This window comes from Trichosurus vulpecula, chromosome 8 (genome assembly GCF_011100635.1).
Source record: "Trichosurus vulpecula isolate mTriVul1 chromosome 8, mTriVul1.pri, whole genome shotgun sequence".
In the NCBI taxonomy this organism is placed as follows: domain Eukaryota; kingdom Metazoa; phylum Chordata; class Mammalia; order Diprotodontia; family Phalangeridae; genus Trichosurus; species Trichosurus vulpecula.
In genome coordinates, this window is record NC_050580.1 from 79,593,801 (window position 1) to 79,737,979 (window position 144,179).

Below are 144,179 nucleotides of genomic sequence, written 5' to 3' on the forward strand. Positions count from 1 at the left end.
GTATTTAAGCTAGCTGCGAATGACATTTAAGAGACTATAATTTCATTATTTTACGTATTTTGCTCTAAGAAGACAGTGCATTTTCCTTTCCCTGTCTCTCCTTGTCTAGTAGAATAGAAATTCTTTGAGGTTGCAGACTTTTTCATTTTTTGTCTTTGCCCCGTCCCCCCACCCCACCCCATGCCTAACACAGTGCTTTGAGCACAGCAGGTGCTTAATATATATAGTTACTGAACTGAACAATTGTTCATCAGTTTAATTTTTACTTACAATTTAAGTAGTTGTCTTGATTATTAAAAAGCTAAAATCCATTTTCTTTGTCTTATTTCAGAATTAAGATTACTATATATGTGTGTGCATGTATATACATATACATATGTATATATATTATATATGTTATATATATATAATATATGTATATATTCCTGAGTTTGCCAGATTGTTCAGGTATTGATACCAAATAACTGATACTTATCCTCACTTAAAAGGCAGCAAAACCTGAATATTAAACAAAAACTCTTAACTGAAATGTTGAAATCCTAATGAAAAATTACTTCAAAACTCAAATGCAATAAATGTCCAATGGAAACTACATCACAGTACTTGTGATTGCAAAAATAAAATATGGCTTTAAGTGTCTCCCACCACTAGGGGAAGTGGGGGAAAAGAAATGTTTTCTGTCCACTCCAGTTGTATTACTCGGTCTTTTCTTGCCTTGAATATCTCTTAACTCTCTTTGCCATTCCTAGGCTAGTTTTCTCAAAAACCACAATATGGAAATCATGTATACTTTTTATTATTCATTCTATTATTAACAAATTTCTGTGTATATTCTATTTTCAATATTAAAAGCATATCAATTGAATTCTTTTCTATTTCTCTGAAGAAAAAAAACACCCTACACTAATTATATGGTTTTATGGTGGTATATAGATCCCTATGATTTTTCTTTTGTGGTCCATAATGGAAAAAAAATGCCACTCACACACTCCTCCCTCCCATCTTCACTCTCTACCCTGTCTTAAGGAATGGGATTGCCAAATCACAGAGCATTCTCTTGACTGAAGGTTCTAGAAAGAATTGGAACTAGCTGTAACCAATGATGATAGAAGTCTGATATCAAAAGATTTATCTACCCTGACCTAACCCTGTATGTTAACCTGATTTTGGCTTGGTACATGGACTGAGAAGGGCCTTGACTTAATTCCTTCCATCATTTTTCTGAGATTTGTGGAGACTAGGAACTTGTCTTCTGAATTTCTTGGTAACCAAAAAGTGTGATGAAGCTCACTGTTGTCAGAAATTGACTTTGGAATGCACTGAGTTGGTCGAGGGACTTAGAAGTGAGATGCTAAGAAGCGTTTATTTAGTCTCTCAATTTTTTTCTCACTGTCATTATCAAATACTGTTTAGAGGTGGCAGATACACACTATTCCCCTGTAGAATGAGTGGGATAGAACAGAAGAGCACTAGATCTGGAGTCAGAAGACCTGGATTTGAATTCCAGTTTTGCCCCAAGTTAGCTGTGTGACCTTGGTGCATTTAAACTCTCTGAGCTTTAGTTTTTCATCTGTAATATGGGACAAATAATACCTGCACAAAGTTGTAATGGAGCTCAAATAAGATAATACTGTACTTTATGGTAATAAAGCATGACATTAACATAAGGAACTGTTGTCTCACAGGCTTGGAATGAACGTTTGTGTGTTTTTCATAATTGAACTCCGTGATCCCAGAGGACTCAGTTTTTGCTCAGAAGATTTGGGGAAAAAGGCCAACAGGAATGAGCAGTATTCTCATCACTGATTAATTGCTTTGTCATAAGAGAGGATTAAATTGTCCAGATTTGGCGTCTGACTCCTGCTCGAGGTCAAGGAGATTCAGCTGGGGATAACTATAGAAGAGAAGGTGGTTCCCTCCTCATAGGTTCACACCCTTTGGACATGTTGAAAAGCAGATCTGTTGTTCTTGGGGAAAAGAGGACGCCTACTCAATGATGAACCCACTGAAGGAGAAGTCAGAGATCTTGGAACAAGGTCAAAATCATGCACTATGAGGCAACGCTTGTAACAGGTCGTGGAGGTAGGTGGCACAGGGACTCTTTACCCTCCTCCCTTCCCCCACCCCACCCAAAATTAACGACAGCACATGCACCTCCCACAAAGGGAAATAGGTCCAAAGGCAGGGGTTGCATCACTGTTTCCTGAAGCATGTTAATTAACCTTATTGCAGATTGTCATGACAACCTAATGACCTGTTGCTCCACAGCAGCAAATTCTCAAAGTATGGTCTGGGGACCCCCAAGGAGTCTGGGAGGTCAAAACTATATTTATAATAATAGACATTTTAATTTCTAATATGGTAAACATTAGCAGATTCAACCCACACAAACAAAAAGGCTTTGGGGGAGGGGCATGGTTCTCAATAATTTTAAAGAGTGTACAAGAGTCCAGAGATGAAAAAGTCTGAGAATCTCTGCTCTGCAACTGATAGATAGGTTTTTCCACTTTGATCCAAAGCTAGTATGACTCTCCCCTTGCTAAGGCCTGGTACAGCGTTAAGATGTACTACTCCCAACCCTGAGTTGAAAAGATATCTTTAATCTTGACATACACACACACACACACACACACCATGATACGTGTCCTAGGATTGGTATGTCTGCATGTTTAGCAGCTCTAAGAACAAACTCTGCACTGGCAGAGATGGGGCTGCCCCCAGGAGCTCACATCCCAGCGATGATACAGTATGGTACTGAGGTAAGCATTGTACTACCACAGAGGATGACTGCACGACACTCTTTGGCCCTAGCCAATGTTGGCCTAGTCTAAGGACCTTTCCTACAGAGCCCACTGGACTCTGCTCCATACAAAGGCACCATTTGCTCTTCATAAATGGGAGGCAGGAGAATAGAAGGAAATCCCAAGGAACTCAAACAACTGCTGAGATGAGATATTGTCCAGCCACTTCAGCCTCCCCATGTATCCCGCTGGCCTTCACCAGTAATTGTTGCTGATTTGTAGCTTCATCATCTCTTCTCTTCCAAATGAATGCAATACAATAAAGTGAGGTTCTGAAAAAATGGTGAATGCTTGTGACCCACAAAAGCATAAAACACACAGGACAAAGAAGGTGAATAAGAAAGAATGACAAGGAGATGCTGGATTTCTGCCCTGAAGCATGGGACACGGATAGCAAGATAGCCTCCTGAGAAAAATTGTGCAGCAGAAGTCAAGGGAAGCTTTGTGCTGGTAAAGACTGACCCCCAAGAAGGAGTGCAGCATGAAATTGCAGGAGGGAGAAAAGTCCTCCCTGTAAGTGTTTCTTCCATACTCTACCCAGCAGAGCTCAGGCCGACTTGCTATACGGCTCCTTTCTGAAGGCATGAAGGCTTTCGAAAGATAAGCCAACCAATGAAGAACACAGCTGCCAGGACCAATGAGAAGAGGACCATGAGGAAGACATACGTCGAATGGGAGAGAGGCGGATACAAAGGCTGCTCTGCTGGGATCATGTTGGTCAAGTTCAGCATGTAACCCAAAGTCCATCCGGCATCACTTCCACTAATCTGGAGACAGAAGGAGGGGGAGGGGTTGGGCAGGATGGAAATTTTGTTATTCAGGGTTTGATTTAAAAACAACAAAACACCACCAACCTGTACTGATCATTCAACAATCTTATCCATATTTATACTTAGCCATAGGCCATTCATTCATCTATTCAATAAGCATTTATTAAATAACTACTGTATGCATCAATGTGCCCTAAGGAAGAGATGGTTTAGGAAACATGGTGATAGTAATATTTTCCAAGCTTATGAATTTTATACTTGAACTGTCTACATTGATTTAAAGCAAGTAAATTAGCAACAGGGGATTAGAAAGTAAGGATTAGGACTTAATGACCCTAGTGAGTCTGAGTAGCAATTTAGAATACTGACTTTCTCCTTAGTTTCTCAGGTTAATGGAGATCAAAATCCAAACTTATATTCTTGGCTTGGGGTGCATGGCCTCTGCATCCCTCTTCAAGCTGCATTACAGACTTTTTCTTCTATGTCCTCCCCATTCCCTAACTCCCCAACTCCTCCTTTTCCAGCTTCCTTTTATGTGTTGGCATCTCCCTCTTCGCTTTCCCCTCTCCGCTTTCCCCTCTCTCTCCCGCTCGGTCTCCCTCTTCCTGCTCTGCCCAAAGGAAGGTACATTTAGATGACTGAAAGCTGCCTCCTCAACTTTGGGTTTACTGGCTAGATTTCTTTCTCAAGTCTTAAACCCAATTCATTCTGGAGCTCTTAGACTGAACAATAAGTCCCTACCCTCCTAGCACAGAGTGAATGTAAATACTAAATAGTAACTGTTTCTCTTTCCTCCAGGAACCCTGAGGGTCTTCTCCTCCCAGTTTGATTTTTTTTCTAAGGGGCCATCCCTTGATTAACTTCTTAAAGAGGCCTATTCACTGAATGGGCCTTACCTCACTCAAAGTGCGAACCAGAAAAGACCTTAGCCAGAAAGGGCCAGGGTCTCCCAATGCATCCTGGGCCATGTCCAGTCATCCTGGTGAATATCAGGCCACTGGACCCAGATGACTCTGGAGGAGCAAGTGAGGCTGGTGACCTTGCATAGTCCTCCCTCACTCAAATCAAAGTCAACTGCAAGTCATGTCATCATTTCCCTGATGTCATGGTCCTCTTGGAGAATGCAGGACAAAAACACAACAACGTGTTGGTCTCCTCCATTTAAAAAAAGTATGCTCCTTGAGGGCAGGGGCTGTCTTTCTTTCTACTTATATTTGTATTCCCAACACTTAGCACAATGCCTAGTAAGCACTTAGTAAGGCACCTAGTAAGCACTTAACAAATGCTTGTTGAGTAACTGGCCCCCTCATGAACCCTGGTAGTCCTGGACATTTACTTGTGACCATCTAGTGCCTAATGTAAGTTAGATGAAGACTTGCCAACCCTTGGACAACCAGTTTACAGTCTTTTGAGGAAGTACACTCAGCCTCATTCTAGGGGTGTTGAAAGGACAAATGAGGATGGGATGGTATATTGTATCTAAGGATAGAGTTTGTGATAGCAACATAATCAAAGTCAGGACAACAGCCAAAGGGGAGAAGGATATGTGTCTCTGTGAAAGAACAAAAGACTTTTCCCCAGATGTTTGCAGATTTTAGATACAGTCAGTGTGCCCAGAAGTAACAGAGCTATCAAACCCTCTGTGAGTCAGCCATCAAACCTTCAATATTCCTGTGATCAAGTGACTATTCATTTTTAGCTCTTAAGTAATTATTTATATAAAGAATTTTTGTTTCTCCTGTCCCTCCCACCAACAAAACAAAACAGAACAGCAACCAATCTTAAGCAACAACTGAGCATCTCAAGCAAAGAATTTCTTTCCAGCATTTGTTATTTGGCTTTAATTTTTATCTTGGATAATGTGTCTGCCTCTTAAAAGCTGCACTTTTCCATGAACAACTGCATTGGCTAATTTGGAAAGCAGTATTGCTAAAAGGCATTGTGACAATTCATTCAACAAAATATTTACTGAGATCCTCCTACTGTGTGTAAGATTGAAGATACAAAGGCAGAAGTAGAATACTTCCTGTATTCTCTTCAAGGAGCTTACATTCCATCGGGGAGCAACATGGACATAGAAAAACGAAAAGGGCGCTAGCAACTTAGAGGAGGATCTTAAGGAGAATTCCTGTTGGAAGGGCCACTTGAGCTAAGTTTTGAAGGAAACTGGAGAAAACTTGAGAGTCCCTTGAACAGCAAGGAGATCAAATCAGTCTATTGACCTAATGCTTACTTTCTAGTCCCCTGTTGCTAATTTACTTAAATTAATTCGGGCTATTCAGTGGAAGGTCAATCTGAAACCAAAGCTTAAATACTTTGGCCACACAAGAAGAAGATGGGACTCATTAAAAAAAAGACCCTGATGTTAGGAAAGACTGAAGACAAAAGGACAAAGGGACAGCAGAGAATGAGATGATAGAGTGTCATGCAAACGACGAACATGAGCTTGGGCAGACTTGCGGAGACAGTGGAGGATCTAAGGGCCTGGTGTGCTATGTGGTTCATGGGGTCACAAAGAGCTGGACACGACTTATAGAATGAACAGCAAAAAGAAATTCTAAAAGGTGGAGGGGATGAGGGTGTACATTCGAGGCACGGAGGTGGGAGGTGGACTCTCTTGTGCAGGGAACAATAAGGCGGCAAAACCTGAGGATTGGGAATCAGGAGACCTAGTTTCAAGTCCTAATGCTACCAAGCTATAACTGGTTTTCTAATCTATAAAATGAAAATAATCATCCATGCCTTACCTACTTCATAGGCTTACTGTAAGCCCCAAATGTGATTCTGAAAGTGCTTTTACAGAACCATAAAGCATTTGACAAAGGGAAGATGGCAACTAGGTGGTACCATAGTGCACAGAGACCTGGACCTGGAGCTGGGAAGACCTGAGTTTAAATCCAGCCTCAGATACTTATTGTCTGACCCAGGGCAAATAAATCACTTAACCTCCTTCTGCCTCAGTTTTCCTCAACTGTAAAATGAGGATAATAACATCACCTATGTCCCAGGGTTGTTATGAAGATCAAATGAGGTAATATTTGGAAAGTACTTCTGGATGCCTGGCACGTGGTACATAGGACCTTAATAAGTGTTTATTACTTTCCTTGTCCCATTAGATTGTAACTTCCTTGAGGGTTGCTACTTTCTTTTTTCTCTTTTTGTATCCCCAGTGTATCCCCTACTCAGGTCACAATACAGACAGATTGTGGGAGGGAAAACCTAGGAAGAGTTTTTTACACACACACACACACACACACACACACACACACACACACACACACACACACACACGCACACTTACTCAGATTAAAAAAAAACCACACAGCCAAATAGGAAAAAAAGGCAGTTAAATAGAATGGGCCAAACCATCGTGAAGGTGATGCTCAAAAAACACATCCACTTTCACACCCCTGGGATCCTGACTGTAGCATACCTTCCCCCAGTCTCTCTCTCCCCATATATATATATATATATATATATATATATATATATATACACACACACACACACAGTGGTTACCTTGCCCATAAACTGGATATGCTTCCAGTTATTCCCAGTGAATCCATATCCTAGCTGCAGGAGGGCAAGAATGTAGGTCCCAGAGAAGCAGTATTCACTGAGGTACTTCACTTTGATGTCAGGAAATTGTGCTTTCACCTTTGAAGGAAAAAAAGGAGATTTTTAACTTTGACTACAAGATATACCTGTCAAGAGAACTAGTTTCCAATTCTAGTGCTGATCAAGGGTTAGGTAGTTGGGACTGCAGTATCCAAATGAAGGAGGGTGAAAGGCCCTAAACCCAGCTTTGAGAAGGGCAGAAGGCTGAGCTACAGAGGGTGATCTAGACTAGGTCAAGGATTCATAACCAGTTTTGTACCATAGACCCCTTTGGCAGCCTGGTGGAGTCTATGGACCCTTTCCTCAGAATAATGCTTTTAAATGTGTTAAATAAATATAAGGACTGCAAAGGAAAGCAATTATATTGAAATAAAAAAAAATTCCCATCCAAGTTGATAAACGACCCTGAAATCTACCCACAGACCCTTTGAGGTCTGGGGCCCCCCAAGTTAAGAACCCATAAACTAGGTCTAAAGGTTTCTTTCAGCTCTAAATCTATGGCCCTATCTCAGTAAGAAGTGGAAGTGAGACCATTTTTCCTTTGGTAGAAGAATACATACCTCGGGCCCCGTCTATTGAGGATATCTCTTTGTGGAGTCTAGAATTATCGCCTCACCTTACTACATACTAAATTGTGTAGGACAAAGGAGAGCATGGATCAATGGAGTCAACTGAAAGTGCAAACTCACTTTTTAACCTCTTCTTTCACTAGACTTTTTTTGTTAAAGGTGTTAAAAAGTAGCAAAATAAAATTTGTCATTACCCACCCCCCCACACTTTGATTTCCTTTACCTACCAGTATTATTAAGGAAAGGATTTATCAGGCATGGAAATGACCAAAAGAAAAGGAGCCATCAGGATTAAGAGAAGCCAAAGGCACAGACAATTAACACGTGTGCAGAGCTGAGAGTTGATTGCGTGGGGTGTTGGCAGGCTCATCGCTATTCACCTCTCCAGAAGGACAGGGAGCTGGAATTCCCAGGATGAAAGAATCCTGACCCAGTTCAATGTGATATCAAAGCAGGTCAAACCCAAATTCAACTTTGCCACACTTTGGCAACTCTAGTAGAAAGTCTAGTGAGGGAAAAGGTTGGAAAGTGAGATGTTTTTATTTTCAACAGACTTTGCTCATCTATGTTTTCCTCTATTTCCCAGATATTCTAGTGCTGTCCCTAGATCGGGGGCTCCCAAACTGAAGTACGTGTACTTCATGGGGTACAAGAAGCCTATTAAGTGGGTGCAAGGGATAATTGATAAATATATTATCCTACTGAAATTAATGATTTTATTTATTATATGCACGTGCATGGTAAACTCCAAAATTTATTTCCACTCATATTGCATGGGGATTACAAGAACATTTACTCAAATCTGAAGAGCACAGGAACCAAAATAGGCTGGGAACCCCTGCTATAGAGTGAGCCAATAAGTCCAAATTCCATATTCCAAATTCCATCCTTAACAGAAAAGGTGAAAGCTGCAAACTCTTTCATCCATGGAAGGACAAAAGCCCTATGCCCAGCTCCCAGGAGGTTAGCAATTAAAACATAGTTTACTTTTGGTCTACTACCTACTTTCCTTTGATATTCACAACAGCTGCTTTAGCCCTTGTAGATGGGGTCTCTTCTATAATCTGTCAGGGCTAGGCCCCAGGTATCCTTTTTTCTTAACGTGAACTACGAAATTAGCTCTCCAGAACAGCTAGTTCTTGAAGTACTGGGGGGGCACTCTGTATGTGTCGGGGGAAGGTATGCTGACTCTAGCTCAAGCTTTCTTACATTTTTAAATAAAGTTTGATTGTATTTAAAAATGTAAAAATCAGCAGCTGCTTGGCTGTAGTTTGCTGACCCCTGGACTAGAGGATGTCAGAGTTTCCTTCTAGCTCTAATATTCTGTGACTATGAAATGGTCATCTAATTGCCTAGATCATCTATAAAATCATTATTACTAGCTGTGAGACCCTGGGCAAGTCACTTAACCTGTCTCAGTTTCCCCATCTGTAAAATGAGAATAATGATACCTATACCATCTCATGGAGTTGTTGTGAAGACCAAATGACATAATATGTATAAAGTGCTTTGTGAATCTTACTGCGATACAGGAATATCTCACTTACCTCATCCCAGGGTCGGGAGCAGAAAGTTTCCATTTTGGTAATTGCTCCTTCCAGAGAGGAATTTGTCAAGTTCAGGAAGTTCATCACAAAGTAAAAAGCAGAAAAGGCCTGGGGGGAGGGGGTGGGTGGGGGGAGAGAGAAAGAGAGAAAGAGAGAGAGAGAGAGAGAGAGAGAGAGAGAGAGAGAGAGAGAGAGAGAGAGAGAGAGGATTAATATAATCTAACATGCCCAGCAAAGAAAAATTCTCACGCCTAGGAGGCCTAATCCAAAATTTGAGAAAGTCAAAGGGCATCAAGTCTTATTTCCTGTGTTCCTCAAAAGAGCAGTGTCCCCCTAGGGCAAAAAAGTGAAGGCTTAGTGAATAGTATTATAAAACCTCCTATTGGCAAGAAATCCCAAAGACTTTATTTAGTGAACAAAAAGCTACAGGCCTCCAAAGTGATACAGACCACCAAAATTTAAGAGGCAAAATATGATGAAACGATCATTTCTCTGTGAGCTATATGTGGTAATTACTGTGTGTATAATGTAGATATGGCATTTTAAAATTGTCAGGGAAAAAAAGAAAAATAAATAAATAAAATTGTCTTGAGTGGGATAAGAATTGAGTCAGCAGTCAGGACCTGGCGAACAGTTTGTATTGAATGAACATTTGATTCAATTTACTTCAACAAATATTGATCTCCTACTGTGTGGAAGGCACTGTGTTCATGTCTTGCCATGTAAAGGCTAGAAAAGAGAGTCCCTGTTCTCAAACATCTCGCATTTGGTTGGAGGATGTTACACAAGTAAATACAAAGTAATTTTAAGAGAGAGAAAGTGAAAATAATTGGGGGCCAGATTGGACAGAATAAGGAATGATCTCCTGCAGAAGTTGGTTCCTAAACTGTACTTTGAAGGAAACTGGTGGTGCCTACTGTGTGCAGAGCTCTGTGTTAGGCCCTGGGTCACGAGTACAAAGTTTAGCTAAGAATAGCTGAGAAAGAGTTCCTTGCTAGTAGTGAAATAAGCTAAGAAAATACTTTCCATCCAGGAGTAGAATTATATAGAACCAGCAAGATGGGCTGGGACATTTAATTGGACCCTAATAGCTGTCTGGTCCAGTCATAGTAGATATTGAGTTAAAAAAAATTCATAGGTGGGATTAGGTCTTAAGTATAGCTACAAGTGCTTTCCTGCCTAAAGTGGAGGTGGACTGCATTGGAAGCTGAAGCTGGAATCAGGAGGACCTGAGTTCAGATCCAGCCTCAGACACTTGCTAGCTGGGTGACCCTGGGCAAGCCACTTGACTTCTATCTACCTTCATTTCCTTTCTGTAAAATGAGGATAATAGTAGCACATAGCTTCCATGATTGTTGTGAGGTTTAAAATGAGATAATATTTGTAAAGTGATTCAAAAGCATTAAAGCACTATGCAAAGACTAGCTATTACTGTTAGTAGTTTCTTTACACAAGGGAAGAAGAAGAAGACACCAGCTAAGGAAAGAGTTGCCTTCTTTAACTGAACCCTGGACAGCTTGAAATGTTTTGGCAGAAGCTATACAGGCAACTCCGGGAGCTCTGGGGGTATGGGATTTCCCTGGGATAAAGGAGACTTGGGGAAATTTCAGAACAAAATAGAAATAATTAAGCCAATGTTCATATTGAAAGATTACAAAGGAATGTTTTTGATACATGCATAATTCCATTTAATATTTCAGAGGAGAAATAATACTAAAGCCCAAATTCTCATCAAACTCCTATTCAAATTGCTCAAAGTATAATTTAGGAAACAGTGTCCTAGTTGTAAATGAAGAAGTTGTAATGAAGATGCCCCCCCACAAAGGCATCTATAACCCCAACATGATTCTTAATTAATTGCAAACTTGGAAGTTGTAACCTGCTGTGAAAATATGTTGAAATGATGTGTAATGACAAGTACAAAGAGAAGACTGGATGTCTTCATAGAGTCTAGAGGAGAAAAAAGAGAGAGGTGGAGAATAAGTAATATAACCATATTATCCTCATTCTACACATTCTATAGATTCCATGCAATGAGATTAATTGACTTGACCCCGGGTCACTAATCAGTGTCAGAGACAGATTGGAAATCGAGTCTCTGCTGACTCTACGTCCAACTCTTTCCTACTAATCCATAAACACCTTTCAATCCAAGCTATCATATTTGTGATTCCTTATTGACCAAGAAACATTCTTGGTTAAATCCACATAGACTTTCCTACCGGCAAGAGGATAAACTTGACTATTAACGTGACTACCTGTCTACTGGGCATATTTCTCTCTGTGACTTAACAAATTGGTTTTTTGGTGCTAACCAGGCTCGTATGAGTTTAGGTAGTAAAAACCAGTCTTCTCAGAGTCTGATCATTCTTGGATAAATCTCAGAGCCTAATCATTCTTAGATAAATTGGTTGCCAGGTTTCCATAGTTTAAAAAACAAACACAGAATCCGGGGGTCATCCCAATCTGCCTAAAAGGAATTGTTTGGTGGTACTAGGAAAGTTCCAGTTCAAAATAACCCACTGAAATCTGAAATTCTCAAACCACAGATCCAGAATAATACTCCTTGAGATATGGTAGATGCATTTATTCATCTATAGAAATCTCTCCTACTCACCCATTTTGGGGGAAGTGGATGGCTTCTCTCCCCCCCACCCCTGCCACACTCCCTCTTTGCTTTCTTTTTCCTCCTCCTCTCCCACCCTGCTTCTCTAGAAATAGCTTCTAGTTTCTTACTCTGACATTTTGAAACCATGCCTAAATCCAGAATCCTAGGAACTGGATGAGATACCCAATTTCTTTTTCCCTAGGCTAGGAGCCTATATACCTTTGAGTATATTCTTTAGAAATCTGCCTCGTTTGGTTTTACATAGTCTAAATAAATGATGGTGGTTTCCCCAATTTCCTTATGGAACATTGTTCATCATTCTAATAAATCTCATTAAGAAGTCTTTGAATTTGATTTTTGATTTATCCCTCCTCACAATGTTCTAGTCAATTCTGCTTTCCTAGTTGTGCTGTTAACATAGTATCCACAGATGTCATTAAAAATAATTTTAAAATTATCTCATTATCTCATCCCTGCAGATGCTCAAACACTTATTCCCTCCCTTCTTGAGATGTTTCTAATTTGCCCACAAAATGGGATTCAGTCCAACAGCCCACGAGAACAATTTAATCAAAATGACAGGAACAGTGACAGCCTTTGAGACTCTATTTACATCTGGAGAATGAGGTCATAAGTCCCAAACACAACTGTGGCAAAAAAAAAAATCTGGGACTGTAAAATCACATGTGGATTAAGAAACCTCAGGCTGGTGGGGCCTGGAATAATTTGAATGTAGCTGGACTTTGGAGATGCTAAGGATTATGTTGATGCTGGCGCTGAAACGCTAGGAAAAGATACTGGGATGGGAGGAGAGCAGGGTAAAAGAATGTAAACTAGATTGATGATACTGCCACAGTGGGTAGGGAGGGGAGAGTTGTGAAGAAATTATAGCTATTTTGAGAAACTTTTGGGATGGGGAGGAGGAAAATGCTTTTAAAGCTGGGGTGGTTTAATGGGCTTTATGCTCAGTGAAGAGAGAGTCTGATTCAGGGACATAGGCTGAATCATTAGGAACTACTGAGACAGTGTTTGGATAACTAGGGGATGCGAAGTTTCAACCTAGGCCTGAGCATGAACCTGGGGTCTGGCTTTTATGGTGACCTTAGAAGCTGAAACAAATGGCTCTGACATTGAACCTGAGAGGAGAAATCAAGCACAAGAAATGAGAAATGTCTCTGGAATCCCGATCCGTGTAAACCTGGGTCAAGCCAAGGAGAGTAATGTGAGACTAACCTTGTGCTTTTGTATTAGGTATACAAACTGCACCCCAAGGTTTTATCAGAGTATGGTAAAATAGTACATTCTAACCAGTGGATTGGATGATTATTTGCTCAGAAAGGCCACTACAGAAACATGGAGAAAGACTGTGAAACCTTGGAAAGGAAGCCCTAAAGGTGGTAATAACTAAAGTGATGGCAAAACCATTGAGGGAATCTACTGTTTCTGGGCTACGCTTTTTATTGCAATATTCTATTTGAAGGCTGACCAGAAGTGCTTTCTTTCTCCTCCTCCTTTGGGGTCATTTAAGAGAGCCAGGAGACCCGTACCAGCAAAAACGATTGCCTACCAACACGTCCTAATCCTAAACGAAAACAGGTGGCATGAGAGAATGATGCCAATCCTCCCTTCTCAATCTTTCTTTCATCAGAGCCATAAACTTTCATTTCCTCTCCCAAGGCAAGTAACTTCTTCTCTTCCTGTCCCTTCTAGGCATCTCCTTTTTATGTGTCATCTTCCTCCATTAGAATGCAAGGACTGTCTTTTTGCTTGTATTTATATCTTTACCATTTAGCCCAGTTCCTAACACATAACAAGCACTTAAAAAAATGCTGACTTACCACATTCTTGGTAATCAGTTTCCTGGGTAAGTAGGAAGGGGTGTGATCTCAAGGGGTGCTGTTTTCTTGTTCCCTGGAGGCTATCCCATCAAAACTACTACAGCAGCGAGGTCTGGCTTCCTATCACTGCCACTAAGAATGATCAGCAAACATGAGGTCACCAACTGAATGCCAATCAATTGTTTATCCTCAACAAGGGAAAGATTGCTACCTTTTAGTCTAAAAGGCTATGAATCCATGAAATGTAGAGCTCCTAATTATATTCCACACAATGAGGAAAATCAGCCTTAACCCAGACCATGACCAAATATCTCCTGCCCAATGTTGAATTGAAAGAAAATCTTCTTGGGACTTTCAAAGTCGGTGATCACCAGGTATCTCATCTCAGGAAAAGCATTCAGTCATGGCATTCATTTCCACCTGCTTAAGAACTGAGATCTGAAATGGCAAATCATTTCCTCTACTTACCCCAAAATCTCCTTGTAACAATGGTAGGAAAACTCCATTGAAAGAACACTTAGAGTAAGGACAATAGGTGGTGTTGAAGATCTTCTGAACACCATGCAGGCATGCCGAGTAGTTTCCAGTACCCTGTATTTGAAGTCTGTGAAATGGAAATGATTTCTCATCCTTTTTGATGCAGGGTGTGTTGAAGAACTCACTCATGTTCACATCCTTTTCATAGCCTGGGTGGAAGCACGGATCCCTTAGGAGTCCATTCTCTGCATCCTACGTCAGAAAATACGGAAATCCATGACGTGCAGGGCCATGGGAAGGGAAGGAGCCACGACACGATCTCACAACATATATCTTAGGTTTATTTTTGTAGCATCAGGTCTTAGGGCTGTTTTAATGCCCTCCTTGCTCCTTACACCCTGATTAAGCAGAATTGGCATAATATATTCATTCATTGATATAATATATTCACTGGTATAATACATTCACTTATCCATTCAAACATATTAAGCACTTAGTAGGTGCTTAATATGCACATAGTAGGGCTTCTGAGATTCAAAGATGAGTAAGACAGAGTTTCTGCCTTGAAAGGCCTTAGAATCTAGTAAGGGAGATATGTGTACACACATAACCAGAATATAAAAATGGAACATAAGTATATAAGAATGCTAAACTGTTACAGCTTTGTTTTTTGTTTTTGTTTTCTGCGGCAACAAGAAAATCGAAGAATAAAAGCACAGCCTAGTAGACAGAAAGCTAGTCAAAGTGTCAGGAAGACCTATTCAAGGACCACAAACTGGTTGTTTGGTCCCAGGCAACATTCAAGTTCTTAGAGCCCTAGGCAGGAGGACTATGGAGTCAATTAATTGCTGTTCTGCTTTGATAGAGGGAGTTTCCTCACTGAGAGCTGGCCACACCAGTGAAATCTCAGGTCTAGCCCAACACCAAAAACTGGAAACAAGGTGGCCATCCATCAGTTGGGAATAGTTGAACAAATCAGAGTGTATGATTGTAACAGAATATTATTGTGCTATGATAAATGATAACTATGAAGAATTCTTAGTAGAGCGAGCACTGGGCCTGGAATCAGGAAGACCTGAATTCAAATCTAGCCTCAGATACTTACTAGCTGTGTGACCCTGGGCAAGACATTTAACGCTGTTTACGTCAGTGTCCTTGGTGAAGTGACTTCTCCAGGGACACACAGCTCCTAAGTATTTGAGGCCAGATTTGAACTCAGGAAAATGAGTCTTCCTGACTCTAGGGCCAGCGCTCTCTCCACTGTGCCACCTAGCTGTCTCTTTACTAGCTATGTTACCTTAAAAAGGTCACCCTGACCTCGATGCCTTCATTCCTTTATCTGTAGGACTTCATGGATTTTAAGGACCCTTCCAACCCTAAAATGATAATGCTATGATGCTAAAACTTGAGGGAGCCTAAGTTCATTTGGTGGAAGTACACACAGCTCTAAAGGTAAAAGTGAAGAAGCAGGGTCAGGGCCTGGAAAAGAGAGGCTGTGGAGAGTGATGATGCAGGGGACCAATTTTACTTTGTAGTAAAAAGAAAAGAGGGATGATTGGGAGCCAGCCAATCGGGTCTGGCTTGTTGTGCCTTTAAATACAGAAATCGTTTGGACATGGAACTTAAAATTTTGGACGTGGTATACTCAAACTGTGGCTTTTCCTAAAATGTTTCTCATTAACAGGTTTTTTATAACAATCTTCCTTTTGCTGTATTTATGAAATGAAGATTAAAAACTCCTAAAAAGGATGACAAAAACTCATACCAACTCTTCCCTCTTCTTACTGGCCATGTGACCCACAGCAGGTAAAGGCCACAACGACCCTCCTCAGAGCATAGCACCTCTTGCCAGCCTTGTTTCATTGATAGTCCTATAGCAGTAAGAAGTAGTCTCCCAGGGAATGGTTTGAAAATTAAGTTTCCTGGATTAGGGCTTGAAAATTATGGCTGGAGATCTTTTGTGAGAGGTAGGACCCTAGATTTAAAGTAGATGGGCCTCAGTTGGAATTGGCCATTTCCTTTCTTTGTGCCCATAAGCACAAATTATTATTGCTGTCATTCAGTCATGTTCTATTCTTTGTGACACTGTGGACCATGCTGTCCATGCTAATTTTTTGGCAAAGATAGTGGAGTGGTTTTCCATTTCCTTCTCTGGCTCATTTTACAGATGAGGAAACTGAGGCAAGCAGGGCCAAGTGGCTTGCCCAGGGTCTGTACACAGGTAGTAAGTTTTTGAGGCCAAATTGGAACTCAGGTCTTCCTGACTCTAGGCCCAATGCTCTACCCACTGAGCCATCAAGTTGTCTCCTACTTCACATTGCTGGGCCTTAATTTCCACATCTGTAAAATGAAGGGGAATAGAGTAAATAGTTCCCATGGTCCCTTTCTAGCTCTCAATCTTTGATACACTAAAGAAATGTGTTGGACGTGGGAGGTGTAAGAGGAGGAGAGGCTGGGAATAAACAACTGTCAGAATTAGGGTCCACCAAATTTTGTCAGATAACCTGCCAAAAATTGTATCTTTGGGGAAAGGGGGGGTAAGCCCAACCTCAGTCATGATAATGTGTGAGGCAGAGAAAACAGGATGTGAGGTCATGCTTACAGATGTGGGGGAGGCAGGATCTGGAATCAGTTAGACTTGCCTGAATGCTGTTGACCAGTTTTAGCCGGAGAGCCTGGTCCTTCCCATAACACAGGAAGCTGTGTGTATACACATTGTAGCTCTTGCCATAGAGACGGAAGTGCAGGGAGTTGTTTTGGGACTCGATCTGCTGGTTGAGGGGCACGAAAGTTATTTGTGTTGAGGCTCCTCCAAGGTCCAAGGCCCCAGAGGTTTCCTGGGGATCTTCTCTTCTGGGCAGAATTCTGAGCCAGCTGACAGTCTAAAAGAGACAAAGCTTATTATGCTACTATAAGTAGGAATGGATGTCTCCACACCTACCATATGCCCGTGACACACCCCTTCCTAGACTCGGCTTGTAGCCGAAAAGGAGCAGGGGTCCAGGGGCAAGGCTAGGCATGGCCTTGGAAGAAGGATAGAGTCCATGCCAAAATCAGCAGCCAGAAAAGAGGGGTTCCCAATAAACATTTGGGACACAAGGCCAGAGGTTTTCCATTCCATAGGGCTCTCCCATTAGATCAGTGCTTCAGGGATTTGCAGTTTCATCAGTGGGGGTTCTCTCACCACCAAAACAGATTGCAACTCCTCTGTGCCTCACTAGAGGGTCTTGGAGAGATGTTATGGCCCCAAAACTTCATCCTTCCTTGGCCAACCTGCTGATAACCCTTCTTGAACTTGGCTGGGCTGGTCCACAGACAAGAGTCCTTTGCCAGGCCCTTACACGAAGCCTTTGTAATTTGCTAGCATCTTCTACCAGCCTCACCTTTGAGCACCCTAAGTCTCTGCTATACCATCATGAGGCATCAGAAGAGGACTTTGGTAAAGACTAACATGTGACACTAATAAGGGGCCTCATAAGGGGCAGGTATCTCTAGTTTTTTGAGAAAGATTACACTCTGAAATCTCAGACCCATGTTTATATATCAATCAATCAACAAGCATCTATTTAGCATTTACTGTGTGTGGGGCATTAAGCTGGGGCCAAAGATGCCAGTATATTCACACATTCTTAGCAGCGGTACTGGAGCTGCTTGTGACACTGGCCGATAGACTTTCCTGGACACAAACTGTGCCAGGCAGCCACTCTCATACGTCCTAGAGGATCGATATTACCTGGTTGAATTTGCCTAACAAGTAGTTAATGGTAATCCAGCCATAGGCACCTTCTTCCTGGCCAGTGATGATCCTGGCCCCTTGGAAATCAAAAGGGTAAGCAGTGAGGCTCTGTCTCACAGCCGTCAGGACTCTATCCGACAGGGTGCTGCTCTCCATCCTGGACCCCCAACACAAAGAACAGTTCTGTTAGCTATTAATCCTGGGATCCCAACCTCCCTTACCCACCCCACACCAGTGCAAATTACCACCAGGAAATGAGATCCCTAGACCTGAGGGGAGATAAATATAACTAAGTAGGGACTCCTATTCTCAGACCACCTCAGTCTGCCTTGGATAGGGGTGGTGGCAGTTCAAGTGACACTTCTTTCAAAAGGTCCTTCTTTGATTGCCCCACTTGTCAGTTAGTTAGGCAGTCAACAAGCATTTATTAACTGCTTAGTACTGAATGATGTACCTTGACCCCAACATTCACTATGTCATTTTGGTTCTCTTTGTCAGCCAATCAATACTAAGTGCTTGTTAGTGCCCATCCCCATTTGCTTTGTATTTGCTTTGTATTGACTTGTCCATTAATACCTATTCCCCCCAGTTGTCCTGATCTGTATCTAGCCACTGGATCCAGATGACTCTGGAAGGGACAGTAAGACTGGTGACTTTGCACATCTCTGCCTCATTTAACTCCAATTCACTTAGAAGTCGACATCACCTTCCTGAAGTCGTTGGTCCTCTTTAAGAACAAAGGACAAATAACAATCTTGTAGAATATAAGCTCCTTGAGGACAAGACTTGTCTCACTTTTTAAACTGTATTCCCAGCATGTAGCATAATGCTGGTACACTACATTTCAAGCCCTTCACAATCTAGCTCCAGCCTCTCTTTTCAGGCTGAATACACCTTATTCCCCCCGGTACTTAGTAGGTGCTTAATAAATGTGTTTTTAATTAAAGGTGACTACCAGGATGGTGAAGAGCCTTGAGTTCATGCCACATGAGGAATGGTCAAAAGAACTGGAGGTGCCTAGCTTAAAGAGAAGATTTAGAGGGTATATGATATCTGATTTCCAGGATCTGCAAGGCTGTCCCGTGGAAGAGGGATCACACTTGTACTTTATCCGTGAGGACAGACTTAGGAACAATGGGTGGAAATTTCAGAGACTCAAATTTCAGCTTGCTAAGAAGAAACACTTTTTAACAATGAGAGCTGCCCAAAAGAAAAAAAAAGAGATCTGGCTTGGGAGCCTCTCATCAAAGACCGGGTAATCACTTGTTGGCAGAATCACAAGTAGCAATTTTATCACTTGGGGCAATTGCTGCCTGGGAAAAGCAGCACTAGCTGGGTCAAGGGACACAAAATATACCTTCAGAACAACTTTGTGATTCATGATGTGACAAGACCACAAGAAGCAATTAAGTCAGATTCAGTTGGGAGGGAGGGAAAATTGCTTATCGTATCAATCAAGAATCATCTGAGCTACGAACTGGGGACACAAACACAAAAGAGAGACAGTCCCTGTCCTCAAGGAGCTTCCATTCTACAGGAAGATCACAACCTGTTCGCAGGTATAACAAATATAGGATATTTGCAAAATAAATACAAAGTGATTTTCTTGAGTGGGAGGGGGAATTTTAAAAGGTTTCTTGAAGGAGATGGCACTTGGGCTAAGCCCTGAAGGGAGCTGGGGTCCTAAGAGGCTGAAATGAGAGGGAGAAGCCTTCCTGATACAGGGGACAGCCTGTGTGCCAAGGCATACACGAGAGAGAGGAGATGTCATGTGTTGGGAGCAGGCACATAGACTAGTTTGCCTGGATTATAGAATGTGTGAGGGGGAGTAAGGTGTACTCAGCCTGCAAAGAGAAGTTGGAGCTAGATTGTGAAGGGGTTGAAATGCCAAACAGATGTTTGCATTTTATCCTAGAGGCAAAGGAGAACCAAATGTCCTCTTCCCTACTTCTCAGTTGGCATCTGAGCTCACACTCCCTTCACCTCTTTTTAAAGAAGTATAAGATTCACATTTTTTCAGCCTCTAAATTCCTCACCCTGGTGCAAAGTCTTGGTGGCCATAGGCTAGTTATGTTTCTGTTTATTGGGGATATTATAGAGGAGATTCTCAGTTGAGTAAAGGTTGGACTAAACAGTCTCTAAGCTCACTTTGCAATTTGAGGTCCAGTGATTCTGTTCAATAAATCTTGATTGAAATCCTCATTCCTGCCCTTGGACTTTTTCAAGGTGGAGGACTTTACTACTATGGGAACATTGTCTTGAAATCCAAAGCCAAACCTTATCATAGGTTCCTAAATGCTGCTATACCTGAGCAACCTCATACCAGCCGTGGCTCCAAGATAAACAGGAGTCTGTTGGTGCTGCTCCTTGGGAATCACTTGCTTTGCTCTGTCCATGCATTGGTTTAGGTAAAAGCCTACGTCTTCTACCTTCTGGGCATACCCTGAGATGCCAGGACCTGGAGATATCGACAAGTACACCATAAATGAAGGATTCTAATGCTGCTGAATAAGTTCAAAAGGTTCATAGTTGGTACTGTGAGACACCACGAGATAAAGCTGGGGTTGTACGCCCTGTGTTTGCATTCCATACCTACCCCTAGAACTCTCAGAGGTTTGTTTTTCTTTGCAAAACTCTAGTTCCCTGTGTCCACTCTTCAAAGTCAGGACTAGAACCCAGCTCTTCAGACTAACTTCACTGATATTTTTACTGCACTACAGTACCTCTCCAGAAACATTTGTTCTCTAGCTTTGGATCAAATTAAACTTGTCTTAACCTCTCCCCTGACTCCTTTGCAGAGGTTTGCAATATTTTCAGATTGTTTTTAATGTTTTGATTGGTTTTGCTAATTGTTTTATCTATTCGTCCTCTTGTTCTTCATTTCTTTTAAAGGGTGGCTCTCTGGGAGGGGCAAAGGGAGAGGTACAGGGGAAAATGTGCACAATAGATACCAATAACATTTTTTTTTAAAAACCCAATGTAGAGGATTAGAGCATGGATAGATGGCCTGAACATGTGGAGTCCCACATGTGCTATAAATCCCTCTTGAAGGAAGTGGCCCTTGAGCTGAACCTTGAAGAGAACTGAGGGTTCCAAGAGGCATAAATGAGAAGGAGAAACATTCCAGGCATGGGAGACAGCCTAGGCCAAGGAATACAGGTGGGAGATGGAATGCTCATAAATATGAAAAATGTTATTATAATCCATGCTCGTAAATATAAACCTAGGTGGGCCTGAGACATCTTGCCCTCACCACACCACGTGGGACCTTAGCATGATGTTGGCCCAAACACTTCAGAAAGCATGGGGAGAGGAAGACTGGAGAAAAGGACAAACTTAAGATAATGAGAGCTACAGTAATCAATCAATCAATAAACATTTATTAAGTACCTACTGTGTGTCAGGTACTATGAAGTAAAAGGAATTACGTTGCTCAAACCCCTCATTTTACAGAATAAGAAACTGAAGCCCAGGTAACTGAACTTCTTCAGAATCACCTAGAAGTCAATTACAGAAACAGGACTAGATCCCTGATCTTTAAGCTTTCATTATAGTACCTTTTTCCTATACCAGGCTATAGAAGCTTAACGCTGTCTTAAATCTCTAGAAATCAGCCTATAAAAACTTAGCCTCCAAGTTTGCAAGATCTCAACCAATCAACATACCCCAAGAAAGTGCTCAGTCAGTAGGTTTTCTTTTTGTTTAATTTCTTAAAAAAATTTGCTATAAACAACCATCAGCAAAAACAAATTAACAAATATATTATAAAGAAATAAAATCTTATATTGGAGCCCATAGCATTTACAAAAGCAGAAGCAAATGAATTAACCAGCAACAACCGATAAATATGTTGGTTCTCTGTCCTTTCCAAGCCTGTATGAAATTCTACCATCTTTGATTTTGTTTTTGTTTATACATATATACATGTAGATATGTAAATCTTTATCTATACGTGCATACATATGTAAGTATACATATCCAGTCTCAAAATAAATAAATACATATGTAAATAGTACATGTGTACATACAAGGGTATACATGTGTAAATGTATATATGTATTTTTTCTTTTGAGATTGATCTCCCTATTTTGCCCAGGGTGGAAGAAAAACAGGTATTCGCAGGTTCCATCCCAGTTCTGACCGATACAGAATCTTTAACCTGCTCCACGTTTCCAGCCTGGGTTGGTTAACCTCTCTTTAGGAAGCCTAGTGGCCCTCCCCACTCCAGGGGGAATCATCGTATTAGTAGTCTTAATGCAGAAACACAATCTGCTTTAGCTTTTCTGAAGTTCAGAACTCCTTAACTCAGGAGATCCACCAGTCTCAGAGTCCCCAGCAATTAATGGTATGCACCACCATGCCAGCCATATATGTATTAATTTATAAAGTTTATATAGGGTATGTGTGTATATTACATGTGTACATACATGTACATATATACACATACAGACAGATGGACAAGAGATAGGTAGATAGATAGATAGATAGATAGATGTAGTTAATGTGGAACCAGTTCTGATGCTGATCTCACTTTGCTGCTCTTCATATAGGTCTTTCCATATTTCCTCATGTTTCATGTTTATTATTTTTCTATCATCACGATAATCTATTACATCAATAGAGCAGAACTTATTCAGATATTTGCCAATCATTGAACATATAGGCTGTTTCGCATGCTTTGCTATTACAGGTGGAGGGATGGATATTTAGACACAGATGGGTACCACAAAGTAGCGGGAAGAGCAATGGACCTGGACTCAAATGACTTGGGTTCAAATCCTAGCTCAGCTTCTTGCTGCCACTTTGTACTGGGCAAGTCAATTCATGTTTCTAGGCCCCAGTTCCCTCATCTGTATGATAAGGGAGCTGGACTAGTTAGCCTTTAAGATCACTTCCAGTTCTAAGTCTGCGATCCTATGAAGTCTTAGCAATGGAATCAGACAAAAAAAATACTGTTTTTTATGCTGCCATGCTCCTCTCCAAAATGTATACCGTAGACTACAGTTCCACCAATAATGTATCAGAAAGCTCAGTTTGGGTCAGTTTCAAAAGGCACTATCCCACCAGGATGAGGAAAAAAATTCTGATGCTGTTTTTCCATATTTGTGCAGATTTGTGTGCAGTATATCAGAACAATTTCTACTGAAATGAACAGCATAAAAATTAACTTTGGCCCATTCTATGTGTGAATTAGTGACTGACTTTGGAAAACTTGTCCAAATCCTTTTGGAAGCATGCATATTGTGCTTCTTGAGGGTTGGATCCAACTAAAGGACTTTGGCTGGAAACTGTTTTGTAAATTCCATTCTTCCCCTTCCCTGGGCCTCCAATGCCTCTTGACTCTTTTCCTTTTACATGTTATCACTTGTTGGGATGAGATAGAGCTGTCTCCAAGTTGATAGAGGAGAAATGAACTAAGACTTCTGATTTCCATCCCAGTAGCTTTGCTATTTATCATACTCTGATCTTTATAATCACAGGCATTTGGTTCACCATGCAATTAAACTCTAGTTGCCTCCAGTCCTACACAGATCTGTGTAGAGGTCCTCTTCCCTTAACAGGCCCAAGTCAGAAGGGGATGTTTAGTGAGGATTGGTTAATTATGGGGGAAACATAAAACGACTATATGATTTACACAGCATATAGAAGTTACTGAAAAAAGAAAGAAAAGAGTATAGACCCATTAATCCTACTGAGGGTCTCCTAAAGTGACCAGTGAACTGATTAGAACCAAGATTCCTAGACTTAGCTAGCCTTCACCCTTGCTCCCCAACTTGGATCAGGGGCTCTGGATGCATGGGGTGGAGCAACCATTTTGTTCCTGGGGGTTACTCTCTCCACTTCCAGTGATTTGCTCTCCCTTTTCCATAGCACACAACCTTTAAGGTTTACCCACTTCTGTCTGGCCCAGCAACCTGGGCGGGCTGCAATAAGAGACAGTTCAAGCGGCAATGAACCCTCTTTCCTTGGCCCAGCGCTTTTTTGCCCCATGGCCCACATCTAAGCTTTAAGCTTCTGTTCCATAGCTGGAGGATGATGGGGAGGGATGGTGCAGCTCTAGATTTCATCTCCCTTCTCCCCTAACATTCTTCTGAAACCGTTTTCTTAAGGGTAACAAATAACCTAAGCTGCTAAAAATGTTAGCCTCTCTCCTCCTCCCCCTTGAACTTTCTATATCTTATCAGCTATGCGATACAGTAGATAAAATGTAGCAGTTGGAGCCGGGACAGCCTGAGCTTAAATCCTGCCTCAGATAAGAAGTGTGTGAGCGCTGGCCAAGTCACCTATTTCAGCTCTGGTTCCCTCGCCTGTAAAATGGGGATATTTCTAGCCCCTACCTCAGAGGTTTGAGAAGACCTGTAACATCCTCTACAAATGTGAACTACTATGACTGCTATTAGCCCCATCTTCCTTCTAGATACTCTCTCTTCCCTTGGCCTCGTGACTCTGCTCTTTCCTGTTTCTCCACTTTCCTTCTCAGTCTTCTTTGATGAACTGCTATCCATCTCCCGCTCCACCCTGCACCCTCCTTCCTGTCTACACTTTCTCCCTCACTGGGCTCATCCATCCCCCAAGGTTCAACGATCATGTCTACACCAATAACTCCCGAATCTGTGTGTCCCACTCTAGTCCCATATTGCCAAATGCTCCACATCTCCACCCTAATGTCCCACTGGCATCTCACACTCGCCGTGGCGAAGGTCATTTCCCCTCACAAACCTTCCTCTCTCCTAATTTTCTCTGTTTCTATTAAAGGCAGAACAGTCTTTCCCTTCATAATAATTATAATAGCTCCATTCGCACAGCTGTTCAAGTTTGCAGAGTGCTGTCTTTAAATGGTGAATCCCATCCTCACAATAACGCTGTTATTATCGCCATTTCACAGGCTGAGGAAGGTTTAATACTTTGCCCATAGTCATACGGTTAGTAAGTGTCCGAGGTAGGATTTGAACTCAGATCTTTCTTACTCCAAGGCCAGCGCTGTAACTTGGAGTCCCCATCCCTTGGCTCTTTCTTTTCTGTCATCCTCCGTAACCAAAAAGTTTAAGTGCTGTTGGTTCTCCTTCCCCATCTTTCACGCCCATTTGCTTCTTTCCATTTATACTTAACACAGGTCCTTAGAACCCCTTGCCTGGATTAATAGAATAGCCATCTGATCGGTCTCCCTGCTTCCAGTTTCTTCCTTCTCCAATCCATCCTCCACACAGCTGTCCAAATAATATTCCTCAGACACAGTTGAACCAGGCCACTCCCCTTCTCAAGTGACTCCCTGTTGACTCAAAGCAGAAACTCCTCCACTTCTAAGGCCCTTCAAAATCTGGCTTCAAACCTGGTCTCAGCTCTTCCAGTCTTATTTCCCATTACTCCCTTCAAACCCTGTGTTAAAGCCCAAAAGAACGGCTACCTTTTTTTCAAGTTCAGCGTTTCATCACGTCCCACCTCTGTGCATTTACAGAAACCCCTCCCCTGGAATGCCCTCCCTCCTCATCTCTGCCACTCAGAATCCTTATCTTCCTTTAAGAGCGAGCCTAGGGGCCACCTCCTCCACAAGGGCTTCCCTGTTCCCCCCCTCCCCAGTTGTTAGTGATTACTCCTTCCTTAAATTGCCATATATTTACTTGTGTGTTTACATTTTGTGTATAACTAGGGGTTTTGGGGGGGAAGTAGGATGGGATGGGGGGCAGGACATAAGGCAGGAAATTTGAACCTGTAGTGACTTCCAGGTGTGAAAACACCTTCCACCAATGTAGATCAGCAACTCATCTGTAAGTTACAATCTTAGATCACTGCCTAGAGCACCAGGAGGTTATAACTTGCCAAGGATCCCTTAGCCAGGATAAATCATAGTGGAAATTGAATTCCAGTCTTTCTGATTTCAGGTTCACCTTCCATTGACTGTGCCCCCCCCCCCCACTTCTCATGTATGACAGCTCCACAGTAGAGCATAAGTTCCCTGAGGGTAGATGTTTTACTTTTATTCTTGTATCCCCAGGACCTACCACAGTGCCACACACATAACAGATACTTCATAAACGTTTGCTAAATTGGATTGCATTCATGTTAATTATAACAGTGCCTATAAGGCAACATCAACAAATTCCTCCCAAAGTTCACCGGAAGGGTCGCTTCTTAAGGCACACCGCTCTACGGCCATGACATCTCATGACCCTCTTGGCACCCCATGTCCTTTCTGCTTCCGGTCTTTCCCGCGTTTCCACACCTTACCTTGTACCTTGCACACTTCCACCTGTCGCACCACTCCGGTGTCGTTCTCCTTCTCTGCCGGCCAGTTGTAGATGTACATGTTGGTGTGAGAAGAGCCTGCATCCAGTACGATCCCATACTGAGGACAAAGCAAGCCAGGAACCAATCAGCCACAAACACCCTCCTCGCCAGTGAGCTCGTGGCAGGACACACTGTTCTCGTCTTGTCAAGAGCCTTAGGACAATGTGCATTTTATTCAAAGGAGGTGATGGCAGTCCTTTACCTGAGAGCTGGGAGCACCCCAGTACCTCTGGTGACTGAATCTTTTTCAGGTCACACGACAGTAAGCCTGTTGATATGCATGAGATGCTGGGGCAAGGGCAGGGAACCTTCTTTCCTCCAGAGCCTTCTAAAAATTTCTTTAGCCCTTTACAATCTACAAAGCATTTTACTTGCCTTAACAACCTTAGGAGATGAGTGCTCTTGCTACTCCGGTTTTATAGATGGGGAAAATGAGGTTCATAGGGGATAGAAGATTTGCACAGAGTTACATTTGTTGTTGTTCAGTCATTCCAATTGGACCCAACTCTTTATGACTCCATTTGAAGTTTTCTTGGCAAAGATCTTAGACTGGTTTGCCATGAGCTTCTCCAGCTTATTTTACAGATAAGGAAACTGAGGTAAACAAGGTTAAGTGACTTGCCCAAGGTCACATAGCTAGTAAGCATCTGAGGCTAGATTTGAACTTGGGTCTTCCTGACTCCAGGCCTGGAACTCTATCCACTGTGCCATTTAGCTGCCTGGAGCTACATAGCTAGTAGGTATTACATAGCTAGTTTTCACTGACTCCAGGTTGAGGGTTCTATCCACTGTGCCATGCTGCCTCTTTCAAAGTTAAAAAAAAAATTAAAAATTTTAATTTGTTTAAGATGGGTTGTTTTTGTTTTGAGAGAGAATGAGAGACAGAGACAGAGACTCACCTGATTTTTAATTTACTAGGAATGTGAAAATCTATTTAATAGAAACAACAGATATTTTAAAATGGATTTTAATTGTATTATTATGCTTCAAGGATCCATGATTTCATCCGATAAGACTTTGTTCCATCAGTGCAGATCACAGCTCCTCTAGTCCTTAGCAGATGGATTTTATGAGTTACTGTGGTTGAAGCAATTTCTTACTGGTAGCCAGCTGTCTGGGAGCATGTCTCTGGACTGAGCTAGGCTGGCCTTCAAATAACAGGCATACTATCTGTCACCCGGTCTATTGATTCTTTCCAGCCTTCTGATGGGCCCTGCCAGAGCTTGCAGTTCCTTGACAGAATTTTATAGATCCCACAGGCAACTCCATAGCATGATGAGACATTAGAGCAGGACTTTGGTGGCAGCAATTCCATATTCCATTTTCCATAGGCATTTCTCTGAGACTAAACATAGCAGAATCGTTGCTATCTGCACTAGTGGAGGGAATTTCCTTACTGAAAGTTCCTGCCATTAATAAAATCACAAATCTGGTCCAAAACCAAAAAAAAAAATTCACATTATGGACACTTAAATGTAAGAGGAAAGGTAAAGGTTAAATTGGAGAAGGGAGAGAGATAAATATGGATGGAGGAAAAGAAAGGACAGGCAAAGGAGAGGAGGAGAAAACAGAGAGCGAGTGACAGAGACAGCTATGAAAAAGCAAAAGCAACCTAGGCAAGAGAGAAGGAGAGGGAGAGAGGATGGGACAGTGGTGGGCTCCTCAAATGTCACTATCAGGCTTTATTTCTTTCTCGAGTGTCCCCCGTGAAAGGGCTGTGGGGGGAACAGATCTAAGAAAGTCTGAATGAGAGTCTTTACTGACTCTGAAGCATGGACTCAACATATACAGTGCAAGACCTGGGGCAGGTCTTGTGAAGCCCCAAAGGATAAGGAAAACATGGACTAATAAATACAAAATGATCTTTCCTCTTGCCCCAGTGGACACCATGGAGTCTTTGGTGCTTTCTCCAAGTACAAAAAGTCTAAGTCTCTGAAAATACATTGTTAAGGGGTTAGTTTCCAAATAGCAGCATTAGGAATAAGAGGTCTCCTGTCTTGTGAGTTCTAAATTCTTTCTCCTTGTGAAGGACCAACCCCCCCCCCCAACTCCCACTCCCCCCGCCCAAGTAATTCTCAAAGACCTAGGGAAGCTGAGGCCCTCTAGAAAGCTGTTTAACTCTCTGGTAATCCCAAGTTCTTTCCTCTGGGGTGGGGTGGGGAACCACTCTTAATAGTACTATTAATTGAGAGGACTTTATAGGTCTCTAGGGAGGAAGAGGCCTACCAGAAGGAAAGGGAGTTTTCTTTGCTGTCTAAGAGCTGAAGTGTAAAACCTTTCTATGTTCTTTACTACGTAATTAAAATCTATTCTTTGACATCTAAAAAAGGGGAAAAGGACATATTTGTACAAAAATACTTATAGCAGCTCTTTTTGTGGTGGCTAAGAATTGGAAATCAAAGGGATGCTCATCAATGGGGGAATAGCTAATCAAGCTGTGGTATATGATTGCAATGGAATATTATTGTATTATAAGGCAAGCAGTATAATTTCAGAAAAACCTGGAAAGACTTACATTACGTGACACATAGTAAAGTGAACAGAACCAGGAGAACGTTGTATACAGTAACAGCAATATTGTTCAATGAAGAGCTGTGAATGACTTAGGTATTCTCAGCAATACAATGATCCAAGACAATCCCAAAGGACTACTGTTAAAGCATACTATCCACCTCCAGAGAAACAACTGATATTGAATGAATATAGACTGAAGCTTGCTCTTCTTCACTTTCTTTCATTTTTTCTTTTATTCTAGTTGTTTTGTACAAAATGACTAATATGGAATATAACTGCACATGTATAACCTATATCTGATTACTTACTGTCTCAGGGAGGGGAGAAAGAAAAAAAGGAAGGAGGAATAGAATTTGGAACTCAAAACTTTAAATAAAAAAAAGTTTCAAAAAATTAGGAAAATCTATTCTTTGTTTAATGCCTTGTGATCCTGGGTGCTTTTAAGGGGAATTGATGGGCAGAGTAGCATAAATTAATATTCTCATCAGACACCACCTGAGTAGAGGGTAATAAGTCAATTAAGTGAACTGATGGCTACCATTTGGGAACTACCAGATACCTATGCTCCAAGGTTCCATTTGTGTGGGGAGTAGCCAGAATGAAGAAACTAAAGGTCCCAAAATGCACCAAGGCTACTCATATAATGAGAAAGCCTCTGATATATGGGTGATAACATGAAGAAAGTATATGAGATACTGTTGTAAGATAAGATTGTTACTTCCTACTCTCAGTACACCATCAGGATACCACTGGCAGTATTGTTACAAAAATGGGTCAAAGAATCTTGTACAAAGATGACATAGATCAATGCCAAAGAGCCTTCTCGTATCTCACCAGTTTCAACCTCTCAATCCAAAAGACCAAGACTTCACATGACCCTTCAGAGTTCAAATGGAAAATTCTAATGAAGAAGGTATTGTCATGCTCCATACCCCCTGACCATAAAAGGTAAGAGTAGAAAGACCCAGGAATGAAGAAGGATTCACTTCATTGACACCACCCCTATAAGGGACAGATAGATTCAAGACACTAGAGAAGAACAGTTTAGGAGAGACAACCAGCCCTGTCCCTATATCTCCAAAGAGAAACCAGAGCAAGAAGCCTTGTCAAGAAAGACTGGGATGAACAGTGATGGACCCTGATCAGAAAGAAGGGTGAGATATTAGAGAAACCCAAGGGGAAGGATTTTTTCTCTTAAAAGATAGGTTTTGACCTTATTCTGAGCCATAATGTAAATCTTTATATTCTGAGCTTATGATGGGAGGTAAATAGCATAGTAGAAAAAACATTAGAGTATTAGTAAAGAGGTCTGGGTTCTTCTGGTTCTACTTTTATCACTGTGTAACTTTGAACAAGTCATTTCACCTAACTAGGCTTCAGTTTTCTTTACCATATACTCAATAAACATTTATTAAGGACCTAGTGTGTACAGAGCACAGCACTGTGTCAGGGCAGGGCTGGGGGGAGAGATAAGTTTAGACAAGGCCCCTACCCTCAAGGAACTTACAGTCTAGTAGGTCCCTAAATTGCCGTCACTCCCACATTTTCTCCTAATGAGGGAGATCATTTAAGGTTAACCTTAAGATAATAGCCTTACCAACACCTGTAAGTGGAACAACATGAAAAATAACAGAAGCAACCCCCCTTATTTTCCTTAGATGCATTGTTTTTGTGAGCCCTCGTCTTTTTTTTTTAAGCCCTTGTTCCTTTAATGCTCATTCCTGCAGCTCCATCAACCAGTCTCAGAAATTCTAATAGTTTATAAGCAGTCAGTCCTTTTAAATGTTACTTTAGTGATCTGTAAACAAGTCTTTTTCTGTCCTCACGGAACCACTGATCTGGCCTGCTAAATCTTTAGCTTAGAGGGATGGGAAGGGGAATTTTTTTTTTGTTAAGTGACAATAGTGGGTCCCCCTTGAAAACAGGGCCAAGACTTTATTTCCAACTAGAAAATATTTTGAAATGCAATTTTTAAAAAATATATGGAACTGTACAAAAGTCTGGATCCTGAAATCAGAACTGATCTTTCCAAATTCTCCATAGAGACATCAAACCACAAAATCTTTCTCATCTGAGGACAATCCTTTGATCCATTTTTGACATGGAACTCTTGGGAATTTCCATGAACATTGAACACCAGATGCAAGTCTCAGAGAGTGCCAGCAGTGAGAAATGTCTCAAGTGAAATGTTCTCAGCAGGGTCCTGTTTGTAACACTGATTGGACAAAGCAGTCCAGAAGGGAAGTGGGGAACTTAACTCAAATATAGAGAAGTCAAAGCTAATAGTCAGCTGCCCGGCAAAGGTGTTGTGACTGGAAACTGCATGCCTGGAAGTGGAGGGAGAATTCTTTTCTATTAGCTGTTCTGTATAAGTCTTTATAACTGTTCCAAAAAAAGGTTTGGCATTCAGGAATGGACAAAGCTAAGATAATTTTAAAACATGTGCTTTTCCAAATGCACTTGAGACCCACAAGCTTCGGGAAAGAAATGTGGAAGCAGGGAGTTTCCAGATAGTACAAACGACTGTTAGATATAATAAATATAATACGAGTTCATATTTAGATATTATGAGGAGGTTCTCCTTTGATTCTCCTGATAACCCCGTGAGCTAAGTGCTGTTATTATCCCTCACTTACAGATGAAGAAACTATAGGTCTTGCTCAGGGTCACAAAGCTAGTGAGGGTCTGAGGGGGAATATGAACCACTGCTTTCTCTGACTTCAAGTCCAGTTCTATGTCTGCTGTACCCTAGTGCCTCTCCGACTTAACTAGGATCCAAGAAATGAGGACATGATTGGCATGTTACAGTGACCTTGCTGTATATGTGCTAAGCTTCTCTTCCTGACTAACATTATCACCAGTTCTATCTGTTCCAAGTCCAAGCTGGTCTCTCTCTTAGGGATTGTAAAAGATGTGAAGAGATATATACTTCTCTTCACTCTGGCTTGTGAGAGAGGATGAATCATTCTTAGGGAGAATAGAAGCTAAGAAGAAGAAAATTCCAAGATGGAAGACACTGAGAGGAGAAGACAAGGAGTTACATCATTGGTTCCATAAAACAGACATAAATAAGGCTTTCCTCATTCAGATATACTGAAAGGAAACTTTCAGCCATGCCAAGGAAGACTCTGTGGCAATAGCCAAAATGCTGTTATGTTTCCCAGAATGAACAGACAGAAGATGGTGGTTGGTGGCACTATGAGGACTCTTGCTTAACAAGGTGAAGACTTAATATCACACAAGTCCATGCTTCTGTAAAATGTATCCAAGTTGTGACAGAGCTCTAGCCAAAGCTCAGACCTATGAACTGCTATTCATTTCTGTTCTTCTGTGTGAGAATTAATGAAAACAGAAAACTAAACGCATTTCTAGAAAATTTTAAGGTGTGAGAAGGAAACTGAAAATCTGTGGTACTCATATCTCTTATTTTTTTCAATTAATAAGCATTTTTTTCTCTCTTTCACCTTATCTTTTCCCATGGGGAAAAATTCCTTGTAATAAATATACATGGTCCAGCAAAAACTTCCCACATTGGGATATTGAAAACTGTGTGTCTTGTTCCACATCTTGAGTATATCACCTCTCTGCCAGGAGATGAGTAACATAGTGCATCATAGGTCCCTTACAATTATGGTCGATTGTCGCATTGATCAGAGTCCTTAAATCTGAAAGTTTCTTTTGTCATTACAACATTGTTACAATTCAAATTATTCTCCTGATTTTGCTTATTTCACTTTGCATCAGTAAGTCTTCCTAGGTTTCTCTGAAAATGATCCTCTAGTCATTTCTTATTGCATAATAGCATTGCATTACCTTCATACGCCATAATTTGTTCATCCATCCCCCAATTGATGAGAACTCCTTTGGTTTCCAGTCCTTTGTTTCTATAAAGAGTGACTATTAATGTTTTTGTACTTACAGGTTTTTCCCCTTTTTTTCACTCTCTGGTGGTAAAGGCCTTGTAGTAATATCACTGGGCAGCTAGATCAGGAAGACTCATTTTCCTGCGTTCAAATTCGGCTTCAGATACTTACTAGCTGCGTGACCCTGGGCAAGTCATTTAACCCTGTTTGCCTCTGTTTCTTCATTGGAAAATGAACTAGAGAAGGAAATGGCAAACCATTCCATTGTGTGTGCCAAAGAAACCCTAAATGGGGTCACAAAAAGTCAGACATGACGGAAACAACTGAACAACAAGTAGTATTCCTGGGTCAAAGGATATGCATAATTCAGTAACTTTGGGGGCGTAGTTCCAAATTGCTTTCCAGTATGGTTGTACCAATTCACAGTTCCATCCATAGTATATTAATGTACCTATTTTCCTTCAACTCTCCCAACATTTGTCATTTTCCTTTTTTTCTTCTAACAACTTTGCCAAATTGAGGAGTATAAGACAGAAACCCAAAGTTTTTCATTTTCATCTCTTCTTCCAGTTTATGGTTATAACTTTGGAAGAAGGCAGAAACGAGGCGGCAATAGCTGGCTATGTAGATGGTGCCTATGACAGCAAGAGAGTGGTTTCTTGGATGGTTGGAAGGCAACTGTCCAGGTGTGGAGATTGAGGAGGATATGTTTAGCAGGAGACTAATCAAGAGGGCTTTAAATTAAATTTTGAAGAGAAAGGGAAAAAAAAAAAGCCCAGCTGCAATTGCAAACCTGAATAAAGCAGAAGGAGCACTGCAAAGATGGTACCATTAAATCTTAAATGAAAATAGCAGGGAAACTGGTTGGGAATGCAGCTTCAGATGGCAATATAACTGTACAAATGACCTCGTTGCAGCCCAAATTAAGCCAGAGAGTGGACAAAAGTGAGAATTAGGGTGATGGACTTGGCCCAGGCCAGGCAGGCTAGAGTAAAGACTATATACTTTATTCTGCAATGGAAGATTGGGCCAGGGTGGGGTTAGGTGAGGAGATACAGAAAATTTTGGATTAGGCTATATCATAAAGATACATAAAGGAACAAGGAGATCTACCTCTCTAGGATATGCTGATGAAGGACAAAGTCAAAAATAAGATGAGATGAGAGAGAGACAGAGAGAGAGAGAGAGAGAGAGAGAGAGAGAGAGAGAGAGAGAGAGAGAGAGAGAGGGAGAGAGACAGAAAGTGTGACACAGTGGAACTTGGAGACCAGAAGACCCAGGTTCAAATCCTGCCTCAAACACTTCATAATTTGTGGCCCTGGTCCAACCACTTAACCCCTCTATGCCATAGTTTCTTCATCTGTAAAATGGGAGAGAAGTTAGAGACTAAGACCTCTCAGGTCCCTTCAGCTTTAAATCCTTATGATCCTATGACAACAAGTGTGTAATCAATCCTTAGGCCATAGTCAGGACTGAAGGATTAGGGGAGGTAGCAGCCAGGCTGAATCAGTTAGAGAATCCTTCACAGTCCTGATGGTGTCACAGTGAGGTTCTTCCCTTAGGACCAACCTTGTAGAATGGGCATTTTCCCAAGTCTGTGACAGTAATCAATGCCCAGAGTAAACAAAGGAAACTCAAAATTAAAAGGCAAGAAGGTCAGTAGAGCATCAGGTTTTAAAGCTCCATGATTTGGTGGACTACAGGTAAGGATATCCTGGAAGCAGCTCAAACTAGCTCAGAGATCTGATTGTTAAATTTTTGGTGTAAGAATCAACACCTCAGATATCAGCAAAGGCTACAAATCAGAGCTTGATTTATTGTTTTGTTGATTGTCCAGACTTAAGAAAGTGATGAAAAGAGGTTAATAATGTAGATGAAGCTTAAAAGTGCATCTTGCAGCCAGTCATTAAACATTTACCAGCACACCTCTGACTGTAAGAGGCTTGGTGGGGACACAAAGAGAACTGGAATGGTCAGGGCAGCTAATTTACTCTCCAAACTGTTATAAATTCTTTGACTTACCTTAACATTTTCTGGCAGTGGCTTGTTCTGGGTTAGGCCCACTGTGATTAAAGCAATCACAGCCAAGAAAAATAAGAATCCAAGGATGACCAGGATATTCTTGGACCCACATCTCTTTGGTTTAGTACCTGTAAACAAAAGCAAATGATAGTCAGCCAAAAAGCATTTATTAAGCTCCTACTATATACCAGGCAGTGTGCTAAGTACTAGGGATACAAAGAAAGGTAAAAGACAGACCGCTGAGTGCTTTCCATATGCCCCAAAATGTGCTAAGTCTGGGAGAGGCAGAGATACCAAAATACAAAAACTAGTCTCTGCCCATGAATAACTTGCAATCTAGTGGATAAGAGAGGACTTATACATATGAAATAATTGCAATGCAAGGCCAGATATCATCCAACAGACCTGTGATGGCAACAATAGTAGTGCTCTCCTCACCCTTATAGGTCACTATTTCCATGTGCCTTTTTATCATTGAGGTTAAGTGATTAATAAATGTTTATTGGCTGACTAATTGAGTTGCACCACGGCACATATTAGAATTGAGATATAAAATAGAAGGAAAAGACTCAATCAAGTTGGCCCATGCCCTTTAGACTAAGCCTCAACCCGTTAATCAAAGATTTGGATTAAGTATGAAAAGGCCTTGGATGAACCAGAGTGACATTGACAGGAAGAATGTTCAGATTGATCAAGAAAGCTTAGTCATGTCTATGGGTCTTGTATAAAATAGCAGACCAGTGAAAAATTAGAAATTGAAGAATCGGAGTTCAGAGGGATTTGGAGGTCTAGCTGTGGAAAGAAGGTAGTAAGAATATCCAGTAGACCGGGGGCAACTAGCAAAAAAAAAAAAAAAAAACCAATGAGAAAGTGGGACTGCCCAGTGACAAACAAGAGAGAAAGTGAGGCAGGCCATCAGCCCTAGAGGCAAATTGAAACACTGGTTGTACCCACCCTATCAGAGACTTAGGGAAGTTCCCAGAAAAGGTGAACCCTGCTTAACTTCTCTTTCGAGTATCTATCAACAGACACTATGACATAACACTCGACTACTGCTTTTTTTTTTAACCCAGACATTTCCAGTAACCACAATTTTACCTCAACCACAAAGAGGCCACCAAAGGTTGACTAGAAATCAAGATAAAATGTAAATTAAGGCAAAGGGTCAAACCTTTGTCAGAATGTTAGAAATTTCTGTAACTGAGAACCTGAAGAGATTGTGACTGTACGCCTAATTTTTTTGTTTAATATAAATTTGTTTAAAGCAGCATGTGAACCTGAAGGGACATTCTACTGCCCCTTGGCTTAAAAAGAGTTAGTTATTTTAATAGTGTGTTACACTAAAATAAAATCCTCCCCTTGGAACAAACAAGTAAGTATAATCAAGCTAAACAAATTTACACATTGGTCATATCTGAAAATACATGTCTCATTTTGTACCACCTCCCTACCAAGAAGTGGAAAGGTGGAAAGCATGCTTCATCATTCGTATTCTGGAGTCATAACTGGATATTGCATTCATCTGAGTTCTTCTTTTTTTTTTTTTTTTGCAGGGCAATTGGAGTTAAGTGACTTGCCCAAGGTCTCACAGCTAGTACATGTGTCAGGTATCTGAGGCTGGATTTGAACTCAGGTCCTCCCGACTCCAGGGCCGGTGCTCCACTGACTGCACCACCTAGCTTCCCCTCATCTGAGTTCTTAAATCTTTCAGTTAGTTTCCTATTGAGGGGATGCCCATTAATAAGGGAATGGTTGAACATAAGTTGTGGTATGACTGCAATGGAATGCTGTTGTGCTATAAGAAATGACAAGGAGAACAGTTACAAAAAAAAAAAAACCTGGGAAATCTCATATGAACTAATGCAAAGTGAAGTGAGCAGAACCAGGAGTACATTGTACACAGTATTAGAGTTGTGCAAGACTTAGCTACTCTGATCAAGGCAATGATCCAAGACAATTCCAAAGAACTCATGATGAAAAATGCTATCACCCTCCAGATGGAGAATTGATGGACTCAAGACTACAGATGGAAGCATGCTTTTTTCACTTTTTAAATTTTTCTTGTTTTGTGTGTGTTTTTTTTTCTTTTGCAACATGGCTAATATGGAAATATGTATCGCATGACTTCCCGTGTATAATCAGTATCATATTGCTTGCCTTCTCAAAGGGTGGGGGAGGGGCAAGAGGAAGAAAGAATTTGGAACTCAAATTTTTAAAAAACGAATGTTAAAATTTTTTGATGTAATTAGGAAATGTTTACTGAAATAAAAAATGTATATTTTAAAAGGTTAGTTTCCTTTACATTACTGTAGTCATCGTATAAATTGGTTATACTATTGGTAATACTTCTTCTGTTTCAATTCATACAAGTCTTCCCCGGTTTCTCTGAATTCCTCCATTTTGTAATTTCTAACAATGCAATAATAATCCTTTACATTAATGTATTATAGATATGTTAAGCTATTCTCCAATTAATGGGCACCTACTTCATTTCTAATTCTTCCTAAAACAAAAAGTGCTGCTATAAATACTTTTTTGTACATTTGAATCCTTTCCCTTTGTCTTTGATCTCTTTGGGGTATGTGCCAGTAGTAGTGTCATTGGGTAAAAGGGTCAAACTGAGTCAAATTCTACATAAGCCCAGTTTAGTCACTTTTGGGGCATAGTCCCAAATTCCCTGCTAGAACAGTTGAACAAATTTATAGTTCCACCAACAGTCCATTAGTGTACCTATATTCCCACAGCCCCTCTAACATTTTGCATTTTCTTTTTTTAGTCATCTTTGCCAACGATGGGCATGAAGTAAAACCTCCATATTGTTTTAATGTGCATTTCTTATTGTTAATAATCTGGAGCATTTCTTCATATGGTTTTTTATGGTTGGGCCTGTTTATATCCTTTGACCATTTGAATGGCTCTTATTCCTGTATATTTGCATCAGTTCCCTATATATCTTGAATAGCAGCTTCCCTTAAGATTCTTGACCTTTTACTCCTCCAGATGCATTTTATTTCTTTGTCTACTTCTACAAAGTAACCCTTTGCTAGTCTGATTGATTGAGCATTGAATCTCTAAATTAATTAATGTAGTATTGTCATTTTCCTTCTAACTGTTCAATGCCTGACACTGTGATGGTCCACCCAGGCCTACCCTCCCACAAAATGTTCCACACTGCAAAACTATTCCTTCTTTGTCTAAGACCCTTTTGCACTCTGAATTCTCATTTCCTCAGGGCCAGGGACTTCAGATAGATATTCTGGTTATCTGATTAAAACACTGAGATATCGAGTAACTGATCTTCTTAACACCCCTCCTCCCATATAAGTTCCCTTAAATTCTTCTCACTCTTCTTTTCATTTCTTTTCTATTCCACATCCAGCCATTCACTATGGGCTTTGTGCATAGGGTGGGAAGTAAAATAAAAGAAAAGAGAAGAGGAAAAAAAGGAGGAGGACAGAATGTGAGCCAGTATTCCAAAACTGTATTAATTAGAATTGTATGATATTAAAACTAGAAGACAATATTGAGAGGCATATGATATAGTGTAAAAGTATGGAAAGGGCAATGAAGTGGCACAGCACATAGAGCATTGGGCCTAGAGTCAAGAAGACTCACCTTCTGCACTTCAAACCTGGCCTCAAACACTTACTAGCTGTGTGACCCTGGGCAAATCATTTCACCCTGTTTGCCTCAGCTTCCTTATTTGTAAAATGAATTGAGGAAGGAAATGGCAAACCACCCTAGTGCCTTTGTTATGAAAACCCCAAATGGGGTCACAAAGAGTCAGACACGACTAAATAATGACTGAATGACAACAACAAAAAGTGTGGAATTTGGAGTCAGGAGACCTGAGTTTAAATTTTGGCCTTGATACTGACTAGCTATATAGCCTCGGACAAAGGATTTAACCTCTTAGAACCTCAACTCCCTCATCTGTAAAAGGTGACCATATAATACCTTTCCTACATACCTCACAGGTTGTGATGAGGAAAGCACTTTGTAAACCTCAAGGCCCTGTGGAAATGTGAGTTGTGATCACCATCATCTCACTCTACTTCTCATTTTAGAGATGAGCAAAATGAAAGCCCTTAGAGGTTCAGGGACCTCCCCAAGCTCACACAGAGAATGAACAGCAAAGCCAAGACTTGAGCCTGAATGGTTTGGTCCAGTACTCCGTCCATCAAAGAGGGTGTCCCAAAATTTTTAGTGTAGCTTTAAGCTTTAGTAGCTATTTTAACTATAATTCATTTTATGTAAGTTTTGAAAGTTTATTTAATAGTATTCAATTTAAAATTGCACTAAGAATTTCAAGACACCATGTATAACATGGCCAGTGTTTTGAAGTGGGTAAGTGGGATGACGGCTGCCAAAACAATCCAGGCACTACTCACTCTCCCTCCTTCTCTTGTTAACTGTAGAGCCTCTAGTCTCTGTCTTGCCTCAAGAGCTGACATTCTAACTTTGGCATAACATTGCCGTATGCTGGTGAATATACCAAAAGCCAGGAATTTCTAGAAGGTCTTTAGAACATCACTCCCCAAGTCTCCAGTGCAAAATTAGGGGAAATGGCACATCTTGGGGAGACTATTTTATATTCTTCCACTCAAGTTCTCCAGGGCTTCATTGTAGCATGGAACGGGCTATGCAAATAGGATGCACATTCTAACAGATCCTGTGAAACTGTAAGGGCTTTGAGTACAGGCTTGGTAATAGGACCAGTGTAGCTAAATTCATCATGGACAGTAGGTTGGCCATTGAGTGATGAACTTATGAAACCTTCTAATAATCATGAAGAGAAGTGTAATGGAAGGATTATCCACATAGATGAAATTACTGACCCTTGAAAAACTGAAGCATTGAATTCAATTGCAGTTACAGAGGAAGGAATACAGGGTGCCCCAAAGGCTTAAAACTGCACTTAGACTTTTGGGACACCCTGTAAACACACAGGCAAAACAGCATTTCATGTATGCACAGAAAGAATTTGTGCTTAGAGGATTCTGAGCAGTTCTAAAGCAATTTCACCCTTTTGCCCCTCTGATTTTTGGGGTAGAAGCAAAACCTTAGAAGATATGTACATTTAAAAAAAGAGAGGCTGCTGGGAAAGACAACCATGAGGGAGAAGGGAGGATTTTGGTTATGGCAATGAGAAGACAAGGCAGTAATAGCAATGCCTCGGCAAGCCCTGGGTGTTCCTGAGGCAAGCTGGGAGTTGCAGAAGTCAGACAATGCCATGCCGAGGGTGGCAGAATGGCAGAACCCAGTGAGGCCCACTGGGCACCCCAACACCAACAACTCCTGGAGCCAAGACACCAAGAGAAAGTAAGAAAGTGCCCTGTTCCCCCCAACCCCTGAGCTCTTCTCAACACCACGTTCACTACTGGGGCACTATCATGAGTCCACTTTGTGGCTACTATGACTGACGTTCTTGGGGGCAGGGGAGGGGAAGGGGGAAGGAGGAACAGCCCTCACCGTAAGGTAAGCTTTACCTGTTCCTTGCTAACTAAGATCAGATCTGAGTTCTTCCTCAGTCCTTTAGATGCATTTTAATGACACCTGTTTTAGGTTCCATGCCTTATTTACAGTCATCCTTGATTCTTGACTCTCTCTCTCTCTCACACACACTCTTCTCTCCACATCCAATCAGTTGTCAAATAGTATTGATTCTTCCTCCATAACCTCTCTTACAAATGTCCCCTTCTCTCCCTAGTTCAGGCCTTTATCACCTCTCCGCTGGATCACTTCAGTGGCCTCCTGGATGACCCCCTTTGCCCAGCCTCTCCCCATACAGCTCATCATCCACAGAGCTGACAAAACGATGTGCTGAGCCACAAGATCGATCCTGTCACTTGCCTGGCAGCTTATTGCTTCTAGGGCAAGGCACAGACGTAAAGCTCTTGACAATCTGGATCTAGGCTAGTTGCCCATTATACCCTTTCACACATATTCCATATGCCAGAGAAGCTGATCTACTTCCTGTTCCCCATACACAATACTGTCTTCCCCATCTCTGGTATTTACACAGACTATCCCACACCCTGCACCCTAGTTCCTTCATCTGTATTGTAGTCCTTCCTCACCTCTACCTTTCAGAATTCCTATTTTCTTTCAAGACCCAGCTCAAGCGCTGCTTCCTTTTTTTATTTATTTTTTTGGAGGGGGGGAAGAGCAGGGCAATTGGGTTTAAGCGACTTGCCCAAGGTCACACAGCTAGTAAGTGTGTCAAGTGTCTGAGGTCACATTTGAACTCAGGTCCTCCTGACTCCAGTACTCATTGCGCCACCTAGTGGCCCCTCAAGTGCCGATTCCTATAGAAGGCCAATCCCAGTGACCCCATCTGTCCCTCTCCCTGCGCCAGAAGAATTGACTGATTTGTGTAATGTGCTGATCCCTTCTAAAAGAACATGGGACATTTAAGAACAATTCTGTATTTTGTTTCAGTCTTTTTGACCTCAGTACCTCAGACATTTAATACCCACGTGACACTGGCCAAATGTCTTAATCTCTGCCTCAATTTCTTCAGCTGTAAAACGGGAATCATAATGGTGCTTACTTCACAGGGTTGTTGTAAGAATCAAATGAGGCAGTATTTATAAAGTGCTTAGTGTAGCACCGGGCACATAGTAGCGTCTTAATAAATGCTTATTTCATTCCCCCTCCATTTTAATGTGCAGTTTTGGTGTCCATTCATGTTATTATATATGTTAGTATTACTTTTGTTGGCCTGTTTCCTCATCTGAGAAATGAGGGAGTTGAACTAGGTAGCTTCTGAGGTTCCCTAAGATCTCTTCTGGTTCTAGATCTAAGATCTTATAACTCTTGAGAGAAGATATTGCCCACTTGCTCATCTTAACCATGACTTAACTTCCCTGCTATTTTCCATTTTATCTTCATAGCTGTCACTGTACAAGAGAATGCCCATTGCTTGTTTTTTTTTTCCCCAAATGATAGCTTTTACTCATTAGTTACTATCTGCAAACAAAGCAGCTTACATTTTTTCCCACTTACCCTACTCTTATTATGCTGGCTACAGACTACATTTCAGACCACATAAAATATCCTCTTCCTCTCTCTTTTTTTCCATTTGCATGAGACCAACAGGAAGAGTTTAGTTTAGCTAAACCCTTAAAATAGTCCAACATTTACTTTGGATTATGCTAAAGGTTACATGTCTAACAACAGAGATACGGTCATTCATCCATTCCCACCATGGATCACCCCACCCAGAAGGACAGGAATCAGTCAAGGACCAAGTGCTCCAGGCTATGTCTTCCCAAGGTTCTACAATTTATGCAAAGGAAAAAGGGGGTGGGGGAATGGGGAAAAAGGGCTAAATTCATTGTTTTTGTTCAACCAAGTTCCCTTATCTATAGGACTGAACTTTCAATTGATATGAAGCACTGTGGGGAGAAAGCACTGGGTCTGGAGCCAGAAAACATGGCAGCCAATTGTGGTACATTGGGAAAAGCTCTAGATTTTTAGTTGGAGGACCTGGGGCCAAATCCAAGTTCTGACACTAACCACCAATTCCCTGCACCCCAATTTCTTCATCTGTAGGATAAGAGGGTAAAGGCGGGAGGGGGTCTAACTAGATGGGGCAGGGAGGAAAGTGTGAAGTTTGGAATCAAAGGGCCTGGGTTCAAATCTAGACTCTGCTACTTACTATGTACCTTTGGGTATGTGACCTTGGGTGAGTGTGGGCAGTCACTCAATGCCTCTGAATTAATGGATTAATTAGTTATTAATTAATGGATTAAAGAATTAATCTCTGCTGAATGAATGAATTCTAACATTTCTTCCAATTCAAAATCTGTGAGCCTGTGAGACACAATAGGAAATGTTCAATGCCTCCTTGTTACTAAGGGAGATACTGGCATCTCCAGGAGGGTTGGCAAACAGTGCTAGAGGTCCAGATCAAATGCTTTGGGATAAAAATGACCCACTATAAATCTTTTTTGCTCCAGACTTACTTCATGTCTTGACAGCTTCAATCAAGGTTTATTATGGAAAAACTCCCCTTGAATGTCATCCTTCCCCACCCTCCCCTCCCATTTGCTAATTTCCACTATCTGGCATTTTGATATTAGGAAGGCTGTTTCAGCCACCAACTTGAGGTAATTATCTGAATTATGCAGTAATTATCTGAATAATTGAAACATCCAGAGACCAAAGTGAAATGTCAGATGTTCTTTTTTTCAATTGTACGGGTAATGGCTAATTGCCTCAATTAAAGGATTGCTACGCTAGTAGATCTGAGAGATTCAGGTTTAACAAGCCAATAATCTCTCCATTAAATTCAACAAACACTTATTAAGCATTTATTATATAGAACAAATACTTATTAAATACCCACTATATCATAGGGGATAAAAAGACAAAAATAAAATAAAATACAACTGTCTCTGTCCTCAACAAACTTGTATTGTCCTATGGATAAGAAAGAGATATTATATATGCAGAAAGAGCTAAAAGAACCATTACATAACATGTTACATGAAAATTTGAGGAGGAAGAAAATACTAATAACAAGCAAGAGATTGGGATAGAGTTCCAGCCTCATCTTCCTGGGTTCAAATCTGGCCTCAGACACTTACTAGCTATGTGACCCTAAGCAAGTCACTTAACCATGTTTGCCTCAGTTTCCTCATCTGTAAAATGAGCTAGAAAAGGAAATGGCCAAGAAAACCCCAAATGGGGTCATGAAGAGTTGGACTCGACTGAACAACTGAACAGCAATGAGAGAGGGAGATCAGGGAAGACTTCATAGAAGAGAAATCAACTGAAATTTGAAAATTAAGGAATCTAAAAGATGGAGTTGAGGATGAAGCGTGTTACAGGTATAGGGAAACTTTTGTGCAAATGCATTTGGTAGAGCAAGGTGATCTTTCATTTTATCCAATTAAATTTTTTTTGTGGTCAGCAAACTATATACAGTGGGACTTTATCTTATTTCATTCAATTGTGTGTGTAAAACATATGTTCTGCTGTAGAATAAGATTTAAGAAAGTGCCTCTTCCCTTCCCATACCTTCATTAGGGATGTCCTTATGCAAATTTGGGGGAATGGAAAAGAAGACATGTAGATCAATAGTTAATTTCTTGATAACTTTTTTCCAGGAATCATAACATGTCATCTCCTCTTTTGGCTATCCTGAGAGCATGAACTATGATCTAATACTTTATGTATACTTGGTCTAGTCCAGCTGCACTTTGGACCTTTTTCTCTTTTATCTCATATCTGCTTCCTCATGTAGCGCATCGGGGACCATGCTGTTAAAGTCCAAATCTGTGGGTTCACTGAATTTCAATGGATAGCTCACAGAGCTGACCCATCAATAAATATGGCTTGTATAGATGCTGCAGATGGATAATTAACTGGATCCAGAATTAAAGAGGAGGAAGGAACAAGCTGAATTGCATTTGGGAAATTACATGTGCTTATTATGATCTCAAGTTTCTTCCTGAGGCAAAGACTCATCATTTTAACATTATTCTTTCAGTGATACCATATAATTAAAATTCACAGAATGCCACAGGACCCAAAAAAAAGAAACTGTATGTCAGCTAAAGCGTAATATACATGATAAGCATGAATAGGTGGCAATGTATGACTAAAGGAGAATGAAGCAAAAGAAAGGCCATAAGGGATATATTATCTAAGGGATGTAAGACCAGAAAAGGAGGCAGGATAAACCTGTCAATGAGTATGAAGTACAATTGATGGACAACTTTTGTGCTCCATTGTTTTCTAAGCAATGCCAAGACATCTGGGGGAAGGACCCTAGTATGTTGGGTGATGGATTTACGGGAAGATATGGACAAGATTCACATAAGATGGAAAGTCATGGATGGGTCACAATCTGCATCACTGAAGGGAGTGAGTCCCCACATTGATGAGATCACAGACCCTTTGAAAGATTGGAGACATAGCCAAAGAGACAAAACAGAAAAACGAAATGCTTTTTGCACGTGATTAATTTCAGGGTCCTTAGCTTTGTTCAGAGCAAGAAATGAAGAGCCATCATAACTCTAGCAGAAGCAACCATTGTTACGCGCATAATTAACAGCCTGCAAGGGAGCTTAGGAAATACCTGTTGAAATTGAAGTTAGTTGACAAAATCTATTTTTTCTTTTCTTTAACCCACAGTCTACTCTCAGTATTATTTCTCTATCTCAATCTAAAGACAGGAAAGAAATCACATAATCTTGCTTTTGCAATCTTACCAAGTTAACAGGAGATTTGAGTACTGATGGACACAATGGTTTTCCAGTGGAAGAAAATGCTGGTTTTGCTTTTCCCCAGATATATGGAAAGGCTGTGTGACAGAGCTATTTTTTTTCCATGGGCAAGTTATTTCCTCCCTCTGGGTCTTAGCTTTCTAAACTATCAATGAAGGGGTTGGAATAGATGGTCTCTAAGTTTGCTTTCAACTCCAAATTTTTTATCTTGTTGGTTATCTTTAAGTTGGTTACAAATATTAAACTGGTCACATCTGGAACAAAGCTTAATAAGTCTTAAAGAAAAACAATGCGTTGGAAATCAACATCTGTGCAGTGCACACTGAATTTCTTCCTGTGTTTACATGGACCACAAAGCCAGCAGAAGTAGTGGAGTGAAAAATCCCTTAAATAAAATAATTGGCCCTTATTACAGGAACCACCTTAATGGAGAACTATGCCCTCTGCCCTCTCCAGGTTCAAGATCATAGCAGAATCTGTAACTTAGCTCTTGTCTGTCTTCTATCTTTAACCTCTACGTCTAGGCCACCACTGGCTTCTCTTTGGAAGAGGAATTGGATTATTCTCTAATCTAATCTGATAAGCATTTATTAAGCATCTACTATGTGTAAGACACTAGATGTTGAAGACACAAAAACAAAATGAAAAACAGTTCTTGACCTCAAGAAGCTTACATTTTCTTTGGGAAATCTTCCTATAGATGTCTTTTTTTTTTAACAGATCAGTTTTTCATCTAGTGCTACTTGGTTCCCCTTCTATAACCGCTTCATCCTGGAGATGTCAGATGTCAGGGACATTGAGGACCTTGGAAAGATGCTGGATTGCTTCACTACCTGTCCTGCCAGAATCACCACTTTCAAACTCTTGCTCTGGGTACAGCAATCAAATCGATATAACTTTTGCTTCTGGAAAGGGCATATCACTGGTTCTCTATGGTTCCACTCACCATCCCTGTAACTTCCCAAACCAAAACATTGAGCACCATTCCTTTTATGTGTTAGAGTGAGACCAAAGCCCATTTCAGACTTTGTCTTTTTGTTTTAGACAACGACCACCCTAAGTGACATATTCACAGATTATAAAGACTACAAAACTCTAAGAGGTACATTCAGTACTTGTAGAAGGAGTGGAACCTTGAGTGGCTCACTCTCTGAATAACCCGACGCAAGATAAGTGTTCCCCTTACTTTCTTAGGAGGTATAAAGAAGCAACTTAATCAACTTGAGAGGATTATAGGGCCTTGGGCATTAGATGAAGGCAGCTGACACCACATAGGGAAGACATAGTAATTACAGTAGATCCTCGGTTTACGAATTTAATTCGTTCCGAGATTCTGTGCGTCATGCGATTTGTTCGTAGCAAAGCTAATTTTCCCATAGGAAATGAGGTAAAGTCAGATGATCAGTACCACACCCCCAAAAATATTCATATAAAACAATTATTTATAATTTTAAGTAAGTTTTTTGTCCCCAATGTGCCTGAAATACAATAGCAATGATTTGTAAACAATATATAAACCGAAAATAAAACAATTTTTTTTTCTGAGGCTGTGACTGACACGCAGATTTATTTGGGATCTTTGTACATTTAAACCAGTGATGGTCACCTGGCTCCAAGCACACATTTTTATCTTTAAACTGACAAAAGGAAGAAAAAACTGCCACACTCCACGTCTGTTCTCTGTACTTGGCCACTACACCGAGGAGCGCCAATCTGGTCTGGGTGTTCGGCGTGGAGGAGGCCCCGTGGGCAGGGGCTGGAATGGAAGACCAGGTCGTGAGGGCAGGTGGGGCAGCAGGGGGTGAGGGGGGTGGGAGGGTGTTGTGGGGGCGGGGCTTCCCACCTCAACTCAGATGGCTGGAAGTGTGGGGGGTGGGGGTGGGGAGTGGCCAGGGCCCAGTTCATGGCCTGTGAGCAAGGGGGAGCGGCCCGCAAACAGGGGAGGGGGCGTCCTCTTCAAAGCTGCAGCAGCAAGGTGTTCAAGTGGGTCCCCTTCCTGCCCGTGGATCTGAGCTACCTTGGTGTTTTGGATCAGGAATAAAAACATTCAGAGTGGGTGAGTGCAGCCCTTCCAGCGGTGCATCAAGCGCTCCACACTATTTCCCGTGGTCCAGGCCAGGGCTATTGCTTGGAAGGAGAATCTCTTTCCTTGAGAACATCCGGGATTTCAATGTCGGGAGTGTTCTCTCTCATGCTACTTTCACCAAAAGTAAGACTAACACTACTGTCTTCGCTTATTTTCCGTTTTTTAGAATCACTTTCATGTTTTGACCCACTGATTTTTTTTAAGTTCAAACATGAAGTTCGTACTGCGAATTTTTGTTTGTCCTGCAAGACAAATTTTGTGAAAAAGTTTTCCTCATCTAGGGAAGCACACCTAAACCAGGTTACTCGTAAAATGAGGCTCTACTGTATATGGGAGGATCAGCCATTCCCCTTGTCCCAATATTAAAAACAAAAACAAACTAGCCTAGATTGAGTTGAAAGAGGAGCTCTGGCATAAGAACTCGGGACATAAGAGGGAATCATCTTCCATCTCTCCCCCGAAGTTAAGACATGAAAAGGTGTGCACCTGGGAATACACCATAATACCCTGCCCAACAGAGATACTTCACCTAGGAAAAGCAGAGTGAGGACTCCAAGAGAAAAGACATAAGAACCCTTCAGCACCAGAGATGTGAGTTGCCTTGGTCACATCTGTTCCCTATGTGTGTGCCTCTCTACTAACATTTTTTAATGTGTTTAGTTACTCCTCCCCACTGAGACTTTTGGAGAGTCCATCCCAAGTTTATATATGGACTATTTTGTTACTACTGTTCAAGCTGTTACATTTCAGTTAAATGTCTTTTTTTTTTAAACTTAATTGGCTCAAATGGCTGACTATTAAGGATGAATACATAGGTTGGGACTTGTGATATATAGTTTTAGGAATGAGGACCCACAAGAGTAGCTTGAACCTAGAGTAATCTCGCCCCAGTGACCCAATTTGTTGGATGAAAACTGCAGGTAATCTTGAGTGGGCATACATAACTGTTATCTCCCTCTACTAGCATTTAAGCTCTTTGAAGGTAGATGCTGTCTTCCTTTTGCATCTGAATTCCTAGTGCTTTGCACATAATAAGTTCTTAATAACTGCTTTTCATTTATTCATTTGAATGACTGGTATCAGACAGTGTTATTTGTCTATTTTACTAAGTTTTTTTATCTGGAGATCTTTTAGCCAGAAAGAAATCTAGAATGAGCAAATGGAAGCTTAACAAGACACTTCTATACTCTAGACAAGGACTGAAAGCTGCATTCCCATTGTACACCCCCAGGGAAAACTACACATATAACAGTAACTTGGATTATTGCAAATAAACACATATAATGGAACAGAGATAATAGTTTTCTGGCATTAAAATATTTCCTTTAACTTAAAAAAAGAATACAAGTGTTCCTGTTCATGGCTCCCATGACATGCCACCCTTCGTGTGGCTGCCTGCCTTGCCTGCTTCTAGATCCCACTCTGCTAGCAGATAATACCACTCTATAAAACTGTCCTTGTGTACATACTGGCTTTCCCAATGTATTATAACTCCTCGAGGGAGGGAAATTTTGTTCATTTTGCAACCTTGACCCCAACACACACACGAACAGGGCCTATAGGGGCTTTTGCAGACTGCAGCTGCTTCATGAAAGTGGCTGGCTGATGGACTTGCTGACTAATTGGAATAAAAGCTTTTCTGCTCTTTTTTCCCCCCTAGATCCATAGGGAAAGGAATACACTGAGGCCAATGAGGCCCTTGGCTGGTTCCTTTTAACCCATGGCTGTTTAGATTATAGAAAGGGATGAGATTAGACAGTGTAGACTCAAGAGCCCTACCCTGACCCATTGTTTGGTCTTTGCTCCAATAGTTTTGGAACTGATCCGTTCTTCTTGAGGTCTTTTGGATCTGTACACTTTGAGCAGGGATGAAAGTGAAAATCCTATGATCTGTGATCCATTGATCTATCTATCCTCCTACTCAGAGGGCTCATTTGCCTTTATGCTTCAGCCCAACTGGATTTTGGAACATCCCTAGAACATGTTCAGTATTTTCTCATCTCCATGCCTTTGCTTATGTTGTGACCTACTCATAGATTACTGTCTATCCACTGTCTCTGCTTATTGTATATCCAAGAGCCAGCTTAAATCCTTCTCTTTCATGTGAAGCCTTCCTTCCCCAATCCCTCTCTCCCCTCATCTGACTTCAGAGCACTTTTACACTCTTTTTATGTGTACTTTTTATGTACTTATCTTGTAATTTATATTTTATCTCTGAGAATGTCTTATCTCCCTTAGTAGATTGTAAGAGCCTAGAGGGCCTTTGTCTCTTCCCCAGTGCATGGCACTGGTGGGTGCATAACAAATCTTTGTTGACAAGATTAGAAGGAAAGCAGAAAGATGGGAAACAATTTTTACAGCTAGTGTCTCTGATAAAGACTTCAATACATAGAGAACTGAGTCAAATTTATAATACAAATCATTCCCCAACTGACAAATGGTCAAAGGATGTGAACAGACAGTTTTCAGATGAAGAAATTAAAGCTATCTATGGTCATATGAAAAAATGCTCTACATCACTATTGACTAGAGAAATGCAAATTAAAACAACCCTGAGATACCACATCACATCTATCAGATTGGCTAGCATGACAAAACAGGAAAATGATAAATATTGGAGAAGACTTGGGAAAATTGGAACACTAATGCATTGTTGGTGGAGTTGTGAACTGATGCAACCACTGTGGAGAACAATTTGGAACTATGCCCAAAGGGCTATAAAATTGTACATACCCTTTGATCTAAAAATACCCCTACTGGGTCTGTATCCCAAAGAGACCATAAAAACGGAAAAGGACCCACATGTACAAAAATATTCATACCAGCTCTTTTTTGTGGTGGCAAAGAATTGGAAATGGAGGGGATGCCCATGAATTGGGGAATGTAATGGAATACTACTGTTCCACAAGAAATGGTGAACAAGTAGATTTCAGAAAAACCTGGAAAGACTTGCATGAACCGATGCTGAGTGAAGAGAGGAGAAGCAGGAGGACATCGTGCACAGTAACAGCAACTTTGTGTAATGACCAACTTCGTTAGACTTAGCTTTTTCAGCAATGCAATGATCTAACACAATTCCAAAAGACTCATGATGGAAAACATGATCCACGTCCAGAGAAAGAATTATGAAGTCTGAAGGCAGATCAAAGTATACTATTTTCTCTTTTTTTTGTTGTTGTTTCTTTTCTTTCTTGTGGTTTTTCCCTTTTCGATTCTTCTTTCACAACACGACTAATGTGGAAATATGTTTAATATGATTGTACATGTATAGCCTATATCAGATTGAATGCAGCCTTGGGGAGAGGAGAAGGGGGGAGTTTAAAACTCAAAATCTTATAAAAGTGAATGTTAAAAGCTAAAAATAAACTAATTAACTTTTAAAAAATCTTTGTTGAATGAATGAGGTCAATGCAAAAACAAACACACAACTGTACTGTAGAAGTTTCTTTCCTACAAAACCTAAATCCAAAATATAAATGCACAGTGAATTAATAACTTCTGGTTAACTTTTGCATTAGAGCTAGCTAATGCAGTGTAGCTGCTGATATGACTCCCAAAGCTTGCCTGCCTTCCCGGCTCAACCTTGCCTTTTATGGGTAAAGCAGGAGAAGTCTCAGCCAGACACTTAGGAACGTTTGTTTATCAATTTAACAGATTCCCAGTTTATTCCATCTCATAGGCTGGCTCTTTCTGTAACCTGAGAAGGCAAGGCTGTGTCTTGGCTTTCTTCTACAAATCACAAACCCCTGCCAAGGTCCTTGTTCTGTCCTCATCCTCCCTTTTGCCTCCCCCATTCTCTCTGCCTAATCCCTCCACAAAGCCTCACAGGACAAACCTGCTTAGCTCTTAACTCTAAAAAAGGGAATTCCCCTTCATACCAGGCTGCACTCTTGACTTTCCCAATGTTTCTCTACAATGCCCCAGAAAACTTTTCACCCTGGAAGCTCACTGGACTTCCCATATTGAGCACATCCGCCATCCCTGCAGTCTATCCCTCTAATTGGCTGGTTCCACACAGAACCTCCATTTTAAGGAGGATGCCCAGGCTAGCCAAGATTTCATTCCTCTGCACACTTCATTCCTGACTCTTCTGGACTTTCTCTCCAATGTCCTAGATTCCCTTAACTTTACCTTTCCTCCTGGCTCCCTTTTCAATTCTCTTTTATGTATTGTCTGTTGTTAAAATGTAAACTTCTTGAGGGTAGGGGCTGTCTTTCTGCCTGCATTTGTACTCACAGCTGTTATCACAATGTCTAGCACACAGTGTTTCATAAATCCATATTGATTTGTTGACTGAAATTTCAGAGGCTTACAACCACTCACACACAGAGACAGAGGAGGATGGAGTCCCAACGACACTACAGATATAAAAGTTCTCCTAGATTCATGTTATGGGGCTCTGCCTGAGAAAGGACCAGCAAATGCCAGGAACCAGAGACATTCCCAACATGGTGTAATTGTCACCTGGGACGAGGTCGGGAGGAGTGTGTACACAATTCGAACTGGGAGGAGAACAGAATGATCCAAAGGTCAGGCTAAGGTGAGTTACTGGAGTGATTATGGGTGCCAGTATCCAAGGGACGAGATGAGTAAGTGCACTGGTACCAGTCAGAGTTCAAAGTCAAAAGAGATAACTCTATGATCCTGTCAAAGTTCAGGGGCTTTCAAAAATTCAGAGTACCCCAAAGTTGACACTGTCTAAATTCAGACTGCTTTCCAGAAACTTAGATCTTTTTATTTTGAATTCTTTTTAATCATACTACCGGTCAATGCCAATGCCCAGTGGGGTCTTGAGTGGACCTCACTACCTCCTGCTGACTTAGTCACTCCAACAACTCCCACAGACACAGGACCCTGTCCTAATCTCCTATATCTATGGCATGATGGTTGCATTGACTTCTTTAGAACTAAGTGGGTAAATCATCACCACCATCAGGCCTGACCTCAATACGGCCTTCAACAGTCCTCTTCCTAAGGAGCAGAGTGGGGAGAAATTAGGAACGGCTGACTCCTTCTGATTAGCTAATGACTGCTGTGCCTATACCATGGCATCTCCTTTTCAATGCATCCCCATGGATTGTGGGAACCACTGGATCGAAGATTTAGAGCTGAAGTCAATCAATCAATCATCAAGCATTTATTAAGTGCCTATTGTGTGCTAGGCACTGGAGAAACAAACAGAAGAGAACCAGCTCTTGTGCGAACAAGTAGATAGTTGGAGAAATATTCATTTTGTGGCAAGGCACTAGCGACTGAGGGTATCACAAAAAAGCCTGAAGTAGGAGGTGGTATTTGAGCTGAGTTTTGAAACAAACCAGGCAGAGGTAAAAGGGAGCAAATTTCAGGAATGAGAGGCAGGCTGTGCCAACACATCAAGATGCAAGATGGAATATATGAGGAATAGCAAGAAGACTGGTTTAGATTGTGTGGAAAGGCGTTGTCTAATCTGAGTCCCCCATTCCCATAAGAAACTGAGACCCAGACAGGTTAAGTGATTTGTCCAAGGATAAGCTGGTAGCAAATGGCACAACTATTATTTGAACCTGGGTCCTCCCATTCCAAATTGGGTGATTGTTCCATGGTATTCCTTTGCTTCTGGGGTGTCAATCTGCCTCCTAAGTGACCACATATCAGTAAGAGTTGCTTTTTCCTTGTGTTTCTGTAGGCAAATAAAGATGCCTCATATAATGCAATCTAATATAACATAATATAATGTTAGCATTTATATAGTGATTAAGGTTTGCAAAGTATGTCACAAGCATATTTCACGCTATCCTCACAATAACCCAGAGCAATAGGTGCTATTAATTGTCCCCATTTTATAGACGAGGAAATAGATGCAGATGGAGGTTAAGCAAATTGCCCAAGGTTACACAGTTAGTAAATATCCCTAAGGCTGGATTTGAACTCAGGTCTTTTTGGATTCTAACAAGTCCAGCATTCTATCTACTTTGCTGCCTATCTGCCTCCATAAATTCCATGTCCAGCTATATAGTTTCCTAGGATAACATGCTTCATCCTAAGTCCTTGGAGACATGATTAGCCATGGCTTTGATCAGAACTCTTGTCTTTTAAAGTTGTCTTTATGTTGTTGTTGTTCATGTATAAATTGTTCTTCTGGGTCTGCTCACTTCACTCTCCCTTCAGTTTGGACTACCAAGAATTATCTGAAATTGTCTTTTTTGTCATTTCTTGTAGTGCAATAATATTCATTACATCCACATACCACAATTTGTTCAGCCATTCCCCAATTAATGAACAGCCACTCCTTAGATTCTAGTTCTTTGTTTTTCTCCCTGCTTCCCCCCTTTAATTTTCCATTCAGAATCAGGAAGTTCGCTGTACTTATGTCTATTTTCTACCCAATATTATCCTCCCTCTTAATCCCAATCCTCATTCCTCTTGTTTCAATATGTTAAGTTTGATGTGTTTCTACAACAAATTGTGTGTATGTGTGTGTGTGTGTTCAACCTTCATTTGCCCATTTCAGATGAACACGGTTCATCTGATGCCTGCTCCCTTCACTTCTCCCTTCATGTTTATATATTCTTCTCACACACTCAAATTATGAGAAACAGCAAATTCCGCCACGTTTTCCTTCTTTTCTGTTTTTCTAAATCTAGTCTATTCCATTTTATTTCCTTTTAGAAAATCCTCAGAACAGTCCATCCCCAGGTTCTCTGTTTTTTCTTATTTACTTATTTATTAACTTATTTAACTTATTAACATTTAGGTTCTGAAGGGACACATTTCTACTTTCCCTATTAGAATGTTAGCACTATATCATCATATAGCACCTTCTAATTGCTCAAATAAATTTACCTTTCTAGGTTTCTGTATATTTTTGTATTTGTGTTTCAAAGTTTCTGTGAAGCTCTAGTTTTTCATCAGAAATTCTTACAATTTCTTTATTCCAGTGCTGTCAAATTAAAATAGAATGGAGGCCATTAAACCATACATACAAATCCGTGAAGATTGCATATTGACTTAGTTTTAAAATGTAATATTGTCTACATTGTATTTTTTCTCAAATATTTCCCAATTATATTTCAGTCTGGTTCAGGTTCCACTTAAAAGTGTTGTGGACTACATGCAACCTGCAGGCAGCATATGTGATACCTCTGCTCTATTCAATTAAAGGTTTTTGTTTTTCTCTTTTAGGGTTATAATTAACTTTGCAGATTAAATTCTTCTTGGTTGTAGGCCTCTATTTTTTGCCTTTGGAAATATTTATCACAAGCTCTCCTTGCATTTACACTAGAAGCTGTCAGTCTTATGTGATATTGAATGTAGTTCCTTGGTACTTGAACTGTATCTTTCTCTATGTTTGCAATAGTTTTTTTTCTTTGATGTGGGAATGAAAAATTTTGGCTATGACATTCCTAGTACTTTTTCTTTTGGGTGCTTTTCAGGGGGTGATCAGTGGATTATTTATGTCTTCACTTTGCTTTATGGTTCTAATACATCAGAGCAGTTTTCATTCATGAATTCTTGAAACATGTGTCCAGTCTTTTTTAAATCAAGGTTTTCAGGGAGTCCAATGATTCTCAAATTATCTTTTCCTGACCTCTTTTCCAGGATAGTTGTTTTTGTCATCTGATATCTTGTTTTCTTCTATTTTTCCAATTTTTAATTTTGTTCTAAAATTTCTTGCTATTTTATTGAGTCATTGATTTCTGTTTGGTTTATTCTAGTTTTCAGGGAGTCCTTACTCGGGTAATGTTTCCCATTTTCTTTTCTTAGCTTTTATAATTTTGTCTCTTGCTTCATTTTCTTCTAGATAGTCATATAGTCCTAGCGGAAAAGCTAACTGTTTTCTTTGAGTCTTTATATTGCAGTTATTTTGGAGTTACTCTCCTTCTTTGGAGGGATCTATGAATCTACAATAATTTTTTTTTGTATTGGATGGTGTCTCTTTCAATTTACTCATCCCTCCAGCTTTAGTTCTTGCATCTGAATTTTATGTGAAGACCAGCTCTTCCTCCTTCTTGTGCCTTTGAGTGGGGTAAGCAAGCCCTAGTTGGCATCACTCTGGTTACCTTGGGTTCTTGCATTGACCTCTCTTTCCTGGGGTTTGCCCCCCACCCAGATCTTTGGTATTTAGAGGACTAGATCTTCAGAACTTCTACAGCATTTCAGGAGAGAGTGATAGGGACCTGAGAGGACCTGAATACCTTAGATGTTCCTATTCGAGCACTTCTGTCTACAGTGATCCCCAAATTTCTAAGTTCTCCACCCTAGGACTATCTATCTTAGGGATTTCTGACCTCTCTAGGTCTGGGGCATGGCAGGGTCTACTCTTGCTACTTCCAGATGCACAACTTTGCAGTCTATGTGTGTTTCTGGCCCATCACTAGCCACACTAGAGGGCAGTGCTTTCTTGACTTTGGCCCCTTTCCTGTTGCCCATGGGCTTCTGGTTGACTTTTTATGGAGTTTTGGGGCAGAAGCCACTTACTACAGTTTCTCATCAGATTCCTTGATCCTTATTCACTATGATTCAAATTTCACATTTTTGCCAGAGTAAGATATGAAGGAGCTGAGTGTTCCCACTCCATTCAGGCAGCTATCTTGGCCCGGGTTCTGGGTTTACATTAGGGCGGGATGACAGGAAGACAACTAGAGAACATCTTGGAGTTCTCAACAACTTTAAAAGAAGTCCTAAACAGGATTGTTGTGAAAATCACAGAGAAATAATGTAATTATGTGACTCGATATGAGTCAGCAGCTTGATGTGGCAGACAAAAAAATTAGTGAGATCCTGGGCTGCATTAAGAGAAGCAAAGTTCCCACCAATCTTGTGGTGAAAATCCCTCTTACTCTGCCCTTGTCAGACCTCATCTGGAGTACTGTGCCCAGTTCTGGGAACCATGGTGTCTGAGGGACACTGATAACTGTTTTCAAGTATCTGGAGGGTTGTCATGTAAAGGGAAGGATTAGATTTGTTCTTTATGGCCTCAGAGGGCAGAAGTAGGATCAGTGGGTGGAAGATGCAGCTGCAAAGAAACCAATTTAGGCATGACGCCAGGAATAACTTCTTAACAATTAGTGCTGTCACAAAGTGGAATATGTTGCCTAGAGAAGGATTGGTTTCCCCCTCCTTCAAGCAGAGGTTGAATGACCACTTAGGTATGCTGTAGTGGAGATTCCTTTGGTGTATGCGTTGGACTAGATGGATGGCTTCTGAAATACCAGCCCTCAAATTCTATGATTCTAATGTATGCCAAATGCTTTTTAAACTTTAAAGGTTGGCAGTACTAATGTTAGCTCTTATTTTTAACATACACAGTTGAATCCTTTATGAGAGGTTCATTTTTAAAAAATCATCTTGAGTTCATAGAGTCAGTTCTTTGTAATAGACATCAGATGGTACCACACGGAACAAACAAGTAGCAGTGGGTAGCTGCCCAGAGGCTCCTGGGTCTACTCTAGTCAGCACCAAACTGGTACTGATCCAGCTCATGTCTTAGATAGATGCTGTTTGCTTTTTCATCCTGTGAGCATTCAAGGAAAGAAGAAAGGGAGGAAGTGGATGTTTAGAGAGGGTAGAAGACCCTTCCCTTTCGGGCACTTATAATCCACTAATTTCTCTTTCCACCTATAGTTTTTAAGTGAACCACACAAATAAAAAAACAAGTTTTTTTCATATTTATCTCTAAATATCATTCAGTTACCTTTTAAAAAATAAAATAGGAAACAAAACTTTATTCAAAAGATAAATATAAGAATGCTTTAATTCTATAACTAAGACCGTTTAACCATAGCAATAGAGCAAAGGGAGGAGGGGGAAAGAGACAGACAGACAGATAAGGGAGATGAGAGGGAGGCTGCTGCACCTGATGTAGTATATAATCCAACAAGTATTATCTTAAGTGCCTATTATGTGCCGGGACCTCATTTGAAGATTGGAAAAAGAAAAGACCCATTAGATCTAACAGTGGCAGCTGTTGCCTTCACTAATCCAGTGGTGATTATACAAAGAATGTGAATGATTGCGAAAGAGGTTCTGTGTGTGAGATAACCAATAAATGTTTCCCCTTCCCCCTCTTTCCTCCTCCTAGAATCCACATGCATACTTTCCTTTCACTAAATTTTCTAGCATATAGAAAGAGCAAAGTGGGGCTTTGATCAGAGTAGAATCCCATGTTTAATTTTTTAGTTGGCAAAGGGGTTTATTTATGGTAAAATGGCATCATGGAGGTTACAAACAGGAATTCCCTGTAACCCAGCCAAAAAATTTAAAAATTTCTTTTATTGATTGCCTCCAGGATAAGCACATTCCTTCCACTTACCTGTCTGCCCCAACATACCAAAATGGAAGAGCCAGCCCAATGGGCAAGACCCATTTTGCAAAACACTTGCCTTTTTCAATTCTTATCTTAGTTATATCCAGTGGGTGAGAACATTGGCAGTATCTCCCACTAGCAATTTACCAATGTGTGGTAAGAATGTATACTTGTAGATATACATACCCCCAACAATGGAATCCTAGTTTCTTTGGCAAAGCCCTAAGACTTCACATATCTGGCCTCTCATCTTAAAATCCACTGAGCCATTTGAAATACTATCTATCTAGCTTTCCAGTACTCAACAACAAGCATTTATTAACTCTTATTATATGCTAGACACTATGTTAAGCACTGGGAATATAAAGAGAAGCAAAAAGAAAGGCTAAATCTGCCCTCAAAGAATTTTCAATTTGACAAGGAAAGACTACAGGAAATTGAAAAGGGGAAACAGGGAGAAGGTACTGGGGTGGAGTATTGTAGAGGAAATTCAGAGAGTCGGGAATGCATCCTGGACAGAAATGAATTCATGGCCTGGTCATCTGCCTTAAAATGAAGGTTATGGTAAGAACCAACCAATCAGAAGAGAATACGGGGGTGGGGGGTACTTCCAATGTGAGAAATCCAGGGATGACATGAATTTCCAGAGTGACTACTTTTCTTTTTCATGGTGGAGAACGTCCAGAGAGTCAGGAGTATAGCCCAGTCAGTACAATTGTGTGATTTCCTACAGTAGAATTTAGCAACTTGTAAGAGTGTAAGAGTGGCGTAAGTTAAGGCTGTCAGAAGTTTCCCTGAAACCAACTTAAGATAAGGCCTCCAGAGTGTAGGAAATATTTGTACTGGTCCAGATTCGTATTGTTATAGAGATAGCACATGCTCCTATCTGAAGATTCATTATAACTGTGGGCAAGATCAATCCTGACACTTGGCGTGGTACTTCTTCTATTAATCACCAGAATGATGTTTGTTAGGAAATGTCCTTTTGGTTTCAGACATAATATCCCTCTTCTCACTTAAGACATATTTTATACCCAAATTTACTTCAAAGTGATGGTCTAGGCCTAGGGCCAGTTTATAGTAATTGCATATTGATCCAAAAGTACCAAAGATAGTCATCACTATCATGGAGGATTTTCTGTAGAGTTCTAACAGAAGAGAAATTCCTCATAATTGGTGATATCCTCTAGATGTTCTGTTTGGAGATGACATTATGCTGACCGCATCAAGCCCCAGAAAATTATACAGTCTTCTCAATTAGATCCACAGTCACTCAAAAGAGATTTTTCTAACAATAATGATCTTAGTGAAGAATAGATCGTCTCTGCCCTTAAGAAGTAGGAGCCTTAATCTTCTATGCCAGTTGGCTGCCCAGAAGTCCCAAGTTGCATCAAAATACAACTCTTTACTCTGTTTCAGGATTACAAGCATGTTGCCCCCTGTGCCAGCAGCATGTGGGCAACCTATGTGTGCTGGAGGGGGTGTTTGGGGTGTGGAAGATGATGGGAGGGGAGCAGAGCAGAGTAACTCATAAAAGAATTAGAGTAAAGAAGATGGCTGAGTGTAACCCAGAAATAATTTGTTTTTAGTTTGATACCTATTAGAGTCCTGAAATTTGTCACCTGCTTATCAACTTGTTTGTACCCTCAAAGCTACCAGCTTTCTTCCATCTTCTAATTTATTCATTCACTCATTCTCTTTCCCAGCCTCCAAGTAATGCACCATCTCATCTGTAGGTTTCCCAATGTATGTGAATGAGTGTCTAAGAGCACTTTATACTTATCATCTTAATTATTGTTAGCTATTTGAAAAGCCACAGGAAAATAAAAATTCAAAACAAATAAGTTAGGATGTAATTATTTATTTGTTGTTCAATAGTTAAGTCATATGTAGCCCTACATGCTCTTATGGATTTTTTTTTGGCCATGGTGTTTTCTTGGCAAAGATACTGGATCAATTTGTCATTTCCTTCTCCCAAGTACCCTCATTTTACAGATGACGAACTGAAGCAAATAGGGGTTAAGTGACTTGACCAGGATCACACAGCCTGTAAGTGTCTGAGGCCGCATTTGAACTCAGATCTTCCTGGCTCCAAGCCCAGTGCTCTAGACACTGTACCACCTAGCTACCCATGATTATATATACATATAAGGAATCTAAGTAATCTAAGTAATATACTACATAGTCTTGGTTTATAAATATACACATAAATATATTTTATCTTTCTTATGTGCTATCTCATGTGCTCTAGGCTACTTCAGGGAGGAGTACATTCTTTCTCAACAGAAGTCTCCAAGAGAAGGCTAAATGACTACTGGTCGGAAGAGCTGTCTAATTCAAGTAGAAATGGATCCCTTCAGGCACATATTGACTTAGAAAACCACAAATCAACATTATTTATGTTGTATTGTATTTTTGTTTATTTTGTTAAATGTTTCCCAGTTTTAATCTGGTTGGCTCTTGAGTGTTATGGGCCACATGCCTGAGGCCTCTGCTTTACAGTAAATCCCTAGTCAGATATTGGTTGGGCAACATCACCTCTAAAGTCCCTGCCAACAAACAGATCATATATTTGTAGTTAGGAGAGTAATATTATGAGTCTCTCTGATTCTTGTTGTCTGTAAAATCATCCATTACAGGGCATTCTAGGAAGATAGCAGAGTAGGTCAGAAATTTCCAGGCTTCCAAGATTTCCTCCACAAATAGAAAATCACTGTGAAATGAACAGACCTACAAAAATAAAATGCTAAAGCAGTTGTCCCTCTAAGACAGCTTAAGAGGACCCCAGAAAAGACAGGACCTCTAGGGGCTGAGGTTTGACCTGAGTGAAGTATAGATACCCTCCAAGTCCACTCCAGTGGATCAACAAACAGCAGGCCCTGGAGCAGTTCTGTCAGGAAGCAGACTAGACTTCAAGAAATTTCACCTCAACTTTCACCTCACTCACAGCCTCAAGAAATTTATTCTCGCCAACGTTTACCTCACAAACTTTCTTCTAAGAAACAACAGATGATGAATGAGAGAAGACCGAAGGACCCCTGCTGTTTCCAGAGGCCAGGCCTATTGATGCTGACCAGAGGTGATCCCAGGCTGGCGCTGTGGGTGAGGAGGAATGACCGCATTCCCTTATGAATGTGGTACTGGTACCACAGGGAGCAAGAACATTTTCAGGACAGCATAGCTGGGGGCCCTAACTGTAGCTTAGTGGAGGAGAGGAGTCCCTGAAGTTAAGCCCCCAGACAGAATTCAGAAAATAATAGTAAGGAGGGCCTGAGGCCTAGGGCAACATTACTTATAACTCGGGATTAAAACTTGATTATAATAAAAATAAAGCAGAATAAAAATGAGTAAGCAAAGGAAAAAGAACATGATTATAGATAGCTACTTTGATGTAAAAGAAGATCTGGGTTCATATTCAGAGGAAGCTAGTGAAGGTTAAAAAAAAAGCCACTCCCACCCAAAAAGAAACATTAAATGGTCACAAGCCCAAAAAGAGTTCTCAGAAGAACTTAAAAAGGATTAAAAAATCAAATGAGAGATTGAGAAAAATTAAGAAAAAAATAAAAGCAATCCAAGAAAATTATGAAAAGAAAGTTAACGAACTGGAAAAAGAAGTCCAAACTCTTAAGGAAGAAAATAACTCCTGGAAAACTAGAGCTGGGCAAGAGGAACTGAATGACATTATAAGACACCAAGAAATAATAAAACTAGAAAAACTAGAAAATAATCTGCAACATCTCATTAGAGAAACAACTGATCTGGAGAACAGATCAAGGAGAGACAATATAAGAATTGTCAGACTATCTGAAAATTCTGATCAAAAAAAGAATCCAGATACAATAGTAAAAGAAATTATTAAGGAAGATTGCCCTGAAGTTGTAGAACAAGAGGGTAAAGTATAAATAGAAAAAAAATCTATTGTTCACCACCTGGAACAGATCCCAGGAGGAAAACTTATAGGAATGTCATAGCCAAGTTTCAAAGCTCCTAGGTTAAAGAGAAAATATTGCAAGCAACAGGAAAAAAAACAATCTAAATACTGTGGAAATACAGTCAGGATTTCACAAGACCTAGCAGTTTCTACTCTAAAAGACCGTAGTTCTTGGACCATTATATTTTGAAGAGCAAAAGAGCTTGGGTTGTGTCCAAGAATAAATTACCCCAGCAAAGTTGAGTGTAGTTCTGAAGGAAAAAAAAGGATATTTGACAAACTGAAAGACTTTCGGGTATTTGTAACAAAAAGAACAGAACTCAATGGGAAATTTGATATGAAAGATCCAGAACAACTTTAAGGAAAACATTAAAGACTAATCATAAGATACTTACTAAGGTTAAACTGTTTACTTGTTACATATATAGGTATAGATATAGATACAGATATAGATATAGATATAGATAGATGGATACATAGATAGATATATGAAAATATCAGATTCTTAAAACTGTCATCATTACTAAGGTAGTTTGGAAGAAAGGTTGAAGCCGAGTTGTGTCCGATGGGATGATTATAAAAAAACAAAATTGGGTAGGAAAGGGTAAAAGGGAGCAATTATATTATAAAAGTGGGGCATGAAAGGAAGAACTGATACAGAGGAAGCAGATGGGAGTGGAGGGCTTGTAATGTTGGAACCTTACTCTCATCTGGGTTGAAGAGCAAACAATGTGTATATCTGGAAGGGTGTAGGAGTCTTCTGAACCTGTAGACAGGTGAGAAAGCTGGGGGCTAGGATGGGGGAGGGATGTTTAAAATCCTCCATTAGTTCTATACAGCTGTTTTCAGCATCATTTTACCTGGATACAAATTACCCCTTACGATTAACTCCATCTATTCCTAATACAATGTGCCTACAAGAGGCAGACTCCATTGATGTCCATTAAATATAAGATACCCAAGAACTTAAACTAATTCATTTCAACTCAGTTTAACAAATGGTTTACTAAATATCTGTCATATGCAAAACATGGTGCAGTCTTTAGGGATACAAGGATGAGACATGCTTTTGGTACATGAAGAGAGAGGGACCACCCATCCAAAGGGTGCTGCTGCAGCCAGCGTTTGGATGTCAAGCCAAACCACAAGGAACAGGATTGGTCCAGGCTCTGAGTAAAGGGATCATGCTCAGTGCCCAGAGACCCAAAATGAGCAGAAGGGGATGGGCAAGGGTCAAGGTCTAGGATTCAAATATAAGGCTGAGACCAACATTCCAACAGGGATACCATGGAACATCTCACAATCCAAATCCTGACAAATGAGTCGATACAATTAAGGCTCAGAAGATATTATCAAAGACGTCATTCACTTTATTTTTTATTAATTTTTATTCTGAACTTGAACACAAGATAGAATGAGTATTTGCATATGAATAGGATAACAGAAAATTGTGTTTAGTTGTTTTCAGCCATGCCCAACTTTTCGTGACCACAATTGGGGTTTTCTTAACAAAGATACTGGAGTGGTTTGAAATACAGTGATTCCTTTCTTGTTTTATGATTTATTGACTCTCAACTCCAAACTAGGCTTGCCTTCTGTGGACCTCCCATGACATTTTCTCCCTTACAAAATATTCCACATATACTATATGCCCAGTAGCTGCTTCCTCCATCTTTTCAGCCTGACATAAATATTGAATGCAGGGCCCAGTCTGCTTACTTGGGTTTTGTGATAGGCCTACCGCCTCTAGTATCTATGGTACAAATATGCCTTCCCAATTCCTCTTCTGCCCTTTGGGGCCTGGAACCTCTCTCTCTTCGTTGGCTCACTCTACACCAGGGATTCCTAACAATTTTTTTTTAATGTGATAAACCCCATTGGCAGTCTGGACTCTGCAGAATATGTGGTTTTTAAAAAATCAATAATTGAAGGAGATATTAAGTTTCAGTTAGAGATTAGTGAAAAATAAAGATCTAATTTTTTCTCATCCAAGTTCACAAAGCCTTTGAAATCTACCCACAGACCCTATGGGAGTTGATGGACCCCAGATTAAAAATCCTTACTCTAGATTCAAGGCATAAGATTAATAGCTAGCATTTATATAGAACTTTTAGGTTTGCAAAGGACTTTACAAACATTATCTCATTTCATCCTCACAATAACCCTAGGAGATAAGTGATATTATTATCCCCATTTTATGGATAAGGAAATTGAGACAGATAGAGGTGAAATGACTTAGTCAGAGTCTCATAGTAAATATCTGAGGCTGAATTTGAACTCAGGTCTTTCTGACTCTATATCCAGTATTCTATGTACTGCACCACAAAGCTGCCCCTGAAAGGTCAAGACTTCACAGCCTGTTCCTTTCTGTGCCTGTTAAAATTCTAGTTCTGACATTAAGGTGAGAAACTTAAAAAAGATTTTCATTAAGAAGAGATGAAAGAAAAGTAACCTTTTTACTATTCCATCCCCAAATAAGATTTATTGTTCTGATAAAAAATCATTAATATGTGCTGGCCCTGGAGTCAAGAGGACTTGAGTTCAAATGTATTCAAATCCAGCCTAAGACATTTGACACATACTAGCCGTGTGACCCTGGGCAAGTCACTTAACCCCTACTGCCTCACCAAAAACGACGACAACAGCAAATCACAAACACACAAAAAAACTTATTAATACGATTGAACTTAGTTTTTTTTCATTTTATAGCAAAAAATGCTTAGTTAACATTTTTACATCATTCAACAACTATTTATACCGCTGACAGACTCCTATAAACCAAGGTTAGAGTTTTGGGGTAGCAAATGATGTTTTCTCCCACACTACAATGTCAGTTGCTTGAGAGCAGGGCTTATTGCTTTTTCTTAATGTTCTTAGCCCTTAGCACAGCAGCTGTCACATAATAGCACTTAATGCATGTTTGCTGATTGACCGACCCATTGCTTACTTTACACATAGTGTATACAGTTAACAAATGCTAGTTGGGTTGGATTGGACTGGACTGGTGTTGGCTGTCCAGGAAATGGATGGCTTGAAAAGTTTCTAGGTACCAAATGAAACCTGTGGACACCCTTTGTGTGCTAGCAAATTTGTTTTTCATGACCAATCAATCATTAAACATTAAGTGCCTACTGTGTACCAGGCAGGCACTGTGCTAAATGTTAGTTAAAAACAAACCATTCTACTGTTACATTGTTGGTGGAGTTGTGAACTCATCCAGCCATTCTGGAAAGCAATTTGTAACTATGCCCAAAGGGCTATAAAACTGTGCATACCCTTTGACCCGGCAATACCACTTCTAGGGCTGTATCCCAAAGAGATCACACAAGTGGGAAATGGACCGGTATGTACAGAAATATTTATAGCAGCTCTTTTAGTGGTGGCAAAGAACTGGAAATCAAAGGGATGCCCATCAATTGGGGAATGGCTGAACAAGCTGTGGTATATGAAGGTAATGGAATACTATCATACTATAAGAAATGAGCAGCAGATGGACTTCATTATAACCTGGAAAGACTTATGTGTACTGATGCTAAGTGAGGGTAACAGAACAAGAAGAACATTATACACAGTTACAGATACACGGTATCTGTGATGACTAACTTTGATAGACTGGGCTCTTCTCAGCAATACAAGGTTCTAAGACAGCTCCAAAAGACTCATGATGGAAAAAGCTATCCACATCCAGAGAAAAAAATTACGGAGTCTGAATGCAGATTGAGGCAAACTATTTGCTCTCTCTTTTTTTCTTCTTTTTTGGTTTTGTTTCTTCTTTCTCATGGTTCATTCCATTGGGTATAATTCTTTACAACTTGACTATTATGTAAATAAGTTTACTATGTAGGACCTATATTGGATTACTTGCCATCTTGGGGGGAAGGGGACAGGAGAGAGAGGGGGAGAAAATTTGGAACTCAAAAACTTGTGGGACTGAGTATTGTAAACTAAAAATTTTTAAAAAATGAAAAAAAACCCCAAACAATTCTGTATTTTGTTGATTCCACCTGTAGTGTGTCTGGGAGAAAAGTCCAGGAACAGAAAACATCTTTTGGCTTCAATGTTTTATCCCTGTGGCTCGCTGTTTTATGCAGTCTTATTTATGAATCTAGAGTCCTGAAATTTCCTATTGAGAAATGGCTTTATGAGAATTACTTTGAAAAAAAAATCCAGATGGATTCCACCCTCAGGAAAGCAGGGCATACATAATCAGAACCAGGAAAAGTTACACAATGGGAGAAAAACATTTTTGTACGGCTCCGCTCCATCACCCTCCTTCTCCAACATCCTGCTTCTCCCTACGACCTCCTTGGTGCACTATTACTTGCTCACCAAATTGTTTCCTCTCCAAACCATTTTTTTATGACTGTTCCTCCTTGCCGTAATCAGTGATATCTCTCACAACCAAGTTCCTGGGGCAACCACAAATATTTGGTATTCTTTCTTCCGTGTAACTTCCCTAAAAGATATTGAGACATGTTTCCTATGATGAAAATGAGAGAAAGAACAGGACTACAAGCCTCTTTTGGCTGCTTACCTGAGAAAAATGTGGTTATGCTGCTCCCCCCCCTACCCCCAATGATATATCTAGGAACACTGTGCAAACCCTGAAAAAAAAATAATATTGATGAAATTCAGCATTACATTATATTATCTCTGAGGTGGTTCTGGAACAGACTGGCGTGGGCGAGAAGGATCAGATTCCATAGAATCATCAAAAACAGTTGGAACACTTCTCCTTCATAAAGGTCGGTTCAATTCAATTCAGCAAGTGCTTCTTAAATGCCTACTATGTGGGGATGATGACAAAAACCAAACGACTCAACCTCCAAGAGCTTATAATCTACTAGAGTGAGGCGGGGGTGGAGGCTGGGTTCCAACATGTACACAAATTAGCAAATACAATTATACAAAGCAGTTTCAACAGGGAAAGAATATTAACAACCAGGGAGGGAGACAGGCGCAGGAGGAGGCATTTGAACTGTGCTGTACTTTTCTTTGGAGAAATCCAAACAAGGTCTAATCTCCTCACATAGGTTGTTGTTGTTTGTCCTTCATTCTTGAAGAGGATCATGACATCAGGGAAGTGATGCCATGACATGCAAGTGAGTTGGATTTAAGTGAGGGAGGGTTGTACAAGGTCACCGGCCTCACTTGCTCCTCTGGAGCCGTCTGTACATGGGCCTGAATTTGCAGGACAGAATCTCCAAAGAAGCATATATTCCGAATGAATAGTTCTTCCAAGAAGCACAGAGGAAGGAGTCTCTATGACTGGGGATGAGTGACCTTCTGGAAATGGCTCACCAAGTCTTCAGATCAGCTTTCCTGTAATAGTCCTAATGCTTACTTTGTACATCATTGTGGAGTAGGAAGTGACAGGGCAGTTTGGGGACAGATGGCAGAATTCAAAGTACAGCTATTCCATATACATAGATAAGGTGATTGATTTCCCTGCCCAAGAGGAAATATGGAAAAATTAGAGCCTTCCTTACTCAGATGGTGATGAAGAATGAGGTAAAGGGGAGGGAGGAGAAAAGGGGGAAGGAAGAGGGGGAGGCTTGTTTCTTTTGAGAGAAATAAACACTGGAGTATTTAGGGAACTTGTGGCTTTACAAGTGACTTCAGAACCTTTGGTTATTTTTTTATTTCATCAAATGATATAATGTATTATTATTGTTATTATTATATTTTGTCTTGTGCCAGAACAATGCCTTACACATAGAAAATGATTAATAAATTCTTCACGAATTGAAATCAAAGTGGAGGAAGAAATGGAGTACATATAAAAAGGAAAAAACAAAACAATAGCTTAACTGAGCTGATTCCAGGGGCAGACACAAGAAAAAGGGGAGAAAACACTACTTCCTTTACCTCCTCTCTTCCTATATGGCATGAAAGGGACTTTCACCAAGACCTAAAACCCAAGCTGCTGCTCTCTCCTTTAAGGTTCTGGCAACAACTGTCCAAAAGAATTCAGCCAAAGTTCCTGACTTCATTTTTACACTCTGCTCAGATCCCTGGTATCTAATATTAAGAGCACAAGTTTCCAAATCCTCTTGAGCGAAGTCTTACCAGTGTGGCTTCAATAATTTAGTCTGAAGAGTTGTGAATTCCCAGAGCACTCCACACACTGATAGGTGAATGTCGGTACAAAAATTCATCCCAAAATCAGCCACAGCCACAGTCAGGCTAGTAGAGTACTGTTGTGGATTATCTAATGTACTGGCTCCCTTTTTGGTCACAGATAAGTAAGAATGTACAGAACACTGGTGCATCCCCAAATCAGATCACAGGTTTAGAGCCAAAAGAAACTTTAGACATCATCTAGTCCAATATCATCATTTTGAAAAATTATATTATTTTTACTGATGTCTTTTTATATCATTTTCATTTCTGAATCTATTCTGCCCCTTCTGCTGTCTCTTATAATGAAGAATAAGGAATAAGAGAAAAAGCTGTCCATTAAAACCAATCAATATACCAACCATGTCTGAAAGTATATCCACTAACCTACAACCATAGTCACCTGTGTCTATGAAGAAAAAAGGAAGGTGCATTTTCTTAACTCTTCTCCAGGGCCAAGCTTGGTCATTATAACTATATAGTATTCAATTTTTTTTGTTCTTTCTATTTATATTGTTGTAGTCATGGTGAACACTGCTTAGTTCTCCTTATTTCCAAATATAGGTGTTCTTATATGTATCATCATGCTTCTCTCAATTCTTCAAATTCTGTGGTCCTAGGAAACTAGGGAGCAACATTGCATTGCATTCACCTTCCACTTTAGTTTAATCATTCCTTAATCAAGAGGTATCACTTTCATTTCTGGCTCTTTGCTACTACCAAATTTAAATATTTTGGAGTACATTAGGATCTTGTTATTTCTGACCTCCTTAGGATATATGCCAAGCAATGGGATCTCTGAGTCAAAGGATATGGGCATTTTAGTTACCTTCTTAGTATAATATCAAATTGCTTTTCAGATTGGTTAGACCAACTCCCAGCTGCATCAAGAGTATATTCATGTGCCTATCCCTCTCTCCATATCCTTGGTGATTTCAGTGCCCATGCTGTGAATCCCTTCATCTAGCTCCTCAAGTTCATGGCTCCCTCTACCTCCTTGACGCTGTAGACTCTAGCCACATTTCACATCAGCCACAAAGCAACCATGCCACACTTTACCATGATAATGTGACACTCCATCAATCCATTAATTAATGGACAATTATTAAACACCTACTAAATTCCAAGCATCATAGATACAAAGTCAAAACAAGCTCCCTCAAGGAGCCTATCAGAGAAAGCTACGTGTACACATGAAAATAAATGACACATATATTGGGTAATTTCACAGGGCTACTAATAGTTGGGGAGAGCAGAAAAGGGTGTTGTGGAGGGAATAGTAGTGGAAATCAGCATTGAAGGGACCTGGCAATTCTAATAGACAGAGTTGAGAAGAGAGCACATTCCATGCAAAGGGAACAGCTTGGGTAAAGGCACAGAAATGAGAGGTAGATTGGCATATTTAGGAAACAGAAAGGAGGCCAATTTTGCCAGACTGTAGAGTACACAGAAGAGAGTAATGTGCAATAAGCCTGGAAAGGCAGACTGGAGTCAGACTGTAAAGGAGTTTAAATGCCACAGTTGCTTGCATTTTATCCTGGAGGCAATGTAGGGGCTACTGGAGCTTTCAGAGTAAGGGATTAGCATTGTCCCACATGTACCATTTGAAAAATCTTGAACTTTCCGACCTTAGCCTTTCCCCTTTCAAATCTCCCATTTCCCAACACTAAAATTGCTTACTCTTAGTTCTGACCGGGTCTCCATGATGATGACGACGACGACGATGATGATGATGATGTGATGATGATGATGAATTTTTGATGTCTTCCGGCTATACTCAACTCCTATCCAGGCTTGATGGCTTCATTGACCACCGACTCATTATCTTAAGAGCTGATTGAACTCTCAAGTTCAACTAGTCCCGATTCCCATCGATTACAAGCATGTCTTCTACAATAAGGCAGGATGCCATGGAAAGAGTGCTAGATTTGAAGACAAAGGACCTGGATGTGAACCTTGATTCTGTCACTACCTGTATAACCTTGAACTTCTCTGGGCTTCAGTTGTCTCAACTGTAATATGGGAGTGTTGGCCTAGATCAGAGGGTGGGGAACCTGCAGCCTTGAGGCCACACTTGAGGACCTAGAGGGCCTTGTGTGGCTTCGAGGCCACACTTGAGGACCTAGAAGGCCTCATGTGGCCTCGAGGCCACAGATTCCCCACCCCTGGCCTAGACGATCTCTAAAATTTGAATCTAGGCACTCTGAAGAAAGGTCATCTAGCCTGTTTGAGCTCATAATAAGATGAGGCAACTCTTGTACTGACTACAAGCTCCTAGAAAGCAAAGACAGTCTCTTAATGGGTTTTGCCTCCCCTCTGACAACTAGCATGGTGTGTTGCATCATGGAGCAGTAGAAAGGGCGGGATTTGAAGTCAGAGGGCCTAGGTTTGAATCCTGGTTCTGCTATGTGACCAAGGAAAATTGCCCTTTCTGGACCATAGCTGTCCCATCTATAGAATAAGGAAATTTTACTAGATGACCTCTGAAGGCCCTTCTAATTTCAATCTATGCTCCTGTGACTCTAGACACCTTGTAAAAAATTGTTGAATAATATCGCAGCCATTCCATTGTTGGAAAATTCTACTTGCTAAAAAGTCCTTCCTTATCTTTAGCTAAAATCTCCTGGGCCTATAACTTCCACCCATTGTTCCTCCCTGTGGAACAACCCAGTACAAGACTACTCCCTCTTCCACAGGTCAGCCTTTCTCCAGGAGAGGAAACAGACAAACAAGCAAAGAAAGCAGCGTCCTAACTCCCAGGCTCCCTTGTTCCCCACACCCTGTCTGCTCAGTGTGAACCTGCCAATTTTGTCACTGCTAAGTTTGTAAGAAATACGGAAAATATACTAGCCTACATTTATATAGAATACGTAGTGGAAAGCTGCGTTTTATCTACTCTGACCTCTGGCGCATCTAACTCTCTAATAAGTATCACAGAAACTCGCCAGCCCTGGATTTCCAGGATTCTAGAAAAGGAGTCTTTCCCTGTCCAACCCTAGAGATGTTCGAGATTAGGAACCTTCTGCATGGCAGGCACATAGTCTTCCACTGACCTAAAGCCCTGGCACTATTGCCATAAACAACATATTTCATATTAAAATACTTATATTCCTCCATAGAAGTAAATGCATTTTAAAACTGTACATTAAAATTGCCTCTTCGCATGTCATGATAAAAATTCTCTCACTTCCTCTACTCCAGAATCATAAAATGTTAGAACTAGAATGGATCTTAGAGAATATCTAACCCAGTCCTTTAGAGATGAGGAAATTGAGTCCCAGAAAGGTTTGACTTTCCTAAGACTATTCAGTGAATTAGTGGCAGAGGTGAAGCAACAATACAGGTCAGGGTTGTTATCATTAAGCTGTGCTGCCTACGCTCACCCTGCAGCCCCAGTGAAAACTCATCCTTAAAAAAATATTACACCACCAGGTTTTCCTGGCTCAGATGACCTAGTTCAATTTAGTCTAACCCAATCCACCATGAGCAAGGCATTGCACTAAATTCTGGGGATACAATGGCAGGAATGAAGCAGTCTGGCAGGTGTGGTGGCCCACACTTGTGACTGTTGCTACTGGGGAGACTGAGGCTCATAGATCTCTTGAGCTCAGGAGTTCTGAGCTGCTAAATCTAGCACCCAGAGGGTGAACCCCTGGAAGAAGAGAGTCAACAGGCTGCCTGAGGAGGAGAGAACCAGCTTTGGTCAGACACAGCAGGACAAAGCACTCCTGTAAATCAACAGCAGGATCTGGCCATAAGTGGTTGCTGCATTTCCAATGGGCCAGATAGAAAAGCCCAGTCTCAAAAACAAACAAATCAAAAAAACAAACAAGCAAAAACCAGTCCTTGCCCCCAAGAAGCTTATTCAAAGCATCTCTTTCCCTGGTCCTGTTAATCCCCCAACTCAGTTCAAGGACTCACTACACACACTGAGAATACTTTTCCCAGGGATTTATTACTTTTTTATTTTTTAATTTATTTATTACTTTTCCCAGGGATTATTTCAAAAATTGGCACATGATGAATACTACAAATGTGCAGAGATTTTATCTGTTGCAACTGTCTCAAGACAGTGCTGATTCTGATAGCGCTAACTGACAATGCTGACTCTGACAACAGCCACAGTTTCACATTGGACTACAGTCCAATGAGGACAAAATTTAGCTGCTCCCAAACATCATATTCAAATTAGTGGGATCCAATAAAGACAAGCCTTCTATTTCATTTTACACACCACAATGGGTATCATTTCTAATTTTGCCTTCCATATTATGGAATCTGTCTTTTTGAGTTTTTAATTCTTCAGTGAAACACCAGTTACAAGCAGACACTGAATGAGCCATCTGGAACGGTCCAACAGGTCTCAAAAGACATCACAATGAAGGTGGTTCTCAAACCTCTAAAAAACGGTCTCAGGGCTACACCAGCCTTATCAAGCGGACCCCACAGAGGCAGGCTTGTGAAGGCCATCATGGGAGACGGTGTTGAAACTGAAACAGTATTTTCTGTTTCAGAACATCCAGTCTTTGTTGAGTTCATTAAGGCTGAATCAGGGAGCGTGCCTTGACAGAAAGGATAAAGAAGGCTTTCAGTGATATCAGATCAGGAGGAGAACAGGGCCAGAGAAAGCCATTCTTCAGAGGGTGATGATGGGCTGCTGGGCTCCTATGAGACTATAAGTGCTGCTGGGTCGGCAACTCCCAATAGATGGTGAGAATCAGGGGCCTTGTGATCTAGCATGATTCTCTTTCTTTTTGATCTGGGATTACATAAGTGATATGAAAGGTCTGTCCAGTTCTTTATTTCATACCATAGACCTTACCAAGCTATATCCAACTGACCAGAATGTCATGCAAAACATCATTGTGGTTTTCCTGTGCTTCACAGATTATCTCTTCGAGTGGCCAACCACTGGATTGATGAGGAACCTCTTGAGAGGAAATGAATGGGCTACATCACAAGGATATCACGGGACACGTAACTATTGAAGATGTGCAGTCTAAAAAGATTACAAACACTCTGATATCTAATGCAAAACCACCTAGAGTCAAAGATCTTTGAATTTTTGAGTTGAGAAGGACTTCAGAGGTCATCCACTACAACTTCACTCCTCCCTATGATACTGGTACAACAGCCCTGCCAGGTGGTCAGCCAGCCTTTTCCAGGGACAGGGTGCTTCCTTTGGGGGCTGCATGTAACAAATTAAAAATAAAAGAAAATTTGAAGAAGGAGCTTCTTTTCTGGAAAGGAATGTAAGCCAATCAGCCAATAAAATCATTAAAATGTGTCCTAATGTTTTAATTAATTTTCAAAATTACTTAATTTTAATTAAATATCAATTAAAGATCTCTATCTGGCTTGGCTCTAAGATAGGGAAATATTATTTTCATGGTGGATTTTTTTTAACTTTTACTAAGACATTTAGTGAACCAGTAGAATTGTATACAACATAGCACTAAATGTCAACTAATATTTTTGACTTGTCATTTCTTTACCCTGAATTTTTGCAGCAGAAACCAGCAATGAGCATGATGACCCTGGGAAGGGAATATGTTCCACTATGTTGGATTTTCATGGTTGCTGAAATGGAATGGGCAAAAGAAGCACAAATACTCATTCACATCGCCTTTTCAGCTTAGGTGGGTTGGAGATACGAAGCATTTGGAACAAGTCCTGTAACCTGTGCCCAGCCTGGGCACCTAGCCTTTGCCAGATGCTGAGGACTTTTCAAGAGATAGGGCCAATTCCTTGATTCTGGGGACAAAAGGCAAGGTGGACTAAAAGGCTTTCCTTTAGAATTTAACAAAGGTAATGCTGACCTTATCCTGCACTTAACTTTCAATTAATTTGTTGTTCTGCTTCCTCAGCTGCAACTAATGAATGTTGTTGTTACAAGACATGGTGTGTTTGTGTGTGTGTGTGTGTGTGTGTGTGTGTGTGTACGCAGGTCTTTGTGTGTGTGCCTATTTAAGCACTGGGTCCATCACACAGATGGCTGGGTTGTTATTCACTTTGCATTTAAGTTATTATGCAATTAAAATTACTTATGGCCAATGGTTTGCAGGTGGAATTCTATTCAGTTTAAAAAAACAAAAACAAAAACCCACCATTTTCAATGAACTTTGAGACTTCAAGACTTCTTGTTTCTGAATGTATTTGTCAAAAGTGAATGGGGTGCACTATACTGTTTGTTCTTCATAAAGCTTGTTTCCTCTTTCTAATTTTTCCTGTTCATTTGTTCTAGTTGCAAGGACTTTTAAACAGTGGAGCATATGCGGGATACCTCCTTCTGACAAAATTAGCTATAACCAATGAGGCTGAATGTAAGCATTCTATTGACCTCTAAGCAAGGCTTTATTCAGTTAGATTAAAAAAGAAGTCCACAATCACGGTATAAAACTTTCTGATGACAAAAAGAGATCACATTTATTTTGAATTTTATTTCTGAAAGAAGTGTGTATACTACTATTTTTAAAAATTTATCACCATCTGTTAGGTTGTTTTCTGCTTTTTTCTTTTAAAAAATACTCCTTTTTATGGATACCTTTTGTTTTTCACATCATAGTTGTTTGTGGTACAAATTTCTTCTCTCCTCCCCATCACCCATAACAAAAGATTTTAAAAGGAAGGGTAAAAAATGCAGTTCAACAATATTAATCAATCCATTGTCTGGGTCTGACAATATTTGCAACAACATTCCACATCCACTGTCCCCCTAACTCTGTAATGAAAGAAAAAATCCATTTTCTCAACTCTTTTTTTCTCTGCCTTCCTTCTCCCCTCCCCCCAAAGAAATCACAGAAACTGACTTCCTGCTATGTTAAGTCCAAGGGCTACCAGCCTAAAAAAAGAGATCTGCAGTTCCCCCTCTGTAAAATGAGAGACAGGGGACTCTATTGTCACTAGCCCTTTCTTGAGAGACAGGGGACTTTATTGGCACTAACCCCTTCTGACTTTACCATCCTCTGATTTTATACAAAAGAGTAGCAATAAGGAGAGAAAGACAAGGAAGCAGTGAAAGTGAGACATACACGTTGTTTTCATTTAATAAGGGTGGCAGTTAGCAACCCCTGGAGAATGAATCCTCATTTATGAAACGCTTCTCTGTGATGTCACCTCCCCCATCTGTCTATGCAGAGTGAGGTTGTAGTTCCGCACGGAGGAAGCAGAAAGCTGCTAGAGGACAATTCTGAAAGTCCATTTTTGCTGACATTCAGTAAATAAGTTTGTTTAAATGACTTCTGCTGTATGCTGGGCATTCTTTATCTTATTCAAGAGAATTCTTCTCTCTTCCCTCTAATTTGGATTTTCAGATACTTCCATTTGTGGGGCTATTCTGCCAAATTGCACATTTTACCCTATTAGGGCTATTATATCCTAATTGCATGTATAGGTTGGATGTCCAAACGGTGCCTACTACTGGGCGGTGACTTTCTAATACTATACTTCGCCAGCCCCTACCAGTGTGCTTCCCTTAATGATTATTATTCTAAATCAATTACCCAGCCAGATTTAATTAGCTTATAGAAATTAACATTTACTATGGTAGTCTAGTGAGAACAATTGGTACAAAACATACCCCAAGCCAGAGGGGAATACATGAAGGCCGGGGAAAATGGACCTAACTTGCAGCACATGTGCCAAAGGGGGTGACTCACGGCTCCTGGAAGTCCTTTTGTGGGACATCCTTTAAAGTCCACCTTAGGTATGGTGAAGCTTTCCTTGTGTCTCCTTGTAGAGTCCTGGGTTCCTGATGCAGACACCATCACCAGTCACAACTGTGGCAGGGATGCTAGTCCAACTCCTCTAGCCTTTGAAGTTCACAAGGTCCTCCTCTGACCTGAAGAGAAGGGGGGAAAGGGGAAGGAGGGGAAGGAGGAAAGAGACTGAGGCTCTCTCTCCTCCTTCCACAAGCGCTTCCTTCTCCGGGTTGGCTGGAACCGCCCTCTCCTCTACACTGCCAGACACTAAAATGTTAGAATCTGAATTGGCTTCCTATTTTATAGGGTGTGTCAGGGCATAAATGAGTGAATGCCTTTCTCTGATTGATTTGATAGCATAGTATACCTTTACCTGATAAAGGTATCATCTAGAATATTTTATTAATCACTTTAAGTGGGATTAGGTGATTGAGTGACACCAACACCTACCATTGCGCATTATTTCTTAATTCAGGTATGTTATTTATTTCTCATTCAGATGTGTTGTCTTTTTGTTACTGTTCGAGCAATAAAAACTGGAAGAGAGGAATTCTCTATGAACAATTTTCATTTGTCTTCCAGCTATAAATAAACCATTTCTGGTCATTCAGGTATAATCAATAATATACCGTTAATGACACACCATTTGTGAATATACCACCAATAAAATGACATGATACATTTCATGTGGCAATTATTATTATTAAACTATTGTTCTGAAAAATGGGAAGTACAATGGTGTCTTCTGGTAGAGCAAAGTGAGTCCTGTGGAACACGGTTGGGTCTGTGGGCTAATAAGAAACAACTGGAACTAGAAAATGAAAATGCCAATGGGCAATTTGTGGACTTTCATACATCACTTTAGGAAACAACTGAATGAGTCAATTCATTACGTTCTTTGAACTGCTTTTAACAGGTTGGGAAAAGGGACTAAGAACTTTAAAGTTTATTTGTAGAGTTGACAACCTTTGTGGTTGTTGTTGTTGAGTATTTCAGTTGTATCTGACTCTTTGTGACTCCACGGACCACAGCATGTCAGACCCTTCTACCCTCCATTATCTCTCCAAGTCTATCCAAGATCATGTTCATTGCTTCCATGACACTATCTTATCCTTTTCAGTCCCCTTTTCCTTTTGCCTTCAATCTTTCCCATCAAGGTCTTTTCCTATGAGTCCAGTCCTCTCATTATGTGGCCAAAATATTCACACTCCACCTTCAGTATCTGACCTTCCAGTGAATAGTCTGAGTTAATTCCTTTAAGTATTGACTGATTTGATCTTGTTGAGAACCTTTACCTTTTGAGTTAAAAATATCCATTGATTTTCAAACTACCCAACATAGTAGCCTTGTTTGCAGTTGTTTCAGACATGTTCAACTCTTCATGCTCCCATTGGGGGCTTTCTTGGAAAAGATAATAAAGTAGTTTGCCATTTTCTTCTCCAACTCATTTTACAGATGAGGAACTGAGGCAAACAGGGTTAAGTGACTTGCCCAGGGTCCCACAGCTAGTAAGTCTGAGGCCAGATTTGCACTCAGGAAGATGAAACTTCAGAACTGGCACTATCCATTTGCCACCTAGCTGCCCCTATACCACCAGACAGAATCATAAATATCTCCTTTGGCAAAGTTGGACTACATTTTCAAAACTGAGTTTTCAAAATCTAAGAGTCATCTCCAGGAAACTGGATGGTCAGTGTGGCTGGATTAAAGGAAGAACTGCAATATAAGCCTGCAACTGGTTAAGTTCAACGAAAGGGAATGAAGACTTGTGAAACTTGTCCTAACTGGAAAAAAGAATCAGGAGCCAAAATATCACTAGAGGAAGAAAAAAATGTTCTGCAGCTGGTGGGAAGTATTAGCCCCCAAGCCCATGCAGGTGGTTGGCACCCATGAGTCATGGATTATAGGGCAAGAATCTGGGAGACCTGGAGTAAAGGTTGGAGGGTAAGAGAGAAGTTAAGAGCATCGCCAAGGCAGGGCCTGGAAGCTAGTGGCCAAGGGAGGACCTAGAGGATCTAGATTAAAGCTCTCTGAGGACAGGAACTATGCCATTCATTTTTGGGTCCTCCATAGTATCTAACACAGTGCCTTGAACATACTAGGCACCCAGATTTTGTTGAATTCATTCATTAAACAAACAATTACTAAATACCTACTATACTACATTTTAGGGATGTTAAAATTAAAAATGACACAGCCCCTACTATAAGGAACCTTAGAATGAGGCTTGGGGTCGGTGTGTGTGTGTGTGTGTGTGTGTGTGTGTGTGTGTAGGTGGCTGCAAGGGGAACAGGAGGCAATACATAGACATGACAGAGACAAAAGAGAAATCCAGACAAAGTGTTCTAGAAAAATTTGAAGTAGGTGAACTGGAATCAGACTTAGGAGAGGTAGGGGCATCAGTAGAATAGAAGTTAGACAAAGCAGCAGGGTGTGCCCAAAGCAGAAAAAGGTTAAAGGGGCAAGGCTGAGAGTTGGAATCAGGAGAGTGAGTTAAATTCAGGATATAATACGTGGAGACCAAGAATCAGGACAAACAGCAGGTCAGAGATTAGAGCAGCATACAAACAGGAACCAGAAGAACATAAATACTAGAAGGCCAGACAGCAACATAAGAAAAGGGTAGTTAAAAAGTCCACCACATCAGTCAGAAAACAGGAAGTCTATAGGAACTGAAAGGGTAGGAAAAAGCAAAGCAGTTGAACAATACAAGGCACAAGTACTAGCAAGGATTCTGATCATTCAGGTACTTCTCTGCCTTAGACTCAAAGCTTTGATACGGTTCTTTTTGAGGGAGCAGTTAATCTAATATGGCTAGCTCTGCGCTCTGCAGGTCGGACCACCTGGCTGAGAAGCAGTTATGCAGGTGGGAAAATCAGAAGTTTCCAGCAAGAAGATCCTTATACTGCCCCAATGTTTCCCAGGAAGTAGAAGATTCTTATTTCTGTAGGATCAAGGAAAGCCATGTACTTTGAACTTGGCCCATGGTTAATTAACTGCTTCCTAAGACTGGTTTTCTAGGTCACAGCCTTCTTTGTTGTGGTGGTGGTGCGGCAGATAGAACATGAGGTCTGGAGTCAGGAAGACCTGAGTTCAAATGCAGCCTCAGTCACTTACTAGCTGTGTGGCCCTAAGCAAATCACTTAATCCTGTTTGCCTCCCTTTCCTTATAGTAAGATGAGCTAGAGAAGGAAATGGCAAACTACTTTATTATCTTTGCCAAGAAAACCCCAAATGGTGTCATGGATATGAATGAAATGACTGAACAAAACTGGTCTTCTAGGTCATAGACTTCTTAGTCCACTAAATAATGAATTTAGACTTATTTTCTTATAGTCTAGGATGAAGTACATCTGGTATTTAGTCAATAAATATCTATTAAATGCATACTATGTGCCAGGCACTGTGCTAAGTGCTGGGGATACAAAAAGAGGCAAAAGACAGTCCCTCCCCTCACAATCTAATAATATTCTCCATGTTCTTGGAACATGGTAGAGTCTATATGGCCAAGAGACTGAGAAATAGACTGGCCTTGAAGGGCTTCATTTGGGAGATAAGAAATGTGAAATGTATTTAAGTTGTCTAGAAGGGTAAAAGCATAAGTGACCAGAGTTAGGCTTTCTTAATAACGATGATTTCATTTTACCAGCAACCTGTCATGGATGGATATACTTCTTCCCTTCTGCCAGAGATAAGTTGCTTTTTTATATCAGTGGACTTAACCATCTGATCAACTGCTACCAGGACTAGTGATGATCCAGCACTTAGCATAGTGTCTGGCACATTGTAGGCACTCAATAAATGTATATAGACTGGTGGCTGATGGGGCAGCAAAGATAAGTAGCATGGGTTAAATTCATATGGCATAAAACAAGAGTTTGTTGGGAAGTCCCGTTGATAGAATCGGAAGCATCTGGGAATTTTATTGAAACATTTGGTTTGAGTATAAAATGGCAGGGTTGGGCTACATGATGTCTAGGGCCTCTTCCAACTCCAACATTCCAGAAGGTTTATTTGGAGGTAGTCTTCTGGGAAAGAAGCTGGAGGCCTAGTATTATCAGCAACAACTTCCAAAATTGGGAGATAAATTAAAACTGCGATCACTTATTATCTAACAGGTGATGAAGTTTTTAAAATGTGGTCAAAAACCAGTTCAATACTAATTTGTCACCCCAAAGGTTAAGTTTGTACCTTAGATTATTTTCTGTAATCGCCGGCAGCCCATTGGAGGGTGGCATAGCTCAGGTAGAGGACTAACGTGAAGAAACTGCCTTGGTTTGTTTATTTGTGAATATCCAAAGGTCTTTGGAGTATGGGAGTGGGATGTTTTTCAGATGTAGAAATGCAAAAAGGTTCCCTGAGGGGGTGGAAGAGTGGGTATGATGAGGGGAAAACTGTTTAATATTAGAGAAAATATCTCCAGAAGAAAAAAAAACCCAGACTTTGCCAATAAGGAAATTGAGTCCCAGAGAGATTGTGACTTGCCCCAAGTCACATTATGAATAAGTGTCAAAGTCAGTATTTGCACCCAAGCATTGTGATTCTAGATCCTCTTTTCATTATTCCATGCTCCTACCACCTGGATAGTGAAGAGATCCTGTTCCAGAGGAGACACATCCATCAGATATCATGAGCCTTAGGGAGCCAGAAGGAGTAGAGAGCCTGGGCCAGAAAGGACATGTATTAGAGGTCTTGAGCAGCTCTAACAGATACCCCTACCCTCTGGATGCCAATGGCACTAGGGAGCCTGTGCTTCAGTGGACCCAGAGATGGGGAAATGGGAAACACTCTATGTGTGGACTGTCTTCTGGACATGCCTCATTCTCTAACATCTTGGGATGAGGCTAAGGAGTTAGTACAAAGGGTGAGTTCAGTCTAACCTTGGAGAGACTTCAAGGTATTTACTGTTCAAGACAGATACCAGGGTAGAAGTCCCTGCAACCTTTTCTCCCAGCTCCCCAGTGTTCATAGAGACAAGCCCTGGAAGCAGATGCCATCACCCTATGCGGAAACAATGCTCAGTCATCAAAGAACCCAATTGGGTAGAGGCCTCTATTACATCGTTTCTTCTGCAACCTCTAGAGGGCAAACTCCCAGCTCCAGTTTGACATCTCTGATTCAGTTACTGTCTACTAAGGCAAATATCCTTTCCCCCTGCTACCTATTTGCTACTCTGGCAGTTCTCAAAGTGTGGCTTGGGGAGCCCTAATGGTGCCCAAGACCATTTCAGGGGGTCCACAAGGTCAAAACTAGTTTCATCATAATATGAAGGTGTTTTAAAGTTCTAACATGGTAAATATCATTAGGTATAACCCACATAAACAAAAGCTTCTGGGGGATCTTCAATCATTTTTAAGAATATAAAGGGGTCCCAAGATCAAAAAAGTTTGAGAACCATTGCCCTGCTCTTGCGGCTATCCAACTCTTGGCCCCACCACAGTCCCCATTGTCCCCTGTCCTCTCTTCCCTTTGTGCCCTCCATAACTCCTGTTTTATTGTTTTTCTTTATTGATGCTTTATGTTTTACATCACATTCATTTACTAATCTGACTCTCTGTAAAAAAGCAGCACGACTTTACTCATAACAAGACTTAAAGAAAAAAAGGAGTAAAGAAGAAACCTGCTCAGTAAAAACAACCAACTTATCAGTTGTAGCCAATAGCTTTTATAGCACTCTCTAAGCAGTCTCCGACCTCTCCAATGAAGGAAGGGAGGGAAGTTCATCATCTCATCTCTTCTCTGGGGCCAGAATTGGTCATTATAATTGACCAGCATTTAGGTTCATTTAAATTGTTCTTACCGATTATGTTGTCGTGGCCATTGCATAGATACGGTAATTTTATGACTTCTGCTGACTTCGCTCTGCATCAGTTGATAAGTCTTCCCATGTTTCTCTGAATTCTCCGTAATTGCCATTTCTTGTTGTATGCTAATATTCCACTCTATTCATGTGCCAATGCTATGCTTAGCCATTGCCCCATTGAGGAACAACCTCTTTGGTTACCACAAAAAGCAGTGCTGTGAATACTTCTGTATACATGGGACCTTGACTTCTAGCACTGGGATCTCTGGGTCAGAGCATGGACATTTTAATTACTTTACTCCCCTGTTTAATATTTTTTTAAACAAACTTATCTTCATTCTTGATGTCTCCACTTTACATCCTTTCCATTTTGTTGCACTGACAAAACACCTCACTCTTGACCATATACTTCCACTATGTTCCAAGATCATGAGGAATACCAGATGTACTAAACGCTCAACTCCAAGAAAATGAGTCCAGCCTCATTATTGAATGGACTAAAAAGGCTATGACCAAGACGACCAGTCTCAGAGAGCAGTTAACTGGCCAGGTGACCTGGGCAAAGTACATGCTTTCCATAAGACCTTCCTAGATAAGTTTAGACCCTACAGAGGTGAGAATCCTCCCAATTGTACAAGCTTATAGTCTTGGAGTCATTCCAGACTCTTCTCTCTTCCTCTACCCCTAGATTTGATCAACTAATCAAATTAACTGAAATTAACTAAAGAAAATAGCTAAACAAATCAAAAGTTGCCAAATCTTCTAAATTCTACCTCCATAAAATCTCCTGCACAGCCACCACTCTAATTCAGCCCCTCATCATCCCTTGCCTGGATTATTGCAATAGTTTCCAGAATCATTTCTTTGCTTCTAATCTCTCCCTTCTTCAAACTATCCTCTACACAGTTGTCAAAATAATCTTCCTAAGCAAAGGTCTGACCTTGTCACTGTCTGGGTCAATAACCTTCAGTTTCTCCCTATTGCCTCTAGGATACAATATAAATTCGTCAGTCTGGCATTTAAGGTCCTATACCAGTAGGACCAGATGCAAATAGAAAGGGACAATATATAAAGATCGTGTGGGCCACACATTGACTTGGAAAACCACTTATTGTATTTTTATTTATGTTGTTAAATATTTCCCAATTATATTTTAATCTGGTCAGTGAACCGGGGAATGTTGCTGCTATAATGGACCTGCCACCTGTTGATACTTCTGCTCTTTCTATGTTGTAGCTCACCTGGACCTCTGGAAGGTTCCCTAGTTTGGCATCTCATCTCCCACGCTATTCATTTTCATAAGCAGTACCCCATGCCTGTAACGTACATCCTCCTTCTTCATTTCTACCTCTCAGAATCCTCATTTTCCTTCAAGGTTTCGCTCAGAGGTCACCTCTTCTGTGAAGCTTTCGCCAGTTGGTAATGCTTTCTCCCTTCCCACACTACCTTGTTTTTTACTTCTCCGATGACCCGTTCTATGCTTCCAATAGAATGTCAGCTCTTTGAGTCTGTGGTCTTTCATATCTGCCTTTGTATTTCCAGTACATGGTATAGTGTCTAACACATAGTTGGCACTTAATAAACATGTGTTAAATTGAATCAAAGAGTCCCTAGTCCCAAACATTTTAATTATACTATTTCTGGATTAATGGCTATATGAATTGGCATTAAACGAAAGCCAAACCAAGAGAATGGTGTAAATGTTGACTACAAGAATGCGAATGAGCTTAGATTAAATGCAATGACCAGTTTAGGTCCTAGAAGCCAAATGATGGGTAAAGGAAGAGAATAAGCTTAAATTGTTGTTCAGTCGTGTTCGACTCTTTATGACCCCATTTGGGGTTTTCTTAGCAGATACTAGAGTGGTTTGCCATGTACTTCTCCAACTCATTTCATAGATGAGGGAACTGAGGCAAACAGGGTTAAGTGACTTGCCAGGGTCACCCAGTAAATAAGTATCTGAGGCTGGATTTAAACTCAGAAAGGTAAAGTGTTCTTGATTCTAAACCTCTATCCACGTGCTATCTAGCTGCCCAAGGCTTTAAAGTATTTAAATAGCACCTACAGTATGAGAGGCCCTGTGCTGAGCACTTTACAAATATTATCTCATATATTATCTTATATCATATTATCTTCACAACATGGTACTATCATATCTCCATTTTACAGACGAGGAAACGAAAGCAGACAGAAGTGAAGCTAGTTGCCCAGCGTCACACTAGTTAAGTGTCTGAGGCAGAATCTGAAATCAGTACTATCCTGACTCAGCGCTCTAACTACTGTACCACCAGCTGCATCCAATGACAAAGCACATTTCTCTACTTTCAGGGTACGGAATGTGGTACATTCTGTCAGAAGTGGTCACTGGGTGGATTGGTTTTGTTTAACAGCTTTTTGTGTGTTATGTAGGAGGGCTTCCTACAGGGCAGGGGAGGAAAGATAATAATAAATGAAAGTGGTGCTTAAAAAAAAAAAGAAAAGAAAAGAAACAGAAAGCAGGGCACCAATAAAAAACTTGAAAGCACACAAAAAATAATGGCTATAAATAGAAGGCACACAGGGGGCTGGAGCCCTGGCTCGGAGACAAAACAGCCTCTTGGCTTGGCTTCTCCTGATTCCTCCAGCTGCTAGTGGTCCTCACCATTACCTTGTATTTATTTTTGTCTATATTTATGTGTGTACATGTTGGTTCCCCCTAAAGAATATAAGCTACTTGAGGGTAGGGAATGTTTTACTTGTGTCTTTGTGTGTCTAGCTGAGTGCCTCCTACATAGTAGGCAGGTAATAAATGTTTGTTAATTGATTGCTTGACAAGAGGTGTCAGCCTCTGTAACAAAGAATTAGGTTCAATCAGGTGGCCCAGGAACTGGTCCAGGGCATAAGTCCACCTACAGTACACCTTTTTTTGAGAAGTTTTTTTGATTGGTGAAATAAAGTGAGTTACTCCCCAACATGTACTCATATTCACAGGCTGGTTCCCTTGAAGGGGTCTACTGTGAGATTGTTGGGATAAGCCTATGGGACTTGGCTACTAAAACAATAGCTCATGAGCCCCTCTGGATATGCTTCCCCGTTAACAATTAATCAATACATTGTCTCTTAGCAAAGGTATTTATTGAAATGGCATAGCAAAAACAGTAGTTGCAAACCTGACCCTCACCCCCTCCCACCACTAAATCTAAGGTGTCCTTTCCCACAATTACACAGTGTCCACTCTTCCAGTGGGCACAGAGTATAATGGTGGCAAAGTACCAGTGTAAGATTTGTGTGTAGCAAAGGCAACTCATGACTACTGGTTTAATGGATCCTGGAAGACTTTTCTTTCTTTGTAGAGTCCTCACAAAGTGTCCCTTGGGTGCAGCATTTTTGCTGGTCAGGTGGCTCTACTTTGTTCCCAGGGTCTGATTTTCATAGCTGTCCATCTTTCCTGCTGTCTGGGGTCATACTCCTTAAAGCTGTTTCCTCCCTCAAGAGGCTTTCTCTCTGAATCCACATCTGTTTGGGTCATGTTTCTTCGCTCATTTCTAGATGCAGTGTCTCCTACTAGCCAAGTAACTCCCTTTCAAAGCTGTGACTGACGTCAGGGAGCTGAGGAAAGAGAAATCCCCTCCTATGTTCCTCCACTGGCAGTTCCTGGTTTACAATCTCAATTTATCTTGTCCTCAAACTGCTGACATTTGCCCAGGGTATGGCTATTTAAATCTCCCAGAGAAGTGGCTATTTTTTTTTGACTAGTTCTCTCCTTGACTCACTCAGAGAGGTGTTTGTACCTTACAAAAGAATCACATAGTGTTATACCTTATTAACACAATAAAAGTGCATTGTGTATGACTATGTCAACTAAGGGAGAAGGAGAAAGGAATAACGGGGTGGGGAGGGGGGAAATCACATCCCTGATCCCTTATGCAATAAGAATTCCAGGCAAACCAAGGACAAAAATTCATTACTCCCAAGAACTGCCAAAGGCCTGAGAGCTCTGTGGAGATGCTTAACTTTAACAGCTGTTACTGAGCAACTACCACATAATACAAAGAACATTGGATCTGGGGTAATAATACCTAGCATTTATATAGTACCTACTATGTGCTAGGCACTGTGCTAAGCATTTTACAAATATTCTCTCATTTGATTCTCACAACCCTGCTATTGTGGTGGTGCTATATTATCCCCACTTTACAGGTAAGGAAACAGAGGCAAACAATTTACGTGACTTGCCCAGGGTTACAGTTAGGAAGTATCTGAGGCTGGATTTGAACTAAGCTCTTCCTTATTCTAGGCCCAATGTTCTATCTACTGTACCACTTAGCTGCTCCCTAAAGGGTCAGTGATGATGATGATGATGATGATGATGATGATGACGTGGATGACAATAATACCAACGACTAATCTGATTCCCGATTGTCAAAAAGACAAGATTACTAAGTGGTCAGATCAGGGGAATGCTGTAAATATAATTCACCTAGATTTCAGCAAAGCATTTGATGTATTTGATACTTTCATGCTACTCTTGTGAAATACGGGCTAGGTCAGAAATGTCAGACACATAGCTGGCAACACTCCCAAGACCTCAAACCAGATTTAAATGTAATTGAGAAATATTTAACAAAATAAATAAAAATACAATAGAATATAATGTTAAACATCTGGTTTCCAAAGTCAATATGCTGTTTTCAGGAATCCTTATGTGCCCCCATTTCTATTTGATTTTGACACCACTGGGCATATAATGGTACAAATGGGTGGATTCAGAACTATTTGAGTGGTTGAATACAGAGAGCGGTCAGTAATGGTTTGGCATCAACTTGGAAGGAGTTAATAGGTAAAATAAGGTGAGTATAGCACAGCCTAGGGCTACTCTACAATCTGAACTCCAATGGAGTACTCCCGGGTTCTGTATTTGGCCATGTGCTTCTGAACATTTTTCGACAGTGATTTGTTAAAGGCACGGATGGTATGCTCATCAATTTGCAGAAGACACTAAGTTGGAAGAGATAACTAACACACAGGATAACAGAGACAAAAATGAGAAAGATCTTAGTAGGCTAGAGCACTGGTTCTCAAACTTTTTGGTCTCAGGAACCCTTTACACCCTTAAAAAGTAAAAAAGCTTTCATTTAAGTGGGTGATATTATGGATTTACCATGTTAGAACTTAAAATATTTTAGTATTACTACGAAGATAATTTTGAGCTAGGGACCCCCAAGAAGGTCTTTGAGAACCATTGAACTAGGACACTGAGTTGAATCAAATAAAATGAAACATCAAAAGGACACATATAAGGCTTATATCTGAGTTCAAAAAAATCAATTTCACAAGTGTTAAAGTATGACTAGACAGCAGTACTTCTGCAAAAGAGACGGAGGTTTTAGTAGATTGCAAATGCAATACAAATGAATAGGGTGTTATGGTGGCCAAAAAACCTAATGCAAGCTGGAGAAGAAATAGTATCCAGGACTAGAAAAGTAACACTCCCATTGTAGGCTTCCATAGCCAGACCATATCTGGAGGACTGTGCTCAGTTTGGCATACCACATTTTAGGAAGAACACTGGTAAGCTGGAGAGATTTCACAGGAGAACAACCAAGATGCTGAAAGACTTCAAGGTTTTGACATATGAAGATCAGAAGAAGGAGCTCGGGATGTTTAGCCCCTTAGCTGAGAGATGAGAAAATTTTTGGGGGGGGAAGGGTATAGGAATAATGCATGGCAGGCTATCTTCAAATATCTGAAGGACTATCAAGTCTTGCTTGACCCCCAGAAGACAGAACTAGAAACAATGAGTGGAAATGACCAAAAGGCAAGTTTAGGTTTGACATAAAGAAAAATGAGCAATTAACTTAATCTAAAAGTGAAATTGGCTGCACAGGAACTAGTGGGTTCCCCCTCATCTGAGATATTCAAGCAAAGGAAAGACTGGGGGCTCATAATCTCAGTCCAGAGGGATTTCAGAGGGCTTATTAATTTGGATGGGGGGGAAAAAGCTCTAACGGAAATTTAGCATTTCCTTCAATTAAATTCCTTCACTTACAAACATTAGGTTGAGAAGGGATCCATAAAGTTCCCCAGACATACAAAAAAAGGTGAAGACCTTATGGAGTTGGATGATCACATGTTGGGCACATTGTAGAAGGAGACTTTCGTTTCAGATTGGATGAGACAGTCACTCCCTTCCAGTCCTGAATTCCTGAGGCTCCTTTCAGTTCTGAAATTATCTGAATTCCCCAAAATCTCATTTTATAAATAGCCTTCAAACTGTGGAAGATGAACAGGGAAGGTTCTATAGTTTTTGCTGCTTTCTCACTTTTCTGGACCTCAGGCAACTATTCAAGGCAGGGTGGGGCAGTGGAAAGATTACTGAATTTGGACTAGGTTCAAATTACAGCTCCATTATTTACTTAATACCAGTTTAAATCAATTTTGCTCTCGGGGCCTCAGTTTCTTCATTCGGAAAATGGGGGTGGGGAGGTGCTGAAGTAGATCCATAAGCTCTCTATGTCCTATGATCCTAGGTGAGCCCATTGATTCAGAAATTGTAAAAGAACCCAGAAGCCATCCCATCACTCCCTGGGGGCCTGATAGAGTATCAGAAATTCTACTGGTATGAAACAATCAAGGTTCCAATTCTTTAGCATCTGAATGAAATGCAGACCTTTCCAACAGAGGTCACCTTTTCTAAAAGGAGTCTTAAAGATTATCCCTGCTCCATCCCAAATATCATATTATTCCTTGCTTGGTGAATACACAGGATGTCCTGGACTCTGTTCTAAGTGGCTTGAAGGGCTGATTGTTAAATTTTCAAAATAAACATTGACACCTCAGAGATCAGCTACAAATAGTTCTTAATTTATTGTTTTGTTGATTGTCTCAACTTAAAGTGTTAACAGTACAGATCGAAACTAAACATTGTGTGCATACTTTTTTCTTTCTTATTTTCTTTCATCAAGACAGCTGTTTGTTAAACATTTACCAGTATAACCTGGAGTAGATGAGGCAGTTTATTAGGCACTTCAAGGTGACCTTTAGAGCCTGACTAAAAGCATCCATTTCCGCTACAAAGGGCCGCTGTGGCTTGGGAGGATTCGGAATCAGAAGACCCGAGTTATAAGAGCCTTAATACATGTATGAACTTGGGAATTTTAATGCAATTTAACAAGCATTTATTAAATACTTACTGTGTGCCACAGCAACAGGCAATGTGGTATACTGGCTCCAGGGATCTCTTTGGGAGTTAGGAATACTTAAAATTAAGTTCTGCCTCTATACACATTACCTTTGTGACTGTGGACAAAGTAATCAACCTCTTGGCGCCTCCAGGCATAGCCTGGACTCTAAATTGCATTTGACACTCTGTGATATGCCTGTATAGAGTTTCAACACAAGGAGTTCCCTGTTGTTGTTCAGTTGTTTCAGTCATATCAGACTCTTCATGATCCCATTTAGGGTTTCTTTGGCAGAAATATTGGAATGGTTTGTCATTGCCTTCTCCAGTTCATTTTCCAGTGAGGAAACTGAGGCAAACAGAGTTAAGTGACTTACCCAGGTCATACAGCTAGCAACAGTCTGAAGCCGAATTTGAACTCAGAAAGTCTTGACTCTGGGCCTGGTGCTCTGTGCACTATGACGCCACCTAGCTGCCCCAAGGAGTTCCCTTTTCCCTACATTTATGAAATCACAAATTTAAGGGGGAAAAAAATGTGTGAAGCATGGTATTACATACTGAGGGTGCAAAGAGAAGTCACTTTATGTCCTTGGTTTTCTCTGTCCTCATCTGTAAAATAGGAGAGTAGAAGAGATGTTTCCCAGTATTTCTTCCAGTCCGACTGTTTTCCATTGTCCAAGGCAGCCTGGGCTCTTGGAGGATCCATAAAAACAGACTCTCCTTTCCAATGATGTGGGAGAATATTTGGATGCAGTCCCATCAGAACTCTCTGAGACCTAAGAAATCTTGCACCCCTCCTCCTTGGCATCGCTGGGTGATCTTCAATTCTTCCACAGCCACCACTTGATCTGTATCGGTCCACGGCCAACTGGGAGAAATGATGTCACTAAGAAACTCTTTTCTTCTCTCTCAAACAGGCAGTTTTCTAATTTCCTGTAGAGATAGTGTCCTCTGAGGTGCTGAAAAGCTCAACTAATATGTATGCACACTGTCACATCTGCAGGAGAGACCAAGTGCTCCCCTGCCTACACAACCACAAAGAACTTAAGAAAACCCCAGAAAACATTTTCCTGGAAGCCAGGGGTATTACATAGTTCTAAGAACATGACCAACTATTCAAAATGACCATATCAAATGCTGAAAGCAGTTTTCCATTCTTCTCCCTTGAGAACCCCACACAGATCTAATTTCATAAGGAGCCAGATGTCTTTCGGTCTCCCAAAATTCAGATGAGTGGGAGCAGGCACTAGCTTTTAAATTATGACTTGGCTGAGGTCATAGCCATCAATATATTGCATTAATATGGACAGTCTCTCCGGAATAAATTACCTTTACAGCCTGGAGGGTATCCTCTCATTCATCCTACCCACCCTATGATGCAACATCTCCGTACTCTGGGATTTAAGATCCTCTACAATCTGTGTTCAACCTTATATCTGGGGCTCCCATATTTTAGCTCTCCACTCTAGCCAAACTGATCTACTCTCTGCCTCAAACACACCTCATGCTTCCACATCTCACCACCGTCATTCACATCTGCTTAGAAAGTCCTTCCCAGTCTGAATGTAGATCAAAGCAGACTATTTTCTTTTTTCGTTTTGTTTTATGTTTTTCTTTCTCATGGTTCCTCCCATTCGTTCTAATTATTCTATACAACATGACTAATGTGAAAATATGTTTAATAGGAATGTATATGTAGAGCCTATATTGGATTGCATGCCATCTTGGGGAAGGGGAGTGAAGGGAAGGGGAGAAAATTTAAAACTTACAGAAGTGAATGTTGAAAACTAAAAATAAATAAATTAACTTATTTAAAAAAAAAAAGAAAGTCCTTCCTGTTCTTCTCTGTCTGCCACGGATCCTTTCTATCCTTCAGGGGCCGGCTTGTGTCTCATCTCCTTTGAAGTCTTGTCTAACTATGTCTCCCTCTTTTGAACTACTGTAGGACTGAACATTTGTCCCACTTCTGCGGCATTTATCAGTGCAATTTTGTATTGTTAGCCACACTCTTACAGATGTAAAATATAAATATAAACTTATTCTACAATATAATGTAAATTATACTATAAACAGTATCTATTTATATATGCACACATATGTATATAATTATAATATAGAGAGCTCACTCTAATCAACGAATATAGGATCATCAATTTGATTGCAAGGGACCTTAGAGGCAATCAATCTCATTTTATAGATAAAGAAACTGAGACATAGAGAGGTTAAATTGCTTGTCCAAAGTCACACAGCTGGTGTCTGAGGTGGGGTTTGAAATCAGGTCTTCCTGACTCCAAATCCAGAGCTTTGTCCACTGTGTCCTATTGCTTCTCAGTTAAAACACTAGGACCAAACCCTACTTGTAAAGTTGGTTTCCATTATATCTGTAACACTACACTGTTCCTATAGAAACAACCGCCTCTAATAATATTGTTTTACCTAACAGTATGTTTGCCCAAGGGCAAGTTGGTCACATAGTGGATAGAGTGCTGGTCTTGGAGTCAGGAAGACCTGAGTTCAAATGTGACCTCAGATACTGCCTGACCCTGGGCAAGTCACTTAACCATTTACCTCAGTTCCTCATCTGTAAAAATGAGCTGGAGAAAGAAATGGCAAACCACTCCAGTATCTTTGCCAAGAAGACCCTAAATGGGGTCACAGAGAATCAGACACGACTAAAACAACTCGGCAGCAACAATGTTTTCCCACAGCCAATTAACCTTAGACAGTAAATATTTCTATTTGTCTTATCTACCTATGAATTTTATAAACTGCCAGATGATAGCTACCATGTCTGAAATTTCTTTGACTGTAAATGACGCAGTAGATAATGTCAGGTTTGAGTCAGAAAGACCTGAGTTTGAATCTTGTCTCAGATACTTAGCAGCTGTGTGACCCTAGACAAGACCCTGAACCTCTGTCTGCCGCTGTTTCCACTTACTTAAGATGGGGAAAATAAAAATAGCTACCTCCCATGGTTGTTGTGAGGGGCCAAACGAGATAACGTATGCAAAATGCACTTTGCAAACTTTCTTGTAATGCTCACTAGTATTTCTTGTATGCCCCTTAACATTTCACCAAGTCATTGTACAGAGTAGTGCTTGACTAATGTTCTTCCTTCCTTTATGTCCAGACCTCCCATCTGTAAGTTAAAACAACTATGTACATCCTCTCACTAAGTTTCTTCCAGGAGCAAACACCACTCATGGTTTCTGTATTGCTACAAACCTCCTTTATCCCACATCCTTCTACTTTAACAAAGGGATTTACCCAGAGTGCTGCCCCAAAGCAGACAAACATAATCCCTACTTTCTGTTCAGGTGGTGATAGACTGTGCCAAGGATGGAGCTCACATTTACATAGTGCTCTATGGATACAACATTGCATTAGATATGTATTAGACCCACACACAACTCTGTGGAGCTGGGAGTACAGATGTTATTATCCTGATTTTACAAATAGAGCAAGCGACTGGTTCCAGATCAGATAGCTAAAGAAGGAATATGGCCAGAGACTCAGCCCAGGCCTTTGGATTCCAAATCCAGTGTTCTTTTCTATACTAGGCCGTTCCTGTACTAAACTATTTTTCAAATGATTCATGTTCACCTCATAGTTACATTCCTTTGTTAACACAAACAAATTGAGATTGAAACTATAAACTCCTCGATGGCAGAGAATATAACTTGTTTTGATCTTTGGATCTCCAGCCTCTAGCACACCATTCTGAAGTACATGGCAGGCTTAATTCAACTTCGTTGAGTTGAATTGTGCTAAAGGAAGCCAAATGTTTTCAGTAATAGTTCTGCCACTGTTTTATAAAACAAGACTAGAATACACCCACACACTCTTTCAATTTGCCCACCATGGAAGCCGGGCCAACCGTAGACAAGGCACTGGCATTAGGCATTGGCAAAGTATTGGCATTCTGTCTCATGCTCCCAGTCTCTCTCTTTTCTGTATAATTCATCTTCTTCTCCTTCCCTTTGTGCCTTGGGGTTGACTCCCTTCCCGGGTGTCAAGTAGCCACTGCCCAGTTTTTAACCTCTCTTTCAAGCAAAACAGATATTCTCCCTGACCCTTAAAAAGCTTTCACTTGGAAAGTATAATAAAAAGAGAGTAAAGCAAACTCTGTTCTACTAGATATTGGCTCTGTGACCCCGAACAAGATACTTAAACTCTGAATGCCCCCCAAGAAACCTCTCAAACCATCAATTGCTCAGAGAGAGCTGATCTACTTTGGGAGAACTTCCTCCCCTAGAACTTCTTATTTTGATGAAATCAAAGGACCAGTGAAAATAGAAATAAAAATAAAAAGCCTTCATGTGATCTCCTCAAGCTACTGTCCCCTATCTCTCCTCCCTCTTATGGCCAAACTCCCACAATTAGCTGTTTACATTCATTGATCCATTTTCTCACCATCCACATCCACTTTTCAGCCCCGTGTGATCTGGTTAACGACCTCATCACTGAATTAAAACTACTCTCCACAAAGCTACCAATGATTTATCACTTGCCAAATCCAGTGGCTTTTTCTCAGTCCGTGTCCTTTTTGACTTCTTTGCTACTGAGCAGGCTGTTCCCCCCAGAGTCCCTCTCTTCCCCAAGTTCTCACAACCCTGTTCTCCCCCATGGTTCTCGTCCTACCTGTCTGGCCCCTCGTTCTAGTTCCACTCCCACCCCCACCCCCATGCCCACATGCATCCAGACCTCTGTCTCAGTTCCTCTTCTATTCTCCCTCTTGGTGATCTCCTCAGCTCTTCTGGGTTCAACTATTACCTGACTCTCTTGAATTCCATCCCCACACCACCAACAGCGATACTGGACAGCTCCACCTGGGCATCCCATTGTTGCTCTTCAGTTGTGTCTGACCCTCTGTGACCTCATTCGGAATTTTCTTGGCAAAGATATTGGAGTGGTTCGCCATTTCCTTCTCCAGCTCATCTTCCAGATGAGGAAACTGAGGCAAACAGAGTTAAGTGTCTTGTCCAGGGTCCCACCGCTAGTAAGTATCTGAGGCTGGATTTGAAGTTGGAAAGATGAGTTTTCCTGACTCCAGACCCAGTGCTCTATCCACTGGACCACCTATCTGTCCTAGATGCCCCATAAACATCTCAAATTCAACAGGTGCAAAACAAAAACCATTTCTTTCCTCATTTCTAAAGACACCATCATCTTTCATCTTTCAAATTATTCACGTTCCCATCCTCCACACAGCTTCCAGATTCCTATTCCTATAGCACAAGTCTGACCATGCCACTCCCCTACTCAGGGGGCTTTCATGGCTTCACTTGCCTCTGGGATATAACACAGGCTCTCCTGTTTCCTTCTGAAGCCCTTGACAGTCTGACCCCAACTACCTCCCTAGGCCTGTTATGTGTGACTATCTTCCACATCCTCTATTTCCAGCCAAACTCGTCCGTTTGGCCTCCTTTGCACAACCTGTCTCTCATGCCTAGAATACAGGCCATCACCTCTGATTCACACAATGATGTTGTGGTTGTTGTCAATGTTTAGTCACATCCAACTCCTTGTGACCCCATTTGGGGTTTTCTTGGCAGAGATACTAAAGTAGTTTTCCATTTCCCTCTCCAGTTCATTTTACAGGTGAGGAAACTGAAGCAAACAAGGTTAAGTGACTTGCCCAGGGTCACATAGCTAGTAAGCATCTGAATCTGGATTTAAACTCAGGCCTTCCTGACTCCAAGGCCTAGCACTCTATCCACTGAGCCACCTAATTGCACTAGTCACAGAATGACTACCTCATTTAAAATCCATTTCAAGACTTATTGCGCTATAAGAAATGATGAGCAGGAAGACTTCAGAAAAACCTGGAAAGACTTATATGAATTGATGCTGAGTGAAGTGAGCAAAACCGGCAGAACCGGTCTGTTACTGTACACAGTAACAGCCACATTGTGTGATGAATGACTTTGATAAGACTTAGCTCTTCTCAATGCAAAGTTCTAAAACAACTCCAAAAGACTCATGATGGAAAACGCCATCCACATCCAGAGAAAGAACTACGGAATCTGAATGCAGATCGAAGCAGACTATTTGCTCTCTTTTTTTGTATTGTTTTGTTTTTTCTTTCTCATGGTTCGTTCTAATTCTTCTATACGACATGACTAATGTGAAAATATGTTTAATAAGAATGTATATGTAGAGCCTATATCAGATTGCATGCCGTCTTGGGGAAGGAGGAGAAGAAAATTTAAAACTTATAGAAGTGAATGTTGAAAACTAAAAATAAATTAATTTGTAAAAAAAAACCCATTTCAAGTACTAACTTGTACAAAAAGTCTATCCTGATTCCCCCAGTAGCTAACACTCTACCTTATGCCCAGAAATTACTCGGTATCTATTTTGCTGTCCCTCCCCTCACCTGAGAAAGTAAATGCCTGGAGGGCAGGGACATCTTTGGTGTGTACAGCAGACACTTAATGAATGCATTTTGAATTTTACACTTTTTGGTTGGTTAATTATATTTTATAGGAAATGTCTTTCACTTGTTTTTACTTCCAAATATTTGCATTCTAAGCCATTGTACTCCAGCCTTAAAGTGCTATATAAAGGTTAGCTATTAGCTGTTATTATCATATCTCATGTCTGTACCACCTTCCCTCCCTCAATCATTTTTCATCATTGCATCCCCCAGCACCTAGCACAGGGCATTGCACATGGCAAGCAAAATGAATATGAATGGGATATTGAATTGCTTAGTACTAAAGTTTTCCCATTCACATAGCTCCATGAAATGACCAGATAGTATGCAGAATATTAGCCTAAAGTCCAAGAACACTACAATTAACCCTTCTGCATCAAGACTTTCCCCATTGAGGTTTCAATATATCACAGACTGACATAAGAAATTAAATGAGAGTTTTGGGGATTTTTGCAGAAGCCACAGACATTAGAAGGCTAGCAGATGACATAAAGCCTATGTCCAAATACTTAATCCAAATTTTGCAACAAAGTACTGTAAACACCCTACAGAAGAAAAAGAAAAAAATTCAAACTTCTCTGGTACTGAAGGGAGGGCCAAAAATTTTATGTGGATTTTCCAGATCTCGGGGGTGCCATGCCCCTAACCCCCTCTGTGTGGAAGGGATAACTGTATCATTCAAGGGTAACCATTCTGGTTTTATTTTTTTTTCCTTTTTTTTTGGAGGCAGGGAAGGCAGGGCAATTGGGGTTAAGTGACTTGCCCAAGGTCACACAGCTAGTAAGTGTGTCAAGTGTCTGAGGCTGGATTTGAACTCAGGTCCTCCTGACTCCAGGTCTGGTGCTCTACTCACTGTGCCACCTAGCTGCCCCAACCATTCTGGTTTTAGAGTAAAAAAAAAATTCTGAGTTAAAATCTTGGCTTTGCCAATTATCAACTGTCTGACTTTGGCAAGTTGCTTTATCTCCAATGTTTAGAACGGTGCCTGGTACATTGTCAGAGCTTAAGAAATGCTAGTTGAGTGACTAACTGTACATCTGAATCTGTAAATTGAAGGACTGGGCCAGATACCCACTGAGATCCTTTCCCGCACTAAATCTATGATCCTATGAAGTGAGTTCTAGACCTGGCTCTGGCACCAACTGGCTGTGTGACCTTGGGCAAGTAACTTAATCTAACTGGAGCTCAGTTTCCTTGTCTGTAAAATAAGGGGTCTGGGATGAGATAATTTCTAAGATCTCTTCTAGCTCTATGATGCAGAATTCATCTAGGACAGTCTTCCCCTATCTCCTAAGTAAACATTGTCTTTGTAGCTTTAATGGCAGGGCTTCCACATGAAGGTCAGTCAGGGAAACTTTTATCTTTGTAGACTGGAGGAAAGAGCATTAAGACAGGAATAAGGAGAACTTTCCCCACCCTTAGCTCTACCCTCTATTATTCCTTGTTTATGGCTAGAGTTTTGTTGCCCCTTAGTTATGTGACCTTGAGTAAGCTATTTAAACTCTATTACCGTTTCCTTATTCTGTCAGATGGGAATAATGTCTGCCTACTTAAATTACAGAATCAATTTAAGAACCTCAAAAAACACAGTATAAAAGTACTTGGAAAAGTGTTAAGGGCTGGAATATCTCCAATAGCACCAACACTTTGCATACACAGTAACACATTCAATGGAGCTTCCTTCACAACAACTCTAGGATTACAGAGTTTTAGTGTATAAATGTGTTTATATATACATGTATGTATATATACACACATATGTACATATAGAAAATATACAGATACATGTAAATAATGATGCATGTAAATAAGTTATAGTTTCCTTAGCCTGGGGAACTCCTTCCAACTCTAAGACAGCAGACACTAGCCACTTGTGTGAAACACTCAGAAAGGTGTGAGCTGCAAAATTGGGAACTGAGTCTTCCTGACAAAGAAATTGAGATTCAGTGTGGTTAAGGGACTTGACCAGGGTCACATAGCTAGTGGCAAGGATGCCCGCTAGGACATGAGTTTGGGTTTTCTAAGTCCGAGACCCGTCTTCTTTCCACTCCACTCTTCATATATACCCCAGACAGAATCAACTTCTGTAAAACCTCTAGGATTTGCTACTGATTCTTCCCTGACCATTCTTCTATGTTCTGCACAATAAAAACGACTAGAGCCTCTAGAATATAGTGATAACAATAGACTTAAAGTACATAACAGCTGACAATGGTATAGCACTTTAAGGTTTGCAAAACTCTTTGCATTCATTAGGCCATTTGATCCTTACAAAAAAAATCCTATAAGAGGCCTGTTATCTCCATTTTACTGATATGGAAACTAAGGCTCAGAGAAGTTAGGTGACTTGGTGAGGGTCACACAACTAGTACATGGCTGAGGTGGAGAATTTGAACCCAGCTCTTCCTGAAGCCAAGTCTAACACTCCATCTACCATGCCAGAAGTAGGTAAAGCTCTATTTCAAAACTGCTTCATCCTTCCTTTTCTCCCCTCACAGGATTTAAACTTGCGAGCTATATAATTTTAAGTAATGTCTGAGATACTTAAGATGCAACCTATTATCTTCAGCACCAAGGGGATACATGCAATCGCTCTGACAACTTTTAAAATGTTTCTGTATTCTCTGTTACTCCTTGGTTAGAACGTGCCTTTCCATTCCATCAGAAGTTAAAACAAACTTTTGTTTGGGGGGGGGGGGAGGGAAGAGGAGGAGGAGGAGGAGGGAGAGAGGGAGGTGTGGAGAGAGAGAGAAAGAGAGAGACTGAGAGAGACAGAGGGAGAGAGAGGGAGAGGGACACGCACCTAGGGTACTCTGCCCAAGGGGAGAACTACCTCCACCAACGCCTATCGAAACCCTCTGGGACTTAAAACAGTGGCTACAAGAAAAGTCACTTTCTAGCCCTTACGTCAATGCTGCTTTCTTCAGGCAAGTTGCTATACACCTTATTCCGATTGCTGAGAGTGAGTCCCACATGCCCTTTCTGCTTTTTACACTGCAGGGACTCTTCCTGTTCCCTCCCCACCCCCCCCCCCGCCCCCAGGCTTTCAGACAGCCAACCCCCAGGTCCCGTGGTGACAACCGCTGGCCACCGCCGCTTCTCGGGACAAACTCCCCGTAAGGAAGGCACGGGTGGCTCATTTCATCACAAGAAAGAATGCCGGCGCTGAAGATAATAGAACCAAACAAAGCCCTAGGACAAGTAGCAGCCCAGCATCTTCCGACAAACCCAGAGGAGGAGGTCCAGGCAGAGGAAGCCAGAAGACACGCTCAGAGATAGACGGATTCCTTCCATCCTGCCCCCAAAACAATCTGAACGCCAACTGCTGATAAATAGCTTTGCCCTTCTCTAGCTAGGGGAAGAAAGAGCCGCAAGGACAACGACACAGTGCGCTCTCTCTCTCTCTCTCTCTCTCTCTCTCTCTCTCTCTCTCTCTCTCTCTCTCTCTCTCTCTCTCTCTCTTTCTCTCTCTCTCCTCCCTCCCCCTCTCTCCCTCTCCCCACATCGATCTCTCTGTCCGTCTCTGTGTCTCTCTGCGTCTGTGTGTCTCTGTCTTTGTGTCTCTGTCTCTGTCTCAGCAGTTTCTCAAAGTTCTCTCTGGCCTCCCAGTCTAGGGACAGCTGGTGGGAACGTTCCTCTAGGGCGGTGAGGGAGAGGAAAGGAGAGGAGGGAGGCTGACTGGTCTTAGAGATTGTGGCGAGTGCTGGTAAGATTCAGGTCAAATCCATTTCGCTCTTACCCTCCATGAGCTGCCAGCGGCCGTGTCTTCCTTCCTCTTTCCTTGGTTTTCGGCTGCTGCAGGACTGCGCTCTGCCTCAGTGAGAGGTGATCATGAAAACTTAGCCTCTTATAATCAGCTCTTTGCCTCGTGGGAGGGGCTAAATCATTTTCGGGAGGAACCTGGAAGCTGGGGGTCGCCCTGGGTCTTTTTTCATTGACGCGAGAGAACAAATTGACTCAGGAGAGTCCAGGAGACAAAAATCTCTTGGAGCCAAACCGAGGCTCCATGGAATATGTAGTTTTTATTTGGAAATCCGCAGTTCCATGATGTTCCATCCTTCTCTTTGGAGAAGTCACAGGAGGTCATTTGCAAAGAAAATTTTGCGCATTCCAGGTTTGAAGTCAGATAGCAGAGGAGAAACCCTCTGGCCTCTCCTGGACAGCTTTCCTGTTGGGTAATTAATGAACCTTAGCGTTTTAAATTCTTTGGCAGCGCAATGTAGCAGAACCGGCGCTGAACTGGGCGGCAGAAAGAATCTGGCGCGGCTTCTCCCTTTTGGCATTTTTATAGGTGTCAATTAACTAGCACTTATTAAGCCCCTATTATGTACCAGACACTGTATTAATATCTACGGATACGGAGAAAAGCGAAAAATAGTCCCTGCTCTCCAGGACCTTACAATCCTGGAGGGGTAGAACTATGTTACTTGCAAATCCCGCCTGACAAAATGAGATGTTTGCAAAAATGTTAAACAAACTTCCAAGTGCTTTATAAATACCAACTTATAGAGTCTTTTCCCTGATCGGCACAGTACTTTTTATGTGAGCAATTATTCTTATTATCATTGCATTAGTTAACTATGATACAATAGTAGTACTATTGCTGAGAGGCAGCCTCCTGGACTTGGAGTCAGGAACACATAGGTTCCAATTGTGCAGCTCACGCCTTTTCTTTGTGTTTCAGACAACTGGCTAGGATGTGCTAAATCTTAGAGATAGAAGGCATTTCCCCAAACTGAGGAAATGGCAAATTACTTACATGTATCATTTTTCACAACAACAAAAAAAAAAGTAACACTTCTTAGAGGGCTTGAAAATTTGTAAAACACTTTGCTCGGGACAAACTTGGGAAGTAGGTATTGAAAATATCATAACTCCTGTTTTATGGGTGAGGAAACATACTCAGAAAACTTAACTAAGACAAGGTAGAGTTCGAGTTACTCAAAGGGGAAAAAACCTTTTTCAGCGAAAAATTCACGTGAAGGATAGAGCACCCAGATGAGTCAGAAGCTGAATGTGCAATTCCTGCACCATCATTTGATAGGACTTTATATAAGCAGTCCACCCTGACTTGAGCTTTCATTTTCCCCTCTTCAAAGGCTCAAAAAATTTGAGAATAAATGTTAAATAGTCAGAATAACTCAAATCCTCAGGTTAAATGTGAGCCTGAGGGTTAGCACCCAAAGACTTTTAAAACTGGTGTGGGGATATGCATGTGTACACACACGTACTTATTTCTATACCTGGTGACGGAGACTAGAACTAGGCATGGGTGAGCTGAGGGCTGTCTCTGAAAGAGGTAGGGAGGCTCATTCATCCTGGTCAAACACTTTGTTAATTGTCATAAATCATCAAAGCCTAGAGCTGGGACTTTAAAAGTCATCTGGACCAACTCTTTTATTTTATAGTTGAGGAAACTGAGGCTGGGATGGTAAGTGATCTGCCCAAGATCACGCTGCTACTCAGTGAGAAAAACAGAACTAGGAGACCTGGCTCCAAGTCCCCTGCTCTTTTGACCACCCTCACACCCCCTCTACACCGTGAGAATTTGTGTCCATTAAGTAAATCAAGATTTGTGGATTCAATTCAATTCAGCAAGCATGTATTAAGATGCTATTATGTGCCATATTGGAGGCTGCTTGGTTTAGTGGATAGAGAGGTGGCCTCTTTGCGGCAAGTTTCTCTGATAAAGGACTCCTTTCCAAGAAATATAAAGAATTGTTTCAAATTTATAAGAATGAGTCATTCCTCAATTAATAAATGGTCTAAAGATAACAATAGACAAGTTCTCAAGGGAAGAAATCAAGGCTATCTAGAGTCACATGAAAAAATGCTCCAAATCACCACTAATCAGAGAAAAGCAAATTAAAACAATTCTGAGGTTCCACATCCATCTGATCAGCAAAGATGACCAAAGGGGCCATGGGAAAACAGACGAAATTCACTGATGGTGGACCTATTGAATGTGCACAACCATTCTGGAAAGCATTTTGGAATTATACGCAAAAAGTTACTAAGTAGTATGTGTCCTTTGGTACCATTGCTAGACCTACACACAAAAGGCAACAAAGAAAAAGCAAAAGGTTCTATACATGCAAAAGTATACCATCTCTTCTTGTAGTGGCAAAAAACCCTGGAAACTAAAGGGATGCCTATCAATTGGGGAAGGGTTGAATAAATTGTGGTATATGAATGTGGTAGAATATGATTTTACTATAAGAAATGAGGAAATAGATGATTTGAAAAAAGACATGGAAAGATTTGCAGAGTGAAGTAGAACCAGAAGAATGATTTATGCTATAACACCAATATGATAAGAATGAACAATTTTGAAGACTTTCATAAGCCGACAAAGAATGAAATGAGCAGAACCAGAAGAAAATTTTATACAGTTACAACACTGCAAAGACAGACAACTTTGAAAGCCACAAGAACTATAATCGAGGAAAATACCATCCGTGATTCCAGAGGAACAATGATGAAACATATTAGCCACCTCCTGACAGATTGGTGATGAATTTAGGGTACAGGATGAGAGAAATATTTTTATATTCAGCAAATGAAGGGGTTTATTTGGCTTGACTATGCATATTTACTACAAGGAATTTCTTTTCTCTCTTTTTAATGGGTTGGGGAGCAGGGAGGGAGAGAAAATAGATTTCTGTTCATTAAGAAAACATTTTAAAACAATGTGGCATTCCCTTGAATGCCACAGGTATGCAATATTGCATGCACTTTCAGACGAGGTTACTATATTTTTAGTTTTGATTATTTTTCCTTTGCCACAAGTGACCTCTTACAGAGTGAGGGTAATCTTTAAATGTATTGCTTAAACAAAATTGATCAATAAAACATTTAAAAGAGAAGTGGCCTCAGAGTTTAGGAAGACCAGGCTTCTAGTCTGACTAAGGTCTGGGTGACCCTAGGAAAGTCTCTCAACCTCTTGGTACCCCCACTCACTCCTCTGAGACTATAAATTACAAAACAAGTGCGGATCTGCTTTGGTAAAAGTTCCTCACCCAGAGTTCCCTACACTGATGAAATTCAGCTTTTAAAAAGGGATTAAAACTATGCTAAGCACTGGAGATTGGTGGGGGGGAAGAGTAAAAGGAAACTATTCCTGCTGTCAAAGATCTTGCATTCTTTTGGAGGAAGGAGAACAACATAAAAAAATTGAACTATATATATATGTGTGTGCATGTATTTATATGCATGCATGTGTATATATTCACACAAAGATAGACACATGTACATATATGTGTTATACATAGGAACAGTTGCCTTAGAGCATTATCTATTATTTATATAACTATATATGTGTGTGTATATACATACGCATACACACATACATATATAGTTCTCTGAGGCAACTGTACCAACTCCCACTCAAACTGGTGAGCTGGGTCTCCAGAGTATGGCTACTAGTTCCCCTCAGGTTTTACCCAAAGGAGTAGCTTTCTAATACTACAGTTAATGAGCCCCCGCTAGTGTGATTTTGCCATGATTATGGGTTGATTATCAGTTAGCCAGATAAGATTAGCTTTTATCTTCAACTTTTATTATCTTTTCCCCAAATCTTCCCCTCTTCCATATGTCCCCATTACTGTCTAGGGCACTACTAATCTTCCAGTCATTCAGGATTGAAAAGTGTCATTCTCCACGCCTCGCTAACTCTTTGTATCTAATCTATTACAAAGTCCTGTAATTTCTACCTAACATCTCTTGCACATACTTCCTTCTCTCTGACATTGCCATCACCCTGTACAAGCCCTCAACACCTCACACCTGGCAATAGCCTGCTGGTTGATTCCCCTTGCCTCACTTTAGTCTCTCTCCACTCAGATGTCAAATTGATCTTCCAAAAATATGGGTCTGGCTATGTCATCCCACTCCCCAATCAACTCCAGTGACTTCTTATTTCTTCCAGGATCAAATATAAAATCCTCTGTTTGGGTTTTAAAGCTCTTCATAAGTTAACCCCCTCCTACCTTCCCAGGCTTCTTATACTTTATTCCCCTGCATGTGCTTTACAATCCAGTGACACCGGCCTACTAACTGTTCAAGACATTCCTCCTGACTTCATGAATTTTCACTGTCTATCCCCCATACTTGGAATTCTCTCCCTCTTTGCCTGTCTTTGACTTCCCTGACTTCCTTCAAGTCTCAGCTAAAATCTTACCTTCTGCATGAAGATTTTTGTCATTCTCTTTAACGCTAGTGCTTTCCTCTGAGATTTTTTTCCAGTTCATTCTGTCTGTATCTTGCTTGTACATAGCTGTTTGCATGGTATCTCTTCCATTAGACCATGAGCTTCTTGAGAGCAGGGACTGTTTTTTCACCTTTCTCTGTATCCCTGGTATAGTGGCTGATACATAGTAGGTACTTAATAAATGCTTGCTGACTCAACTTGTTGACTGTTAAAAATTGACTGTGGTAGCATAGTTGCTACTGTAGTTGGTATAAAATGGCCCCCCCAAAAGTCTGTGATATGCTCTCCCATCAATACATACAGAGTCCAGGAGAAAGTAGACTTTTTAAAAAAACATTTTAAAGTTTTGAGTTGCAAATTCTATTCCTCCCTCCTTCTCCTTCTTCCCCCTACCTAAGATAGCAAGCAATTAAATATAGGTTATACTTGTGCAATTATGTAAAATATTTCCATATTAATCATTTTGTACAAGAAGACTCAAATAAAAGAAAAACTGAAGTGAAAAATTGCATGCTTTCGTCTGTATTCAAACAATACCAGTTCTTTCTCTGGAGGCAGATAGTATGCTTCATCATTAGTCCTTCGGAGTTGTCTTGGATCATTGTATTGCTAAGAATAGCTAAGTCATTCACAATTCTTCATCGAATAATATTGCTGTTACTGTGTATAATGTTCTCCTTGTTCTGTTCATTTTACTATGCATCAGTTCTTTCCAGGTTTTTCTGAAATCATCCTGCTTGTCATTTCTTATAACACAATAATATTCCATTATCATCATATACCACAGCTTGTTTAGCCATTCCCCAATTGATGGACATCCCTTCGATTTCCAATTCTTAGCCACCACAAAAAGAGCTGTTATTAATATTTTTGTACAAATGGGTCATTTTCCCTTTGAAGGCAGGCTTTTGAAATAAGGAAGTAAGTAAGGCAAAGGGATAATTCAAAGTTCCTGCAAGTCTTTTTACTGGCGTCCTCAAGAGGTTCCCCTTAGGGATGGTGAAGCTTTTCTGTTGGGCTCTTTGTAGAATTTTGAATATATATCTAGTCTGTCCTTGGCTCCCAATGCACTGCAATCAGCAGATCTCAGAATGCTGCTGGAATGCTAAAGAGCAGGTTGGAAGTCCTCTGGATCTCCAAAGTTCAGAAGGTCTTCACTCTTCTAGAGGAATGAGGTAGAGGGAGAGAAAGGAGCCTGAGAACAAATGAATCCAATCCTCACAGAACAAATCCCCTTAATACAAGCATTTGTTCTGTGAAACTTGGACTCAGTCAAAAGGCTGCACCCAAGGACTCCCACCGCAAACCTAGGGCTTTGCTCCTCTACATCCCTGCCTCCCCCCCCCCCCGCCCCCATCTCATTATGGGGTTGAGGAGTAGCTGAAATGCTCTCTCCTCTCCACTTGCTTGAATCTCTCTGGCCTGTTACTTTCTGGATATTTTCAAGAAAACCCACTTGGCATGACCAAGTTTCCTTAGCCAATAGAAACATACACCCTATCACTGTAACTCCAGTTCATCCAAGGACTTTTAAACGTAAGACTAAAATGCAAGTTCTTACCCTGGTGCCCCTCAAAAGGTCTGCAGATAGATTTCAGGGGTCTGTGAACTTGTGTTTTTTAAAATTTTATAACTTTGATTTTTTTAATTATATAACTTTGATTTTTCAATGTAACTGGTTTCTTTTGCAATCTCAAATTTTATGCATTTAAAAACAGTATTCAGAGAAAAGATCTATAGGCTTTACCAGACTGCCAAAGGGGTTCATGATATAAAAAAGGTAAAGAACCCCTCTACTAGGGTCTTTGGTTGATTGAGTGAATAGAAATCCATAAACCTCCTGTACCTCTCTGATTTGATTGGTTTGAAAAAGATATGTTCACACATGGTTAAATCATCAGGGAATAGCATTTTATTTAAATGAGGCAAGGTGCCTTGATTGAATTACTCAGTCAGTCCCTACCCTCACCTATACAAGGCAATGTCCAGTGGGGAAGGCAACAACAACTGGGGGTGGGAGAGTAAGCTTCCTATAGGAGGAGGCACTGGAGGTTAGCTCCGAAGGAAGCTGGGGATTCTAAAGTAAAGTCAGGTGGAATGGATATATAGCTCCTGGAGTCAACTGCCTAGAAACAATAGTTAAACAAATGAAAGCTGATGAGATCACTGAGAGAGAATGGAGAAAGTGGCCCAGGACCCAACCCTGGGTTTCACTGAGGCATAAAGGGTGGAGCAAGGATGATGATACTGTAAAGGAGACTGAGAAGGAACAGCCAGAGAGGTAGGAGCAAAATAAGGGGGGAGGGAGAGAGAGAGAGAGAGAGAGAGAGAGAGAGCAGTGTCAGGAAAACCCAGGTAGGAGAATGTGCATATAAATGATGGCATAAATGTATTCTTCTTTTACACATTCTTTAATTTGTGAACTTTGAAGGTTGTCTTTTTTTTTACAAAGAGAAAAACTCATATCCAGTAAAATTTCAATCTTTTTTTTTATCATTCTTTAGAAGGGCTACTCCTTTCTAAACAGTTAGAAATCCATTTAATTTAATTGAATGACATAATTCTCATTTGTATAGTGCTGTCATCATAAAGATTTTTGTGAGATAGTACAAATATTATTCCCTCCCCTTCATTTTATAAGTGAGAAAACCTAGATTCAGAGAGAAGTGGAAGGTAAAAGAATTAGTGAGTAGAGGAATGAGGACCTGAACCCAGGTCTTCTGACTAGCAGGCCCATGCTCTTTCTCTCATACTATAACTGATATTTCTTGTTTATGGTATGCTTTTATTTGAATGAAGTGTTAAAATAATTCATTTTGACAGATTTTGATAAGGCTATATATTGGTTTGCTGGGGACGAGGTGGAGAGAGAAACTGGAAAGGAAGGAAGGGTGGGACTAGGGTGAGAAGATTAGAGGAGTGAGAATTGGTAAAGAAAGCTTCCCTTAGGGGACTGGCTTTCTGATCTGAGACTAGAAGATTAGCAAACCACAAAGAGGAGTAATTAAAATACCCTATGTCCTTTTCCAGAAAAAACGTGCTCTGTGTACACTATTTTTTTCTTTTAAAATCGTATTTTATTTTTTTCCAATTACATGTAAAGACAATTTTTAACTTTTTATTTTAAAAAGTTTTTAGTTCCAAATTTTCTCTCTCCCTACCTTACCTCCCCCCTCCTAAGACAGTAGCACATAGGTTACATATGTGCAGTCATGTAAAACATATTTCCATATTAGTCATGTTGTGAAAGAAGAAACAAACCTAAAGAAAAAAAACCATGAAAAAAAGTAAAAATAGTATGCTTTTTCATTCAGACTCCATTAGTTCTTTCTTTGGGTGTAGATAGCATTTTCCATCATGAGTCTTTTGGAATTGTCTTGGATCATAGTGTGCTCTGCGTACATTATTGCAAGAGTAGTCCTGTTTGGAGTTAAATTTTTATTTGACCAAAGAATTATGCTAGTAGTCCAACTAATTAGTGATTTGACTTCTTACTCAGCATTTAATGTGTATTGAAAGTGAGGATACTCATTCATTCATCCTTCTTCCTGGATGAGATCCAGAGATCATTCAATCGATTGCATCAATTTAATTATGTCTGGCAACCATCTATTGAACACTTCCATTTTCAGAGGCCTATACTAGGTTCCAAGGGGTATGCAGAGATAAATGACGCATGGTCCCTGACTTCAAGCCTTCAGGTCAACCATGCTTAAGTGTGCTCAGTGCTCAAGTCCCATTGCAACACAACAAAAAACAACCAAAACATCCCATGAAGATTTGGATCATCTTCTGGAGGTCACTGAAATGAACAGGGAGCGTTGAATATAGTGCTTTAAGGTTTGCAAAGTGCTATACATGTTTACTGTTATTTGATCCTCATAACAACCTTGGAAGGTAGGGGCCATTGTTATCCCCATTTTACTGCTGAAGAAACCAAGGCTGAGAGAGGTTGAGTGACTTGTCCTAGTCTCATAGTAAGTATCTGAGGCTGAATTTGAATTTAGGCCTTGCTGAAACCAAGTATAATTCTGTGCTGTTCTGTGCGGTTGGCCCTGCAACCAATATCCTCACCCATTTTCTCCTCTTTTCTTCTGTCCTGGGAGTATGACATAGATTTTTCTTTTCCTTTTTGAGACTGGATCTCAGTATCTCAACCAGGTTAGAAGTATATTACCTTGATGCTGATCCACAGAATCTTCTGAGCTGGGCCAGTCTACCCCTTCATAGGCAGTCTACTGGCCTCCCACTCTCAGAGGTTCACCATATTGGTGTCAGACTTAGTGAAGACACGGGATCAACTTTATTTATTTATTTTGCAAGGCAATCAGGGTTAAGGGACTCAGCCAGGGTCACACAGCTAGTTAGTGTCAAATGTCTGAGGCTGGATTTGAACTCTGGGGGCAGTGTTCTCTCTACTGCGCCACCTACCTGCCCTGTACTACATCAATTTTAGCCCTAATTCACCAATCTCAGCCTGCCCTGTAGCAGGGACTATAGTCACAGGCCACTACGCCCACCCCTTCCAATGAGGACACAGACTTTCTAGTTCCTAAGGCTAACTTTTCCATCCCTGTTCTTGACCCCATTTCCTCTCCTGTCCCCAAAGGTCTTGCTCCATTCCGTTCCATTTAATTAAATAAACATTTATTAAGGACTTACTGTGTATATGGAACAGGTACTAAGTGCTGGGAACAAAAAGACAAAAAAGTAAATCTTACCTTCAAAGAAGCTCTTTTTTTATTTTGCTGGAAGAAAAAAAGCTCATAAATCAACAAAAAGCTGTGAAACACAAGGGGAGCTAGGGATTCCAAGAGGAAGAGATGAGGAGTACATCAGTGCAGGCAACCATCCTCTCACTCATGAAGAGTCAGTCTCTTCCTCTTTACAGGTCACTTCTTAATTTGACAATATGCTGTGGTCTCTGTTATCAAAAACTACCGCCCCCGCCCCAGCCCTCTGGAGCAGCTAGGTAGAGCAGAAGGTAGAGTGCCAGGCGTAGAGTCAAGAAGACTCCTCTTCCTGAGTTCAAATCTGGCCACAGACACTCACTAGCTGTGTGACCCTGGGCAAGTCACTTAACCCTGTTTGCCTCAGTTTCCTCATCTGTCAAATGAGCTGGAGAAGGAAATAGCAAACTGCTTCAGTATCTTTGCCAAGAAAACCCCAAATGGGGTCACAAAGAGTTGGACATGACTGAAAATGACTGAACAACAATAGTAGCTACCCTCTCAAGCTGTTACCTCATTTCTCCCTTCCCCTTTACTTCTAGAGAGGATAGTCTATACTTCCCGTTTTCACTTCCTTACCTTTTACCTACTCCTGAGCCCCTTGTAATGTGGCCTCCTTCCTGGCCCTTCTCCTGAAAGTTATCCTATCAAGGTCACTGACCACCTGGTAATCACCATATCCAATGAACAGCCTTTTCTTAGTCCCTATCCTCTGAGATTTCTTCCGTGACACTGCTGGCTGTAATGCTTCTTAACCACCTCTGACAACTTTTTGGTTCCTTCTCTCCTGCTCTCTAAGTTTAGCTTTGTGGCAGGTGAAAGATGAAATGACTGAGGAAACAAAGGGATGATGTTCTAAGTATACCAATTTATTAAGTAATTGCCCAACAAACTGGGACCAGACCTCCTCAGCTTAGGCCTGGACCCCTAATATAGGAGGAGACAGGCTTTTATACATTAAAAACAATAAATAGGCCAATTAATTAAAAGGAAACAATACAACACTAGGTAAGCTGATTTCTAATTGGAGAAGAGATTAGGGACTTTCCAAGTTGGGGGTATGGAGTGAACAGGTATAATTCCTAATTCAGAAAAAGAGGTGTCTATAACCAATCAAAGGAACATGGAAACAGCTAACTTATCAGTATGAGGCCAGTTTTAAAATAGGACATATGGGTTGCCTAAGATGTACAATTGTGAGAAAACTCGCTGCATCACTCTTTGGATATGACCGTGGTTCTGGTCAGCATAACCTAGGTCCTTGTTTGAGGGTCCCTAAACAGCAGGTAGGGGTGGTCCAGCTTCCCAGCCACACAGGGCTAGGTTCAAATAACACAATATGGTTTTCTCCCAATTTCCACAACTGAATAAATTTTTCTCACAGGACAAAATCTGCCCTAGACCCATAATTTAATAGAAACTAAACTAGCTCCAGAATTGAGTCACAAGATAGAATCTGCGTGGTTCACTCAATTCCCACAATTAACCACTTGCTACCCTAGTTCCCTCAATTTCCTCAGTTCCCCCTTTTGATTTATGAGGGAGTTAGTAACCTACTCCCTTATAGATCACTTATCCATCAGCCAAATCTGTAAAGTTTTTCATAAATTTATAATCAGAATTGCATGTCATATTACAAATCAAACTACTTAGAGGACACACAAGTTCGAGAAAGGAGATTTACATGTCACCAAGAAGCCAAGAGAACTTAAAAATAAACATATACAAACACTATGAAACAAAAGGCCAAAGCAATATAGTAATGATCATTAACTAATATCTAGTCTCCTTCTATCCTAGTAACCCACTGCCAAAATCCATTTAATCAGCACATTTGAGTCCCAAATATCTTCTCTTGGACAGTTTGGAATAGGTTTCATTCTCAGATCAGCTCTGAAGGGAGCTTTCCTTGTCTGGTTCTAAATCATTTGTAAAGGTTCCTAAATAATTCTGCTAAAATCTGCCAGTAACAAGACAATACAGTTTAGTATAAGCTTTTAAATTTAGTCCTCCAATCCTGAAACTTCAGAGAATTGCAGGATTTTTTATATGCCATTGGCTGTTTCCATCTTTACATAAACCCAATACCTGATAAAAGAATCTTTAAACATTCATATGTCTAACTTGTAAAATGAATTCTTCTGTCTTTTAAAATTATCAAATACTTAATAATGGGAAAATAATTTCGCTTCTTTAGAATTACCAATGCAATTTTATATGTGAAATCTTTATTCCAGTTTTGAGAACTTATTACCAAAGCACACTCAAAGCCTGAATTTCCATACTAGATACATTTGAAAGCCAGTCATATACATATGTATATAGTTCTTAGAGGAAAAAAATCTAACTGTTGATATCTTAGAACTTACTATTCCTTTTAATTGGAAAACTTTTATAGTACGTCTTTGTCTTATTACAAAGTATTGTCTAATTCCCCCTCTTAGCATATATCATCCCTATATTATCATTTGATCACAAATACAGATTAAAATTGTAAAATATTTCATACTTGCATCCTATGATAGTAAATCAGAGATGTTCTAGTATCAATCTATTGATGAATAAATTTAGTATTGTACTTAAAAAACATAGTTAAAATCCGATATGTATCATAACAGGGGAAAAAGTCCCCTAGATCTGTTGGATCCCAGGCACAAATCACATCTGACAGTCAATCATGTAGTTACAAGGTATCAAAAACCAGGCTTAGGATTAACCAGGTGGGGAAATTTCCTGTTCAGAAAGGAAATAGCACAATGGGGAAACTGAGTCAGGAGGCTCTTATTTTAAGCTATGCTAAGGTTGTCCCCTTAACTTTTTTCCAGGGACAGACATTCAATTGTAACAATTCTCAGGCTACAGCACATGTTGTTTTCTATTATTGGCTTCAGTACAATTCAGATGACCATCTCTGTAATCAAAACTTAAAACAATAGTAAATTATAGTCCCAAGAGTTTTTACCTCAAATAGCAAAATTTCACTAATCACAACTTAGGGCTTGAATGCAATGTTAATTTCTCATGTTTCCCTAACAGTTACATCTCACTTATCCTTTACTTATAAATTAAAACTAACCACATTCTGGGTTTAAACACCAGCAAATAGAAATAGACAATAGAAAGACATCCCCTTAGTTTCCAGGTCCTTGCCACCACAAAAAGAGCTACTTTAAATATTTTGTGCATATGAATACCTTCTCTCTTTTTGATGTCTTTGGGTATAGGACTAGTAATGGTATTGGCAGAGATAGTAATCTCTTTTAACTCAGGGAATTATTACATTATTTCTTATTCACACTTTTACATTATCATTGAAAATAGATTAAAAATATTCTGAACTACTTCTCATTACAGCAAAAGGGTTATGCAAACTTTTGCCCCTGGGTCCTCACAGTAAGTTAAGAACTGGAGCTTAAAGGGCTTTCCTCACTTTTACCAGCATATGGATAAAAACGGCTAATTACGTAAAGGGCAAAGATGAACTTGAATGAATTTAGTTCTTGCATAAGGCTCCTCCCCCTTTCATTCTAGCTTTAGAAAGGCAAGTTGTTTTCTAATCTCTTGTAAAGCTTATAAAATAAAGAAGTAGTTTTGTTTTACAACAGCCACTGATTCCGCTCTGAATGCCCATCTTGTACTCAACAGTGACTTAAAAGTCATGAGCTGAGATCCTACTTCTCCATTACTGCATGTCTGGTAAAGGGTTCCCCTCTATGAAAGTGTCAAGAGTCTGAAAAACACTCCAAATATCAGGCAGTTCTGTTCTGTTTCTTGAAGTGCGAGCATGTATTAGGATGAGGTTCAAACAATGCACATAGCAGTATACATATGGAGTATTTCATTGTTTCTTTACATTTCATTTTAACTCTTGTAGTACATCCAGATATAGTAGACATTAAAACAGAGAGACATCATTGATCCCCAGTCATTTTGCAGAATGTCAAGGACGTCATTCAAGTGGCAAAAACCAGACTAAATATCAACCGTTAATAGTTTCTGAACAGACACAAAATGTTCAAATGGACTATGTCTGTCATTGTCAAAAGGCCACATCACAATGGACATCTGTTCATGGTGTCCACAGTCAGCAGTGCCCCAATTATTGAGACCATTTTTCCTTTTAGTGACAACACGGTCTTTTAGTGCATAGCATCATAATGCCTACAATTAAATCACTTTGGATGCAGTTCTCCTGGATAGGGTAGCAATTTGTGACATTTTTATACATTTTGCATTTGCAGAATCATCTGATTTTTGAAGCATCCTGAAAAGATTCAGAAATTAAGCTTTCTTAAAACTGTTAGCTTGTTAATTTGGAACTAGGTCCAAAAAGTTACTACACTGTGCTCAGAGATTAGGTCTATACTCCAAAGAAATCAAAGAAAGAGGAAACCAACCCATGTATACAAAAATTTTTATGGCAGCTCTTTTTGCGGTGACAAAGAACTGGAAAGTAAGGGGAGGCTCATCCATTGGGGAATGGCTGAACAAATAATGCTATATGAATAAAATGGTCACTTAATAGACAGGTTCCTACTATGTACCACCCACTGTGCTAAATGTTGAGGACACAAATAAAAGTTTAAAAAAAAACAGTCCCTGCTCTCAAAGAGCTTACAATCTCATGGGGGAAAATAAGACACAAAAGGAAACTGAAAAGGGAGTGGGAGATGAGGTGCCCTGTGTGGGGTCATGATGAAGAAATCCAAAAGCAGTGTAGATGATGGGAAATGGGGAGAAGCCTCTATGCTGAGCCTCTTCTTTATAATATAATGGAATACTATTGTGATAGAAGAAATGATGAAAAGAATAGTTTTGGAGAAACCTGGGAAGACTTGTATAAATTGATGCAGATTGAAGTGAACAGAACCAAGAGAACAATTTACACATTAAAAACACAATAAAAACAAACAAAATTAAAATACTTAAGAACTCTGATAAACTGACTGACCAAGTACAATTCCAAAGAACCAATGATAAAACATGCCACGCACCTCCTGACAGAGAAATGATGGATTCAGGGTGTACAATGAGACATGTTTTTTTTTTTGACATGACTAGCATGGGAATTTGTTTTACTTGACTATGCGTATTTGTTACAAAGGTCTTGTTTTATTTTTTTACCCAGTGGTGGAGAGGTAAGAGGGACAACAAATAGATTTTTGTCCATTGAAAAAAAATTTAACCACCAGCTTTTTCATTATGACCACTAAATGGTCTCCCACGTTTTGCCATTGTGTCAGTTTTTCCATTACACTTTGGTTATATCATCATTCTTCTTGTTTTCAGACAGGTAAGTATGCTTGCCTTCATACAACTTCCCATCACAGCCAAAGAGGTATACAAGCTTTCTACCCTGACATTTAATAAGTTGAGACCTGAAGCTTGAAGAATCTTAGTAATTTTCACCACTATCAATAGGTTTCCCTTCATTAAACCTTGACCAGGAAGAAGAGCACATATCATGTGATCAAATTACAAACCACTGCCATTTTTTGGAGACATTAGGGTGTTCCTATGTATGCCTTTGCATACCCCAAACACATACCTACGAACTGAAAGGGAATTTAAAGGTTTCTGACTAGCCATCTCACCTACTCCACTGCTTGAGTTGCCGACCCTATGTACAGCATGTGATTACCAAATATCTCGATCCATCCTAACATCTTCCCGGAGTTCCCAGTCTTGCATTTCCAACTTCTGGCTAGAAATCAGTTTGATGTCTCACTTATTCAAAACTGAGCTTATCATCTTCCACCCTAAACCTTTCCCCATCCTAACTTCTTTGTTTCTATTTAGGGTACAACCATCCTAGTAGTCACAGATTGGTAAACTCAGAGGAAAATCCTTAAATATTGCCTTTGCTTTACTTTATCTGCCCTTCAAACCCAATCAAGGGTGTGCCAAGAGCTTACAATTCTACATTTACAATACCCTACAGTCAGACCCTTCTCTCCATTCATACTGCACTAATTAATTTTTTTCAAACCCTTCTCTTCATACTGTACTAATTCATCTTCTTCTAAGCCCTTAGTTGAGTTTTTGATTTCTGTCTTCTGAGAATTGATTTCTGCCTTCAGTCTTTCTTTTCTCCAACTCATTGTGCATGTAGGTGCCAAAATCATCTTCCTAATGTACCTAACAGCCTACATTGTTAAATCCAACAACAGAATGTGACTTTATGATGATCCTGTGCCTGTTTGAAAGATAGCATGGTACAATTGAGAGAGAACTGCACCTGATGTCAAAAAGCATGAGTTCAGGTCCTGGTCCTGTCACTCACTCAATTTCCTTAATCAGGTCCCTCAGTTTCCCCATATGTAAGATGAGGATAATAATACCTGTACCACCTAACTTCACTTCCTGTTCAAAAACTCTAGTAACTCCCTATTTTCCCCAGGATAATATACCACCTCTTCATCCTGGCTTTTAAGGCATTCCCAAATCTGTCTCTGACCTAGTTTTTCCAAATTTCCCTTCATGCACTCCATTTCTGGGTCAAAATATATTACTAGATGTTCCTTGAAATGGACACCCCATCTTCCACCTCCATATCATAGCAAATAACTAGAATAACTAGAAACCACCTTCCCTTATTGCCACCTCTCAGAATCCTTGTCTTCTTCAAAGGCACAGAGTAATAATCCCACTTTTGCTATGATACCTTCTTGATTTCCCTTAGGTACTTTTTTATTTACTTATCTGTGTCCATGTTCTATTCCCTTTGAAAGATATAAACTCCTTAATGGCAGGTAGTATGTGTGTGTGCACATATGTGTGTGTATATATATATATACATATATATGCATGTATGTCTATAGAGATATTCATTCCTGTGTGTGTGTGTGTGTGTGTATTTTTTTGTTGTTATCATATTCCAGTGCATGGAATAATGCCTTGTATATATTAGGTGCTCCTTGGACTGCTGAATTGAAATTTTCGAAAGGGATAGTAAATCAAAGTCATTCACAATTAAATAAAGTTTATCAATCGAGAGTTAAATGTAAGTGACTGAAGTCAGACCTATTATCCTTTAGATAGAAGGGCTACTTGAATGTATGTAGGCAAAGAGCTGATACCTGGGTAAAAGGAGAGGGGAAAAGAAGAAGATTACTGAAAGGAGAAACCGAAGGTACTAAAGCCAAACTTCTAAAACTTCATAGCTTTATGTAAGGTGAGAGCCCTGTTTAAACTTTAAACAGTATGTGAACAAACCTCCTTTAGTGGTTCTTCACTAAAGAAGAGCTGTATACCCACCAAAGCCACCTGCCTTTATGTTGGAGAAAAATCTAGCACAGAATCCAAGTTGAAGAGAAATGCCCTCCAAATGCCCTAGAAAATTATAGAACTATAATCACTAAAAACAGCTTGACCTATCCATCCACATAGGAAAAATAAAGTGGGTGAAGAATGTCTGTTGACCATATTATGACACAATTATAACTGAATGGATAGCCTATAGAGCTTCTTCATTTGCTAGGGTACCTGCATATATGGACCATGAGTTGGGCCCACAATTAAACAGGACAAAAGTGTACTTGGTGGCCTTCAGGAAGTTATAAACCTCTTTTAACCTTTTAACCTTTTTTCCTGTAAAAACAAATAAACAAACAAACCTCAACAGTTTCTTTATCTGTAAGGTGAAGATAATGATACTAGTACTAACTGCTTGTGGCCCAAATGAGATGATAAATGTGATGGGTTTATAACAATAAAGCATTTTGTAAAGATGATTGCTTACCATTTTCACATTCTATCCCCAAGCTGAAGAGAGGGTATGAACTCTTTTTATTTGTTTCATGTCAAAATTGTAGAAAAACTGCCTTATGTAAAATTAAACTCAATGTGGATTAAAAGCAATTCTTGCAATAATTTATATATATTTTAGCAAAGCATTTGATTAGATCTCTTATACTATTGTGGAAAAGCTGGAAAGATATGAGTTGCACAGTTCAGTAAGATGGATTTGGAACTGGCTGTATTCTGCAGAATGTAGAAATGTAGCAATACTAAAACATTTATTGTCTCTAGAAAAAAACTTAGAATGTGTGTGTATGCACACGCGTGTGACTACAGTGTGAAAAGGGATGGTCAGGAGAGAAGGGAAGGAAGATCGACAATTAACCTAAATATTTTGTGCCTACTTTGTAGATCTATTGGTAGATATTTGGTGGGAAAGCAATAGTGCTGCAAAGGAGTCTCTCCTCAGTTTACAGCATTAATAAGGAGAACAGACCAATAGAAGCAGAGCCTGACTAATGTTAGTTGATTTTGTGAAAACCTGTTGTTAATGCAAATTTGGGGGAGAAGCAAGTGTTATGTTCAGAAAAGGAATAGGAGAGAGTTGCCTCAGAGTATCAAGTGCCAGTCCTCTCCCCTACCCCGCAAAGAGTGTCAGAGGATAGGAACAGCTTTTAAAAGAAGATCTGCAAACTATAAATAACTACATGAAAATACTCCAAATTACAAGCAGTAAGAGAAATGCAAATTAAAACAGCCCTGCTTTTGCCGAACACTATGCAAATTGGCAAAGATGAAAAAAAAAAGACTGTTACAGTGTTGAAGAGGCTGTGGGAAAACAGGCAAATCAATGCATTGTAGATTCAACTGGGAAGTGGTCCAGCCCTTACGGAGTTCAATTTGGAATTTCTCTTTTAAGTGAGTAAATAGCCCATACTCTTTGACCCCAAAATTCCACTACAGGGCACATATCTGAAGGAAATCAAAGATAGAAACAGAAGTGCAATATATTCCAAAATATCCATAGCAACATTTTTTTGTGGTAGCAAAGAACTAGAAACAAAGTGGGTGTCCATCTGAAGAGGTGAAAGGTTGAGAGGTGCTCGACACCCCAAAATATTGACGCACCGGGTCCTGCCAAAAAAATTTGACTCAAGCCTTCTTAGCCAAAGAAAAAGACAAAGTTTATTAGGGACCAGCTACACTGGCCAGGTCCTCCAGCAGCCCCGCCACAGGCTAGACTCCTAAAGAATCTGAGCGCCTTGTGAAAGCCCTGTGGGATTTAAATACATAAAAGATTGCGGGAAAGATTGAGGGGTCATCTGGGGTGACTGGTGGGGGCTTTTGGGATGGTCCTGAGGGGAAGTCTAAGGAAGATACGGTGGAGTCAGAGTCCAGGATCCAAGAGAATAGGATCGAGGGCAGGAAGTTCCTGAAGGAATATCAAGGTTGGGAAGTAACTGAAGGCATGCATGTCTAAAGTAACAATACAGGGAGAGATTTGGGCCTAATAAGAATGCGAGGCTATAGGCTCAGGCTAAAACTGAATCAAGCAGGGAAGAGTCAAGGAGAATTCCTAAAGACAAATGGGCTTTTTTGGGGGTTAGGAAGTAAAGGTCTCTGGGCCTGTGCCCCATCACATCTGTTGGGGAACATAAAGGGGCATTATTGGGCATTAAGAAATGACAAATATGAGGAATTCAGGGAAAAGTGAGATGAACTGATGCAGAGTGAAATAACCAGAAACCTGAGAAGAAGATACACAGTGACTACAGCAGTGTGACTAAAGAGACATTCTAAAGAGAAGTTGATCTCTGATAATGACAGGGGAATGACAAGGAATGTCCTGGAGAGAATATTACAAAATATATATTTTCTCTCATATCAGAGAGATGGGGAAATAATAAGACTGAATATTACATACACTATCAAATGGGGTTTCTATATCAAATATTCCATTCTATGTTGGGTGCTTTTTAAAAATTGTTCTTTTTTTGTCAAAAGGGAAGGTTCAACCACGGAGGAGGTGGAGATGGAAAATAGCTATGATTGATACAGGATGTTTTTAAAAATGAAACAATGGGTTGCCTCATAAGGTAGTTGAGTTCCCTATCAGTGAATGTGTTTGAGCAGAGTCTAAATAACCACTTCTCAGGGACACCATAGAACGGATTCATGCATCAGATTGTGATCATACCTGATAATCTCCAAGGTTCCTCCCAATTCTGAGAGTCCATGGCTCTATTAAAAAAAAATCTCTTCTATCCTGCCCTACAAGAAAGTAAGCGGAAAGCGGATGGAGGGGAGTGGGGTGACAGAAGGGAGGGCTGACTGGGGAACGAGGCAATCAGAATATATGCCATCTTGGCGTGGGGGGCAGGGTAGAAATGAGGAGAAATTTTGTAATTCAAACTCTTGTGGAAATCAACGTTGAAAACTAAAATATTAAATAAAAATGATTAAAAAAGAAAAAAAATGTCTCTTGATTTTACCATCTCTGATAGCTACTGTCCTATATGTTTCCTCCCCCTTATCGGCTAAACTCCTTGAAAAAGCTTTCTATATTCAGTGCTGCCATTTCTTCTCCTTCTAAGCCCTCTGCTCTCTGGCTTCTAAGGTCATCATTCAACTGAAACAGCTCCAAAGTTACCATGTCAACTCTTCATTGCCAAATCTAGAAGCTTCAAGCCTCTTGACCCTTCTGCTGCAGACCTCTCTCTTGAAATACTCTTTGTTCTTCAGGTTTTCATGATTCTGCTCTCTGTCTCTGTCTCTCTGTTTCTGTCTCCTTACCTAACCTTTCCTTTTCAGTTTCCTTTACTGTATCTTTATCCTCATCATGCCCCCTAATTGTGAGTATCATGAAAGGCTCTGTTCTGGGCCCTTTTTTCTCTACATGCTATGTTCTATACCCTTTAGTATCCTGAACTATAGCTCCGCATCACCAACAGCCTACCAGACATTTTGAATTGGATGTGCTGTAGGCTTCTCTGTCTCATCTTTCCCCCAAACCCTTCTCTCTTCTCAACTTCTCTATTGCCACTACCAAGAGCAGCACCTCCATCCTAGGCATCCAAGTTCTTAGTCTCAGTGTCATCCTTGGCTCTTCCCTCCCTCCCAACTCCTTTTCCAATCAGTTGCCAGATCTTGTCATTTCTGTCTTCATAACATCACTCCTACATGGCCCCTTCTCTCCTGCTCACGGCTATTACTCTAGTTCAGGCTTCCATTGCCAATCACCTGGAATATTACAGTAACCTTCTAATTGATCTCTTGGCTTCAGATGCTTCCAAAAATGATTTTTCTGAAAGCATAGGTCTGACCATGTCACATATATCCCCATACAATAAATTCCAGGGGCTCCCTATGATCTAAGAGATCCTAAGATCTCCTATGAAGTCATTTGCTTGATTTTTAAAGCTCTTTGTAGCTTGGTCCCTTCTTAACTTTCTTTTTTTCTTACCTTCTGCTCCTCTCTACACTGCCATCATTCAGGTCTCCTTGATGCACCTTACATATGACCCTCCATTTCCCTCTTCCATTTACTATGTTCTATCTATGTACCTAATTATTTATGTTTCTATCCCAGTAGAATGTAAAGTCTTTGAGGGTCAGTATTGTTGCTTGGCACATAGAAAATGACTAATAAATGCTGGTTGTTTGACTGGCTGTTAGGTTCCATTAAAAAATCTTATTTGGAAATCTGCTTGAAATTATAACCTGGATTTCACATAGTGATAAAATATGGTTTGGTGGCCATTTTACATTTTTGGTTTAGATTTACTTGTTGCCAAATTATTTTGATTTTATCTTTCAAGTTAATTTCTTCCTCTCTTTCTCCATTCTTGACATTCTTAGACCTGAGCTGGGACTAATTATCTGCCTTTGGATGTGTGAAATCTCCTCTCTAGGATTTTCCCTACTACAATATTCCTGAGACAGCCCAGAATGTGGCTGTCAAAGCTCCATTTCCTTTTTTACCATTCCATTTCATTTTCAGTTCCAAATTCTCTCCCCCTTATCTTCCCCTCTCCTACTCATTGACAGAGCAATAAAAATAGAACATATTACAAATATACATATTCAAACAAAACAAATTCTCAAATTAGCCATGGTTTTGTTTTTTTTTTTTTAAAGCTTCAATTTGTATTCTATCAGCTCTCTCTGGAGGTGCATTTCTTTTATGTCTTTCTTTAGAGTCCTGCAGCAATTCCTAACCATATACAGTACTGGTCTAAATTTAGGCTGCCCCCAAATAAAGGTCACAGATTTCCTTGAAAGTTAAAAAAAAATAGTGAAGTGCCCTATTGCCACAATCTGATTCCCAGAATCTATCTAGCTTTGCCCCTTCAGGCAGTCATCTCAACACCCACTACAAAGACAGAAACAACACAGTCTTTGCCCTCAGGGGGTTTACCTTCTAATGACCTAGACAACATGTACATATAAAAGTAAATGCAACCTATAAGGGATAGGGGATAGACCCTGGAGCTATGATTTAATTGATAAAAGACAACACCCCTCCCCCCCCAGCCACGATGAGAATATTGCCTATACCACAGCAGGCTAGCACCTTCTTTGCAATTTAGTCTTAGAGAGTCACCTAAAGTATTGAAAGATTAAATTATTTGCCCACGGTCTCAAAGCCAGTACCCGTCAGAGAAAGGATATTAGCCCAAGTCTTCTGGCTCCAAGGCCGGTTTCCATCGCTACACTGCTTCTCATAAATGCAAAATACAGACAAATACAAATATAGAGACAAAAGTAAACACAAGGCTATTTCATGGTGAGGCGGTAGAAGGGAGAGACACCAGGGTCTAGGATGAGGACAAACAAAAAATATCTCATGTAGGATATGGCCCCTGAGCTAAGCTAAGGATTCTGGGGAGAAGGGAATAGGCATTTATGTAGCACCTATTATTTGCCAGGCACTGTGCTAAGTGCTTTTTACAAATATTATCTCATTTAATCCACACAATAAGAAGTAGGTGCTGTCCACTATTATCCCCATTTTACAGTTGAGGAAACTGAGGTCGACAGAGGTTAAATGACTTGCCCAGGGTCACACAGCTAATACGTGTCTGACACCAGATTTGAACTCAGGTCTTCCTGGCTGTGGCAGGGAGGTAATAATGGGTTCTTGAAAACTAGGCAGGGCATTGAAAGTTCTGAAAAGTTCTATTTTGAATTCCAAATTCTATCCCTTCTTGCTTCCCTCTCTCCCCAATTCCTGAGACTGTAAGGAATCAGATATAGGTTAAACTTGCAGTCATGTAAAACATTTCCATATTATAGACTGCTAAACTTTTGAGCAATTACACGTCTTTTCCAGGAAACCTCAAAAAAGTTTTAGGATTTGATACAGTCTATATACAGTGTCATCTGCAAATAGAAACATCCAGAGCACCTCATCATCCATCAAGAATCCATCTTCAACTTGGACTTTGCTCTAGATGTTCCTACACGACAGCAGTAAATAATTTTAGAAGGCATATGTTTCATTGCTTTATGTTCCATTAGATATTTATAATGAGTGTCAAACAAGATTATTTCTGTTTTATCTTTAAAAGAATATTAAATCATTTTAGAGAGTGGATGGGAACCACTTTGAAGAGACTCTTTAAGGCAGTGTTCTACAATACCAAATGAAATAATCAACAAAATAACATTGAGATCTTGTATTCTCTTCATCTTTCAGTGTACTGAAATAGCAATGGTTAAGAGGTTGTATATCATTGAATATCACTTATGAAAACCTACCCTCCTTGAGGATACCTTTATCTTTGGTACATGTGTAGAGGATTCTTGTAAAAAATTTATATAGATGGGAAAATAGACTTACAGTGTGGTTGTTGATCTCTTTTGTTTGTCTTTTTGGTTGTTTGTCCTTCCTTTCAAAGAGAACCAATGACATCATGGGACAATGTCTTGACTTTCCAGTAAATTGGATTTAAGTGAGGCAGAGTTTGTAGTCATCAGCCTCACTCTCTCTTCCAGAGTCATTAAAGTCCAATGGCAGGACAAAAATAAGGACTACTGGTGATGGCTGTCTTTGATGTCCAACCAAGCTCTAAGTGCTCCACAGGCCTTGCTTCAGCTGCCTTCATGGTCATTGGACCAAATTGTTCTCATCCACCCACGGTGGGGGTGAATCTTCACAGCCCCCCTTATCTTATTGACAGGTTTGAGGTCTGTTGGTTACCCTCAACCTGGTTTAGCCCATCTGCCTAGATGGCCTAGGGTATGGCCTTGCACATGCTACAGCTTCATGGAGCCACAGGTGACAGTTGGGTGAAGGTGTGAATTGATCACTTAACAATCATATTGCCTTCATCATGGATCTCCTCTACATACTCTTGGTCTAATCCAATTGATTTTCACATCTTTATTCTCTTTAAGGCTATTTCTACAACCTCTATAAACACATTCAGAGTTAGTCCAAGAGCTGTAGTCCCACTCTTCCCAATGGTGAAAAAAGTTGGACATAAACTTCTTTGTAGACCTTGTCTGTTTTTCTTCCTTTCATTGTCCTTCCATTTTCACCTGACTTTGTTTAGCTGGATCTCTCACTAAACTTTCTTTAAGCTGGTTTCATCCTTTACTGTTTCTCTGTGTTTTATTATATTAATAATCTTCCATCATTCTTCTCAGTAAGATTTTTACAAATAGTGTTGTCCTTTGCTTCTATTTCTCTCCTCTTAACAAGTACTGAGAATGTCAAGATTGATAGAATTCAATTCCTTCAGTAACTTGTTCAATTGCGAGTCATTGTGCAGGGAGCTCATATTTAGAGTAATTATAGCTAAGTTAAAATTTGTAGATGGTTTGAAAACTATGTGATTCTTAGCACACCTGCCTCCATTTCCTCTATTCTTCCACCTCCCTAAAATCTTACTCCAATGAATCATTATGGCATGGAGTGGACCTGAGTTCTCAAAGGCTGGAAAAGCTTTGGCATGCCATAGAGGCTTTAAGTATAGTGAATTAATAAGTCAATTATGTCTTCAAAAAATAAAATTGACGTTAAAAGCAATTTGCTGATAAGTGATGTGGGAGTATTATAAAAATTAGCAGTCTGCGTGTAGTCAGGTTTAAGGCTGACTAAAGCAAAAGTCAAAATCAATGCTAAATTAGGTAAAAGGATAAGGATGACAAGAAGACACTTCATCGTTCCAACTCTTACCTTACCTATTTAAATGAACTATCAGCTTCAAAAGAAATGGTAAACGGACAAAATCATTTCTTAACCAATGCAAAATAGTCAATACAATAAAGAGGGTGAAAGATCCCAGAAACGGCTTGGATCAGCGAACACTACATCTCTTTTGCCCAAGCAGAGAGACATATCACCTGGAGGCAGCATCAACAGGTTACAGTACATACACATTTGAAAAAATCACAGAAAACTGTTCATACCCTTTGCTCTAGATATCCCACTGCTAGGTTTATATTCTAAGGGGATCAAGACAGGAAGAAAGGTTCCAATATATTCCTAGCAGCCCTTCCTGTGATATCAAAAACTGGAAACAACATTGGTGCTCATTAATTGGGGAATGAATGAACTAAGTGTGGTAATGGAATATTACTGCATCATAAGACATGATGAATTCAAAGAATTTAAACAAACATGGAAAGACTTTACATGAACTAATGCAAAGTAAAGAAAGTAGAACTAGTAAAATATAAAAATACAACAATGTAAGTGAAAAGAATATTAAAATTAAGCTAAATGCTGTGTAATCATAGTGACTAATCTTTTCCCTAAGAAAAAGATGAAGAAATGGATCTACCTCCTTTCCTTGGAGAAGTGGGAGGCTATAGGTATAAACAACCACAGATATCATGTGTTAATTGGTTTCAAGGCTTACTGGGTCAGGGACCTGGTGAAGGAGAATGCATATCTTGTATAAATAGAAATGACTATGATGGAACAACAAAAGGCATCCAAAACACCCTTTTTTTTTGGTATGAATATGGAAGAAGATGATAGATTACTATTTCCCTGCATAACATTCTAGCTGTCAAGGGGAAAATGAGTCTACAGAGAATTTGGCAATGAAACCCAGCTAAAATAGATCATCCCAATGGTAAGTAATAATATAATAATTACATTTATATACACTCAAATTCTCTCTCTGCTTCTCTTCTTTCTCATCTATTTCCCTGTTGAGTAAAATGTATTTCTGCACCAAACTGTATGTATATGTATGTGCATGCATGTATTCTTCCTCCTTTTGACCAGTTCATTTGAGTGACCTTATTTATATAGCTATCTGCTTGTATACCCTAATTATGTAAGATAATTTTCCTTAACTTTCTTTTTCCTCCTATACTTCCCAGTATATTCCCGTTCCCCTCTTTCCATTATTTTCTTAAGATCATTAAGACATAACAGCACTGCTTTTAGGACTCGTCTAATTATACTTCCTCTATGAACCCTGATAATGAGACAGTTCAGAGGGGACATGTATCATCTCCCCATATTTAAAAGTAATCAATTTATTTTTGTTTAGTCCTTTGTCATTGTTCATTCGTGTTTACTTTTTTATGTTTCTCTTTGCCCCTGTGTTAGAATTACAAACTTATTTGTAGGTCTGGTCTAGCATTAGGAATGCTTGAAAGTTCTATATTTCATTAAGAGTCCATTTACACCTCACCACCCCTCCACCCGCTCCCTGTAGCATTATACTCAGGTTTTCTGGTTAAGTTAGTCTTGGTTGTAAGCCCAAATCCTTTGCTTTCTGGAATATCATATTCCAAGTTCTCTGCTTTTTTATAATGTTGGCTGCTAAATCATGTGTGATCCTGACCATGACTCCTCAGTACTTGAATTCTTTCTTTCTGGATGCTTTCAATATCTTTTCTTTGACTTGGAAACTCTATATTTTGTCTATGATGTTCCTAGGTGTTTTCATTTTGGGGGTTTCTTTTATGAAATGGTGGTGGGTTCTTTCTAATTCTACTTTGCCTTCTGCTTCTAAAAAGTCTGGGCAGTTTTAAGATTTCTTAAAGTATTATATCTATGTTTGGTTTTTTTTTTTGTTTTGTGGGGGTTTTTTTGGTCATGGCGTTTGGGTAATCCAGTGATGCAAAAAAAAAATTTCTCTTTGATCTATTTTCTAGGTTGGTTGTTTTTGCTCTACAATACTTTCTATTTTCTTTATTTTTTTTCACCTTTTTTACTTTGTTTAATATTTCTTGTTGCCTCATGGAATCATTGGCCTCTGTTTGGTTCATCCTAATGAGGGATAGTCTCATAAAGTTCATTCATATTAAATGAGCAGCCAAGACACTGTGTCCTGTAAGGGACCCTGTAAGTAAGTGAACAATTTGTCCACTGGCTATGCCACATACAGAAGTGACCTTTGGGTACTTCATGAAGGGGAAAATGGACCCCTGGGTCCAGGAGATACCCCTCAGCTACACTGCATTCCCTACATGTATGTTAGTACTTTCAAGTTTGAGCCCATCCTCCTGAGAGAGCATACATACGTGCTGGAAGGAGTGTGTCCCATGTTGAAGGGAGAGGATGTTTTGTACCAATCACCCTAAGTTTGAGCTTACTCTGCCCAGAGACCTAGCGTGTATAAAAGGTTCAGTGTGTTCCCACTTTGGGAGAACTTCTCTCTTTGGTATACTTTATCAATAAATGTCTTTATGTAAAAACTAATTAATATCAACTGGTTGATTTAAATTGAAAAGATGTTAACTTGTTAGTTGATGTTATGACAAGTACAATGGATAGGGACTCATGAACAACATTACTAGAATCCCCAACCCTTCAGGGTTATCCCTAGAGCGCTGAGAAGAAGGAACTACCCTATGGGGACCTGAGTTGGGAAAGTGACTCCATAGAGTACACACACACACACACACACACTCTCAGACACATATATGTATATATGTAATGTACATATAGATAGATAGACAGATAGATAGATGCCTCTGTTGCAGATGTACAAGACTAGGAACTGAACAGAAAAATGAAATTGGGCTGAATAGCATTTGTAGGAATGCAACATTTACCATGATCCCAAGCTGATTTCTGAAAAACTCCATCTTTTTAAATACTAAGATCCCTCCAGTAATGCTGTATGGCTGCGCTGTCTCCTATCCATGGAATAACATGATCTCAGAAGATTCATAATTGCAGGTGACCCAAAGGGCAGTGGAAAAAGACAACACTAGAGTAAATATGCTGTAAAATGAACTGAGAATAACAAGTGAGATAAATAACAAGCTGGGCGAAGTTGGGTGAAGCAAGGAATTATAGACAGGTAGCCTAAGGGCTGTGATGATGCCCATGAAATACTAAAAGATTCAGAGGAAGACATCCAGTGCTTCAGATAAGGCTTCTTTGGAAGACCTATGAAAAGACACAGACAAGAATACTATGCTCAGATTCGGAGAAGATCGTTACGGGCATAGTGGAAAGAGCACCTGACATGTGAAGACTAGGGTTTGCATGCTGGCTCTGCTGCTTACTAACCACATGACCTTGGCTCACTCTCTGAGCCTATAACATTGCCTCAGTTTCCTCATCTGTAAAATGGTAAAATACCTGCGCTGCTTACCTCAGAGATCTGTTGTGAGGTTTAAGTCAAAATGATGTGTGGAAAAGTGGTTTGAAAATAATGAAGCATGAAGCATTACATAAATGTCAGTTGCTGTTAAGTTTTCTGTGATCCCAAGGATCCTGAGTTCCTTTTCTTGATCTGTCCTGTTAATACTCTTCTGCACTGCTTCCAAATCTTTTTCCAGTCGAATTATTTTCTGAACTGGTTTTTCCACTTGAATTGTGTTTATTTGCTGTTCTACACATCACTGGATTAATCCTGCTTTTGGTCATCGAGATTTGCGTATTCTCTGCACTATTTTCTATCTTGATAAGTTTTCTCATCTTCTCTCCTGGCTGTAATCAGTTCTTATTTTAACTCCATTCAGCATTTAAAAAAATCATTTTAATTTTTTCTCCAAGTCCTTCATTGTTTCCCTTATCCTTTGAAGCGTGTTTCAGGATCTCTCAAGCTTTTTTTCTGATAACTTCAAATACTGTATCCTCTGCATTTTTTTCTGGTGCTTTCTCCTTTGCTTCTCTGACTCTGCCTTTGTTTTGTTGTCCGAGCTTCATTTTTTAAAAATCTTTTTGATGAGATTTTATTTTCTTATAAATACTGCTAGTGATTTTTTTTCAGAGTGTTTCTGTTCTAATCTTGAATAGGGACCATAAGGAACTTGACTTCCTTGTGACCTTTCTCTGTGCTGTCTTCTGGGAGGTATTACTATTTGCTCAGACCAAAAGTCAGCCAACTAGCATTTATTAAGCATCTCATAAATGCCAGGCATCGTGCTAAGTGCCAAGACAGGACAAGGACGAAGCTAGGTGACACTGCATGGGAAGAGTGCTAGGAGAAAAGTCAGGAAGACCTAAATTCAGATCTGGCTTCAGACATGTAATAGCTGTGTGACCCTGGGCAAGTCACTTAACTTCCGTTTCCTTCAGCTTCCTCATCTGTAAAATAGATATAAAAATAGCATCAACCTTGCAGGGTTGTTTTGAGAATTAAATAAGACGATATTTGTAAAATGATTAACACAGTACTTGGCATATAAATGGTACTATATAAACGCTAGTTATTGTTAAGGATTCTTGTGATTATGGATAAAAATGATCGCTGTGGGGATGTGTTGAGGATTTGGTATAGCTGGCCCCTATCAAACAAATCAAGCTGCAGATCTGGAGTCTGATCTCAAAGTTTTGAATCCTACCTCCGATATTTACCATACGCCGCATCACTTACCCTGAGCAAGTTACTATCTGATCCTCAGCTTCCTCGTCTGTAAGATGGGGATAATAAAACTGAGACACCTTCCTCACGGGGTTGTAATACTATAAGTAAAGCACTTGGTAAAACACAAAGCACTATAGAAATACGAGCTCTTATTAATAAAATAATGTTGACCATTGCACAAATATCCAAATACAGATGTTGCACCTAAAATTCTGTGCCAAAAGTCCATTTTCATTCAATCAACTGCTATGTGAGCAGGAGTACGTGAAAGTATTTGTTGCAAATGATTCCTCATTTAGACTCCATTGTACCCAGATCAGCAAAGCTGTGTTAATCTGGGCCCTCTGCCAGGATGTAGAAATAGCTTCTATAGAGAACTAGATATTCCAATGTTAGCGTTCAAATTTTTCCATTTATGACACACATGATCCCCATTGGTCTACAGAAAATATCTGAGTTGACACTCCACTGGCTCAGAGATTATTTCTCGGGCAGTGTTGCTGGGGAAAAGTCAGAGGATATGGGGCAGAGGAGGGCAGGAAGGAATGCTGGGCTGCTGCTGCTGCTGCTGCTTCCAAAAGTAAAAAGGAAGAAGAAAAAGTTTAAAAAAGGAAGGAACTCAACTCCTCCAGATAGTCACCCCTTATATGGTAATTCTGCCCGATAACTCAAGGTAGAACTGAGAGGGAAGCCAGCCAGCCCCAAGCACAACTGCCCTGCTCCTTCAGGGCAGACGTTGGGCCAAAGTTACCATTTGCTTCGTTGAGCAACTTCTGTCTTCCACTTCCCTAATGGTACTGCATCTTAGAGGCTGCAGAAAGCGCTGAAAAGTCTGGGGCCCCAGCTTGTCTTCATGCTCATGCCAAAATACGATTTTTAAGAACAGCAGCCTGGCCTCTAGCAGCAGGAACTTCTATGCTAGTTTTTGACACTATAGACACAGCCAGTACCAGGCTCAGCTGATCCTCTGGGGCTGAATAAATTCAGATCTGTTTTTCCAACGCTAAAGTGAGGACTGGTATGAACAAATGGTAGCACAGAAACAGCTACGAGAGTTCTCCAGCCTTGGAATCCTTGAAATATTAAGCAGGATATTATTAATTATATGATTATAGATTTTTATTGTTATGTAATTATTTTAGTAAGTATATTAAACAGGACCAGGGCTATTCTGCCTAATCTCTAAGGGCAGGCCCAAAGCTCACCTTTGTTGACCAAAGCTCACCCTGGCCACACCAGCTGGACAATCTCTCCTCTAGATTCTAATAATATTCTCTTTGGCACTCCTTTGTTTCTCACCAATTTTAGTGCCTTAAGAGTTCTCCTCAAGCATGTGAGCTCCTTCATTAGTTCGTAAATTCCTTGAGGAGAGAGACTGGGATTTATTATTCTTTGTACAAGTCCCCTATAGCTTGCATTTTGGATAGTGCTTTGTACATAGCAGGCGTTCAATAAATACTTAGACACCCTAACCACCTTTAAATTGAAAAGCAGTAGGCATAAGTTAGGGTTTTCTATTTATCCTCTTTCTCGCAGCCCAGCTCTCCAGACACCTAAGATTTTGTCATAACTGTTCCCACCTGCTTCTGGTAAAATAGGGATTAAGGTTGGTGGGGATGGGTAGGGGCTAGGGAGAAGTCTTCTAGACCAATTATTTCAATGATATAGAGAATTCCCACCAGATAAATTGTCTTCACTGATGCAGGTCTGTCAACTCATGTGCAATTTATAATCTGAGAGAGTTGCCTAGGCCCCTGAAAGGTTAAAGGTTGTTAAGTGACTTGCCCAGGGTCCTACAAGCAATTAGTGTATATGGTGTAGCACTTGAACCCAAGGCTTCCTTAACCCACTGCCAGCCACTGCGCCATGTTACCTCTCTTAAAGTATGAAGATAAGGAGGAGAGAAGGGATTCTCTCCCTCACCAACCTGGACCATGTCGTTTCCTGATCATGTTTCCTTTCTTCTAACTTTAGTTATAATAAATTCCTTCCCCCTGCTTTACTGCTACTTCAGACGGTTAACTGAAAGACCAGCAGAGGATCATTTCCATCCAAACTTCTATACTGTGTCTCTGGGCTCTGTTCCCATCCACCTTGTCTCATGGCATTAGCCCTGTTCCAAGACTGGCCAGGGGAAGTGTTGCAAGAACTAAACACACAATCTAAGAACCCAACTCCGCCGCCTACGTTGGGTCTTAAGTTTACTTATCAAAAATTTACCCACCTACTTCTGCCCTTGAACATTGGGAAATAGGCTGATTGCCTATGAATGATGACTGCAACTAGTCTTAAGAAAGGAAATACGGGAGAAAGGACTAGAGAAGAAGGTAGGCTGACAAGTAGGGCAGGGGCAGACAGAAAGAGAGGAGATCAGAAGAAAGAAGACATTGGAACTCTGGGGCTTTAGCTCTTGCCCACACAGAACTGGCAGGAAAAACAAATGCAACTCAATTTTAATGCTTTAATGGGTGCATGGTTTCATCAACCCTCTGAGGAGCAGTGAGAAATGGTGGATAGAGTACTGGTCTTGGAATAAAACCTGTGTTCAAATCCTGCTCCTGACACACACCAGCTACTAACCATTGGCAGGCCACTTGAGCTGTCAATATCCCAGGAAATGCTATACAACTTTAAATTACAAATAAGTTGTTGATCTGCATCAGTGGAAGGAATTTCCACACTGGGAGCTGTCCCTCAGTCCCAAAAAAGTCCTCTTTCAACTGATATAGTTCATAGTCTTTCCATACCTTCTCATCCTGTGTAATATCTTGTCCATGTCTTTCAAAAAACCCTCCATCAATTATGTCTCTAATAAAATGGATGGTATGTAAATTTTAGAGGGCACCAAATTATCACTCAATCTGTCCACTTTTGTCTCTCATTCTCGCTACATGACTGGCCTTTCCTCTTTTATATTCATATTTTTTGTACAATTCTTCACCATGACCAGAGAGCACCAGCCCCTGATGGATTTTGGCTCATATCTGGGGTATGGGAAAGGAAGGTTCTCTGATAATCACTTGTCTTGGCTCACTGTGCCTCCACCTAGTCAGAGACTGAGAACTTCTAAGGGCAACTTGAGCCTATATGGTTATTACCATGTTGGCCTTAGAAAGACCTGAATTCAAATCACGCCTCAGACACCTACTAGCTGTGTGATCCTGGGCAGGTCATTTAACTTCTGTAAGCCTCAATTTCCTCACACGTGACTTGGGGTTAATAACAGCACCTAATTCTCAGAGCTGTAAGGGTAAAGTGAACCAGGGAAGAGGGAACAAGAGAACAAAAATGTATTAAGTTCCTACTATGTGTCAGGTACTGTAATAAGCACATTACAAATGTTATCTCATTAAATATCGAATGAGATAATATATGTAAAGTGCTTTGTAGACTTTAAAGCACTATACAAATCTAGCTATACTCATCACCATTATTATCATTATTAATGAAGAAAAACAGCAAAGAATCCGTAAACAAACACAAATGGAAACATTCTCAGTAGCCTTTTCTCAAATGAGCCCATGTCACTGTGTTCTTTCCTGGCAGAATCTGGAAAGTTCCCACTCCCCGTTCAAGTTCCCAACTTCAAATTTCTGCAAGGCAAAGTCTCTGGAGATACAAGGCACTCCTGTATGTAGCCTGGCTGTATAGATCAGGACCCAGGAGCAAAATCAATTTTCTGCTATCATTTGCTCCCAACTACCCACTGCTTATAGATCCTGGTCATCATTTGTCCCCCTCCTGTAGCCCTCCAAAGCCGCTGCACATTACTGTCAGACTATGCCAGTCTCTGCAATTCTTCTATCTGATATATATATATATATATATATATATATATTTAGCTTGGGTGGCAGCTTGCTCAACTGGTCCATTGGGGACCTCATTGCTTGTTGGTTCCATGACTTGGCACCCACTGCCACTCTGACTACATGGCTTGACTTCCACTTTTTCCCTCTTCAGCTCTTCACCATGGCATCCCCTGGACCACTGGTGTGATGTCTTACAGGAATTAAAAGTCTTAGATCATCTGTAATCAGACATGATTCTTTGAGCCTGAGCTGTCATGGGAAATGTAGTTCTTAATCAACCAGTCTAGCACTTAACCTTTTCTGACGCCTGTTACAAAACTCATATGACCAGTTATCTTTGTAGCATGTTACAAACTACTTATAATCAGCTATCGTTCCATTGACCTTTGGATTATTTATTTCAATCTGGCTCCTGACCTCATCGTTCAACTGAAACGTCTCTCTAAAGTTACCAATGTTTTCTTAATTGACAAATATAATGACATTTTCTCAATCCTTATCTTTTTTGACCTCTCTTCTGCCCATGACACTTTAGTCACCCTCCTCTCCTTCCCCTATTTTTTTTTTTTTGCTCTAGGTTCTCATGACACTGCTTTCTCATAGTTCTCCTTCTACCTGCCTGATCACAGGAATCCCCTGTTAGATCTTTATGTAGGTCACACATACTAACTGTGAGCGTTCCCCAAGGCTTTGCTGGGCCCTCTTCTTTTTTTTCCTTTATACTAGTTCACTTTGTGATTGCATCAGCTCCTATGGATTTAATTACCATCTCTATGTTGATGATTCTCAGATCTATATGTCCAGTCCTAACTTCTCTCCTGACTTCCAACCTTACATCTCTACCTGCCTACTGGACATCAAACTAGATATTTTGTAGACATCTTAAATTTAACATGTCAAAAATGGAACTCATTATCCTTCTCCCCCAAACCCTCCCATCTTCCCAACTTCCTTATCACTGTCAAGAGTACCAATAGCTGCCTAGTCATCCAGGCTTCCACTCATCACTCTCACACCCCACCCTACCCCCAATCCAATCTGTTGCCATGTCCTGTAGATTCTACCATGACACGATCTCTCATACACGCTTCATTCTCTCCTCTGACGGAGCCTCGACCCTCATTGTCTAATGCTTGGATTATTAGAATAGCCTTCTGGTTGGTCTCTCTGTCTCAAGTCTCTCCCCATTCCAGTGCATCCTCCACTCACTGATCCAAGTGATCTATCTAGAGTGCAATTCTGACTGTGTCATTGCCCCTTTCAATAAAACTTCAGCAGCAACCTGTTACCTCCAGGATCAAACTTAAAATCACCTATGATTCACATATAGCATTAATGAGGTGCCCTTCTGTGGAAGCAAATAGTTTAGAATCATTGAAAAACATTTCTCAGTTTCCCCAAGTGTGATCCAGCCCAAATCCCTCCTCCTACTTAATTTTGGGCCTAGATCGTCCATCTGTAACATCTCATAATTACATGCACACACACACACACACACACACACACACACACACACACACACACAGAGACAGAGAGAAAGAGAGAGAGAGAGAGAGAGAGAGAGAGAGAGAGAGAGAGAGAGAGAGAGAGAGAGAGAAAGAGGCTAGAATGCTAGTCTTGGAGTCAGTAAGACCTGGGATTATGTCTTATCTGTCATATACTGTTGCGACACCCTGAATAAGTCACTTACCATATTTCACCACATAATCGTCACAGATTTTATAACAAATTTTTTTTTGCAAAAAAGTGGGCTATAACAACCATTATGTGAAGCTTTTTAAAAAAATCATTTACTACCAAGCTGTCTTTGGTGCAAGATTGGGGTGCATGGAATACTTGTGAATATATGTTAAAATTGAATACTGACAATGCCTGTGCGCTGAGAATTATCTCACAAATGTGCTAGAGATAAATATGTATCCATATGCTACTGGTGAATACATTGCTGTTCAGTTTACCTTTTTAGTAGTGTGACAAACAGAATTCTACCATGTGACAATTATGCAATGAAAGGTTATAAACCAATTTTTAGACTAAAAAACAAAGAACAGGGTGTGACAACTATGTGGTGGCGATGATTATGTGGTAAACTATGGTAACTTCTCAGTGCTCCATGCAACTCTCTGAAACTAAAGAAGGCATCCCTCTGCTTTGGTAGAGGGTGTTTCTTTACAAGGAGTTCCTCTGTGATCTGAAATCACAGATCTCTATACATATTTAGAGAGACAGACAGATACATAGTTATAGCTATGCAATGGGGGTGCAGGGAGGGATAAACACTAGGCACCCCTCCTCTGGCTAGCTCACATCCCATAGGATGCTGAGCCTGTTCCCTGGCCAGTTTTGGGGAAACATGTGATAACCCTGAAAGGCTTGTCACTTTGGCATGAAATAGCAAACCGTGGGTGCTCTTGGTCTCCTACCCCTTGGTGACTAAACCAAGGGAAACTGTCAAAGCTGTATCAGAATGGATGGGCCACTAAACCAAAAGGAATCCAACTCAGTGTCCTCTGGCCCTCTCTCTCTTCTCCTCAGATCTCATTAGAATTCTTGGAGCCCTTTTGGCCCCTAGACTGGGTGTACTTCACTAGGCAAGCTGTATCTAGGCCTTGGGGCCTAGCTATCATTGCTACTTGGTATTTCATTCCTTGAGTATAGATGACTGAAGGGAGATCCTGGGATGAACATGTCTAGCCTTGGAGACCCACACATATATACTTATATAGACATACACATTTATTCTTGCTCAGTCGTTCACTCATGTTTGACTGTTTGTGACCCCAAGGAACATAGCATACTAGGTTCTTCTGTCCTCCACTATCTCTTGAAGTCTGTCCAAGCTCATGTTCGTTGCTTCCATGCCAATTTCTATCCATCTCATCCTCTGCTATCCCATTCTCCTTTTGCCTTTAATCTTTTGCAGCATTACAGTCTTTTCCAATGAGTCTTGACTTCTTATTATGGGGCCAAAGTATTTGGGCTTCAATTTCAGAATTTATCCTTCCAATGAATAGTCTGAGTTAATTTCTTTAAGTATTTGAGCTCTTTGCTGTCCAAGGGACTCTCAAAAGACTCCAACTCTTGCAGCCAAACATTACTAGTGGGAAAACCATAGCTCTGACTATATGGAACTTTATTGGCAAGGTGATCTCTCTGCTTTTTAGTATGGTTGTCCAGATTTGCCATAGCTTTCTTTCCAAGGAGCAATTGTCTTTTAATTTCATGGCTGCAGTCACCATCTGCAGTGATCTTTGAGCCCAAGAACACAAAATCTGATACTGTTTCTATTTCTTCTCCCTCTATTTGCCAAGAACAACCTTAATTAAGAAGGTTTTCTTAAATGAGTGATGCAAAGAAATTGAAGAAAACAAAAGAATGGGAAAGACAAGAGATTTCTTCAGGAAAATTGGAGACATCAAGGAAATGTTTCATGCAAAAATGGTCATGATAAAAGACAAAAATGGTAGGGACTTAACAGAAGTAGAAGAGATTAAGAAGAAGTGATACACCAAAGAACTATACAAGTAAGATCTTAATAACATCATTGATAACCACAATGGTGTGGTTATTGACCTAGAGCCAGACATCCTGGGGAGTGAAATCAAAAGGGCTGTGCGAAACATTGCTAACCATAAGGCTAGCGGAGATGACAGAATTCCAGCTGAACTGGTTAAAATCCTAGAAGATGATGCTGTTAAAGTGTTACGCTCAATACACCAGCAAATTTAGAAAACTCAACAGTGGCCACTGGATTGGAAAAGGTCAGTTTACAACCGATTCCTAAAGAAGAGCAATGCCAAAGAATTTCAAACTATTAAACAATTTCACACCCATTTCATACACCAGCAAGGTTATGCTTAAGATTCTGCAAGCTAAGCTTCACAATATGAGAACCAAGAACTACCAGAAGAGCAGGCTGGTTTTTAAAGAGGCAGAGGAACCAGAGATTAAATTGCCAACATTTGCTGGATTACGGAGAAATCAAGGGAGTTCCAAGAGAACATACACTTCTGCTTCATTGACTACACTAAAGCCTTTGACTGTGTGGATCACAACAAAATGTGGCACGTACTCAAATAGATGGGAGTACCAGATAATCTTATTTGTCTCCTGAGGAACCTGCATGCAGGCCGAGAAGCAACAGTTAGGGGCAGCTAGGTGGTGCAGTGAGTAGAGCACTGGCTCTTGAGTCAGGAGGACCTGAGTTCAAATCCGGCCTCAGACACTGGACACACTTACTAGCTGTATGACCTTGGGCAACTTACTTAACCCCAATTGCCCTGCCTTCCCCCCTCCAAAAAAAAAATAAAGAAGCAACAGTTAAAGCCAAACATCTAACAACTGATTGGCTTAAGATTGGGAAAGGAGTAGAACAAGGCTGTATATTGTTACCTTATTTATTTAACTTCTATGCAGAGTACATCATGCAAAATGCTAGGTTGGATGAATCAAAATCTGGAATGAAGGTTGCTGGGAGAAACATCAACAATCTCAGATATGCAGACACACAGACATACAGATATACTATATTATATGACATTGTGTGCATTATGTATATATGTGCGTGCATGTATATATGTACAGGCATACACACATATACTGAAAATCCTCTATGTGAATATATATGTGTGTGTGTATACATACACAGACATACATGTCTGTGTATGCCAGCTCCTACATGTACATGTAAAAGCTAGCTGGGGAGCCAAGAAGACCTGGGTCCATTGATACACAGTGTCTTTGTCAACTTAATGCTCTAGAAAATTCTTTAAGATGATAAATTGCAAAGAATGTGCCAGCCCACATTGGTGAAGGGCGTTGCCTCACCAGAGAGTGCCTTATAGTAGGAAAATCACAGGTCTAGTCCCTATCTCTATCCATATCCTTATGATAAACCTATGTAACTGCATGCTATAGCCTGATTAATACATATTTTTTATACACTTTGCTTTTCACGTAAGAATTATCTCTTCCACATTACTGTGAATTGTCTATACCAGGCCTGCACAACATACAGCCCGCAGGCTGCTTGTGGCCTGCCAAAGGATTTCAGGTGGCTGCCACTGTGCACTGTCTCCCGTTTGTCACGCGACCCATGGCAACCAACCATCGTCTGTCTGCCTCTAGCTACCTTTACTTGGAAAGTGATCTGCTAAAAACCTATCTGCCCCCAAAGAAGTTTAGCTTTTTTTAATTTTGGCCCCTACCTACTGCCAAGTTGTGCAGGTCTGTTCTACATCATATCACAACTTTATTGTCATGCAACTATCCGATATTTGATCTCACTGTACTTCTGATTGTTTACGATATTTTGTTTAAAAAATCGCTTGAATAAAATACAGGCTTGAAGGCATTTCTAAAAAAAGGTGTCCATCTCAAGAGGAAGGAGTGTGAAACCCAGAAAGGAGCTTTGGGCTAGGAAAGAGTATTCAGACGCAGTTCCAAGCTTCAAGTCCTGAATCTAGCACTTACAGACTATGTGGCCTTACGTAAGTTATTTGGTTTCTCTGTGCCTCAGTTTTTCTTATCTAAGAAATGGGAAAATGGGGGCCTGGGCTCTTAAGATTCCTTTCAGCACTAACATTATTTGGTCCTGCGAAGGCAACTCTTTTATTCACTTTTCCTGCAGAGAATCTGTTGGCTACCCTTCCATCTAGCTTCAATTTCTTAATGGGTTTTTGTTTCATTTCTACTGAGTCAATATGAAAGTGGTTCAGTTCCCCACAGTGTTGGGTGTCCGTTTCCTGGCCACCGGACAGAAGCTGCTTCTTGAGTACCAAGAGCTAAATGAATAGCTGTTGCCTATCTAAGAAACAGGATTTTTAGTATCTTCTGCCCCCTTTCAAATAATTCATTGACATATTCTGTTTTTAGATAATGATCATCTCTCAACAACTCTTACCTCACTCCCTATCTCCCATAGTGCCTTTCATTACAAAGAAGAAACTGTTTAAGTAAACATTTGGGTTGTGCGATTTCCACCGACAGCACGTAACATCTGTGGTTTGCCATTTCTTAACAGAGAAGGAAGTGAGTTTTAACATCAGCTAACAACCTTCCCTTATACTTTTTTTTATGTCATAGGAAGTTTTATTTGCCACGAGGAAGGGAGGTTGTGGTAACACAGCAAAGAACAGACAGCCCTGGGAAGCAAAGCCTGGAATCAGTCCTGGGGAGTGTTGTTGGTCCACATACATGAGGACAAAGAGGACTGACACCAAGGGAAGGGTCTTGTATGCTCACACACAAATGTTTTATACAATTCACAGATGACTCAAAAATGCACTCCTCATTCTTGTTTTCTTCCTGCTGGGGTCCGTGGCCAGGGCTCCCATCTGCAGGGCTGACTCAGGGAGTTTATCTCAAGACTTTGCAAATGTTTCCAGGCCTTTAGTCAGAGTGAGCAGACTCATTTCACTCTGGACATGAATACAGGTGACACCCAGTTTGCTGACATCTATAATGTTCTGCTTCTCGTCATCAAAGAAGATCATTTCAGAGTGGGGGACGCTGCTCTACTGCTTCAATCTCTCAAAGTGTGTGACCCTGCAGTCTGGACAGATTTCCTTGTGTGCAAAATATTTAGTGAGGTCAAAAAGCTCCAAGAGCTTATTGGCTCCTTGAATCTCACCAGTCCAGGAGGCAGCCACGATGGTCACCCGCAGGCCATGCAGATGTTCCAGGACATTGGGCGCCTCTGGGTATAGCCTAATGATGTTCCCATTGCTATCCCGCACACTCCCATCCCTGTTCCTATGGAATGGGGGCTCCACATGAGTGTCAACCCAGAAGGGCCAGAGAGTGTAATCCAGGTCGAAGACTACCAGCTTTGGGAGGCGGGCCATGGCGGGTGGTCGCAGGGCTTCTGCAGGGGTAGTAGAGGTTGCCCACCTTCAGCAAGCCACCATGTTTGACCACAGAGAGAACCTTCCCTTATACTTTGATGAGAAAATAGAAATCATTTGCTGCGATTCCTTTTCTGCATATTAAAACCACTTGATATCATTCCCTATTTTCTCTTCCTTTCCTCCACCCTCTGATCACGAGGCAATCTTCTTCTTGAAAGGTACAATACCTCTACATGTATTCATTTTTTTAAATTTATTTATTTATTTTTAGTTTACCATGCACGGTTTTACATAATTTTGAGTTCCAGATTTTCTCCCCTCCCTCCCCCCTCCCTTCCCAAGACGGCACTGAATCTCATATAACTACCATGTATAACTTCGCATTGAATTAATTTATACACTAGTCAAGTTGTGGAGAAGAATTATGACCAATGGAATGAATCATGAGAAAGAAGAAACAGAACCAAAAAAAAAAAACCCAAAAACAAAAACAAAAGAGAAGCAAAAAAGGCGAGCATTCTACATGTATTCTTGATCCCATTCCCTCCCATGTTTTTTTTTCAGCAGATTGTCCCTATAATCACTTCCTCTGTCTCTGTGTGTGTGTGTGTGTGTGTGTGTGTGTGTAATCTTTCATCTCTCCTTATCTATTAATTCTTTACCTACTGTCTACAAATACTCCAAGTCTCTCTAATTCTGAAAAATACAAACCCTCGCTAGACCCTATTAATTCCTCAAATTATCATCCTGTATGTTAATTCTCCTACAAAGCCAAACTCCTAGAAAAAGCGCTTTTTGTATTCTCATGTCCTTTCTTCTCACTAGTCACTCAGTCAACAAACATTTACTAAGTGCTATATGTCAGACACTGTGCTAAGGGCTGGGGATGTAACAAAAGGCACAACTGTCCCTACCCTCAAGGAGTAGTTGCTCTCTCAAAGTTGCTGGGGATCTCAATTGTCAAATGTGATGGCCTTTTCTCAATCTTTATCCTCTCTGATATATTAGAAGCCTTTGACCCTATTGGCTACCCTCTCCTCATGGATGTTCCCTCTCCTTTCTGAGTTTGTGTGACATTTGTTTCTTTTGGTTTTCTTTCTACCCAAGTGACTGCTCCTTCTCATCCTTCTGTGCTGGTTCCTCAACCATATCATGCCCCCCAATTAAAGGTACACCCCAAGGCTCTGTCCTGAGTGCCTTTCTCTTTTCTCTCACACTCTCACTCTCTACAACTCTCATGAGTTTCTTCTTCTTCTTCTTCTTCATGACCAACATCATCATCATCATCATCATCATCATCATCATCATCATCATCATCATCAATCTTTGTACCTATAACTCCTAGATCTATGCATCCAACCCTACTCTTTCTTGAGCTCTAGTCAAATAACTCCAACTGCCTATTCAACATTTGAACCTAGTTGTCCTGTAGGCATCTCAAGCTCAACCTGTCCAAAGTAGAATTTATTTTCTTTCATCCAAATTCCCTAATTCTGTCAAGGGATCACTATCCTTTTAGTAATACAGGTTTAAAACCTTGGTATAATTCCTTAATCTGTTCACTCTCCAAAGTCCCCCAAACTTGAGGCTTTGATGTTCTGATTTATAGTTGTCTCAATGGCCTATATCCAGACTGGACTCCAGCCATGTTTCATTTCGCTCCAGACCCCTGATTTTTTAAAATTTAATTTATTTAATATATTTAGTTTTCAGCATTGATTTTCACAAGAGTTTGAATTACGAATTTTCTCTCCATTTCTACCCTCCCACCCACTCCAAGATGGCGTATGTTCTGGTTGCCCCATTCCCCAGTCAGCCCTCCCTTCTGTTACCCCACTCCCCTCCCATCCCCCTTTCCCTTCTTCTCTTGTAGGGCAAGACAAATTTCTACACCCCATTGCCTGTGTATCTTATTTCCTAGTTGCATGCAAAAACTTTTTTTGTTTTTGAACATCTGTTTTTAAAACTTTGAGTTCCAAATTCTCTCCCCTCTCCCCTCCCCACCCACCCTCCCTAAGAAGGCAAGCAATTCAACATAGGCCACATGCGTATCATTATGTAAAACCCTTCCACAATACTCATGTTGTGAAAGACTAACTATATTTTGCTCCTTCCTAACCTATTCCCCTTTATTGCATTTTCTCCCTTGACCCTGTCCCTTTTCAAAAGTGTTTTGTTTTTGATTACCTCCTCCCCCTGTCTGTCCTCCCTTCTGTCGTCCCCCCCCCCTTTTTTTATCTCCTTCCTCCTTCTTTCTGGTGGGGTAAGATACCCAATTGAGTGTGTATGGTATTCTCTCCTCAGGTCAAATCTGATGAGAGCAAGATTTACTCATTCTTCCTCACCTGCCCCCTCTTCCCTTCCTACAGAACCACTATTTCTTGCCACTTTTATGTGAGATAATTTACCCCATTCTATCTCTCCCTTTCTCCCTATCTGAATATATTCGTCTCCTATCCCTTAATTTGATTTTATTTTTTTAGATATCATCCCTTCATATTCAACTCACCCTGTGCCCTCTGTCTCTCTCTATATATATATACCAATATAAAATATACATACATACATACATATATATACACCTACATATATACATACATAGACACACATATGTATATATATACATACACATACATATATGCATATTCCTTTCAGCTACTCTGATAGTGATGTCTCATCAATCATACACATCATCTTTCCATGTAGGAATGTAAGCAAAACAGTTCAACTTTAGTAAGTCCCTTATGATTTCTCTTTCTTGTTTACCTTTTCATGCTTCTCTTGATTCTTGTGTTTGAAAGTCAAATTTTCTATTCAGCTCTGGTCTTTTCACTGAGAAAGCTTGAAAGTCCTCTATTTTCTTGAAAATCCATATTTTGCCTTGAAGCATGATACTCAGTTTTGCTGGGTAGGTGATTCTTGGTTTTAATCCTAGCTCCATTGACCTCCAGAATATCGTATTCCAAGCCCTTTGGTCCCTTAATGTGGAAGCTGCCAGATCCTGTATTATCCTGATTGTTTTTCCACAATACTCATATTGTTTCTTTCTGGCTGCTTGCAGTATTTTCTCCTTTATCTGGGAGCTCTGGAATTTGGCGACAATATTCCTAGGAGTTTTCTTTTTGGGACCTTTGTGAGGAGGCGATCTGTGGATTCTTTCAATCTCTTTTTTTTTAATTATTTATTTTATTTTTGGAGGGGGGAAGGAAGGGCAATTGGGGTTAAGTTACTTACCCAAGGTCACATAGCTAGTAAGTGTGTCAACTGTCTGAGGCTGGATTTGAACTCAGGTCCTCCTGATTCCAGGGTCGATGCTCTACTCACTGCTCCACCTAGCTGCCCCGATTCTTTCAATTTCTATTTTGCCTCTAGAATATCAGGGCAGTTCTCCTTGATAATTTCTTGAAAGATGATATCTAAGCTCTTTTTTGGATCATGGCTTTCAGGTAGTCAATAATTTTTAAATTATCTCTCCTGGATCTATTTTCCAGGTCAGTGGTTTTTCCCATGAGATATTTCACATTGTCTTCCACTTTTTCATTCCTTTGGTTCTGTTTTATAATATCTTGATTTCTCATAAAGTCACTAGCTTCCACTTGCTCCAATCTAATTTTTAAGGTAGTATTTTCTTCAGTGGTCTTTTGTACCTCCTTTTCCATTTGGCTAATTCTGCCCTTCAAGGCATTCTTCTCCTCATTGGCTTTTTGGAGCTCTTTTGCCATTTGAGTTAGTCTATTTTTTAAGGTGTTCTTTTCTTCAATATTTTTTTCAGTATTTCTTTGGGTCTCCCTTAGCAAGTCATTGACTTGTTTTTCATGGTTTTCTTGCATCATTCTCACTCCACGCCCATGCTGGGCTCTGCTCCCCTCTGCTCCATGCACGATAGACCTCATCCAGCAACCATCCAGGCTGTCCTGGGCTGGATCCCTGCTACCCTCTGCTATTTTGTGGGTTCTGCAGTTCTGGTATTTGTTCAGAGCTATTTTTTATAGGTTTTTGGAGGGACCTGGTAGGGAGCTCACACAGGTCCCTGCTTTCCAGCCACCATCTTGGCTCCCGCCCCCTCATTTTTTAGATGAGGTAAATGAAACCCAGAAGTGTTAAGTGACTACTTCTTGTCATCTCTTAAAGTATTTTTTGAACCTTTCTAAGCCTCACTTTCTTCAACAGTAAAATCATCTTATTGGATTAAATGGTTCCTTCCAGCTCTAAATTCTGTAATCCTAAAGTCCTTTTTCTTTAGTGTGTCCATTTCCATGTTATGACTAAAAATCTTATTTTATTTAACATTCTTCTTTCTATAACTTGCTTTGTTTTCCTTTTTAGGTCCCCAGTCTTTATCCTCCATTTTATTGTCTTTTAATAATGATAGCTGACATTTATAATTATAATAATTATTAATAAGAAATCCTTTGAAGTTCACTCTATTAAAACTTTTGACCCTAAAGAGATCTTGATTGCTATTGTCTGCTGCCCCTTGGGTCATTCTCCCTCCTTCCTCACAAAGTTCAGCACTGGGTTCACCATCTTTCTCTCCTCTCCAGCTCCTGCCCTTATCTTAGGAGACTTCAGCATTCATTCTGATCCTCCCTCAAACACCTAACCTTCCATCTCCTCGATCTCCTCAAATCTCATGACTCTGTTCCACACACAGGGATAGTCAAACCCAAGATCTCACTATCACCTTTTACAAGGGTAAGTGATCCACTTTCTTGACCAAACACTCTCATAGCCTAACCTTCTATTAATCCATCTCTTCCTATGCCCGTCCTAAATTGTCCTGTCCTAAAATGATTTTTTCCCTCATCATTACCTCTACCTGGTCTTCTCCTCCTCAGTACATTCTTAGGCCATGGTTCTTGTTCTGATTCCACTTTCCAGCCTTCCATAGCTTGACCATATAGTTAAACAGTTTAACTCTAGGCTATCCTCTGGAATCCCTTGTCTTGTCCTATTTCTGCTCATCCCTTGCTTGGCCCTAACCCTGGAGTACTCCCACCATCCACCTCCTCTGCTCCTCCTCACATGGGGCTGAACAGAGCTGGAGGAAGGCACACAATCGTGCTAACTGGCATGCAGCAAATTTATGTTATTTAAGTTTAATTAGGCCCTCATTGCAACAAGGAAATTCCTTTATTGCTTCCCAATTGATTCCCTATCTCAAGCCTCACAGAAGCTATTACAACCTTTTCCAGTCTTAAGCAGCCTATACTTAACTTCTCCCCTTCTCACCCTCCTAGCTGAGGACCTTGACTCTTACTTTACTGACAAAAACTGGAACCATTCCCAGCGTGCTCCCCATTATCCTCCTTTATTCGTCTCAAAAATTTTTGACATTGTCTCTTAATGTCTCCTCCCTTCTAATGGTCTCTGATAATGAGGCAGATTTTCTCTTTGCCAAGGTCAACCTCTCTACATGACCCCCTGTGTTGTTAATGAAACTGGGAAGACCTTTCCCAGCCATTAATAGGCCATGTGACCTGCCTGAGTCACATGAGTCTGAGTCACATGGAGCCTGTGGTGGGAGGAGCTTGCTGCAGGAAGGGGTGGAGCGAGTGAGTCAGAGCTGGGAGAGAGTGGGAGGGCGTTGCAGCTTGGAGAGCGAGGAGGCAGGCGGGGAGTAGAACAGCTGGCGTTGGTAAGAGAGGGAGTGACTTTGCTTAAGGGAGTCAGCTTGTGGGGAGGCCCCATGGAGGGAAGGCTTGGGGGTGGCGGTGCCCCCTGCATTGATAATGTGTATAGATTTCTTTGTTGCCGGGATGGATTTGGCTTTCATATCGCATTGGCCGTATACTCCCTAATTCCACCCACTCCCGTCTTACCAGCAGACGTCTCCTCCCCTCATCCTTAACCTCTCCCTCTTACTGAGTTCTTTCCTATGGCCTTCAAACATTCCAAAGTCTCCCCCAACCTTAAAAAAAAGAAAACCTTCCCTCGACCCTGACTTCCCCGCCATTTATTATTCTGTATCTCATTTCCCTTTCTCAATCTCAGAAAGGGCTGTCTACACCACTTAACTCTACATTTCCTTCTTTCACTAACTTATCATCTCTCTGAAGCTTTTCTTTAGACCTCGTACTGAATTGAAACTGCACTTTCCAAAGATACAAATGCTCTCTCTCTCTCTGTCTCTCTTGCTCCCTCTCTCTCCTCTCCGTCTCCTTTCTGTGTCTCTGTCTCTGGCTGCCACTCTCTCTCTGTGTATTTTAGACTAGCCCTTCCTATCTTACCCAGGCTGGAAGTACAGCAGCCTGTCTGGCACAGCAGCATGCATCTGACACCGCTACCACTAACAGTCTGGGCTGATTCTCCCCTCCTTATTCAGCCTGGTGAGTCCTAGGATTCATGGGGACTAACCATCTTGATGCCTGACGAGTATGGACACCTAATTGGTTTAGCCCACTGCAGCTTAGAACAAACCTCCAGCTCCAGCAGTCCACCAGCCTCGCCTCAGCCTCCCAGGTGGCAGGGAGTGCAGGCAGTATCACCTCATCCAGCCCCGTGATCTCTTAAATGTCAAATCTGTGGTCTCTTCTTAGTCCTTGATCTCTCTGTAGCATGCCACACTATTGGCCATCACCTACTCCTGGACATTCTGTCTTTTCTTCTCTTGGTTTTTGTAACATGACTTTTTTCTGTGT

General features: G+C 40.5%; 1 protein-coding gene and 1 pseudogene across 1 annotated transcript; both read right to left on the bottom strand.

Annotated features, from left to right (window-relative positions):
- Positions 1-287: 287 nt before the first annotated feature.
- Positions 288-98,210, bottom strand: ENTPD1 (ectonucleoside triphosphate diphosphohydrolase 1). Its single transcript, XM_036737159.1, has 10 exons — positions 98,150-98,210; positions 34,650-34,777; positions 26,191-26,308; positions 20,272-20,422; positions 17,962-18,121; positions 16,871-17,110; positions 14,220-14,480; positions 9,306-9,413; positions 7,091-7,228; positions 288-3,568 (listed from the first exon to the last, which is right to left on the bottom strand). The coding sequence occupies exons 1-10, from the start codon at positions 98,154-98,156 to the stop codon at positions 3,362-3,364; spliced, it is 1,518 nt and encodes a 505-aa protein (XP_036593054.1). The 5' UTR covers positions 98,157-98,210; the 3' UTR covers positions 288-3,361.
- A 38,842-nt stretch (positions 98,211-137,052) lies between these two features.
- On the bottom strand, positions 137,053-137,535 carry LOC118827820 (annotated as a pseudogene).
- Between the last annotated feature and the right edge of the window lie 6,644 nt (positions 137,536-144,179).

Coding starts and splice junctions, on each gene's coding strand:
- ENTPD1 (XM_036737159.1), bottom strand. Junction 14,481..16,870: donor AACTGGTCAACAGCATTCAG/GCAAGTCTAACT, acceptor TTTCTGACGTAG/GATGCAGAGAATGGACTCCT. Junction 7,229..9,305: donor GCTCCCGACCCTGGGATGAG/GTAAGTGAGATA, acceptor TTTCCTTCAAAG/GTGAAAGCACAATTTCCTGA.